Source organism: Stegostoma tigrinum, chromosome 29, assembly GCF_030684315.1.
Source record: "Stegostoma tigrinum isolate sSteTig4 chromosome 29, sSteTig4.hap1, whole genome shotgun sequence".
Classification (NCBI taxonomy): domain Eukaryota; kingdom Metazoa; phylum Chordata; class Chondrichthyes; order Orectolobiformes; family Stegostomatidae; genus Stegostoma; species Stegostoma tigrinum.
Genome location: NC_081382.1, coordinates 31,707,566 through 31,850,646, shown reverse-complemented (window position 1 = coordinate 31,850,646; position 143,081 = coordinate 31,707,566). Strand labels below are relative to the sequence as shown.

At 39.8% G+C, this 143,081-nt stretch overlaps 1 protein-coding gene across 4 annotated transcripts; it reads right to left on the bottom strand.

Annotated features, from left to right (window-relative positions):
• Window positions 1–29,802: 29,802 nt before the first annotated feature.
• cntrl (centriolin) lies at window positions 29,803–142,598 on the bottom strand. Of its 4 annotated transcripts, none has more exons than XM_048558653.2 (44): window positions 142,487–142,598; window positions 134,735–135,030; window positions 133,418–133,551; window positions 128,368–128,498; window positions 127,913–128,054; window positions 126,436–126,622; window positions 125,238–125,431; window positions 120,421–120,540; window positions 116,754–116,982; window positions 115,245–115,354; window positions 110,940–111,134; window positions 91,644–91,797; window positions 91,051–91,271; window positions 90,369–90,545; window positions 88,319–88,453; window positions 86,922–87,067; window positions 86,567–86,774; window positions 82,487–82,666; window positions 78,153–78,332; window positions 77,901–78,017; window positions 76,598–76,742; window positions 73,857–73,999; window positions 72,389–72,584; window positions 71,252–71,559; window positions 69,633–69,838; window positions 64,717–64,909; window positions 63,344–63,474; window positions 62,192–62,332; window positions 61,061–61,187; window positions 60,443–60,607; window positions 58,372–58,531; window positions 57,420–57,535; window positions 54,302–54,519; window positions 52,241–52,398; window positions 47,729–47,802; window positions 45,770–45,958; window positions 44,545–44,770; window positions 43,728–43,810; window positions 43,306–43,446; window positions 42,383–42,643; window positions 41,090–41,152; window positions 39,214–39,393; window positions 36,099–36,213; window positions 29,803–30,226 (listed from the first exon to the last, which is right to left on the bottom strand). In XM_048558653.2, exons 2-44 carry the CDS (start codon window positions 134,958–134,960, stop codon window positions 30,213–30,215), a joined length of 6,939 nt encoding a protein of 2,312 aa, XP_048414610.1. In that variant the 5' UTR covers window positions 134,961–135,030; window positions 142,487–142,598; the 3' UTR covers window positions 29,803–30,212. The 4 variants fall into 4 exon arrangements, with proteins under 4 accessions (XP_048414610.1, XP_048414608.1, XP_048414609.1 ...); XM_048558651.2 differs by having other exon boundaries at window positions 29,804–30,226; window positions 43,728–43,933; XM_048558652.2 differs by having other exon boundaries at window positions 29,804–30,226; window positions 43,728–43,933; window positions 120,424–120,540.
• Window positions 142,599–143,081: the final 483 nt, after the last annotated feature.

The window sequence follows — 143,081 nt, the reverse complement described above, 5'->3', positions numbered from 1 at the left end:
TCCCAGGGGACCAGATTTTGAGCTCTGCCATGGCAGATGGTGGAATTCTAATTCAAGAAATGTCTGGAATTAGACTCTAATGATGACCATGAATCCATTGCTGATGGACAGAAAAACCCATCTGACTCACCAATGCCTTTTGGGGAAGGAAACTATTCCCTTGGGTGGAGAAGTCTAAAACTAGAGGGTATTGGTTTAAGGTGAAGGCATAGGTTTAAAAGGCACTTAAGGGGCAACATTTTCTATGCAGAGAATGGTGTGTATGTGTGCACGCATGTGCATGCACACAATGAGCTTACATGTGACTTCAGACCCACAGCAAAGTGGTTGACTCTGAACTGTCTTTTGGGCAATTAGGGATGGGAATAAATGCTGCCTAGCTCGTGATGCCCTCATCCCACTAATGAATAAAGAGGGGGGGAAAATGGAGGAAGGCCAATTCTGAAAGTATTGGGTAAGGACTTTCAAAAAGTTGACTGGGGTTGGATGTTTGCAGGTACCTGGAAAATAGGAAGCTCTCAAATGAGGCAAGAGTCCAGCCACTGTTTCTGTTAGGCTGAAGGGCAAGGCTGGTAGGTGTAGGGAATGCGGGATGACTAGAGAAATTGAGATTTTGTTTGAGAAAGGAGGAAGCCTATGTCAGGTGTAGATAGCAGAGATCAAGTGAATCCCTGGAAGAGCGTAAAGGTGATGGTATACTTAAGAGGGAAATCAGGAGGGCAAAAAGGGTTAGGAGAATCCAAAGGGATTCCACAAATGCCTTAAGGATTGAAGGGTAATTAGGGAGAGAATAGAGCCCCTTAAAACTCTCAAAACACACTAGAGCCCCTTAAAGGTCAGCAAGGCTGCTGATGTGTGGAACCACAGGAGATGGGAGAACATACTAAATGAGTGTTGTGCATTAGTGTTTACTGTGGAGAAGGATTTGGAAAATAGCTATTTATTTTCACACATTTTATCTCGATGTGTTACAGAGGTGGACCTCTTAAAACACATCAAGTTCTCTGGGAACTGGTCAGGTGGACCTTTAGAAATCTGTGGGATGCTACGGAAATCATTGCTGGGCCCCCTGCTGAGATAGCACATTGCCTGTGGCTAGAAAACTGGAGGTTAGCTGATGTGGTGTCTCTATTTAAGAAAGGTAGTCTAGAAAAGTCAGGGAACCGTAAACCAGTGAGCCAGACATCTGTGGTAGGCAAGTTGTCGGATGGAATCCTGAGGGAGAAGATTTATGTATTTGGAAAGGCAAGGACTGATCAGGGATAGTAAACGTGCCTTTGTGCATGGGGAATTGTGTCTTTTTCAAAAAAAACTGTTAAGTTAGTAACATGAGGGCTGAATGACAGATATGATCTATATGGACTTATGTAAGATATTTGACAGAGTTCCTCGTGGTATGCTGGTTAACAAGGTTAGGTCACTTGGATAATGGGAACTGCAGATGCTGGAGAATCGGAGATAACAAAGTGTGGAGCTGGATGAACACAGCAGTCCAAGCGGCATCTTAGGAGCACAAAAGCTGACGTTTTGGGCCTAGACCCTTCATCAGAAGAGGGGAAGAGGGTTCTGAAATAGAGAGCGGGGGAGGCGGATCACAGATGGATAGAGGAGAAGATAGGTGGAGAGGAGGCAAGAGAGTTGCAGTGGGAGAGAGAGAGAGAGATCCCCTGATGTTTGTCTAGAGGGAGGAGGGTAACTACTTCAGGTTAGGCGTCTCTGGAAGAGGCTTCGCAGTGAGGTTACAACTCTCTCGTCAACTCTCCACCTATCATCTCTATCCGTCTGCGATCCGCCTTCCCCTCCCCCTCTCTGATGAAGGGTCTAAGCCCGAAATGTCAGCTTTTTGTGCTCCTGAGATGCTACTTGGCCTGCTGTGTTCATCCAGCTTCACACTTAAGTGACCTCGGATTTTCCAGCATCTGCAGTTCCCATTATCTCTGATACAATATCCCTAGGCATTTTGTTTTCACCTTCCCCTCCCACCTTGCACCAGCTCTTTGAACTCCACCTGCCTGTAGTGTATTTTGGTTAGAGCAGTTCTGCTCACACCTTGCTGCTTGCCTTTGTTTACAAACCCCACCCTACAAATTCGGCTAGCTTGTTTCCTTGAGTGTTCCAGCTGATTTATTCATAAATTTCATAACAAGGTGATATCTTATTTTGCTAGAAATATCAAATGCTGTACTCCTAAACAGACTGACATTAATCTGCACATTTTGTGATTTCAAATTTCTCTGCATTAGGTAAGAGAATCTAGCTGAACATTGAGATTTTAGTTTTGGATGTATTCTTTGTTCAATCCTAAAGTTGAAACCTTTGGAAGTTTATTAACTTCAGTTGAATTTTCACTAAGAATTAGATCATGACGTATGCTTCTCGTTCATATTTTCTCTCATTTAATGAGAGAAAATATGACTCTTCAGTTTAAAGAGCAAAGGCAAGCACAAATCTCTGCTTCAGCCTTCCAACACATCTGTCTTCCTATATACCTGCCAGTGCTGTCTGTATTACTTTTCCATATAAATCTGTCCATTTATGGATTCCTTTACCCTTCTGTTGCAAATTTGATTCCATGAAGAACAGCAACATGTTCTCCAGCCTTATAGAACAAGTTCTGCAGTGACTCACCTGCCCCTTGTTGTATGCGCTCCCTATTTTGATTATGAAAACTGATTAATAGGGTGGGGGCAGGACTGGGCTTCTGTGTGATATGTCGTCTAGTCAAACAAATCAATTCTCACATCCACGTGACAGCAAGTCACTCTCAGTGAAATTGGATAAATTTCTAACGTTAAAATTTTACTAATTTTCAGTTGGCAGAGGGTGATATATTGGAATGTTAACAGGCTGCAACAGATTTTAGGAATGTTACGCATACACCTAGTCTTCACATAACTAAGTGCATCTGAGGTAATGAATGCTGAAGTCAAGTCCTATTTGCAGAGGACAGGAACTCGGCTTTAGTTTATGTACTTTCTGGAAAGGCTATGTAAATAGAAAAGTTGATTCAAGTTTTCCAAACTACACTTTTTTCAAATGTGTTGTAACTTTTCAAATGTTAGTATTTCAAATTTCCCATTACGTGAAATTCTTAATACATTCATTTCTTTCAATACACAACAAACTGCCTCACTAATCTTTCCATTACAGATTATGTTTACAATTTAAATTTCATGTAAAACCTTCTCTGTTGTAAACCAGGAAATTTTACTTAGATTTCAATTCTAGATGAATGGGAGCTGTTGCATTGCAATGCAAATTTTGTTTTTTAAAAAAAACCCGCAACTGCAGTTGTTCAGTTTCATGCAATAAGGAAACTTTTAGAAATGATAACTTGGGATGTAAGTCTCATGAGTCTCATATGTTAATTTAGGAAAACCATTTTGGATTCAAGGGCTGATCATCCTTCATTAACTTCCTGGAGTTTTGATGTAATAACAAAAGGGGTTGATGAGTGCATTGATGTACATGGACATTCAAAAAGCATTGGAAGATGTTCCACACAAATGACTTGTCAGTAAAGACATAGGTCATTCAATAAAGAGGACTACTAGCCTGGATTAAAAATTGGCTGAATGGCAGAAATCAGCCACTCTTATTGGATGATGATAGGACTGGAGCAGGAAGGTTGACATCTCGCGTTGGCATCCTTCAGAAATGAATGCAAGCCATTTTCCTGACAACAAAACATCAACTGATGTTGCCAGGCCTGCTGTGTTATCTCAGACTCCAGCATCAGCAGCTCTTGCTATCTCTTAATACGACTGGAGGAAGGTTTGTAGTGAAGTCCTCCAGGTTCAGGGTCGGGACCCTTGTTTTTCCAGTTCAATGTTAATGAACTAAATTTTAAGTACTATTTCAACTCCGGCAGTAGATGAAAACCTTGGAAGTATTTGAACTGAAGGGGATAAGGTAGAATCAGAGAATGCTCAGTGTGGAACGAGACCGTTCAGCCCATTAAGCCTACACTGACTCAACCTATCCCCAGAACCCCACACTTACCATGACTAATCCACTTACCGTGCACACTACAATTTAGCATAGCCGATCCACCTAGCCTACGCATCTTTTGACTGTTGGAAGAAGCTGGACCACCGAGTGGGAAACCCACACAGTCATGGGGAGGACATTGCAGATGCCACACAGACAGTCACCTAAGGCCTGAATTGAACCCAGGTCCCTGCTACTGTGAGATGGGAGTGCTCACCACTCAGCCACTCTAACTTCAAAAGGGCAAAGGTTGGTGTAATAGGTGGACAAAGTAGCTGAACAAGTTTAATGTCAGAGAAAGGTTTAAGTGATTCATGTTGGTAGGAAGGATGCAGAGAGGTAATTTAAAATAAACGGCACAATTCTAAAATTGACTCTTAGCAATTAGGGATGGGCAATAAATGCCCAGCCAGTGATACCCACATCCCGTAAATGAATAATAATTCAAAAAAAAAATCACAGCATGGCTCCAGGGCAGAAGGAAGTCAATCAGGTCATTGTATTTGAGCTGGCTGTCTGAAAGTGTATTGCATCTCACGTCAATATGCTCACCAAAACCCTGCATGTTCTTCCTTTTCAGATTTCTGTTTCTTCTCAGCACAATTTTCTTCTCATAGTACTTTGATGAAACCTGCCACTCTCAGACAGTGCATTCCTCACTGATTATAGAATCCCTACAGTCTGGAAGCAGGTTAATCAACCCCTTGCATCCACACCACCCCCCTGAAGAGCATCCCACACAGACCCACCACCCCCACATTATCCCTGTAACCATGCATTTCAGATGGTCATCCACCTAGCCTTGCACATCTATGGACTATGGGAGGAAACCAGAGCACAGACACAATGGGAATGTATAAACTCCGCTCAGACAGTTGCCCAAGGCTGGAACTGAATGCCGGTCCCTGGTACTGTGATGCAGCAGTGCTGACACTGAGCCACCATGCCACCCCAGTTAAAAAGTTCCTGTGAAAAGGTTTTTCTTCATTATCATTTCTCTGCCAATTACCTTGAAACTCTTTCAATTTGTTTTCAATCCTTCCACTAATAGGTGTTATCCCTATCTCCCCTCTCCTAACCCCTCATGATTTGAAATGCCTCTGTCAAATCTCCATTCAACCTTCTCTTCTGCAAGGAAAGAGTGCTAATTTTTTGGATCTGTTTTCAGAACTGAAGTTCCTCATTCCTGGGACCACTGTTATGATTTTTTTTCCTGAACCTTCCCTTATCCTATCAACAAAGCCAAGGACATTGTATGATTCATTAACCACTTCTAACCTGTTCTACTGCTTGTAATGATTTATACACATTCACATCCAGGTCCTCTGCTACTGCTCGCCATTAGACACTTAATTCCAGATTTTAAAAAAAATTCAATTCATATTTCACAACTGCCATGGCAAATCGCAGGTCACCAGAACATTATCTGGATCTCTGAATGAATAATCCTGTGGCAGGAATGTTGGGGAGCCATAAACTCCTTCAAAATCATACGTATATTGCTCAAAGGGATCTGGAAGTAAAGATTCATAAATTGTTATAAGCAGCAGTGAGCCCATAAAAATGGCAAACAAAACACTGGTCTTCATTTCTGGAGCATGAGACTTCAAAAGCAGAGAAATTGTTAAACTTGTTTAAAACTTAGGTTAAGCCACAATGGTAATATCATGAGCACTTTTGGTCTCCAACTTACAAAACTGCTGTAGGATCAATGAAGAAAATACGTGAATTTTAACAAAAACATGAAAGCTGACAATAGAAAAGGCTGAGTGTGGGCATCATTCAGATCTTCAGAATGATGAAGAATTTGATACAGTTGACAGTTCTAGTTACAGACAAGTCCAAAACTAAGGAAACACGAAGATATAATAATCGCTAACAAGAATTTCATGGGAAATTTTTCTGACTGACTACAATATGGAACTCATCACCTATGGAGTAGCTCGACTGAACGACACAGGAAAGAAGACTAGGCAAGTATGTGAAGGAGAAAGAAACAGAAGGATAGATGGATAGGATGGCATGAGGTAAGGTGGAAGGTGACCTTTGGAGCATAAGCACCAACTTGGATGGCTGAATGGCCTGTTTCTAGGCTTAAAATGTTTATGTAAATAACCTTTATAAAAATTTGGTCATTCGGTTTCTCTTCAATCTTCAGGTTCAGTGGGAGTTGAGGTGCAAAAAAAATCTTAAAAATGTATTTACCTTCTTTAAGACATCTTATCCACTTAGATAATTTAATAATGAATTTTGTTCTAACAAGTTAATAGAAATTACAAATATGGACTCACTTCCTTGCAAATAGTATTTTGCATAATCTATCCTGTCACTGACCACCTTGCACAAATATTGAACACAAATCCAAAACGAGCTAAGTTTATTTGTTGGTTCAGGAGTCTGAACCTGATCTCATTGGCAAGTTTCCAAGCACAGGCGAGCTGCATATTATTTAGGGTGGTACAACTCACAAATGGAAATTGGAAATGAGAAAGTCTATTGCAAAAGCGCCTCTGGCAAGTTGAAAAGTAAGTAACGCCTATATGAAAACTGAATGAACTGCAGATGCTGTAAATCAGGAAGAAAAACAAAGTTGCCAAAAAAGCTCAGCAGGTTTGGCAGTAACTGTGAAGAGAAAATCACAGTTAACATTTCAGGTCCAGTGACCCTCCCTCAGATCCCTTCTTCCGTTCTGAGAAAAGGTTACTGAACCCGAAACATTAACTCTGATGTTTCTTTCACAGATGTTGCCAGACCTGTTTTAATGCCTATATGAATCAAATTATCTTGACTCTTGATGCTGTAATTTTGATGTCATGGCCATTTCAGATTTGTGGGGACTATGTGTTAAAATATATCACTTTAGCACTGCATCTAATGCCATTAGCCAGACTTGCCCCTGAATGATTAGAATTTTAATTATTCTGTGCTGCAAGTTGCTTGGAATGTGAGCGATAATGGGAACTGCAGATGCTGGAGAATCCAAGATAACAAAGTGTGGAGCTGGATGAACACAGCAGGCCAAGCAGCATCTCAGGACCACAAAAGCTGACGTTTCGGGCCTAGACCCTTCATCAGAGAGGGGGATGGGGAGAGGGAACTGGAATAAATAAGGAGAGAGGGGGAGGCGGACCGAAGATGGAGAGAAAACAAGATTGGTAGAGAGGAGAGTATAGGTGAGGAGGTAGGGAGGGGATAGGTCAGTCCAGGGAAGATGGACAGGTCAAGGAGGTGGGATGGGGTGGTAGGTAGGAAATGGAGGTGCGGCTTGAGGTGGGAGGAAGGGATGGGTGAGAGGAAGAACAGGTTAGAGAAGCAGAGACAGGCTGAGCTGGTTTTGTGGTGCAGTGGGGAAAGGGGAGATTTTGAAGCTTGTGAAGTCCACATTGATACAATTGGGCTGCGCGGAATATGAGTTGCCGTTCCTGCAACCTTCGGGTGGCATCATTGTGGCACTGCAGGAGGCCCATGATGGACACGTCATCTGAGGAATGGGAGGGGGAGTTGAAATGGTTCGCGACTTGGAGGTGCAGTTGTTTGTTGTGAACCGAGCGGAGATGTTCTGCAAAGCGGTCCCCAAGCCTCCGCTTGGTTTCCTCAATGTAGAGGAAGCCACACCAGGTGCAATGGATACAATATACCACATTGGCAGATGTGCAGGTGAACAACTGCTTAATATGGAAGGTCATCTTGGGGCCTGGGATAGGGGTGAGGGAGGAGGTGTGGGGGCAAGTGTAGCACTTCCTGTGGTTGCAGGGGAAGATGCCGGGTGTGGTGGGGTTGGAGGGGAGAGTGGAGCAGACAAGGGAGTCACGGAGAGAGTGGTCTCTCCGGAAAGCAGACAAGGGTGGGGATGGAAAAATGTCTTGGGTGGTGGGGTCGGATTGTAGATGGCGGAAGTGTCAGAGGATGATGCGTTGTATCCGGAGGTTGGTGGGGTGGTATGTGAGGATGAAGAGGATCCTCTGGGGGCGATTGTGGCGGGGGCGGGGTGTGAGGGATGTGTTGCGGGAAATGCGGGAGACGCGGTTAAGGGCATTCTCGACCACTGCAGGGGGGAAAGTTGGGGTCCTTGAAGAACTTGGACATCTGGGATGTGCGGGAGTGGAATGCCTCATTGTGGGAGCAGATGCGGCGGAGGCGGAGGAATTGGGAATAGGGGATGGAATTTTTGCAGGAGGGTGGGTGTGAGGAGGTGTATTCTAGGTAGCTGTGGGAGTCAGTGGGCTTGAAATGGACATCAGTTTCTAGCTGGTTACCTGAGATGGAGACTGAGAGGTCCAGGAAGGTGAGGGATGTGTTGGAGATGTCCCAGGTGAACTGGAGGTTGGGGTGGAAGGTGTTGGTAAAGTGGATGAACTGTTCGAGCTCCTCTGGGGAGCAAGAGGCAGTGCCGAATCAGTCATCAATGTAACGGAGGTAGAGGTGGGGTTTGGGGCCTGTGTAGATGCGGAAGAGGGACTGTTCCATGTAACTTACAAAGAGGCAGGCATAGCTTGGGCCCATGCGGGTGCCCATGGCCACCCCCTTAGTCTGTAGGAAGTGGGAGGAGTTGAAAGAGAAGTTGTTGAGGGTGAGGACGAGTTCGGGTAGGCGGATGAGGGTGTCGGTGGAGGGGGATAGGTCGGAGTGTGAGTTGATCATGTTACAGTGAGGAAATCAGAACAACTGAAACTTAAATGAGCAGGGCAAGCAAATATACCTCCCTAACCGACGATGAGGGATTGTGATGAAGTGAAATACATTGAGTGGATGGAGTGGTATGTGTAGATTACAGGGGCTAACTTCAATGTCACATTGCAAACAGAAATACAAACAGAGAAGCAAAGAAAACTTTGATTGAAAGAAAAATGAATGGAAAAACAAGAGTCTTTAATGAAAATGACATTTTCAAAGTCTTTTATTAAAATTAGTATGATTACACACTTTTAATCGTTTTCAGAACAGAAGAGTTTATTTCTTAATATTTGACACTTATAATGTCATTACAAGTATCCTCATATTTGTAATGATGACATTTAAGTTTGGCAATTTTAATTGGCATCTACTGCGCTAATACAGCATCTTCATTCCATTTGACTCATTTAAGTGATATCATCAACAGTCAAGTATTGTACTTGATGAGCTGCTGCTAAAACAGAACAACTCAGATGGTAAATATTGACATCTAACTGCACTTTATTGCCTGAAGTTGCTGTTTCATTAATGCTTGAACAAGGCTGACCACTGTTAACCTCACTGTTACTTGGACATCCATAGGTTTCACAATACCTACAACAATATTTAGTGCGTGTACGGGAATCATAGGAGCTGGTAGCTGCTTTAAGTCAGAATAAGAGGAATGTTACAATTACTCAACTGAATTGTAAACATATTTAATTTATAATTTTTAAATTAAATTGTTTGAGTGGTGATGCATGGATCCCTATTTCTAATGAGCTGTGGACATGTCTGCAGTCCTGGAAAAGCTGGTATAACATTTGAATCTTTGCCCTCCTCCTGTTTCAAACATAATAATGCCCAATCCATCTGAAGCTAACTGCAGCTGTCTGCCTACCTGCAGAACAGAGAGCCACACCTTCTAATTTTACTGAACCTCGTTGCTGAAGCAGTAAAGTTACATATGACAGCTGGAAGCACTTACCTACTCTCAATAATGCACTGTGCTAATTGCTTCTTGTAATCTTGTGGTGCATGTTGCAGTGGATAGCACAGGGAAACAGCTGAAAGTACATTTTCCTGAAATATATTAATGATCTGGATCTGAGTCTGTAGAGGACAATTTCAAAGATTACAAATGACACAAAACTTGGGAAAATTGAGGAAGCATGGTGGCTCAGTGGTCAGCGCTGCTGTCTCACAGTGCCAGGGACCCAGGTTCAATTCTAGTCTTGGATGACAGTCTGTGTGGAGTTTGCACATTCTCTCTGTGTCTGCTTGGGTTTCCTCCCACAGTTCAAAAGTGCCCAGGTTAGGTGGATTGGTGTTGCTAAATTGCCCATTGCATCCAGAGATGTGTAAGCTAGAGGGATTACCCATTGGAAATACAGAGTTATAGGGATGGGGTAGGGAGGTGGGTCTGGGTGGGATGCTCTTTGGAAAATCAGGATGGACTTGTTGGGCTGAATGGCCTGCTTCCACAGTGTAGGGATACTATGAAATTGTAGACTGAGGAGGTCAATATGGAATACCAAAAGTCATCGACAAATTGATGGAGAGGGCGGATAGCTGACAGATGATGTTCAATGCAAATAAGTGTGAGGAGATGCACTTTGGTCAGAAAAACATTGAAATACGACACTAAAGTGGGGGTACAGTTCTAAAGGAGGTGCTGGAGTAGACAGACTTGAGTGTATAGGTGTACAGATCATTGAAGATGGCAAGACAGATTCTTGAAACCTACAGTGTTCTTGGCGTTATTAAAAGGAACGCAGAGTCAAAGAGTAAGAAGATGATGTTGAATTTGTGTAAGACACACTTAGCTGGATTATTGAGTATCGTTGTGGGCGTCACATTAGAAGAAAGATGTGAATACATTGGCAAAAGTACAGAAGAAATTGACACAAATGTCAGGCACTGTCGGGCCTAAAAACTTTCTCTGGTGAAGGGTCTCGGCCCGAAACGCCAGCTCTTGTGCTCCTAAGATGCTGCCTGGCCTGCTGTGTTCATCCAGCTCCACACAATTCTAATTCCTTACATTGTTTAATAAGAGTTGATGACCCACTGAGTCATTAAAATCTGGGAGCTGAGAAATCCTTGGCAACTGGCTCGATTGTACTGTGGATGTTATCACAGTCTATTACCCATTGTAGATATTAACTTCAAATTTGCTGGGTTAGTCAAAATGAAGTTGAATAAAATTGAATGAAATGAGAAAACATATGAAGTCTGAAGATGATCTAATGATTAGAAAGTTAAAGTTTAAAATGTTTGTGTGTTTTGCTGAAGGAATGTGTGTGTTTATTTACATCAAGCATTGTAACTCAGTAGCACTGAACTGAACTGCCACAGTGATTCTAGAAAAGCTGAAGTTTTGTTTAAAAGCGATGCAGTGAATCAGAGGTGATAACGTGGACCATTTAACATCTGAATTTGTGATGGTCATGGAAGTGTGCTGTGTAAATATCATATAGCTGCTTGGCTGACATAATAGTGGTGAACAACAAATTCAAGCTAAAGTTCCAAGTCAAAGTTCATTGAAGGCAAGAACGAGGCCTTTCCAAGGAGACACAAACAAGTCATAATGAATTAACTGATCAAACCAAAATCAGGGGAAAACTTGACACCTTCGTGGCTGTGTTCATCCAGCCTCACATTTTATTATCTTGATCATTTGCCAGAGGTGGGATTGCATCAAGAGTCTGAATATGTAGCTTCTTTGTACGGAAGGAGTATCAACAAGCTCTTACATCACAGTAAAATATCTAGCTCGGGGAACAGACAGCTGTTTGATCAGTGGTTAGAAGTTGAGACGGAGCAAGCTGATCACCTGTTCTGGTCTGGTCTTTGGACAGTCTGTGTGAAAGCGCTCACTTGTGACTAAAAGCATTGTATGGGCAAGACCCTTGCAGTATATGTCATACTCTGCTTTAATAAAGAACTTTGGATATATTCCATTGTTAGAATTGCCTTGTGTTGTTGTTATCTGGAGTAAAGCAGACAGACCAGGGACAGTGGGAATAAAAGTTTACATCATGATTGCCACATTTAATCCTATTAGAAAAAATGCCGTTCATTTATTGTAGATTGTAAACTGTTTGAACTTGTGAAACACTCATGTTATTTGTTTGATAGTGTGGAATCTCGTGGTTTTATTCTCTTCAAAAGTTCCCTGGTTCTCAGCTTTTTGTTGAATTTATATTAGGCAGGAAATGGTGTTGGATGGACTGTTAGTTCTGAAGGCTGATAAGTCCCCAGGACCTGATGGTCTGCATCCCAGGGTACTTAAGGAGGTGGCTCTACAAATCGTGGACGCATTGGTAATTATTTTCCAATGTTCTATAGATTTAGGATCAGTTCCTGCGGATTGGAGGGTGGCTAATGTTGTCCCACTTTTCAAGAAAGGAGGGAGAGAGAAAACAGGGAATTATAGGCCGGTTAGCCTGACGTCAGTGGTGGGAAAGATGCTGGAGTCAATTATAAAAGATGAAATTACGAATCATTTGGATAGCAGTAACAGGATAGGTCAGAGTCAGCATGGATTTACAAAGGGGAAATCGTGCTTGACTAATCTTCTGGAGTTTTTTGAGGATGTAACTATGAAGATGGACAAGGGAGAGTCAGTGGATGTAGTGTACCTGGACTTTCAGAAAGCCTTTGATAAAGTTCCACATAGGAGATTAGTGAGCAAAATTAGAGCACATGGTATTGGGGGCAAAATACTGACTTGGATTGAAAATTGGCTGACTGACAGGAAGCAAAGAATAGTGATAAACGGGTCCCTTTCAGAATGGTAGGCAGTGATCAGAGGCGTTCCACAAGGTTTGGTGCTGGGACCGCAGCTATTTACGATATACATTAATGATATAGATGAAGGCATTAAAAGTAATATTAGCAAATTTGGTGATGACACAAAGCTGCGTGGCAGTGAGAAATGTGAGGAGGATGTTATGAGAATACAGAGTGACTTGGACAGGCTAGGTGAGTGGATGGATGCATGGCAGATGCAGTTTAATGTGGATAAATGTGTGGTTATCCACTTTGGTGGCAAGAACAGGAAGGCAGATTACTATCTAAATGGAGTCAAGTTAGGTAAAGGTGAAGTACAACGAGATCTAGGTGTTCTTGTACATCAGTCAATGAAAGCAAGCATGCAGGTACAGCTGGCAGTGAAGAAAGCTAATGGCATGCTGGCCTTCATCACAAGAGGAATTGAGTATAGGAGCAAAGAGGTCCTTCTGCAGCTGTACAGGGCCCTGGTGAGACCGCACCTGGAGTATTGTGTGCAGTTTTGGTCTCCAAATTTGAGGAAGGACATTCTGGCTATTGAGGGAGTGTAGCGTAGGTTCACGAGGTCAATTCCTGGAATGGCGGGACTATCATATGTTGAAAGATTGGAGGGACTGGGCTTGTATACACTTGAGTTTAGGAGGATGAGAGGGGATCTGATTGAGACATATAAGATTATTAAGGGATTGGACACTCTGGAGGCAGGAAGCATGTTTCCGCTGATGGGTGAGTCCAGAACCAGAGGACACAGTTTAAAAATAAGGGGTAGGCCATTTAGAACAGAGTTGAGGAGAAACTTCTTCACCCAGAGAATGGTGGATATATGGAATGCATTGCCCCAGAAGGCAGTGGCGGCCAAGTCTCTGGATAGTTTCAAGAAAGAGATGGATAGAGCTCTTAAAGATAAGGGAATCAAGGGTTATGGGGATAAGGCAGGAACAGGATACTGATTGTGGATGATCAGCCACGATCATAATGAATGGTGGTGCTGGCTCGAAAGGCCGAATGGCCTACTCCTGCACCTATTGTCTATTGTCTATTGTCCACTTTAAAATTTATCGTTCCCTAAGTAGTTCAGGACATAATTTGGTTATCTTGTCTTGGATCATATCTCTATATTTGAAAGTCTTTTCCCGAGTCACAGCATTGTCAAATGAGCTGTCATTTTCCCTTGTGTCATTGAAAACAGACTACACTTTTACTCAATAACAGCGCTTGTCATTATTTAACAACTCTATTAAATTTGCCCATATCTACTCGAAGGAAAACAATCAAGTTTGTCTTCTCTGTTCTCTTAACTAAAATCTTTTGTTCCTGGTGTAAGTTTGGTAAACCTCCTTTGCGTTGTTTCAGTTAACTCCACATTCTTCTTAAGGGCTAGAATTGTGTAAAATGCGTCAGCTCAGGTCTAGCTAATGATCCATAAAGGCTCCTTTGTAACTGCATTGTATGCTTGTGTTTGTAAAACAGAATGTTTATTGTGTACAGTTGTGGGCACCACATTCTAGGAAAGCAATTTCATAGAGCCAGATAATCCTTACAGATGAAAGCAGGAGATTTGGCCCATCAGGCCCACACTGACCCTTTGAAGAGCATCCCACTCGGATCCAACCCCCTACCCATCCCTTTAATCCTGCATTTCCCATGAATACTCCACCCACCCTGCCTACAATGGGCAATTTTGCATGACCAGTCCACCTAACCTGCACATTTTTGGACTGTGGGAGGAAACTGGAGCACCTGGAGGAAACCCACGCAGCACGGGGAGAATGTGCAAACTCCACACAGCCCGAGGCTGGAATCGAGTCCAGGTCCCTGGCACTGTGAGGCAGCAGTGCTAACCACTGAGCCACCATGCCACTCATTTACAAGAATGGTTCCACTCATGAGAAATTTCAGTTGGGGGTATAGATTGAAGAATTTGGGACTTTTCTCCTTGGAGAGAAGAAGGCTGAGATCAGATCTGATAGAAGTTTTCAAAATCGTGAGAGGGCTGGGTAGGATAGATAGGGAAAAATTGTTCCTGCTTGTAAATGAATGAGGGGGCTTAGATTTAAAATGAGTGCAAAATAAACATATACAAGTTAGGAAAGAACTTACCAACACAGCAAATAGTTAGGCTATGGAATGCACTGCCAGAACTGTACAAGAGGCAGCTTCAATTCAGGCATTCTAGAGAGTATTGGATGATTATTTGGATAGAGATAGTGTGCATAGATTTGGGGTAAAAGCAGGAGATTGGCAGGAGGTAAGGATGCTTGTTTGAAGAGCCAGTGCAGATAGGATGAGCTGAATGGCCTCCTTCCACACTGTAATAATTCTGTGATTCCATGGAAACCAAGTATTCTATAAGATTGTTGAACTTATCCTGTGAACTTTGAAGATTTTTGACCTTGCATCACATTAAAAAACGTTACCTCCTTATCTTTCATATTAAACTCACAATATTCTGCTTTGAATGATATATGTCATGTCTTTTCTTATTTGCCTAGTCTATGTTTGCCCATTCGTAGTCCACTACCATAATTCTTAATGTTATATAATGGTCTGGGTTGCAGCTACACTCATCCAGGCAAGTTTTGAGTATCCCATCTACTCCTGAATTGTAGCTGGTGGAGCTGGAGAGTCAGGAGGAGAATTATTTGCTGCAGAATTCCCAGGCTCCATCCTGCTTTTGCAGCCATTCTATTTATATGTCTGATTCAGTTTAGCTTCTGATTATTGGTAACCCCCAGGATGTTTATGGTGGGGAATTTGGTGATGGCAATGTCATTAAAAGACAAGGGACAATGGTTAGATTCTCTCATTGAAGATGGTCATTGCCTGGCACTTGCGTGGCTTTGTCAGCCTAAGGCTGGATTTTGTACAGATCTTGTTGCATTAAACAATAGATAACAAGGTGTAGAGCTGGATGAACACAGCAAGCCAAGCAGCATCAGAGGAGCAGGAAAGCTAACGTTTTGGGCCTAGGGTCTAGGCCGAAAACAGCTTTTCTGCTTCTCTGACGCTGCCTGGCCTGCTGTGTTCCTCCAGCTCTGCACCTTGTTATCTCAGATTCTCCAGCATCTGCAGTTCCTACTATCTCTGAAGCATTTAAACACGGACTGCTTCAGTATGTAAGGAGTCACGAATGACGAGTGAATTGTGCAATCATTAGTGAACATCCCCACTTCTGACCTTATGATGGAGGGAAGGTCATTGATAAAGCATCTGAAGATGGATGGGCATAGGATAGTCTGTGAGGAATTCTGGACAGACGTCCTGAGATGATTGACCTCCCACAACCACAACCATCTTCCTTTATATTATGTGTGAATCCAGCCAGCAGAGAGTTTCACCCCCAATTTCCATGGACTATGGTTTTGCTAGGGGTCCTCAATGCATTCCCGATTAAATGCCACTTCGATGTCAAGGGCAGTCATCTGCAGTGGAGGTCAGACCAGGCAAAGGCACTGATTCTCCTTCCCGAAAGGAAAGCTATCAGTAAACCAGATGGGTTTTTATGACAATTGACAATAATTTCATGGTCTCCATTACAGCTAGCTTTTTAATAGCAGATTTATTAATCAAATTTCACCATCTATCCTGGTGGGATTCAAACTCACAGTTCCGGAACATGAGCCCGAGTCTCTGACTTACACTGGTCCAGTGACATTACCACTACACTAGTGCCTTGCTTTTAGTAACCTCTTCCTTATCTCATTAACATATTCATTTGGGCTTGTCTGACACAACTTTAATCTCCATGTTGGGTATCATTTGTTAACCTATGATTTACACGTAATAATTCATTTTTATTTTGAGCCGTGGTATCCTTTGTGTTAGAACTCTTGCTGATTTGTAAATGTTTTATTTTTTTGATCAATTTTGAATTATGAGCTTGAAATGATGGGTGGACTTTAGGACAGCTTGTGTTAAAAATAAAAGAACAGAACAAATGAGCTTGCTTAAAAAGGTTCTAACAGACACAGCGATCCCTGGGAAGAGCATTGTGTTTAAACAGATATCACAAGCTGGCTATTAATGAGGTCAATATTGGGGAATTAATTCTGGCCAATGTGGAATAGACTCTAGGTTTAAGCAGATGGCTGTTGTTGAAAAGAAATTGAGATCCTGGGAAGAGTTGATCCGTCTATCAAGGTGGAACAAGGACTAAATTTTTTTTGAGCGTTGTTTTCTATGAGATAGTTCTGGTAGCTTGCTGAGACAGCATGAAGATTTGAACGCTCCCTACCTAATCTGATACACCATCTTCCAGAAGCCCAAAAAGAGGAAAGCTGAGTTAAAAGTAATGCTCCCTTAGCCTCGACGAACTGAGAAGGTGACTCTAATCAACTTTCAGAAAAAGTAATTGGGAGTCCACATTAATGCCTGAGGAACAATGCATTGCAAAAGACATTTACATAATCTGTCCAATTTTGTCATTTTCCTTTATTTATCCCTTAAGTGTGTGAGTTTGTCTTTCTTTTGTGCGAATGGGGTCTGGAAACAAATGTTTCAGGTTTAAAGCATAGATATTAATCTGCTCAATGTTGTTTAATTTTCTCTCTGCTGAAATTATTTTGATCTAATGAATTGTTAAGCCTTTTGTTTAAAATACAAAAGATAGTTTCTAGAAATTATTTGCAAAGCCTGGGATTAGTTATTCAAAAGTCTGGTCAGGAGCAATGGAGTAACTATTTGGGAGTCTTTGAAGGATTGATTTTACTGTGTTGCTGTTATGGAGTTAGAAAGGCAGCTTCAGCTGTCTGTCTCTGTGTTATAATGATAGTTTTCCTCAGCACTGTTGTGAGATTTAGTGACCCAGCTCTGCACAAACATTTATTGTACCTAATCTTCTTGTCTCCCTGATACTTATTATCAGAAATGTAAAATCATTTTGAGGGTAATGGTCAATTAAAGCAGATTTGAATGTATTTATTGCTTGTCCCCCACATTTACAGTTAGTGTGCCAGGAATAGGCACGGAAATATTTGTATTTTTAGACGGCAATATCATGCAAACATGAGGTTTATAGCTTTAAAGCAGCTGATACAATTCGATCTTGTTTAAAGATGAATCTGTGTTTTGATCTCTGGCACTAATGCCAGGTGAGCAGAGTCACCATATCAGTGTTATTTTAGAGTCAAAATAATTGATTACCTCCCTAGCAGCCCTATGGTGGGGACTGCTGCTCACACTATCTTGAGGGCATTAGAGATGGACAAAAAAAACTCAGGACTATCCACATTTCATAAATGAACACCAAGAGTCTAAAACTCCACTTTAATACTTTTTCATGAGAAATAGGCATCTCTGTGTAAGACCAGCATTTATTGCCCAAACTTTGAACTGAATGGCTAACCAGACCACTTCAGAGGGCAACTGAGAGTGAACTACCTTACTGTAGATCTGGAGTCATGTGTAGGCCAGACCAGGTTAGGATGGCTTTCTTTCCCTACATTTATTTATTATGACAATTATTTAATTTACCCATCATACCAATTTATAACCTTCACTCCTCTCTCACTGCACAGACACTTTTCGAGAGGTATAACTCCAATCTGTTCTATCTTCTTATCATTATAATTTTTTTATTTCTGGTTTTGTCCTTGTAATGAACCTTCACCAGTGTTTCAATATACTTTTCATAATGTGAAGAGAAGAATCGTGTGTCATATTACGATCTAACCAAAGATCCAATCAAGTTTTATGTAACACAATTTATCTGTTTTTCAATTCTCTCCCTCTAGAAATACTCCAGTATTATGTTATATCTAGAAGAATGGAATGAACGGTGAGCGAACAGGAAAACAGCCAAAAGGAGTCATTCTGAGCAAAGAGCAGAGAGTAGTAAGGGAATGGAACACTTTGCCTGCAACGGTAGTAGACTCGCCAACTTTAGGTACATTTAAGTAGTCATTGGATAAGCATATGGACGTACAAGGAATAGTGTAGGTTAGATGGGCTTGAGATCGGTATGACAGGTCGGCACAACATCGAGGGCCGAAGGGCCTGTACTGTGCTGTAATGTTCTATATTTATGTAGATAACGAGAACTGCAGATCCTGGAGAGAGAATTGATACAGTGTGGATCCAGGTGATCAGCACTTCTTGTGGTTACAAGGAAAGGTGCCAGGTCTGGTGAGGTTAGTGGGGAGTGTGGAGCGGACGAGAGAGTCACGGAGACAGTGGTCCCTACGAAAGGCAGATAGGAGTGGGGAGGGAAATGTCTCTTTGGTTGTCTTTATTTTTGTTGGAGGGAGAGAGTTTGAGGGCAGAAGTGCAGGAAATGCGAGAGATGCGTCTGAGGGCATTTTCAATCAATGGAGGGGGCAAGGGGCGAAATGCCCTCAGCCGCATCTCTTACATTTCCAGCATTTCTGCCCTCAAACTCCCTCCCCCCAATAAAAATATAGAGTCCCCTGGTCCTCACATACCACCCCATCAACCTCCACATCCAGCATATCACCTTCCGCCAATTCTGCCACCTACAATCCAAAACAACAACCAAAGAGACATTTCCCTCTCCACCCCTATCTGCCTTCCATAGGGACTGCTCACTCTGCAACTCCCTTGTCCGCTTCACACTCCCCACTGACTCCACCACACGGGGCACCTTACCCTGCTACAGCAAGAGGTGCTACACCTGTCCCTACACCTCCCCCCTTTACCTCCATTCAAGGCCCAAAACAAACATCAAATTCAACAGGGATTCACCCATACATCCTCCAACCTGGTTTACTATATCCATTGCTTCCGATGTGGCCTCCTCTATAACATAAACTCGGTTACAGAATTGCGGAGCACCTGTGTTCTGTGCACTATAATCGACCACACCTTCTGGTCGCTAACCATTTTAACTCCCCCTCCCACTCCCTGGGTGACATGTCCATCCTGGGCCTCCTCCAGTGTCACAATGATGCCACACACAAACTGGAGGAACAGCACCTCATATTCCGCCTTGAGAGCCTACAGCCTGATGGCCTGAATGTAGAATTCATCAGTTTTAAAATACCTCCGCCCCCAGCCTCATCCCATGTCCGACCTCCCTCTCACCTCTGCCTCCTTGACATGACACTACCTGTCCCTGTCCCACCTATCTGCCCTCCCTTCCCACTACCCCTACCTGTATCCACCTTTTGCCATCCCACCTATCTTCCACCAACCCCCACTCCTCTTCCCTTTCTTTATTTCCCAGCTCCCTTCCCCCTCCTTAGTTCTGATGAAGGATCTAGGCTCAAAACATCAAATCTCCTACTCCTCCGATGCTGCATGACCTGCTGCATTCCTCCATCATTCTGGGCAGTGAAGTTTGCATTCATTACGAATCCATGAGACTGGGTGTTGAATTAAGTGTAAAACTAAAAATACAGATTTTTCATGGTCTTTACAAGATAATCCAAGTACTTGCATTTTGAAGGGAAAAAGTAGACTTGGGAATGGAATTCTATTTGTGAATTTATAATTAGTTCTAGGCTCTCCCTTCTTCAGTTCGAGCAGATCTAACCCATATTTGGCAATAGGACTTCCTCTCCAACACTGTTCAAGCCCATCACAAGGGAAATTAAAAAAAAACACATTTTGATAGCAAAAAATTTGTTTAAGAAAACAGATATACAAAATGAATATATTAATTTTATGATACCAGCTGTTAGTTGAGGGCACTAAAATTTCTAAAGGCTAAATCACAGAATATTCAATCTCCACTCTGTAGGCAAAAGCAGGAAATGCACAAATGACACCTATTTTAAGTAGGGTTCAGGATACTGATTTTGATCAGGTTTTAATTTGATTTTACATTACAGAAATTATGAAATTAAATTGATTAAAAGTCAAAATATTTTTGCTCCATGTCCTAAGGTTACATGAAAAATTTCAACCAAATTTCCACCAGATGGCAGCATTCCACAAGCCTTCACTGAATCTTGCCATTGGTATTAGACTATTCTAAATAATATAAGTTCACTTGTCACTTGTCAAATAATGTACAGAATTCTTTTGAGCAAGTCTGTGCCTAGCACTAGTGTGTTTTCCGTTGACAGCATTTTAAATGAATTTTTCACGTAATGGGCGTTTTGTCAGATTTTCATTTCCATGGCTTGATACAGTATTTTATCGAATTCTATAGTGGGAGAAACAATCTAGTAGATTGTAGTGATATTATAGATTTCAGAACTGTAATAACTGTTTATGGACTGAATGAATCACCAGAAGATAAGCCGTCACACACACCAATAACTATCTGGAATAAACTGTAAAGGAACAAAGACAAGCTGTTACAGAGATTCAAGCATTTAGCCAGATTACACAAACAAAATGGTTTTGACAGCTGCGTGATAAAACTGGATGCAGGACAAGGACTGCCCTGCAGAAGAATTTAAGGAGTTAATCACAGGAAAGCCATGTCTTCAAACAGACGGGCAATATCAAATGTAATAAAAAAAATAAGTTTTGACAAGACAACTTGCAGGAACTCGGATGAAAAACTCTAAAGAAATCATCAATATATCTTTAGAGACTGAAAGAAGAAAACTTATATAAGAATCTAACACCAGATGCCCCCTTTAGCAGAGCTCTGGAGAACAACTTCTGTAAAGGATCAAACCCTGGACACTCGTAGAGACAGGCCACTGTTGGTTAAAATCCTGACCAGATTCCACTATTAATCAGGTAGTAGTAAGCCAGGTTTGGTTGTGAGGTTTAACTTATATACTTGAGGGGTCTCATTTTGTTTTCTACATGCAATAAAGTTTAAATCATTTTTTCACTACGTGATTGTGAGATTACTTAATCAGTAACCAAGTTAGAGGTAACATGGCGAGTCCCCACAACAGTACATATCTCTGTTACTGAGCGTGGGTGGGGGAGGGAATGGATTTTCATGGATGTGGTGCCAATCAACTGTGGTACTTTGCCCTGGAGGATGTCAAGCTTCTTGGGTGTTATTGAAGCTGCACCATTCCAGGCAATTGGGGATTATTCCATCACACCCCTAACTTGTGCTTTGTAGATGATGGACAGACTTTGGGAGTCAGAAGGTGAGTTACTTGCTGCAGTATTCCTAGTCTCTGACTTGGTCTTGTAGCCACAGTACTTAAATAGCAAGTCCAGTTGAGTTTCTGGTTCGTGGTAACCCTAGGAAGTTCATAGTGAGAGATTCAGTGAAGATACACAATTCAACCTCAAGTGCTGATGGCTAGATTTTCTCTTGCTGGTCATTGGCTGAAACTTCTGTGGCACAACCATTACTTGCCGCACGTCAACCCAACCCTCATATTGTCTAGATCTTGCTACATTTGGATATTGACTGCTTAAGTGCTTTGTTAAAGTCCTCCATGCCCTACTGTATGGTGGAGTATGCTATCTGTCATTTGTAGGTGATGCAAACGCAGTGTTCACATTACCATGGACCTGTGGTGCTTCTGGTATTCCCCACTAAGGTTCATTGGAACCATGATCTTCAGATCCAGCCACAACAAAGTAACCATGGTGCAATGAAGGCTCCAAGAAATTGAGGAGGAGCAGATGTGTTGACAAGATTAGAATGATCAGAAACCTGTTGCAGCTGCCAAACAGTCTCTATATGGAGAAATGATAGCTGAAAGTCCCTTCAGGTTGCAGAGGAAGGAGATGCAGGAGGCTCAGTGTCTATCATCGTCAAAACCATTTCCTGAAAATCAGCTGGGCACATGGCCACCGCAAACTGAGAATGTCCCAGAACACTGGTACTTTGTTATGTCTTGAAGCATGATGTGTGACTGAGGAGGTGGCTAACTGTTGTATACTTGAGGCCATGAAAACTTTAGCACAACTGTTACCTTATGTAATTGGCTCCTTCCAAGGATCTACTGGGGACTTATGTAAAATCTCCCAATCATCAACCCATTTATATGTTAAGGCTGTTACTAATGCAATTTGTGTCAGATCACAATACCTTTTGTCTTGTATAATGAGATCAATGCTGTGGCCTGAGCTTTGCCAAAATAGCTGGGTTTCCCCAGGTTGCTACAGACTGTACACACATCACATTGAGAGGACCACATCACAATGTAGAAGACTTCATCCATGGAAAATGGCTCCATTCAGTAAATGTATGTCATCCATGGTCATTGGTACACAGTCTCAAAATCTGTGCCTAGCTGCCTCTTCCCACATAGATTTACAGGGTGCAGAAAAGGCCCTTCAGCCTATTGAGTTTGCACTGACATATCTACAACTCAAGTATGCCAAATCCAATTTCCTGCACTTGTTCCTTATCGCTGAATGTTATGATATTTGAAGTAGTCATCCAAATATTTCTTTCAGGTTGTAAGGATTCCAGCCTCCATGACCTTCCTAAGCATTGCAGTTTAGATTCCCACCATTGCCAGCTGAGTGAAGGTTTTTTTTCAAAACTCTTCAGAATCTCCTGCCTCATTACCTAAAACTATGCCTTCTTGTGATTGGCCCCTCAACTAAGGGGAACTGATCTCTATTCACCCTGTCCAGACCCCTCATAATCTTATACACCACAATGATACCTCCCTACTCAATGTTCTCTGCTCTAAAGAAAACAATCCAAGCCTATCTAGTCTCTCCCTGCGCTCAATTTCTCCATCCCAGGCAACATCCTGGTGAACCTTCTCTGTATGTCCTCCAGTGCTACTACATCCTTTCTGAAGCGAGGTCACCAGAAACGCACACGGTTCTCTAGCTACGGCCTGACCAAAGCTCTTACATCACCAACGTTACCTCCTTGCTCTTATACTCTATGCTGTAACTGCTGAAAGCAAGTGCCCCGTATACCTTCTTAATTATCCTATTCATATGCTCTGCTGCTTTCAGGGATCTGTGAATAATTACCCCAAGATCCCTCTGCTCTTCTAAGCTACCCAGTGTCCCTCCATTCATTAAATATGCCCTCATCTTATTTCTTCTTCCAAAGTACATCACCTCACATTTATTAGGGTTAAATACTATCTGCCACTTGTCTGTCCATCTGACTAACACATCTATATCTTCCTGTAACCTACAACCATCTTCTCCGCTATTAACTACTTTACCAATTTTGATGTCATCTACAAATTTGCTTAAGATTCCCCCATATATTCATCTATATCATTTATGTATTTAACAAATAATAAGGGTCCCAAGTACTGATCCTTGTGGTGTACCAGTGGACCCCAGCCTCCAGTCACTCAAACAGCTTTCTCCCACTACCCTTCTGTGTCCTATTACTAAGCCAGTTTCTCACCAAGTTCCCCTCAATTCCATGTGCTTTCACCTTCTCAATCAGTCTCCCATGTGGGATCTTGTCAAAAGCTTTGCTGAAATCCATGTAAACCACATCAACTGAACTTTCCTTGTCCAGACATTTGATCACATTCTCAGAAAATTCTAACAAATTTGTTAGGCATGACCTCCCTCTGACAAAGCCATGCTGCCTGTCCTTAATTAACTGATGCCTATCCAAGTGAGTATTAATTCGCTCCTTCAAAATTTTCTCCAATTACTTTCCCTACCACTGATGTGAGACTCACTGGTCTGTAATTTCCTGCTTCATCTCTACCACCCTTTTCAAAAAGTGGAACCACATTAATTGTTCTCCTATCCTCTAGCACTTCCTATGACCAGGGAGGAATTTAAAATTTGTGTCAGAGCCTCTGAAATTTCCTACTTCACCTCCCACGGCTATTCATCCGGGCCAGGGGATTTGTCTGTTTTTAAGCCTGACAGAGCCTCCAATACCCCCCCATTTCCTATGTCAAATTGTGCACGTCCCTTTTCCTGAATTCCGTACCTACGGTCTCCTTTTCCAGACTGAAGAATAGTATTCAACACCCTTCCAATATCTTGCAACTTCACACTCAGGTTGGCCCCTTGGTCCTTACTCTTTAACTAGATAAACTTTTCCCTTTAAATGTATTTTATAAAATATCTTGGGATTCTCTGAATCCTGTTCACATGTCCTTTGTCATGCCAGCATTTTGCTCTTCTAATTGTTTTTTTTAAGTTCCCTGCATTTCCTTATCCAGTTCATTGATAACACACAGGCGTCTGCTTCATTTCAAGGGGTGGATTAATTGCAAGGACGGCTGCTGGGAGACAAGGCATACTCTCTGCTTCCATGGGTGATGACTCTAGATTAGTTTAGATTAGATTCCCTACTGTGTGGAAACAGGATCTTCGGCCCAACACGTCCACACCGCCCCTTGAAGCATCCCACCCAGACCCATTCCCCTATAACCCACACACGCCTGAACATTACGGGCAATTTAGCACGGCCAATTCACCTAACCTATACATCATTGGACTGTGGGAGGAAACCGGAGCACCCAGAGAAAACCCACGCAGACACAGGGAGAATGTGCAAACACCACACTGACAGTCTCCCGAGGCTAAAATTGAACCTGCGTCCTTGGCACTGTGAGACAGCAGTTAGAACATAGAACAGTACAGCACAGGAACGGGCTCTTCGGCCCATGATGTTGTGCCAAACATGATGCCAAATGAAACTAATCACCTCTGCCTGCATTTGGTCCACATCCCTCCATTCCTTGTATATTCATGTGCTTATCTAAAAGTCCCTTAAATGCCCTTATCACACCTGGCTCAACCCACGCCACTGGCAGTGCTTTCCAGGAACCTACCAGTCTCTGTGTAAAAACTTGCCCCTCGTGTCTCCTTTGAATCTTCCCCCTTTCATCTTTAACGCATGCCCCCGACTATGAGGCATTTCAACTCTGGGGAAAAAAATTCCGACCGTTAACCCTATCTATACATCTCATAGACTTCTTGTAGACTTCTATTAAGTCTCCCCTCAGCCTCTGCCACTCCAGAGAAAACAACCTGAGTTTTTCTGGCCGCTCCTTGCAGCTCATACCCTCTAATCCAGGCGATATCCTGGTTAAAAAAAATGAAATAACTGCAGATGCTGTAAATCAGGAAATAAAACAAAAATCGCTGGAAAAGCTCAGCAGTTCTGGCAGCATCTGTGAAGGAGAAAACAGAGTTAACGTTTCGGGTCCGGTGGCCCTTCCGCTGAGGAAAGCCTCCACATCCTTACTGTATTGTGAGACCCAGAACTGAACACAATACTTTAAGTGTGGCCTAACCAAAGTCTTGTATAGCTGCAACATGACATCCAAACTCTTGCACTCAATTCCCTGACCGATAAAGATAAGCATACCACAAACCTTCTTTAACACTCTATCTACTTGCGTGGTTACCTACAGGAAGCTATGGACTTGAACCCCAAGATCCCTCTGTACATCAAGGCTATTCAGAGTGGCCTTAGCTGTATACTTTTCCTTAACATTTGATCTCTCAAAGTGCTATACCCCACAGTTAACTGGATTAAACTCAATCTGCCATTTCTTCACCCATATCTGCAACTAATCTGTATCCCACTGTATCCTCTGACAACCTTCTACACTATTCACTGATTTTTGTATTGTCTGCAAACTTACTAACCCACTCATCTACGTTTTCATACAAGTCATTTAGATCACTGAATCTCCACAATGTAGAAACAGGTCTTTCAGCTCAACAAATCCATACCAACGCTCTGAACACCATCCCACCCAGACTCATTCCCCTACCCTATCCCTGTAACTCTGCATTTCCCATGGCTAATCCACCTAAGCTCACGTCCATAAACACGATGGGGCAATTTACTATGGGCAATCCACCTAACTTGCACATTTTTGGACTATGGGAGGAAACCGGAGCAGTCAGTGGAAACTCACACAGATAGTCACCCAAGGTTGGACCAGGACCCAGATCCCTGGCGCTGTGAGGACCAGTGCTAACCACTGAGGCACCGTCCTGCCCAAATAAATCACAAAAAGCAGAGGTCCCTGCAGAAGACCACTAGTCATGGACCTCCAGCCTGAAAAACACTACCCCACCACCATCCTTTGTCTTCTATGGGCAAGCCAATTCTGGATCCACAAGGCCAAGTCATTGCGGACCCCATGCATCTTAATCTTCTGGATGAGCCTACCATGAGGGGCCTGTCAAAAGCCTTACTAAAATCCATTAAAACAACATCCACGGCTGTACCTTCATCGATCACCTCCTTGAAAAATTCAATCAAATTAATAAGACATGAGCTGCCCTGCACAAAGCCATGCTAACTGTCCCTAATTAGGCTATGCTTTTCCAAATGTATGTAAATCTTATCTCTAAGTATTTTCTTCACTAGCTTCCCAATCACTGATGTGAGACTCGTCGGTCAATAGTTTCCTGGATTATCCCTATTTCCCTTCTTGAACAGAGGAACATTAGTTGCTTACCAGTCCTCCTGCACCTCGCCAGTGACTAGCAAGGACACAAAGATCTTGGTCAAGGCTCCAGCAATCTCCTTTCTTACCTCTCTCAATAACCTGCAGTAGATACCATCGGGCCCTGGGACTTATCCACCTTAATGCTCTTCAAGTGATTAAAAACCTTTTTTTTCTTGATTTCAAAATGCCGTAGTATATTAGCATGCTCCACACAAATCTTACTATCCTCTATATCCTTCTCCTGGATAACAGGTCCTCCCAATTAATACTCCCTAGATCCTGCCTAATACTTAAGTAATTTGCCTTCCTCCAATTTGGCACCTTCCCACAAGGTCTTGAGTTATCCTAGTTTTATACCTTTTTTAAAACTTAAGGAGTTGTGATCACTGTTTCCAAAATGCTCTCTCACTTAAAGGCCAGTTATCTGGCCAGATTCCCTATCCAGTACAAAGTCCAGTATTGCCCCACCTCTAGTTGGACTAGCCACATACTGTTTCAAGAAACCCTTTTAGATGCACCTAACAAATTCTGCACTATCTAAGCCTCTTGTTCTAAGGGAGTCCCAGTCAATATTGGGGAAGTTAAAGTCACCCATTATGACGACTCTTTTTATTGTATCTATCTGCCTACATATTTGTTCCCCTAGTGGCTGTTTGGGTGGGTGGGGGGGTTAGCTGTAGTATAATCCTATCAGAGTGATTACATCTCATCTTATTTTTGAGCTCTATCCATATTACCTCAGTGGATGAGCCCTCCAGTATGTTCTGAGTGCAGATGTAACATTCTCCCTGATTAGTAATGCAACTCCTCTATCTTTTTTAGCTTCTTGTCTGTCTTGGCTAAAACAATGAAACCCTGGAACTTTGAACATCCAGTCCTGTCCCTCTCTCAACCAAGTCTCTGTAATGGCCACAACGTCATTGCCCATCGTACTGGTCCAGGCTCTAAGATTACCTCCCTTACCTACAATATTCCTTGCATTGAAACAAACACACTCAAGTCCATTAATATCATCATGTTCACTTATCTATCTCTACCAGTCCTTTCTTTCTGATTTACGAGTCCTAATATCTAGCTTCCCCTCAAACTCTCTACTTGCTGACTTGCTGCTCTGATTCCCAGCCCTCTGCCACTCAAGTTTGAACCCTCCTGAGTAGCACTGTTGAACCTCCCTGTAAGGATACTGGTTCTCCTCCAGTTTAGGAGCAACCCATCCCCGTTGTACAGGTCATCCATGCCCCAGAAGTGGTCCCAATGATCCATCAACCTGAAAACTTGCCTCCTGCATCAGCTCCTTAACCACATATTCATGTTCTTTCTATTCCTCATCTCAACAGCACATGGCACTGGCAGTAACTCAGCGATTAACTGTGAGGTGCTGCTTTTCAGCCTCTTTCCTAACTTTGTACTCTGTAGGACCTCATCCCCCCTTTCTACCAATGTCATTGGCACCATTGTGCACCACGACCTCTGGCTGCTCACACTCCTACTTAAGAGTTTGGCGCAACTGCTTGGAGATGTCCTAAAACGCCCTGGCTGAGGCTGCACATAGACACAATATTTTCCATACTTTTTGCAGGGCTACGGTGGAGCAGATAATCAGCCTGCTGAAGGTGAGGTTCCAATTTTAGATTGCTCTGGGGGCACCTTCCAGTGCAGTTCAGGGAGTGTGCTGCATAATCCTAGCCTGCACAACTGGAGGCAATGTGATGCTGAAGAGTTTGGAGAATGGCAGCAGTCTGCCATTAAAGAAGGTGAGTACATTGAGCAGAGGAACATCACCTTCAGCACGAGAGGTCTAGCGTCAGGATCAATAAGCCACACAGTTACTTCCAATAGATATGGACCTCAACCAGGTCACTAATTAATCATTGACTTAAATCTGGTTTTATTTGAAAGGCAAGTAACCTTGGTTTATTCCCAGAAGCAAACAAAGCTTTTCTGTTTGTTATTTCTTCACATTTCCCGTTGTTCAATAAAAGTTAACATTATCCTATTTGATAGCTTTCCAAAATGCAATGCTCCTAAGTTAGACAAGGACAAGACTTTAGGGAAACAGTAGCACTCCGTTAGATAGGATTCTAACATGGCACTAAGGACAGGACACCTTTGCAGCTTCTCTCTTGCGGCTTCTGTTGTTATGACAATTGATCAGACAGGTGATTTTGTGAAGAGGTGATACATTTGTGACTGAGACAATCTATTCAATTGTCACCCATGCTACCCCCATGTCCTCAGGAGCTTTTCTACCTCGTTTCTCTCCCGCTGCTTATACTGTGAAGAGTTCATCTTTCCTGGCAGCATCTGACCTGGTTCACAAGTGGGCTTTAAATGTGGTGCCAATGGCTCAAATCTATATATATTTTAAGATGAACAACAAAGAATTGTGTGAAATAACTCTGTCAAGTTCATAGAGAAAAATCCTCCATGAAATTCCCCAAAATTGACACTTAGCCAATTTTTAGTAAACTTTAGCCCAGGTGATCGACATGGATTAAAAAAAGCAGATAACATCCCTTGAGGAATTACACCATAAACATTCCTCCAGTCAGACAAACAATTACTTTACTACTCACTCTTTCCTGTCATTCAGTCAAATTTGTATCCGTACTGTGAATGGCCCTTTCATACTATGTAACATGGAGTCAATGGTATAATGTAATTACAAAATTTGTTTCTCAATAAACAGTAATTAGAAAGTCTCATGTCCAACACATCTGTCACATTTCTGATGTCATACTCTGTGTTTTAAATACATCTGGGACTATGGAGTAATTTTATCTTGATAACCAGACATCTCCCCAAGGGCTGAAGCAATCGATTTACATGCAGCTGTCAATCTACTTCCCTAAGCAATTATCCTCACCGACCACAAGATCAGAAGATTTAGACATCATCCCTTCTGACAATACCTAAGCAATGGGAACAAATTTGTTTAACTGACAACTTGCAGTTATTACAGTGCTTTAAACACAGTGGAACATTTAAAGGTGTTTCACAGCAGCGTTGCAAACATTACAAACATGCTTAAGGTTTCAGACCATTTGAACAACTGCCACAGCAGATGAGTTAATGTCTACAGAAATATGATCGAAACATTAGTAGTTAAGACATGTTTTATTACTGCAAAACCATACAAAATGTAAAATCTGCAACCACTTTACATATACCATAATTATGTAAATAAAAATAAAAACTATTGTGTAGTTACTGCACAGAAATCTTAATTACAAAAGTATTGATAAAACATTAGAATCATCAGTGCTCTCAACATAGCTGAGATCTGTACACAAATTGAACTGTTCAGCATGCCATACATTCTAATTTAATGCATTGACAACCTTGATAATCATAAGAACAGTACATGTAAATATACACATGCCTTGCAGAACAGTTGTGGGAAGGCTCGTGACGAGACTGATGTCCAAATATGACTGAGGTAGGTCAGGTTTCTTGGGTGTACTTTTGATCAATGCATCATCCGCATAATTTGAAACCACTTTGTTATAAATCAAGGAGCTCATAAAATTACCAATTTTCTTCTGTAAAAGTGAAAAAAAGTATCTTAAATATAATGCATTATTACGCCACTGGAAACATCTCAAAGGAATCAAGGAATGGAATTACGTAATTGCAGTCGCCATTAAATTGGTCAACAGGGCACTACACAACACTGCAAATTCCCAAAACCAGCAAAGAAGTTAATTGGTCACTTTTTAAAATGATGTTTGGTTAATGTAATTTCTATTACATTTACAGAAATTCATGTGAGTTGTCAGGCACTGAGCTTGTGACCTATTCTAGATAACAATTCTGTATGTTGACAATGTTGCGAGAAGCATGGCTAACTCAAACAGCTAAATTGTATTTTTGCAACATAATAGAATAAGATTGTGTTAACATCATTCTAACATTGAACATTCTGTACATCTGCCAGATATATAAAATGCACAGAAATCATTTTTAATAATGTTAAATTAAAGAAAATTATGTCAACCTTAAAAGTTCCGAAGTTTTTGAGTGCTCAGCTGTTTGGTAATATCAGTGTTGGAACATCTTCAAATGCACTGTGATCAAGGTCATAGTCTTCTAACAGAGACCAATGAAATCCTGTAATTTCTTTTTCTGAGCCAAAATTGCCCTGCTATCGTACTTCAAGCATTTAACAAATTCAATAAAAGCCTCTCAATCACTATATTTCACATTTGTAAAAAGAGCCCACAATATAAAAAGGCACATCATGTCAAGCCTCTTAATGTGAATTACCTTTTATAGTTGATTACTCCAATTAATTAGAAATTACATCGAGGGCAGAGATTGCTGTTGTGAGGTCATGAAAAAAATTATGGAAGTATTGTAGAAAAATGCATGCGAATGGAAAAAGTACAAAAGGTTGACCATCACTGTGTTCCAATTTCAGATCACCAGCCAAAGTGTGAACCTAATCCCATCTAACCGGAAATGCCGACACATCTATTCCATTAGAGACAGGAAGTTACTTTCCGTTCTCTTGGTGTAAACATGGATCTGAAACTTTAAGTTATTTCAATCTGTCCATCCTGCCTCCAAGTTGTTCTTCATTCATACCTTGTGTGCTTCAGAATCCGATAATACTATCCCCTACTTTCATTACCAGAGACTCTCATGGATAACTACCAGAAGGCAAATACTTCTGCCATTGGCATCCCTTTTTCAAAAAGGAGTACAAGATATGGCAATAATAGCTCCTAAAGGAAATTTGAAGGATACTTGATGGAAACAAATTTGCAGAGCTTTGGGGATAGACTGAGAAATGGAACTGATAGGAATGTTCAACAGAGAGCTCGCATGGGCTTGATGGGCCAAATTACTTTCTTCCTTGCTGTATGAATCCTGACTTTAAATGATGGCAGGACATGAAATTCACAAAAGGGGAAAAAAAAGCGGCTTGATGGGGGAACATCGATGAGAGCTTTCTTACTGGTGTACTAAAACCACGCCTACATATATTGGGACTAATTTTATCTGTAGATTTTACCATATCTGGTTACCTCAGTTGCCAAGGTAGATTGTGGCAAATGTAAAAGGCATGCAGCAGTAAAATATTACCTGTTGTTGTGGTGGAGTATTTTATGAGAGAAGTCTCAGGACCCTTGAGGAAAAGGTCAATGATCGTTCATAAAGTAAACATTGAGAGAGTCCACCCAGAAAAGATTCTGAGGCAGCAGCACTCTAACTCAACGAGGATTCATCAGATATTTCCACACAGTAAAGTCACTTAGATATTACTTTACTTGAATTCTAAAATGGTCTGTTTGAGACAAATACCCTGCTTTTTACACATTCCGGAAGTGGCAAAGTACCTGTTACCTCCGGCCTCATCACTCCCAATCTTCCCAGATGCCATCCTATCTCCTCTCCAAAACCTGTGCTTCATTCCCACCCTTGACTGAACCCCATTGCTTTGGCTTTCCTGGTGAGGTCATTCTCACATTCTATTTCCACAGAAGGCCTCAGGATTAGTACTGGTTCATCCAGGTTGCATTTTCACAGAAACTCTGCTGCTTCAGCATCTGAGTGTGTTTATGTAGTTTAACTAACTTTTCTTTTAACCTATTTTCTTGTAATTTTATCTCAAATAAATTTAAAACAAATCTTAAATGATTTATATCATTATATACTTATGAAGTTAACTAAAACACCACCTCATTTTAAGATCAGCTGGAAACTCTTGGGGATTTACAGATTAACTCATGTCAAACACAAATTGCCCCTCACATCCATCAGTTGCAACTTTCAAAGGGAAACATAATTGTGTTCTAACTATCTTTAAGATTACAAATTAGATGCTGGGAACATATAACCTGAGGAAAATTTCACCAACTTATTTTGTCCTATTTACACTCGAGGCTATACACTTTGTTACAGCTTTCAATATCATCTGTTCTTCAATCATGAGTTCAACATTATATGGAACTGTAACTGGAAACAATTTGATTAAAAATTTATTGTAATAGTTATACTCTGAATGGAAACACATTGTGTTTTCTAGAAAAGAAAGCATAGAGTAAGGTGAGAGATAATGGGAACTGCAGATGCTGGAGATTCCAAGATAATAAAATGTGAGGCTGGATGAACACAGCAGGCCAAGCAGCATCTCAGGAGCACAAAAGCTGACGTTTCGGGCCTAGACCCTTCATCAGAGAGGGGGATGAGGGGAGGGAACTGGAATAAATAGGGAGAGAGGGGGAGGCGGACCGAAGATGGAGAGTAAAGAAGATAGGTGGAGAGAGTGTAGGTGGGGAGGTAGGGAGGGGATAGGTCAGTCCAGGGAAGACGGACAGGTCAAGGAGGTGGGATGAGGTTAGTAGGTAGCGGGGGGTGCGGCTTGGGGTGGGAGGAAGGGATGGGTGAGAGGAAGAACCGGTTAGGGAGGCAGAGACAGGTTGGACTGGTTTTGGGATGCAGTGGGAGGGGGGGAAGAGCTGGGCTGGTTGTGTGGTGCAGTGGGGGGAGGGGACGAACTGGGCTGGTTGAGGGATGCAGTAGGGGAAGGGGAGATTTTGAAACTGGTGAAGTCCACATTGATACCATATGGCTGCAGGGTTCCCAGGCGGAATATGAGTTGCTGTTCCTGCAACTTTCGGGTGGCATCATTGTGGCAGTGCAGGAGGCCCATGATGGACATGTCATCAAGAGAATGGGAGGGGGAGTGGAAATGGTTTGCGACTGGGAGGTGCAGTTGTTTTTTGCGAACTGAGCGGAGGTGTTCTGCAAAGCGGTCCCCAAGCCTCCGCTTGGTTTCCCCAATGTAGAGGGAGCCGCACCGGGTACAGTGGATGCAGTATACCACATTGGCAGATGTGCAGGTGAACCTCTGCTTGATGTGGAATGTCATCTTGGGGCCTGGGATGGGGGTGAGGGAGGAGGTGTGGGGACAAGTGTAGCATTTCCTGCGGTTGCAGGGGAAGGTGCCGGGTGTGGTGGGGTTGGAGGGCAGTGTGGAGCGAACAAGGGAGTCACGGAGAGAGTGGTCTCTCCGGAAAGCAGACAGGGGAGGGGATGGAAAAATGTCTTGGGTGGTGGGGTCGGATTGTAAATGGCGGAAGTGTCGGAGGATAATGCGTTGTATCCGGAGGTTGGTAGGGTGGTGTGTGAGAACGAGGGGGATCCTCTTGGGGTGGTTGTGGCGGGGGCAGGGTGTGAGGGATGTGTCGCGGGAAATGCGGGAGACGCGGTCAAGGGCGTTCTCGATCACCGTGGGGGAAAGTTGCGGTCCTTAAGTAAGGTGAATAGGTTTAATGGGCACTAAAGGGAACATCTCAGACTGATAATTGCTCAAAATATGCTAGCAGAATTCTAGATCTTATGTCTTGCATATAAAAAATAAAACTCAAGATAAAACTGTGAACCGATATAAAAACTTTATTGGGAACTCAGGTTGAAAACTGTGTGCAGGATCGGCTCCCATGAAAGCTTTTGGAACACAGGAACAAGAGTCATTCAACCTATTCAGCTGGTCCTTGTATTCAATACGAACCACGACTGATCGAGCATGTGAATGCCTTTTATTCACACCATCCTTCTAAATACCATAGGTAATCAGAAGTTTATCAACATCCACCTAAATATAACACATTCCACTGCACTCTGAAGTAAAGAATTCCCAACCATCAGAGAAAAAAAAAATCCTTATCTAAGTGGCAACTCCCTTATGTTTAAATTGTGCCTCTTTGTTCTTGGCTCCCGAACTAGGTGAAACATCATACTTGCTTTTAACCTGTCTATCTCCTAAGAATTTTATAAGTTTCAATGAGGTCATCTCTCATTCATCGAAACTGTGGCTTATACAAGCCCAGTGTGCCCAACCTTTCTTCATAGGATTGTCCTGCCATTCCTGCTGAACTTTTGCTACATTCCCTCTATGGCAACAATATCTTTCCTGAGAAAAAGCGATCAAAACTGCACTCAGTACTCCAACGGCAGTCTAACCAAATTCCTATACAACTGAAGCAAGACTTTCAATACTTCTGTACTCAAAGCTCATCAAACGCAATTTCCCATTTGCAAATGCTGACAATGCACCATCAGATCATTATTATCCACTGCCTATTTGCCACATCCTTGATATCAAATTCTAGTATTATCCCTTCTACTGATGGAAGAATAACAGGTTTGTAGTTCCCTATTTTCTGGCTTATTCCTTTCTTAAATAGAGAGGTGACATTTATTTCTGTAGACTGTAAGGCAGCCATTCTATAATCTAGAGAATTTTGGAAAATTGTGAACAATGCATTGACTATCTCTATAGCTTGCCCCTTCAATTCTCCAGGAGAGAGACCACCAGGTCTTCGGGAATAATCAACTTTCAGCTCCATTGACCTACCCAGTGCGATTCTGTTACTAATACTAATTTCCATCATCATTTTATTCTCCCTGGCCATTTGGATGTCTAGTTCTGGGAGATTTGTTCAATTTCTTAAAGTGGGCTCATATCACATTCAGAAAGGTGTCATGAGAGATGGAAAAGACGGAGAAAGAGAGAGATGGAAGGAGAGAAAGAGAGAGAGAGTGTTAGAGGAAGGAGAGAAAGAGTGGAGAGGAGGAGGGAGAGGAAAGTCCAGTTACTAGAAACATCAATTCTGTTTTTTTGCAACAGACACTACCTGACCAAGTATTTCTCACTTGTTCTGAATGTTTGATCATATAGGCCTTCTTCATTCTCAGTCACATCACTATACAGTGACCCTCCTTCAGCTCAATTTCTGCTAAAACACTCATCCATATGATTGATATCTCTAGCCTTGACCATTTCAACACTCTCCTGGCTAACCTCTTATCTTGCACCTTACAGAAAGCCTGTGGTCATCCAAAACTTTCTTTTTAGGTCTCATTCACCCATCATTCCCATGCCTGCTAACCTATGCTGCCTCTTGGTCTGCCAATATCTCAACTTCAAAGTCCTGATCCTTGCTTTGAAATACTTCCATGATCTTGTGTCTCTCTATCTCTATAATCTCTTTCGGCCCTACATATCCAAGATTTCTACATTACACCAATTATAAATCACCTAAGCAATCCAGATTTTAATCACGCCACCGGCAACCATGTTTTCAGCTGCTTTGAGCTTAATCACCTTACATTTAAGTTTTCAATCAAAATACTTCCAAAAATCTTTGAATAAAGTTTTCAATCACCTGTCCTGATGCTTTTTTCGCGTTGTGATATTTATAATAATTGGTATCAATCTTGTTGAACGCTATGTTGTATTAAATGTGCAACATAATTGGAAGCAGTTAAGTTTAACTGAGTGGCCCAAGTGTTATAATACATGTGCATTAATTTTTGTAGTTTACCTCACTGAAAACAGGTTTTGAATCAAGGCCAAAATGGAAAACTGATGTTAAAATAACTATTACTCCAGTTATTCTTTACCTGCATCATTTTCAGAAACATTTACTTCTGCAACATGCAGATGGGTGCTTTCTGGTTGAAGAGATCTTTCTGTTGAGTTTCTAGAAGATGATTGAACTATTCCTTGAAGAAGAGACTGAAACAATAAAAAGCAACAATTTGCATTTATGTAGCACCTGTAGAGGAGTAAACCGTTGGAGCTGCTTCACAGAAGAGTTATCACACAAAATTTAATAGCGACCCACATTAGGCAGAAGAGGCGATGTGGCCAAAATCATGGTCAAAGAAATAGTTCTTAACACAAGACAGAAAGAGAGGCAGAAATATGGAGAGGTTTACGGAGATGATTCCAGAGCCTAGAGACCCCCAGCAGATGAAGACAAAGCCAATAATATTGGAACAAGTATTGGAATAACGGAGAGGAACAGAATGGTTCACAAGAAAACACAAAGAGGGGTATGTAATGACATTTAAAAAATGCACAGGATTTTTGTGTCAGTGGGAAGGTCAATATTTATTGATGTCCTCCTAAGTGCCCTTGAGAAGGTGTCTTAAGCCATATCAGCCCATGTGATGAGGACTTCATAGGATGACAGGCCATTTCAAAGGGCAGTCAAGAGTCAACCACATTGCTGCTGGTCTGAAGTATCAAAGGCCAGGTAAGGACAGAAGATTCCCCTCTCTAATGAACATTAATGAAGCAGATAGGTTTTTAAGACAATCTGCTAGTTGCATTTACCTCTATCATTAATAAAGCTCATCATTTCAGGGTTACATTATATTAGCAACTAAATTTAAATTATCCAGTTGTCACTTTGGGATTTGAAATCCTGTCTCTTGAACACTATTCAATACCTCTGGATTACTAAATCACTAAAACAACCACAATATTACTGCATCCCAAGCTAGATTTTGCATAAATTCGCATCTTAATTTACGAAGCCTTCATCTCAACACCGATGGAAGAACAAAGATAAAGGTAACTGCTTAGTAAGACTAAAGTCACTCTAACATCCGCAAACATTTACTCCCTCCACCACTGACACTCAGCAGCAGCAATGTGTACTATATACAAGATGCACTGCAGAAATTCGCCAAATACCCTTAGACAACACCTTCCAAACACACAAATACTTCCACCTAGAATGACAAGGGCAGCAGATACACAAGAACATGAACATCTGCAAATTCCCCTCAAAGTCTCTCACCATTCTGACTTGGAAATATATCACCATTCCTACACTACTGTTGGGTCAAAATCCTGGAAGACCCCCTCTAACAGCATTATGGGTCTAACTACAGCAGTTCAAGAAAGCAGCTCACCATCACCTTCTCAAGGGCAACTAGTTACAGACAATAAATGCTGGTCCAGCCAGAAATGCCCTTGTCCAACACATAGCTTTGAAAAAAAAAGAGAAAACTCTCCAGTGACTGAGTAATACTGAATGTAGAGGAATATTATTGCGTCTGTGGGGGGCGGCCAGTTATCATATCCCTCCATTAACTCCTCTGAAGAATTTTTGGGCCAACTATCTTCAATTACTTCCTCAATTTCTTTTTCCCTGCATTCCAAAGGAGTTGTTTAGCTGATTATTCCAGTTTCATTCATAACCCCCCCTACTAATTAGGCAGTCAATACCTGCCTTGAGCAATTCTCACCAAAGTGGGTGTAGATATGACACAAGCACAACATTGAGGAAAGAGCAGGTTTATTGATCAATAAAATCCCTTTTACTCAATCCATCATTGCAACAATGTGGCTGAAATTGGCATGATCCTCATAAAGTAGTGCGCAACTTAAACATTTAAGTAACATCATCCTGTACTGTGAGTCCTTCTGTTGAGAAGTGCCGCTGCAGTGCTGACATGGTGAAGACATCAAGTCCAAGTTCCTCAGTATATCATCCTGACTGTGGATTATTTAGCTATTCCTTCATTGATTATATGTGAAAATCTTTGAATGTCCTAAAAGCATTGTGGAAACATTAACACCACAAGAACTGCACCCTTTCAAGTCCAACCACTTAGAATAACTAGGGATGGGCACTAAATATGTCCACTCAAGTATCACCCAGACCCCAGAATATGCTTCTGAAAATTGCATACACGTTCATAAGAGACTAGAGCGAGCAGACAAAAGGCAGTTAATAGCTTCGAAGTTCAACACACTTAACAGTTATTAAGTAAAGTAAACCAAAGGGCATAAAGTATTTCATCAAAAAGAAAACAGGATACGTATAAACATAAAATTCTAGCAGATCCAAGAAGGAAAATGAGAATTAACTCAAATTAAATAATTTCCTTGCATTCCAATACCAAAGAAGCAGTGACTTAACACCATTTCTGCTTCTTTTCCATTTCATGTCCGATATCAAATTACACTGCACACTGTCTTCTCAGCAAGTAAAACAAGCTGCAATACGAGGACCATGACTTCTGAAAAAACAAGTAACAATCAAGCTGAGCATCAGGATATCTATAAAAAGTCCTAGACCTGCTCACTGTAAAGAAAAACTGGTATCTAAACTGTATTTGCTTGGCTCATAATTGGCAGTACACTATATCCTGGAGACAAGATTCCAAACTGCGAATTCCCAATCTGGAAATTATTGGTTGGAATTGTAAGCATTGCACTTCCAAGGTCAGATACAATTTCAAAACTTTGTCCAAGTAGAACATTTAATTATGGTACCACAGGTAAAAAAAAATATTAAATGTCTGATGGGCTCTATTCACATATTTGCCTGATATAGATAATGTGTTGGAAGCAGCTGAAAATTAAGTTTACTTTCCAAACCAGAAGGGTGTTATACTTCTGACTTTAAAAATACCTTCATAAAAGTAAGAAACTGGATAGTATTCAGTTTCTGAACAGAAATAAAAATTTAGACCAAACAGCATAATTTGTATTTGAAAAATGAAAAAAGTCCTTTATCAATACAATGAAGAATTCTACAGACACAATGCATGATAGAATCTTGATATAATCATTACAACTGGTTGCTATTTAGATGAATTGAAAGATAAATTCAGGGTTTCATTCTCCCACCACAACCTTCTTTAAAAGGATAAAACTAAACAAAGCTTCAGTTACAGCCAACTGTATCTAGTATGCCCTTCTTAAATTACAACCCACCTTGCTCTGCCCATTGTTTGATGAAGACTTGTACTGGTGAAATGAGTCTACATTGGTGGAAGTAACAAGTTCATCCAGAGCATCCACACGTCTTTTAAGGCTGGTCAGACTGCCCTCCGTCTGTTGCTTTCGTTTACATAGTGTTTCAGCTTGCTTTGACATGCACTGACGAATCTGTGCCTAAACAACAGAAAATCTTCAACTCATTAAAAAGTAAATGATCACAAGATTATGGATGGCATTTGGATTCTTCAGTAAAATTACAATTTTTATTATTCACTGTGCATTTGAGATTTCTTATTTCTAAGCTTTCTTGGAAAATATACATTCTCGATAATGTTACTTCAAGGTCCTTAAGTGTTGTTTGAACTTCTAAGAAAGGCATTTGCAGCTTAAAGCAACTCAATGTTTAGAATGCAATTCATGGAACATTCCTATGATTACACTTGGGGAGGATTGGCAACGTATTGTGTGTGGGAATCTTGAATGTGAACCTCAGATGTTCAACCTTTTATTACTCCCTCTTAAAAGTTTATAACTCCAAATATAACAGTTACTTTTGCATTTGGTAAATAAACATGGCACATAGTAAAATGTTTCATGTGGGCAAGATTTTGATACTATTAATTCAGAGTTATCAGAACCCTAGAAGCATTATGTTTAGAATTTCTAACAGTCAGTGTGTGTATTAGGTAAACTGCAGTTTGAATCTTGGCTTCAGTCATCAGTATGTTGACATTTGAAGAGTCACATAAATTTGTGTAGTTCCAAGCTCTGAATAATGCCATATTTTGTTACAATTACTGAGTCTAGGGTTTTGATCGATACCCTAGTTCTCTGCTTGCTTAGTTATTTGCACTTTCAAATCCTTATGCTACTGTTGTGACTTGTTTGAATTATTGAGAGAAGACCTATTTAAAATATGAAATAGAATAGGAACTGAACAAGTGTCAACTATAGATCTATCATTCAAAGGCCTATTGAATTTACGTCAAATGGGAATGATGAGTGTTTAGAAGCTGTACAAAAAATTCAGAGAACTTGTCCTAGATACTTTAAGTAAATGAGTTGGGAAGTCATTCTGAGGTTGGACAGGACATTAGTGAGGCCACTTCTGGAGTAACTGTGTCCAGTTCCGGTTGTCCAGTTATAGGAAGGATATTATTAAGTTGGAGAAAGTTTAGAAGAGATTTACCAGGATGTTGGTGGGTATGAAAGGTTTGAGTTATAAAGAAAGACTGCATAGGCTGGGACTTTTCTTCCCCAGAGCATAGAAGGTTGAGAAGTAACCTTATAGAGATTTATAAAATCATGAGGGGTATAGGATGGGGGCTTTCAAGATTATGGGGTACATTTTTAAGGTCAGAGGAGAGAGATTTAAACAAAAAGACATGGGGGAGTTTTTTTTTACACAGAGGGTGGTTTGTATTTGGAATGAACTTCTTGAAGAAGTTATGGACACAGTTACATCTTTTAGAAGACATTTGGATAAGTACATGAATAGGAATGGTTTGGAGGGTTATGGGCCAGGACAGACAGATGGGATGAGGTTAGGCTGGGTTTATGTTCAGTATGGACTGGTTGGACTGAAGGGTCTGTTTCCATCCTATATGACTCTTTCTGAAGATGTGAACTGAGGTAATTCTGTTTTCAATAAATTCTAGAGCGATTCTTACGGATTCGTTGTGTTGCCTTCTATGTCATTGCAACCAATTCCTATGTAAAATGTTAACTTTTCTGATAAATCGTATTTAATTGATGCAAAAGTGGATATGGCAAATGAATCCAACTATTAATATGAATTTGTGTTCACAAATATAAGCAGGTTTGTCATTTTTGTATAATTATTACTTTCAGATTTAGCAATTTTTTCAACCTTGAGGTGATCCTCCTGTTGTCGTAGATTCTCTCTTAGCACGTCCCCTCGCCACTGTTCATCCTGGATGGCAGAGGAACAATAATATCCTTTTATTAAATATGTCATGCTTTATATCCTACTTGAGAATGCAGAAAGATCAGGTTCTAGCTCTCCCCCAACATTGATCTGCAATTGTTTAATGGCTTTTAACATGAGAAATTGATGTTTTCTCTTCATCCTTCCCACACTTATACAGAACCCTCATTAATAACTGCATTTTTCCAGTAGCTTAGTAATGTGTTGTGTTACAAGTATGTTTGAATCTGCACCCACTCTTCTACATTCCAGAAAAATCAATATTCTTTGATAGCACACACTCTACACAGCCTTGAATGTTCCCACAGGCACTCTCTTAACTCCAGTGCCATATTTTATCCACTGTCAAAATATTCCTGTCTTTATGTTGTTGTGCACAGGCATAGACATTTCTTTGCAATAAGTAGATAATTTCCTGATCTACATTCAGGCTTGTGCTAGGAATACAGACAGAATTACAGAAAAACTCGTGCAATATTAGTGAGTTTGCTGGCTGCTTTTAACAAATACATTTCCAAATATAATTTGTGTTTCATAAGACACCCAAAGGTTCGAAGTTTAAAAGAATCCTGTAAGCCCGGAATTCAATTTAGACACCGATTTATAACTGAATTTTCAGCAATCTATTTTCTGTAACTTCCAAAAAAATTCTAACAAAGTAACCATGACATATGCACTTGTTCATAAGTTTTAGTTATGCTAATCTTGCTTGAAATAAAAACATTGACAGATAAATTTCCAGCTTTTCTCACCCCACGGTCTTTTGGAAAAGAAAGCAAAGAAACTCTTAAAGAACTCTCAAAGAAATTTCATTGGATTAGGAAAGTCAATCCCCCTGATCCTTTTGATGAACAGTGCATATGGTGACACATTTTTCAAACCAAAAATACTCAAAAATCACATCATATCTACAACTTCACCTCGATTCCCACCAACTTCCCCTTTGTTGGTGATGATGGATCTTAATTTGGGGACCGACAAAGTTTCATGTGACAAGTTTATAAGTTGTTTATATTATAAATATGGATGTAAGTGGTTATAATGGAAAAAAAATGACAAGGTGTGGATGGAGAAGGTTTATAAGATATGAATAATAAGTATTTATATATTTCATACACTGTTACAACATGAGGTGATTCCTCCACAGTGTGAATTCAGGAATATGAAACATTAACTTATCACAAATATTAAAAATCAACTGCAAAGGAATTTCACCTTAAAATTAAATCTAGTCAGGCTTAATCTTTCATCAAGAGTTTCTCTGGCAAAGGGAACATTATCCTTTAAGCTTCCTGTTTCAATGTGAAGAGTCATCTCCTCTTCCCAAATTATATCTGGATCATTCTTCGGTTCCATGCACGACTGATCCAGATCTTTCAAACTACTGCTAATTTCTGCTTTCACATCTGACCGAAGGGTCCTTATGGCTTCCTTTATCTCCTTCTGTTGTTGTTCCAATTGCTCCTGATTTCTCAGCTAAAAGATCATTAAAATATCAAAGAGAAGCAGTTGAAGTATGAATACCCAGAAACTAGTTCATATTTGTTTTCCACTATAAATTATTAGTAATTTTTTCTCCTTTTTTACTTTGTATTCATATGCCACTTGTCTTTCTTAATGAAGAGTAACATTACCAAAACCCTGCTGCTTTTTCATCCTGTGCCATACGATCTGATATTTTCCTCAACTCCCCATGGGAAAGCATCTAATCTCATTTGCATCTTCCCAAGATTAGAAATTTACTGTAGGTAATCACACTCGGTCTTCCTAATATGCTTGATTCCCTCTCAGGAATGCTTTCTTTAAGAAGCAGTACAAAAGGCAAACATAAGTAGCTCTGGTAAAAGAATTAAAAAAGTAAGTTCTGACAAATTTTTGCTGGTCATTTTTAGTGGCATTAATGATACTACATCAAAAATATTTTAACCACAAATATTATTGCATTGCTCTTTATTCTTTTGTGTATAAAGAAAGATGGTGGTGTGATGCTAATGTCAATCAACCAGCATTTCAAAAGGTTAATGTCATGAGATGAGTTTGAATCCCACCATTAAAAACTGAACCCAACAATTCCAGCATAGAACAAATTTATTTTGCTTTAGCTAATTGTGAAAAACAATGCTTTTCTTGTCATGTACCTGTTGCTTGAGTTCAAAATATTCCTGTCTCATCTCGTTTAACTCAGTCATGACACGTTTGGTACGTTCATGGTTATCTTGCGCAGTCTGATCTCTTGAAGATAATTCATTTTGGAGTCTGTTGTTTTCATGTTTTTGTTCCTGTCCAAAATCAGAAGTAACCTCAGTGGGTTTGTTAGTCCATACAGGGTATCTGGCTATTATAAATTTATCATTTAATCAATTAATACATTTTAAATGTTATTCTTTCACAACATTTGTAATTTATCTTAACAGTTATCATCTGAAGCAATAGTGAGCATGATAAATGGGTTGTTAGACATTCAGTAGTTCAGTTAAGTTTGTCAACATTAAAATTCTGTTAAACTACAATAGGGACTTGGCTACTGCTTCAAAATGGCATGGTGGTCACAGCCACTTACGTTGAGGACTTTCTCCAGTTGAGTTCGCTGAGCTTTAGACTCTTCTTTGATGGCTGCAATATGCTTCTCTGCTTTTTTCCTCTCTGAAAAAATTAGCTCCTGAAGGTGAGTTAGATTTTTTTTTGAGAACTCAACTTCTTTATGACAAAATGCAAGTTCATTCAACATTTCTTGCTGCTTTTGTTCATGGCTGGAAAGCTGATGCTCTGCGACACAACAGAACATGTAATGTAAATCAAATATTTTATAAATTAAAAAAAGGCTCAAAGTAGCTTGGAAACACAATACAGAGTGTATTTTATCCTGGCTTAGGAAGTAACTGCTTAAATATTAATCTTAACTGAGATTCTGACTTGCTGTTGAGGTAAGCAATTATACCAAGCAACAAAATCACTGACAGAAAATTGCTCTGTGCTCCAAGTACATGTCTTGATGGTGTTGATGTCTTGTGGTGGGTTTCACAGGAACAATTAGTCTCCATTAATATGCCAGTAGTCACATGCTACATCTATTAATTGAGAGATATTTTACAGGGAAGTTTTGGTTTTGATCTCAACCAGCATTCATGGCTGCCTATCGTCTATGACAGGGCAAGGCATAACATCAACAAGAGTCAAGAATCTAGTATTTCCTTTATATCCATGGTGGGATGGAGGCCAATTGTAGCATGCTAAAAGTTACTCTGTCTGAGATTAGCCACATCAAAATAGATTGGTGACTTCATCTGGGATCTCTGCATGGCTCAACTACTCATTATTTGAACTTACAAAGCCACATAGGTGCCTAAGACATGTCAGAATCAACATTCAAGACTTACTTAGAGTAGCAATCTGGTTCTCCAAAAAAGTACAATGTTCCTCGTTATGTTGCAGTTTTCTTGATCGCTCCTCCATTAAGTTTACTTTTGCAACAGCCTGTTCAAATTTCTCCCTCTTGTCTGATAGTTCAGCCTCCAAACCTTGGAGGTGGACCTTTACTTTAGATGCAGACTCCTCCAACTTTATCTCCTCACTCTGAATGTCCTTTTCAAGACTCTGTAATAACTAAACAGAATAAATTAAAATATCTCAATAAAATCTTCCTGCACTTATTACAAAAGCTTCATTACTGACAGTAGATACAACTTGCTGTTATTGCATTACACCACAGTGCCTTAGGATGAGTAATTATCTCCATATCCGTCCCTCCTGTTTTTTGATCTAAGGCACTGGGAAAGTATTTGAAGAGTGGGCATCACATTCAAGTTGGGTCTGGGAAGAGTACATTGAACAAAGTACCCAGGGCATGTGGGGAAGAGATCATCACCCATCAGATCTCTGACACATATCATGGGATACATTTAAGAAACTCAAAAGGGAATTTTAAAATCATACGACAGAAGGAACACAAAACTTAAAATTCAAGTTCAAAGACTCATTCAACCATGAGGACAAGAGCAGTCATTTCCACTGCTCCCTGTGATCTACGTATTTCAACTGTACTAGAAGCTCGGGAGCACACCATCTGGAACAGCCCCTCCAAGTCATGCATTCCTGGTGAAGAATCATACCATTGCTCCTTAATTGTCACTGTGTTTAAATCCTGGAAGTTTATAGTCAATGGTAGCAGGAACTGCAGATGCTGGAGAATCTGGGATAACAAGGTGTTATTCTTCAGGGTCTAGGGTCTAGGCCCGAGGCCCGAAACATCAGCCTTCCTGCTCCTCTGATGCTGCTTGGCCTGCTGCGATCATCCAGCTCTATCCTTGTTATACTTAATGGTACTCTGGGTTTACTAACAGCACACAGATTACAGCATTTTAAGGTACATCACTCCCACTTTTTCAAAGGCAATTAAGAATGGGAAATAACTGCTGGCCTTACTAACGATGCTCGCATTCCATAAAAACAAAATTGGAACCTGTGAACTATTCCCTTCTTTTACAGAAACTTCCTTTATAAAATCTGTTTTTAATGTCAATTGATGTTAACATAATCATAATTATTTCCACAATGAAATACATTACTAATGGATTTATGTAGATTATTAGATAGCCCTCCTACCCTTTGCTGCTTTGAGAGTTCATTTTGTTTTTCTTCAATGTGTTGCTGAAGCATAAATAACTCTTGTTCCTTTCTTTTCTCTTTTTCCAGACAAGCCTGATATTTACGTGCACTTCGATTTACATTTTCCTTCAGCGTGAGCTGTTCGGTTTTTAACACATCACGCCTTTTAGTAATATTCTGAAGGTCCTAGGAAATTCATGAAACATTAATGACTATTTGACATTAGCACTTATTATGGAAATGCAGCCTTCTCAACCTCGCCCTTCACCTGCGGTGAGATGACACTCGGGTTAAATTCACCAATTGTGTCTCTCTAATGAGAAAACAACCCTATGGTCCTCATGGACTATGGCGACTTTACAGAAAATACAAATTCTGCAAGTATTAAATTACAGTTAATTGAACAATTAAAAATCTAAATGCTTCACATGGGTTTTGTTGAACAAGGTATAACAATTTCTGTTCATGCATTGTTTATCATTGTACAAAAACCTTTTTCTGTGCCATAAATCAACTGGAAAGATTAAACTAAGTGAACAATACACAATTACTAGATTGCACTTGTTCTAAGTATTTAGGATATATAGCTATAAAATGTGTTCCACTGAGAAACTTTGGATGTTTACAAAGGAAGAAAAATCAAGAAAGTATTGTCCATACATAAAATGTCATAACTTATAGAATCATTCAGTTCAGAAATAGACCCTTCAGTCCACAATGTCTGCGGCGACCAGACATCCCAATCTGACCTACTCTCAATTACCAGCATTTGGCACATATCCTACTGAACAATTCCTATTCATACGTGCATCCAGGTGCCTTTTGAATGTTGTAATTGTACCCGCCTCCAACACTTCCTCTAGCAGCTCGTTCCATACATGCACAGTCCTCTCAGTGAAAAGGTTACCCCTTAGGTCTTCTCAAATCTTTCTCCTCTCACCTAAACCTGTGTCCTCTAGTTTTGGACTCCCCCACCCTAGGTAAAAGACTTTGGCTATTCACCCTATCCATTCCCCTCACAATCTTAGAAATCTCTATAAGGTCATCCTCTGCCTCTGATGCTCCAGGGAATATTGCCCCAGCCTATTCAACCTCTCCCTATAACTCCTTATACCCTCCAGTCCCGGCAACATCCCCGTAAATTTTTTTATGCACCCTCTCAAGTTTAACAACATCCTCCCTATAGAATGGCGACCAGAATTGTACTCAGTATTCTAAAAAGTGGCTTTACCAATGTCCTGCGACACGACATCCCAACTCCTTCACTCAATGTTTTGACCAATGAAGGCAAGCATGCCAAATGCCTTCATCACCATCCTGTCTACCCGTGACTCTATTTTCAAGGAACTATGCATCTCTGTTCCAAGGTGTTTGTGCTTGTGAACACCCCCACTACCATTAACTGTATAAGTCATGCCCTGACTTGCCTTACCAAATTGGAATACTTCATACTTATCTAAATTAAACTCCTCAGCCTATTGGCTCATCTGGTCAAGATTCTGTTGTACTCTGAGATAATCTCCTTCACTGCCCACTACTGCTCCAATTTTGGTGTCATCTGCAAATTTACTAATCATACCTCTTATATTGACATCCAAATCATTTACATAAATGATGAAAAGCAGTGAACACAGCACTGACCCTTGTGGCAGTTTAATCAAAATAGCACATAACTACTGTAAAATATTCTATTTTAAAAAGCATGCCTCATTGTTTTGAGCGCTATCAAAACAAAGTTACTGAAAATTATATTTACGATTTTTATACTTTTCCCCATTTGAGTTGACGACATAATCAATAACCACTTGCCTACTGCATTCCAATTATTGACCATGGAATATCTAGCGTTTCATAAAATAGTTTACAAGTTACTTTTACTTTATCCATTCTTAAACCTCACAATCAACTCTGTATAGACACATGGGGGTTCAAATTAAAACAAAATCATGGCTTTACCTGATCTGCTAATTGCAGCTGATCTTTGGTATCTCTGAGATTATCCATCACCATTTGCAGCTCTGCCTTCCTCTCTATTCAATAGAAATAGTTTCTGATTAAGTAAGAAATGTTTTAATTTTTATGTATTTCCCTCATCTACTGAAAGTTGTTCCAAAGACATTTGACCAAAAAATATTAAGTATCAATATTAACCATATTCTGATCTATTGTTCTAAACATAGCAAAGCAGGGCTTTTGCCAGTGATCCATCAAAAATATTAGGGTCAGTTCATTTTGATATTGCCAAGTAGGAAAGATGACGTAAAAACAATCCCCAGGTTGCAAGTAGATTCCATTCAAGTCCATTTGCAAGCCAATTTGCTTGCAAGTTAGAACACAATGCATGACAATATAAAGGTCACATCAGCAATCTACAATTTCAATTTTCATTTAGGATTAAATTTTTTCATCTTCAAGCAACTGTTTTCCTACCATCCTTTGCCAATTAGAATGTGGATCATGAAACAGCTTCTAATTTTACTGTTCCTTGCTAATTTGGTCAGCAGAAAGCAAATCACCAAAAGGCACATTCTTGATTTGAGCGGCAGAAGAGACAAGAGCGCAAGCCAGAGGTCGGTCAGGAAGGTAAGGTTTTCCTTACAAAACCTTACCTCGTGAGTCAGCAGTGGGAGAGGTGAGAGTGGGGTGGTGCAATGAATTATTATATTCGGGCATTGGGTAAACCCGAAACACTACACGTGTAGTGTCTCCCACCCATCCTCCTCCTCTAGCCAAAAAGAAAAGACTGTGTGGAGGGTTGGAAAGACCAGGTAAGGGTTTTCTTTATTCTTTTGGCAATCTAGAGTAGAGATACTGGAAGTTAGGGCAGTTGCATGCTCCTCTTGTAGGATGTGGGAGGTAAGGGTCACTACTAGTGTCCCTTCTGACTTGACCTGTGAGAAGTGCACCCAACTCCAGTTCCTCACAGATCACGTTAGGGAACGGAAGCTGGAGCTGGATGAACTCCGGATCATTTGGGAGGCTGAGGGGGTGATAGACTGGAGTTATAAGGAGGAGGTCGCACCCAAGTTACAGGGCATTGCTGGCTGGGTGATTGTCAGGAGGGGGAAAGGGAATAGGCAGACTGTGCAGGGATCCCCTGTGGCTGTTCCCCTCAATAATAAGTATACCACGTTGGATTCAGTTGACAGGGATGACCTATCAGGGGAAAGCCATAGCGACCAGGTCTCTGGCACTGAGCCTGGCTCTGCGGCTCAGAAGGGAAGGGGGGAGAATAGCAGAGCGATAGTGATAGGGGATTCAATGGTTAGGGCAACAGACAGGAAATTCTGTGACACCGAGCGAGACCCAGGTGGTATGTTATCTCCCGGGTGCCAGGGTCAGAGATGTCTTGGATTGAGTCTTCAGGATTCTTGAGGGAAGGGAGAGCAGCCAGAAGTCACGGTATGCATTGGTACCAATAACATAGCTAGGAAACGGGATGAGGACCTGAAAAGTGAATATAGGGAATTAGGATGGAAGCTAAAAGGCAGGACGAGCAGAATAGTAATTTCAGGATTACTACTGGTGCCGTGGGATAGCGAGGCTAGGAATAGATGGCGAGTGCAGCTGAATGCGTGGCGACAGAGCTGGTGTAGGAGGGAGGGTTTCAGATATGTGGATCATTGGGATACCTTCTGGGGAAGGTGGAACCTGAACAGGAAATACGGGTTGCACCTGAACTGGAGGGGCACCAATATCCTGGGCGGGAGGTTTGCTAGAGCTCTTCGGGAGGGTTTAAACTAGTTTGGCAGGGGCATGGAAACCGCAGCTACAAATCAGAGGATGGGGTAGCCCATGTACAGGCAGTTAGAGAATCTGTGAGGAAGGATAAGCTGTTGATAGGACAAAGAGGCAGTCAGTGCAATGGGTTGAGGTCTACTTCATTGCAAGAAGTATCAGGGATAAGGGTGACCATCTCAGAGCATGGGAACTATGGGTACTTGGAACTCCGATGTCGTGGCCATTATGGAGACTTGGATAACACAGGGGCAGGAATGGTTGTTGGATGTTCAGGGGTATAGATGTTTCAAAAGAAAAAGGGAGGGAGGTACAAGAGGTGGGGGAGAGGCATTGCTAATCAGGGATAGTATCACAGTTGCAGAAAGGGAGGTCCTGGAGGAGAGTTTGTCCACCGAGTCAGTATGGGTGGAAGTCAGAAACAGGAAAGGAGCAGTCACTTGATTGGGAGTTTTCCATAGACCACCCTCCCTAAAAAAAAGCAACAGATACACTGAGGAACAGATTGGGAGGCAGATTTTGGAAAGGTGCAGAAATAATAGGGTTGTTGTCATGGGTGACTTCAACTTCCCTACTACAGACTGGAACCTCCGAAGTGCAAATAGTTTGGATGGAGCAGATTGTGCTAGGTGTGTCCAGGAAGGATTTCTGACTCTATGTGTAGATAGGCTGACTACGGTGGGGGGGGGGGGGGGGGGGGGGCGCAAATTGGATTTGGTGCTTGGCAATGAACCAGACCAGGTATCAGATCGCTCGGTGGGAGGGCATTTTGGTGACAGTGATCACAACTCCCAGACGTTTACTATAGTCATGGAGAGGGATAGCAGTAGATGGTATGAGAAAGTATTTAATTTGGGGAGGGGGAATTACAATGCTATTAGGGAAGAACTGCAGAGCATAAATTGGGATCAGATGTTTTCAGGAAAATGCATGACAGAAATGTGGAAGTTGTTTAGGGGACAGTTTCTACAAATACTGGATTGGTTTGTCCCACTGAGGCAAGGAAAGAATGGTAAGGTGAAGGAACCTTGGATGACAAGACATGTGGAACACCTAGTCAAGAGGAAGAAGGAAGTTTAGTTAAGGTTGAGGGAGCAAGGATCAGACAGGGCTCTGAAGGTCTACAAGGTAGCCAGGAAGGAACTGAAGAATGGAATTAGGACAGCTAGAAGGGGCTTTGAGAAAACCTTGGCAGGTAGGATCAAGGAAAACCCCAAGGCATGCTGTGCTTATGTGAGGAACAAGAGGATGGCCAGAATGAAGGTAAGGCAATCAGGGATAGAGGAGGGAACTTGTGCACGGAGTCAGAGGAGGTGGGAGAGGTCCTTAATGAATACTTTGCTTCAGTATTCACCAGTGAGAGGGACCTTGACGTTCAGGCAGATATGATCAAACATGTTGATGTTAGGAAGGAGGGTGTTCTAGAAATTTTGAAAAACATGAGGATAGATAAGTCCCCTGGGCCAGAAGGTATATACTCAAGGTTTCTATGGGAAGTGAGTGGAGAGATTGTTGCCCCTTTGGCAATAATCTTTACATCCTCACTGTCCATTGGAGTAGTACCAGATGGTTGGAGGGTGGCAAATGTCATTCTCTTGCTCAAGAAAGGAAATAGGGATAATCCTGGGAACTACAGACGGGTCAGTCTTACTTCTGTGTGGGCAAATTATTGGAGAGGATTCTGAGAGATAGTATTTATGATTGTTTGGAAATGCACAGTTTGATTAGAAATGGCATGGCTTTGTGAGGGGCAGGTTTTGCCTCACAAGCCTTATTGAATTCTGAGGATGTGACAGAACACATTGATGAAAGCAGAGCAGTGGATGTGGTGTTCCAACCTTAGCAAGGCATTTGATAAGGTTCCACATGGTGGGTTCATTCAGAAAGTAGGGAGGCATGGGATTCAGGGAAATTTGGCTGTCTGGATACAAAGCTGGCTGTCCAATAGAAGACAGAGGGTGGTAGTAGATGGAAAGTACTCAGCCTAGAGCTCGGTGACCAGTGGTGTTCTGCAGGGATCTGTTCTGGGACTTCTACTCTTTGTGATCTTTATAAATGACTTGGAATTGGAAGGGTAGGTTAGTAAGTTTGCTGATGATACGAAGGTTGGTGAAGTTGTGGACAGCGTGGAGGTCTGTTGTAGGTTGTGATGGGACATTGAAAAGAAGCAGGAGTTGGGCAAAAAAGTGCAAATGGAATTCAACACAGAAAAGCGTGAAGTGGTTCATTTTGGAAGGTTGAATTTGAATGCAGAATACAGGGTCAATAATAGGATTCTCGCCAGTGTCGAGGAACAGAGAGATCTTAGGGTCCACGTACATAGATCCTTCAAAGTTGCTACCCAAGTTGATAGGGTTGTAAAGAAGGCATATGATGCTTTGGCTTTCATTGGCAGGGGAACAGAGTTTAAGAGTAGCAAGGTTATGCTGCATCTCTATAAAACCCTGGTTAGAACACACTTGGAATATTGTGTTCAGTTCTGGTCACCTCATTACAAGAAAGATGTGGAAGCTTTAGAGAGAGTGCAGAGGAGATTTACCAGGATGCTGCCTGGACTGTAGGGCAGGTCTTACGAGGAGAAGTTGAGGAAACTAGGGCTTTTTTTCATTGCAGCAAAGAAGGATGTGCTCCTCCAGCTCCATACTGAGTTATCTCTAACTCCAGCATCAGCAATTCTTACTATCACTGGAATAACAGCATTTTGTTTTGCAAAATGATTAATTGATGTACCTTGCAGGCAGGTTTCCATGTCTCCAATTTTCCTATTTAGCTCTTCCTTTTGGATAGTGACTTGACTGATTTCCTGACCCAGTTCACTTATCTCAGTTTGTTGTTTCTGCAGTTTACATGCAGCATTTCTGTTATTATCTTCAGTGGCTTCAAAGGCTCTGGAATAACAAAGGTAAAATATGAAAATCATATTTATAAATCTGGCTGAATTCCAAGAAGTCATTTAAAATTTAATTGTTTCAGGTTTAATGCAAAGGCATCAAGCATATGTGGAGAGATACGAAAAAAATTGTTGGATTCAATGCATTAGACTCAAATAAAAATTTTAATAGAGCATTCTGCATAATATGAAATCCTTTTGGTGTCCGTTTGCACATGCATATTTTGGGTGGCAGCTGTGGAGAGCAAGTAAGCTGGAGAATTATAACATTTGAGGACATGGTACAAAAATAGATGCTATATTCAGTCCTGCCTAGGAACAACCAGTTGTTGGGTTTTCAATGGGTCAACTAGTTCAGTTCTCGGGTCAGGCATAGGTAGTATTGCTGTAAGATCTTACTGCTTAGAGGGAGGGAAAGAAGAGGTTCCATTTCAAAAGCATATAACAGGCTCTCAGCAGTCAGGACTAAGAGAAAATAAAACAACAGGAGGAGGCCATTCAGCCTTTGATTCGTTTATTGGTTTAAAAAAAAATCTGCCTCAGCCTTGAGTGTACTTAACAACCCAGCCTTGACACCCTTCTGCAGTCAGTTATTTCACAGATTCACTATGCTTTGAGAGAAGAAATTTCTCAGGTCTTAAGTATGTGAATCCTTATTCTGAGATTATGTCTTGGTGTTCACTTGACCACAAGGGGAGACAACTTTACAGCATCTACCTTGTCATGTCCCTTTAGAGTCTTGTGTATTTCAATAAGGTCACCTCTCATTCTTCTAAATTCCAATGAATACAAGCCTAACCTGCTCCGCCTCTCCTAAGACAGTCACTCCAAACTTGGTATTAGCCTAGGGAATCTTCTCTGGACTATCTCCAATGCCAGTATATCTTTCCTTAGATAAGAAATTTAAAACTATTCACAGCTGTGGTCTGACTGATACCTTGTATGATTTTAGCAAAATTTCACTCTATTACCTTTGAAATTGCCATTTGCCTTCCCTGTTACCTGCTGAACTTGGATACAAACTTTTTATGTTTCAGGAATGAGCACACCCAAATCCCTCTGTTCTGTTGTTTTCTGCAATCTTTCTCCTTTTAAAAAAGCATTCTGCTTCTCTATTCTTCCTGCAAAAATGAGCTTACATATTTCCCACATTTTCTATCACCATGGAAAAGAGCAGAAATAACTTCAGGTCCTGAGAATAATCTTAATCAGGAAGAATTTAATGTCTACTTAAAGAGTAGTGTAAATAATATCTGCGAATTATGTTTAAAGCTATGATTAAAAAAAGTGAATGTTCTATTTTGTGGTTTAAAGTACAAGTTGCCTATAAAGATGGTGTGTAATCAATTATATTTTTGATTTTCTGTTATTGTAGAAGTCTAAAACTTGAAATTCTAACATCTTGCCCTTCCATCATGAACTGGAAGTCTGAATTTCTTTTTAAAGATTTCAGTCTTCAGAAATTGTAACGAGCATTTTCAAAGTGTGTGGTCACTGTTTAATATGAAAATCATGTGATCAATTAGGGCACAGCGAAGCCTCGCAAACAGTAATGAAATAAATGACCAAATAATCTATTTTTGGAATTCACTGAGGAATAAATTTTGGCTTGGACATCAAACTCTGTGGTTATACTTCAAACAATGCTGAGACACTTCTGTGGTCTCATCTGAGAGACAGCACCTACAACAGTGCAGCATTTCCTCAGTACTGTAAGTAAAAGGCAACTGGAAAAATTGAACTTATGATGTATCAAGTGAGGCTTCACTCTGGGATCCATCATCAGCTAGGATCATGACAGTATTACTTATCTGTGTTGTGTAATTTGGTTTAAGATTATTTTTAGCTATGTTAGTGTTTTTTTAAAATCGAACAGGGTTCATCTCAGCTCTGCTCCTTACTTTTTTGCTTGAGTAAGTTTGTTTTCCAATACAAGGCAATTTCCTTTAATGTGGCTTTTCTCTCTCTCCAGAGATTCAATATTGTGCTGAAGTGAATTTATCTTGCTGTTCAGCTGGTCTACATCTTGCCGATCCTTCTCAATAAGCTGTTTCTGGTGGTCTATTTCTGCTCGTTGACACTGGGAAGTAAGTTGCAGGTTTTCCAATTCACTCTTCTCCTAAACAAAATGAAATTTAATAAGTCTGTAAAAATTAACCATGTAATATGACCAAATAAGTCTGACTACTCTGACTACAACCTGGGTCCTTTTGTAAAAAGTGTATTACGCATAAAGTTATGGTAATGAATTTGTCTGTGCTCCTTTTAGGATTATTTTAAAATAAGAGTGTACATTTGTGGAACAAAAACTTCAATTCTTGATTATACTAGTAATACTTCCTGCTGTAATAGGCCATTAAAGAAAAGAATGCTTTTATGCACAATACTAAAATAACATGGAATCTGCTTAAGGAAAAATGAACCAAAGTCTTTAAAAGGACCAACCTTTGAGCGGCCATGATGTAGCACTTCTCTGTTTCACTCGACTCATTAACAGAGATGAAACCTTGTCAACTGAAAATGGATTTCCCCAATAGAAAGCTTCCTCTCTCACTAAATAGTCATGTTTTGCATGCCACTAGTACTTAGAACTGAGATTAAAACCATGTCAGAAACTGCAAAAACCAAGAAACCAGTTGACCAATTATAGTTAGAATGTCAGGAATGACAACCTATTGACAGATTCCTGTTTTCTAAATGTGTGGAATGTTTCTTACTTTCAGCTTTTTAACAGCTGTCTTTAATTTTTGTACTACACCCCCTAATCCTTTACTCCTGAATCCTCAGAATAGTTTCTCCACCTCATTTGTTCTCCATAATATCTTGAAAACAGTGATTAAATTCCTCTTTCTAAATTCAAGAGAATGCAATCCTAGTTTGATTACTCTCTCAACAACGTAAACTGATGCTGCTAAGATGGTGTCCAGAACTGCTATCAGTACTCCAGATCTAAACAAGGTTTTGTGCAGCTGATGTATGTTTTCTACCCCTTGGTTTTCATGCCTTCCAGGTACAAAGGTCAACATTCTATTCACACTTTTTGATTATCTTTTGCACTTGTCCATGATATTTTAATGATGGAGTGATAATACCATTGTTAGCCCACGTTTCTTCGTATCTCCAGTGTTTTCACATTCTCACACGTAGAAGTACCCAGTTTGAGAATTCTGATTCTAAAGTGGATGAATTGAAACCATTTGCTACAGTTTTGCTCATTCACTTAACTTATCAATATCTCTTCATTTTTGACTGAATTACATAGAACAAAGAACAATACAGCGCATAACAGGTCCTTCGGCCCTTGATGTTGCGCCAACCTGTGAACTAATCCAAGCTCATCCCCCTACACTGTTTAGATGTTTAAATGTCCCTAATGTGGCTGAGTTAACTACATTGGTAGGCAGGGCGCTCCATGCCCTTACCACTCTCTGAGTAAAGAACCAGCCTCTGACATCTGTCTTAAATCTATCACCCCTCAATTTGTAGCTATGCCCCCTCGTACAAGCTGACGTCATCTTCCTAGGAAAAACACACTCACTGTCCACCCTATCTAATCCTCTGATCATCCTGTATGTCTCTATTAAATCCCCTCTTAGCCTTCTTCTCTCCAATGAGAACAGACCCAAGTCCCTCAGCCTTTCTTCATAAGACCTTCGCTCCAAACCAGGCAATATCCTGGTAAATCAGAGATAATGGGAAGTGCAGACTTACACCATCTACAATCTGATCCCACCACTGAAGACGTTTTCCCCACCCCACCCTTGTCTGCCTTCCGGAGAGACCACTGTCTCCGCGACTCCTTTGTCCGCTCCACACTCCCGTCCAACCCCACCGCACCTGGCACTTTCCCCTGCAACCGCAGGAAGTGCTACACCTGCCCCCACACCACTTCCCTCACCCCCACCCCAGGCCCCAAGATGACTTTCCACATCAAGCAGATGTTCACCTGCACATCTGCCAATGTGGCACACTGCATCCACTGTACACGGTGTGGCTTCCTCCACATTGGGGAAACCAAGCGGAGGCTTAGGGGCTGCTTTGCAGAGCATTTACGCTCGGTTTGCGGTAAACAACTGCACCTCCCAGTTGCCAACCATTTCAACTCCCCCTCCCATTCCTTAGATGACATGTCCATCCTGGGCCTCTTGCAGTGCCATAATGAAGCCACCTGTAGGTTGCAGGAACAGCAACTCATTTTCCACTTGGGAACTCTGCAGCCCAATGGTATCAATGTGGATTTCACCAGCTTCAAAATCTCCCCTCCCCCCACTGCATCCCAAAACCAGCCCAGCTCGTCCCCGCCTGCCTAACCTGTTCTTCAACTATCCCTTCCCCCCACCTCAAGCCGCACCTCCATTTCCTACCTAATAACCTCATCCCGCCTCTTGACCGGTCTGTCCTCCCCGGACTGACCTATGCCCTTCCCTACCTGCCCACCCATACGCTCCTCTGCACCCATCTTTTCCTCTATCCATCTTCAGTCTGACTCCTCCTCTCTCCCTATTTATTTCAGAATCCTCTCCCCACCCCCCTTTTCTGATGAAGGGTCTAGGCCGAAACGTCAGCTTTTGTGCTCCTAAGATGCTGCTTGGCCTGCTGTGAACATCCAGGTAAATCTCCTCTGCACCTTTTCCAATGCTTCCATATCCTTCCTGTAATGGGACGACCAGAACTGTACGCAATAGAGGGTTGAAATGCATAAAATTGTTATGTCATGAATATGGGATTTCAAAAGGCACTTGATAATAGATTTGTCAGCAAAATTGAAGGCCACGAAATTAAAGTAGCGACGTTCATGTAGACATGACATTTACTAAAGGATAGAAAACAAAGAGCTGTTGTGACTATTATCTCTCTGACAGGAAGAAAGTGGTATGCAGGTTGTTTTATACAGGTCAATGTATGTACCAACATTGTAAACGTTATCTGCATTTATAATGTCACTACAAAGGAGTAATTCTTTTATCATTGTCTCTTGAAGGTAATTTTACATTGCATTTTATTGCACAAATCACAGACCTCCCGCAGCACTGCCTGTATTCTGTCCAGTTCCTTCACTTTCAGCTCATGCTGCTGTTTCAATTCTAAAAATTCATCATTTTCTAACTGCACCATTTCCAGAACATGTTTCAGCTCTAGGGAAAAAAAACAGATAGCAAATAAAATCTGCATTTGATGGAGACAGAAGAATCAGTAAAAGAAAAAGAAGCAAAGGAATAACTTTTTATCTGGACTGCTTTAAAGCTGAAGTTAGAAAGTTAAAACGTAACATCTTGACATATATGTGTTACTGATTAACATTAAAAGCTACATTATGATAATGCACTAAACAAATTTTGCACTCCCAATTGATCTCAATAAAAAGAATACAGAGAAATACTGCCTCCATTAATTACCTAGCCTCTTAACCATTACAAAAGTAAAAGCTTTTCCATTGTCTGAGCATGATGAAACTAAACAATAACTGACCAATACAAAGTTTTCTCTACATGTAATTTGTTAGGAAATCGAGCATGAAGTAATAAATTAAGACCAGCAAAATTTCAAGGACTTCTGATACAAATCTAAAATATCAACTGCTCATTCCATATATTTTAAGATTCATGTCTTGTTAACAAATGTCTGTCAATTCTCAAACAGTTGACTGGGAATGAGCATTTCATATCAGTATGTACTAAAAAAAAAATCCTTTTCAACACAGTGGATAAACTATAGCCACTGAATAAACCTCTCTCACTTTACACTTAAGTTCGGTAAGATATTGAAAATTTAGGAACAAGATGGAGCTACTCATTGTAACTTCAAACTTTAACAAAGTGTCTCATCATTTTGACAATGTTAAGAAAACTTATGTTTTATCTATTCTCAATTACCTGTCAACAAAACAATTTTTAAGAAATTAATATTGTCACAGAACAGTGTCTATGCTAACAATTATGTTGGAAAACATTTTGCAACTTAGGAAACCAACCTGTCTTTTGCTTGATTGTCTGTGCTCGCAAGCTCTGAAGCCTTACTTCCTCATTTATCACTTCTTGTTTTGACAAGAAAAGCTGTGAATTCTTTTCACTGATCTGAGCATTAAGTTCACCTTTTTGCACACTCATTTCTTCAAGCAATGCCTTCAGTTCCTGTAAAACATATTTTCAAAAACAGAATTTCAGCATGTTTTATCACACATTATAGTTCTAAAAATAGATCTTACCGTAAAAATATTTCAGATGTAAGCTCTGATTAGAAACACTGATTTTTGGTTAGCATACATACAATCACAAATAAGGTACAGAGAGACCAGGCGTCCTAAAATTCAGCACAGCATGTGTCTGTTCTTAATCTACAAAACAAATACAAATTGAAAGATTTTATAGATCAGTTTGGGTCTCCAGTTTTCCCTTCAAATTTGATAAGACATGTGTCCCAAATGGCTCTATCCATTTTAAAGGTACTACCATGTTTAACTATTTGTTAACTAGTTGATCTAGCACAATTTCTGCACATTATAATTTTGTTCAGACATCAATTTTAAATTTAAAAATATTCCCAATAACACAAAATAATCACATAACAAAAAAAAATCACATTTCAAGGCTTTGACTTTGGTTTTAATTGTGTTTGTTACTGCAAATGAAATATTAAATAAAAACCAAAGAACTATGGTTGCTGTAATTCAAACAAAAACAGAAGTTGCTGGAAAACCTCAGCAGGTCTGGCAGTATCCGTGAAGAGAAATCAGGGTTAACATTTTGGCTCCCGAACCGTTAACATTAACTCTGATTTCTCTTCAGAGATGTTGCCAGCCCTACTGAGCTTTTCCAGCGACTTCTGTTTTTGTCAATGAAATATTAACTAACACTTCAAACTACAAAATATGCCCTAACTTCCTAATGCAACTGAAAACCCCACAAGATGCCTACACATTAGACTACACTCAGTAGAAATGAAGCACCATGTTTGCAGTCCTTAAGTTTCTTCCAGCTTTAACAGAATCTCTTCAATCTGGCCCATAAGGGTGAATCTATCAGTTTACTTTTAAAACAAAACTGCTTTCACTCAATCTTCTGACCATATTTAAATAGGCTTCTAGTAGCAAGGCACCCACTGACAACTCTTTTGTCTTTAACACTATCTTTAATCTCTTCTTATTGACATACTACTTGAGAAGTTAAGCAGAAAAAATGTTTTGCCCTCTACTTGACATAGCAACATCTAGTATGAGTCTTCTTCCCTAAATCTCCCTAACTGACTCCTAGTATGTATGCAGCAAGAAGTGCTGCTTTCTCTTTTGCATCCAGGTGTTAAAGCTTGCACCCCACTTTCAATCAGTATTAACACGAGCCCCTATCCTAATGGTAATCAAACATCACATTGACTTGTCACTGTGCATGTTTAGGACAAGGTCATATTGGTTGTAGTCAGAACATTACATTTTACATTAAATTAGAAGGGACATTTAAAATATAGCCATTTTACAACGTTCAGCATTTGCAAAGGTAGAATCTTGCCCAAGATTAATCTTTCAACATTACCTGCGAATCTGTCTCAAATAAATGGAGTAAAAACAAAAGGCACTGGGGCAATTGAGCAAGTCTGGCAGCATTTGTGGAGAGAGAAAAACAGTCAACGTTTCAAACAGTTACATTGGACTCAAAATATTAACTCCAAATCTATCTCCACAGATGTTGTCTGACCTGCTGAGTTTCTCCAGTATTTTGTCTTTATTTCAGATTTCTAGAATCGGCAGTACTTTGCTTTTGCTGAATCAGATGGAATTGTTCTGGAATACATGCAATATAACATGCAACAAAAACAACTGTTGGGGAAGAAAGTCTCCAAATAACCAGAAAATCAAGCAAATTTTGCCAGGAGATTAAAAAGATTTCACAGCCTCTCCCTTTGAGACACCTCAAGAGAAGAAATTTAAGGCAAGCAGAGCAAATTTCCCAAATGTAAGCTTTTGCCTGACAGAAAATATCCTACTTTAGGATGATTTGGCGATATTGAAAACTTTCAGAATACGCATTGTATTGCAAATAAATACTCACTCGAATGTGACGCTGCTTATCAGTCACTTCTGACTCAACATTACGAAGGACTTCCAACAGGCTTGCTTTTTTTTCTTCACTATCATTCTGAAAAATGCGAAGCTCCTCTTTCTTTTTGCCTGACAACCTGTCCAGCATCATTAACTCTTTCTGCAGTGCTTCAATCTGATGGGAGAGAAACAAAAGTCACAATATCACAGCTATAAATTTGGTCCTAGATTTAAAATTAAAATTATGAATTGGAAGTTAAGTCTTTGCCTCCACCGTATTTCATCTTGCGTTCTTTTGAAAAATATATTCTTAACCATCTCAAATTTCAAAGTTTTTCTTCCATTTATAGAATCTCCCAAGCCATTCAGAACACTGGCTGAGAGACAAGCAAGTGACCAGCATTCAAGTCTTTGATTATGCTGGTCTGTTGCTAGACACAAAGAAGTGAGTGACTAGCTAGTTAATATTTCCGTATTTTCCAAATTGTTGGCATCTTGCTCAATACTTCAACATGAGCAACTGAATTCATTATTTCTACAGCATTAATATCCGACACTTTGGGTAACATGTACAAGAAAAGTTGGATTATTCGATCAATGGATTCCATGGGGCTGTTTCTTAAATTACCTTACTATTTAGACTTTCCAATTCACTGTTTTTGTCCTGTATCGATGTTGCTGTTTCTCTCAACATTTCCTGGTGCTGCTTCTCTTTGGTTTCTGCCAAATGGATCTCTGCCTGTAGTTTTTCTAGGCTGAACAGTAAAATTAATAAATTCTTCTGTACTATAGCTTGCAATTGGAAAAATATCTTACGTCAGCAAGAACAGTAAACGTAACTTGAATGAAACTTATTCCCTGAAGATGAACTCTCCCAAATTTGTCCTTACTATTGTCCTTTATGCTGCAAAGCTGCTGTGTTTTGTCCCCCAATTAGCTTCAAGTTGCATTTTATGCTATAATACTGAACAGTTATAATAAATTGAACCTTGTTAGAAAATATAAAATGTTTAGCTACTGAAGTTATTTTTCTCAAAAAAGTTGTGTTGATCATTCTTTAGCGATCAAGTGCCACACCTCTCATTTTAAATACTGCACAACAGTTGTTCGACCATTGCAAGCACACATACAATTACTTCATCATTATACGCACATTTTCTAAACATCTCACAGGGATACATTAACATGCCTAATTTTTTCTTACAGGACCAAGTTGAACACACTTGTAACAGGATGCTGCTACTGTTAGGGGTCAAACCAACCTGCACACTGCTCCCTATGGAAGACGACTGACCAGCTTTACGTGCCACGAGTAGATAACAGCTTTGGGGCATTGTTGTAGGAGCCATTGTGCAATATCTCTTCAAATTTTTAGAAATTTTCTCTTCTAATTTTTAATCTTACCATACACACTTTGCATAACAAACAGCAGTTTCTTTAATTAGTCCTGCACATTAAAAACTTTTTGTCCTTGCTTTCACACATATGATGGAGCATAGATTAGAGAGGGAGATCTTTGTGCTTGTATCATCACTTGCATGCAGGTACTAAGGTTAAGGGATAGGATGTCAAAGATACCAGCTCACTGGGATGATAAAATTACATAACAGCATTGCTGCAGACATCTAGGATGCCAACTTCAAGGACCTATACTACTTAAAAAGACTGACAGGCATACTAGAATATTGAATTTGAACATAATTCAAATTCAAATTTGGAGGTACAAAGTATCTGTATTAGACAATTACTATTCACTTACATATCAGTCATGTTTTCCTTTCTCTGGGTGAGTGCCAGGAATTCTGAATCCTTTGTAGAGATCTCTTTGTTAATTTCTTTCGAAATACTCTCTTGTTCAGTCTTGTGTTGTTCAAGATCTTTCAAGTCAGCTTTCATTAATCTAGGAGACCAGTCACTCATTATTATTACAAAGAACCAAATATTTTCCACACAGTAAAGATATCTTGGACAACTAGAAAAGGTTCAGTATATATTTCACTCAGAATGACATCTACATTGCATGCATGATGTTTCTTGACTCTGAAAAGTAAAACCAAGGTATTCTGTTTTCTAATATATTTAATCCCTATGTTGTTTCAATCGTAAAGGACTACAATGGTGACTGTAATCTGCTTAGATATCCAATAGGACAGTAAATGATCATGCTGGGTAATATTAGCTCTGGTCAAGAGTCCCAATTGTACATTTATGAATATGATCAGGCAGTTAAGGAATTCAAATGATTCTTGTTGTCTTATAGCATTTGATGTTCTCCTAATATAGTTGACCTTAAGTTTCCTCTACACAATAGAATAGTTGTAGAAACTGCATTCTACCATTCTTGACGTTTGTGTTAAATACACCAACATATTGCATTAAAGTTGCCACAGTCCTAGAGGACCATAGGGCTGCTCTCTTATTACTGGTGTTTTAATTGGAGGATCACCATGGCTGAGGAAATGGGAAGAGGTTGAGAAGGAAAATCTTTCAAGCTAAGTTCAGCTGGTGTGGAATTTGAACCCACACTGTTGGTATTACTCTGCATTGCAAACCAGCCACCCAGCCAGCTGAGCTAACAGACCCTCCATATGTTGCATTTACTAGCGATCTGAATCTAACAAAAGATTTTAAAGTCATTTAGCCTATTACTTGCAATTCAAAGACTAAAATGTTTAATCTAAACCCTCCCAAAAAACTTAAATAGAAGAACAATAAAATTGGATTCTTCTGTACTCACCACAACTTAAAAATAATCAAGCCACGCACATTGCTGGATTAAGAGCACGTATGTTTAAAGTTCTCTGATTTTGGCAAGTAGAATTACTGGATCATTCACAATTGCTCAAGTGCCTCATGTAACCAGCTTAAATGATTAAAAACAGTTTTTACAGCTTGAAACTCTAGTCCATACCTGAGTTGCTGCTCAGCCTCAACTAATTTAACTGCAGTCTCCTGTGCTCTTCGTTCCAATTCTTCTGCATCTTTCTCAGTGTCTATTAAGTGTTTCCTGGCATCATCATACCACTGAACAGTTTCTTTTGTCTGGCAGAATGATAAATCACACAAAAAGACTTGGATCTGTGCAATTTGGTAAAATAAGCTGTGGAATTGTTATTTTAAATAAGTCAGATTTTCAAAAAATGATTTAAATGTTTAAAAGGTAAAAATATTTCTTGATTTAAGGGAAATAATCAGCTACAAAAAAACCTAACAAAATGAAAATGTGTGGTCTAAGTGGTCAAAAGCTGGTGATTATGCTTCAGGATAAGGACAGGGTTTTCTTGCTAAAGCTTTCTCAATCATTGTAGCAATAGTAGTTTAAAAATCTGAATGAAAATATGATTAAATCCAAGATTAATATAGATTAATATTTTCAATTGCAACTGTCTCTTTGAAAAAGTGCTCAACACCTTTAATCCATATAATTGAACACTAACACTGCTCCATCTACCACGAAATAATTATTTTACAAGTCTACGCTGTCAGTTGGGAACCTCATCAACTGATAGTACCTATGCAAAATATGAGCATGTGATGTCACAGGCCAGTTAAATTACTTCTATTACACTCTTGTTGTACAAATACTCAATCGCAGTAAAACTAAATCTTTAGACTTTAATATAATTAAATAAGAAATAACAGGAATTTTTTGACGATAAGCTTGCAACTACAATTTGATTTATTACTATGAATTGGCAGCGAGCAACATTTCCTGCCATCATATCTTGATAAAACTATACCCTGTTCTCAAAAACAGCCTAGTTTATATTCCTCTTACCAACTGCACACTGCAGGGCACGAGTGTAAAATGCTAAAGGATCCTGGATAATCCAGCACACAGATAGCTGATTATAAATTATAACTATGTTGTCAGCAACGTAGAAACCAAATTGTGATATAAGAGCCAAAAAATGCATTAAATCGAGGTGACGTATTTTACCTTTCAATTTAGACGAGACATCACATTTAAGGCAACCAAAACATAAAGTACACTATGACATTAGGATTCTAAGTCCAACAACACTTTTAAAACCTGAGGATTCAATAATATATAGATGAAGATGTTTGCTTCCTAATCCACTAGAAATGCTGCATTTTAGCCAGGATACTTCTTTAACAAGTCTACTATTCAACATGCAGGAAATATTTTATAATCATTATAGAACTGAAGGAAGAACAATTCTATCCCTTCTCAGTTAATGAAATAGTTGAATCTTTATGTGAACTGTAATAAACAAACAATGATAACTTGAAGAATGTACTTAAAACTGTAAACGTACTTACCTTTTCCCTTGTACTTTTGAGATCTGCCTCCGCCTCCACCAATAGTCTGTCTGTTTCTCGTAGTTCTGCCCTTCGCTTTGCAAGGGTTATCTCCAAACATTCAATTTCATCAACAACATCATCATGTCTCTTGAGAGATTTTTCCATGTCAAGCTCATTCATCAGCTGATCTAGACGTCCATCTAAATATCCTCTAAGAAAAGAACCATGACATTTTAAAATGCAATGCAATTACTTCAGTTAAATGCCACTAATACAACAGATGTAGATCACTTTTATTTGAAAATGTTTACTTCATCATTGAATAGCCTCATCCTGAATGAAAGCAAGGGAACTACAAAAAATCAAAATGCATCGAGACTCATATTCTACAGTGCTGCAACAATCCATCGCAGGTAATAATTCAAGTAGTTAACTTGGCTAATGTCTCATTTTAATAGTGTTCTGATAGACTCTCTGACATGTTTGATATTCACAGAGATAACAACTCAATTTTCAGGAACAATATGCTCAGCTCAGGAATAAAATAGCTTTACCATTCAGAGCACCGTGTTACTCACACTGGAATAAATTTAGTAGAAAAAAAGATAGTGCTGTGAAGGGAACAGCAGTTTTAAATCCAAATAGATAATGAATGGCAGATAGCTAATGCAGCATCCGATTTGTCGTCACTGATCTAATCCTTTTTCAAATCTGCAACATTAAAAACAAAATTGTGACATTGCCATATTTATGACTAACCAGGGAAACTGTGTAAGTTGAGAGAGAGAGCGAGAGCGAGAGCGAGAAACCACAGATACAGGCAGATTAACAAGTTGGTAGATGGAGCTTGCCATTTCAGTTGTGAATGGTGATGGATGATTAAATGATCCACTGGAGGAGGAGCATCCACAAATAACCTCACTCTCAATGATGGGGGAACCCAGCACATCAGTGAAGAAGAGAAAGCTACAACATTTGCAACTATCTTCAGCCAGAAATGCCAAGGGTATGAGCTAACACGACCTTTTCCAGAGGTCCCAGAATCACAGATGCCAGTCGTTAGCAAATTCAGTTCATGCTACGAGATATCAAGAAATGGTCAGAGGCACTGGACAGTGCAAGGTTATAGGTCCTGACAACATTCCTGTAAGAGTACTGAAGACTTGTGCTCCAGAACATGCCCCACCCCTAGCCATGCTGTTCCAGTACACCTACAACACCTGGGTGTATCCTACATACAAAAGCAGAACAAATTCATCTAGCCAATTATGACACATCAGTCTATCCTTTGTCATCAGTAAGGTAATAGAAGGTGTCATCAACAGTGCCATCAAGCAATACCTGGTCAGTAATAACAGGCTCAATGTCACTGAATGAGAATGACAGTTCTGCCATGAAACTCAGCTGCTGACCATCTTGGTTCAAACATGAACAAAAGAGCTCACTGCAGAGGTGAGATGCGTGTGACTGCCCTTGACATCAAAATCAAAGTCAATGGGAATCTGGGGAAAAATGTCTGCTATTTGGAGTCATATTTTGCACAAAGGAAAATGGTTCAAGATGTCGGAGGTCACCTCACCTCCAGGAATACCTCAGAGTAGATACTTTCTAATTAAGCCAAGAATAATCAAGGAGAATGGTACTACACACCTCAGATACAGGTGGGACTTGGTTTTCTGCAGTTCTCTTGAACCCAGGCCTCCTGGCTCAGAGATGTGGACATTACCATTGTGTCACAAGTGCTATTGTCTTAGGCTGAACTATCTTCAGTTGTGTCGTCAATGTCCTTCCCTCCATCATAAAGGCCAGAAGTGCGAATGTTTTTTGATGATTGCACAATGTTCAGTACCATTTGCATCTTCTCAGATATTGAAACAGTCAATGTTCAAAAGCAGCAAGACCTAGACAATATTCAGGCCTGGGCTAAAAAGTGGTAACACTTGTGCCATACAAATGGAAGCAGGACCATTAAAAAAATCTTTTCGGCGGAAGTGGACGTCATTGGCTAGTCAGCATTTGTTGCCTGTCCCTATTTGTCCTTGAGAAGGTTGTGACGAGTCTTCTTGAAACGCTGCAGTCCACCTGCTGTGGGTTGACCCACAGTGCCATTAGGGAGGTGAGTGGCTTGGAGGGGAACATGAAGGTGGAGGGGTTCCCATACATCTGTTGCCCTTATTATTCTAGGTGGTAGTGGTCATGGGTTTGGAAGGTGCTGTCTGAGGATCTTCGGTGAATTTCTGCAGCACATCTTGTAGGTAGGGCACACTGCTGCTACTGAGCATTGGTGGTGGAGGGAATGGATGCTTCTGGTGGTGGAGGGAATTGATGCTTCCGGATGCAGTGCCAATCCAGTGGGTTGCTTTATCCTGGATGGTGTCAAGCTTCTTGAGTGTTGTTGGGCTGCAGTCATCCAGGTAGTGGGGAGTATTCCATCACACTCCTGGCTTGTGCCTTGTAGAAGGTGGGCAGGGTTTCAGCAGTCAGGTGAGTTACTTGTCACAATATTCCTAGTCTCTGACCTGCTCTTGCAGCCATTGCATTTACGTGGTGAGCCCAGTTGAGCTTCTGATCAATGACAACTCCTAGGATATTGATAGTGGGGGATTCAGTGATGGTAACACCACTGAATGTCAAGATACAGTGGTCAGGTTGTCTCTTATTGGTGATGATCATAGCCTGGCATTTGTGTAGCACCAATGTTACTTGCTACTTGTCAGCCTAAGCCTGGACATTGTCTTGACCTTGTTGCATTTGGACACGGAGTGCTTCAGTGAGGAGTCACAAATGACATGAAACATTGTGCAATCATCAGCGAAAATCCCCACTTCTGAACTTATGATGAAGGGAAGGTCATTGATGAAGCAGCTGAAGATCGTTGGGCCTAGGACATTACCCTGAGGAACTCTGCAGAGATGTCCTGGAGCTGAGATGACTGAGCTCCAACAATGAGCAACTTCCCATGGGTTAGTTATGACTCTAACCACCACAGAGTTTGCTCCCACTACCTACTGATTCCAGTTTTGCTAGAGTTAATTGATGCCATTCTTCGTTGAATGCAGCCTTGATGTCAAGGGCTGTCACTCCCAACGCATCTCTGGAATTGAGCTTTCTTCTCCATGTTTGAACGAAGGCTGTAATGAAGTCAGGAGCTCAGTGGCTTGGTGGAAGCCAAACTGGGTGTCTGAGCAGGTTATTGCTGAGCAGGTGCTGCTTAACAGCACTATTGATGACACCTTCCATCACTTTACTGATGACAGACAGGAGACTAATGGGACAGTACTTGACCAGGTTGGGTTCATCCTGCTTTTTATGTGCAAGACATACTTGGGCAATTTTTTTACAATGTCGGGCAGATGCCAGTGTCGTAACTTTTCAGGGACAGCTTGGCTACGGGTCTTAAGTACTAATGCCAGAATGTTGTCAGAGTCCGTAGCCTTTGCAGTATCCAATGTCTCCAACATTTTCTTGATATCATGTGGTGTGAATCGAATTGGCTGAAGACTGGTATCTGTATTCCTGGGGACCACTAGAGGAGGCGGAGATAGATCATCCACTCCGCACTTCTGTCTGAAGATTGCTGCAAAAGCTTTAGCCTTATCTTTTGCACTGATGAGCCGGGCCCTTCCATTATTGAGGATGGGAATATTCGTGCAGCCTCCTCCTCCAGTGAGTTGATTAATTGTTGACCACCTTTCACAACTGGATGTGGCAGTACTGCAGAACTTGGATCTGATCCATCGGTCACAGGAGCACTTAGCTCTACCTATCACTTGCTGCTTATGGTGTTTGGCATGCAAGTAGTTCTGTTTGGTGGCTTCACCAGGTTGACACCTCATCTTCAGGTATAAAAACCAAAAGAACTGTGGATGCTGTAAATCAGGAGCAAAAACAGAAGTTGCTGGAAAAGCTCAGCAGGTCTGGCAGCATCTATGACGAAAAAATCAGAGTCAATGTTTCAGGTCCAGTGGCCCTTCTTCAGAAGCTCCAACAACACTCAACAAATGTGACAACATTCAAGACAACGCTGCTGCTGACCTGCACCACATCAACAAACATTCACATCCTCCACCACCGACACTCAGGAGCAACAGTGTATACCATTTACAAAATACAAAACAGAAATTCACGAAAGCTTCTTAGAGAGCATCTTCCAAACCCACGACCACTTCCATTCTGATGGACAAAGGCAGTAGATACATGGGAATACCATCATCTACAGGTTCTTCTCCAAGCCATCAATACATTGATTTGGAAATACATTGTTTCAGTGTTGCTGGGTCAGAAGCCTGGAATTTTCTTCAAAATGGAATGATGAGTATATCTACATCACATGGATTGCAGTGGTTCAAGAAGACAACTCATCACCACTTTCTCAAAGGCAATAAATACTGGCCCAGCAGTGACATCCACACTCACCAAATGAATAAAAAAAATGGAGAAGATTAAAATGTTTCTTGTAGTAAGAATGGAAAAGAAAAATATATTTTAAAAGGTATAAATCTTCCAAATGCTCACAAATAGGTGGTACAAGGAACTAAGGTACAAATGAGAATTACGAAGACAAATAGCACATTGGGCTTCGTTGCAAAGATTGGCAAAAGAATACAGAAGTTTTTCTGCAATTGGTGAGACCAATATTCAGTCTTGGTCTCTATTTACAAGGAAGGATATACTGGTCTTGGAGGGAACATTTATGTCAAGATTAATTTAAACTAGTCCTCAGATTGAGAGGGGGTGTCCTATGATGAGGGATTGATTAAAAGTACGAATTGAAATGCTTTCAGAAGTAACAAGAATAAATTATATTATTTCTAGTACGCTGATCTGAAAGGTAATAAATTTTAAGCAAATGCAGTGTGCTAGTAATAAATTTGAATCGGATGCAGTGTGCTGGCAATAACTCAGAAACTGTTAGCCAGTGATAAATTTCTTACTTTTGGTTGCTGTGCTTATGAGGTGTCTTGTGCAATTCTTCAATGTCATGCTCCAATTCTTCTCTCCCATGTAATATTTCACGGATGCTGTGCCGAAGTTGTTCTATTTGCTCATGATACCTATCTGTGGATGGGCTTGTCTGATCTTCATATTTATGGGACCTCAAATGGGCAATAATGTCTTCTAGTCTGCTGACTTCACTCTCCTGAAAGGCAGACATAAGTTTCAAATGTAAATGAAGGAATGCTAATCAGTGTGCTACTGAAGTTTTGCCTCCTACATATTGGGCCGTATTTTGAGGAATGATAAACTCACACAGATTGCCACTCCGCCCTTTTGTTTCCACCATAGCAGATGATGGAATTTAAATTTTGAAAAAATTTGGACTTAAGACTCTAATGATTTTTATTTTTATTTATTCATTCACAGGTGAGGGTGTCGCTGGCTAGGCCAGCATTTATTACCCATCCCTACTTGTCCAGAGGCAGTTAACAGTCAACCACATTGCTGTGGCTCAGGACTCACATGTAGACAAGACCAGTTAAAGATGGCAATTTTCTTGCATAAAGGATATTAGATGACCATAAATCCATTGTCAATTGTTTAAAAAAAACCCAATGGTTAGCTAATGTGCTTTAGGGAAGGAAACAGCCATCTTTACCTGGTCTGGTCTACATGTGATTCAGACCAACAGAAATGTGGGTGACTATTAATGGCCCCCTGGGCAATGAGGGATGGACAATAAATGATGGCCTAGCCAGTGATGTCCTCTTTGAACGAATGAAACCAGGCCTCATTTTCACATCAGTTAACTGACGTATGCTGAAATTTAAAATATCCAGAATCTTAGACAGCCACTTTGACAGCAACTGTTAAAGTAGCGAGAATATAAAGTAACGATGAAGTTGGGTGCCGAGAGGGTAGGACGCCAGCTAGGACAGGTGCCAAGAGTGTAACTGGTAGGATGCCAAGTGGACAGAATGCCAGGCAAGCAATGTAATATTTAGAGTAGGTCTGCATGGGTGGCAGATATCAGGGTCTGGTATTGGTAGAGGGTTGAATATTTAATCTGAGTCTGGCAGCAGTTGCAGGGGGTTGTTAGGGCTGAGGCAGATTGGGTCGGGAACAAGGGAAACAGGGGCCAGATTCTTGGAACAAGGAGGCAAATTGGGCCAGGAGGAGGGGAAGCAGTCTCAAGTGGGAAAAGTAGGCAGCATCGGAGTCAGAGCAAGGGAAAAGGGGAGCAGGATGGGGGTGTCATAAATGGTCTGCTGTGGTTATAGTTGGAGGTGTGTGACCTGTGTGTGGGATTAAGACTCTGTATTTAATAGTCTAGCTTTTCCTGAGTAATAATTTATGTCATTTCTTCAGAACCTTCTGAATTCACCAAATTTATGGCTAATTTAGGAAGGTTCCAAGCATAGAAGAATTGCCAAACAAAATCTCCAATTTCAAGGGCTATTACTTCAGAGACAATCATACTGGAAATTCTGCATAGTCACAATGCACAACTCCCATCTAACTGGAATAATGACTGGCCATTGAACAATCCCGGCTACAATGCTGAAAACAACTTTGGAAATTCTGTATGATGCAGCCCAGGTATCAGAAGTCTTACCAAGTCATGATGCTCCAATACATTGCAATGCAGAACACCAGCAGGAATAAGAGGTACAGTAACGTTGGCAGGAGGTGGTCCATAAACAACGTGAGCTCCAGGTGGTGGAGGTCCATAAATAATTGTACTCGAAGAATCAGGTCCAACAGCGGCTGTTGCTGTTGGAGGCGGTCCATATACCACTGTACCTTGTGGCACAGGGGTACCATCGGGGTACATTGTATAAATAACTGAGCTTGGTGGGGCTGTAAAAGGTTGCCTGGGCATGCCACTATCATCACTCTCAGTCCCACTGTCTTCACCATCACCTAGAAATGACAAAAGATTTACCTTACAAGCAAACAAAATGGCTACATTAAATATCACAGCCTTAACTAGCACAAAGTTGTGGAATTAAATGCAAGTTGTGGCCACTGTAATTAATTTTGGGATCTTTTGCCCTAGTTTCAAAACCATTCCCGGAGAAGCTGGACTTCGCTCCCATTAAACTGGTGTCTAATGCCTTTGGAAGATTTTGCTAATTCTGCTCATGTTAGGGACTTCAAGAAGACTCCAAAATCTAACCTGGAACCTTTGTACAGAAGGACATCAATAGATACACATTGGAAAGTTCTGAATTGAGTTTCTCCTTAAATTTATTTCACAATTCATTGTGCCCCAGACTCATTGGAAAGTAGGTTTCTTCGTTTAAAATTTTAAATTACTGAGATCAGCTGAGTTATCCATTGGTGATGGACTGACATTGTAATTTGACATGCCTACTTTTTTTGGTTAAAGCCATGTTCAGTTTCACTAATCAAACCATTCTTAAATATAACAAGGAACACTTTTATTAAAAGCCTGCTTTAAAACACAGCCTGATGTTACTCATTCGTGGCAGATTTTGAAATTAGCTAAATGTATATTAGAGTAAACAGAAAGGCAGGGAGGAAGATAACAAAGTGTGTAGCTGGATGAACACAGCAGGCCAAGCAGCATCTCAGGAGCACAAAAGCTGACGTTTCGGGCCTAGACCCTTCATCAGAGAGGAAACCCTTTTCAAAACTGACATAAGCAGCACTGGAATAGACAAGTGTGTCCAAAGCTGAAATTCAGGCTCTTAAAACAAGGGCGTCGCTTACACCTCCCACGGGGTACCTGTGTGGGTTCGAGTCTTGTATGAAGCACGTCTGATTGGTGAGTAAACCCAATAGCCTCGAGGAATTGGTTGTGTATATCCGTCCTCATTTTCTCTTTTAGGAGTTGATCGCTGACATGAAGATGGTGGAACCTGATATTGAGAACCGAATCCAGAGTCTTTGGTATGATTATTTTGCGAAACCAGGCTTGATGGCTACAAAGTGAGAAGAAAACTCTATTCATTAGTATCATTGAAATATTTGATTGGATTATGTTCCAGGTCCATGCATAGAAAATAACTGCATCTACAATGACCAGCAGTTCCAGAAAATCAATGATATTAGTATCTCATTGAGTTTCTCATTATTAACTAAATAACATCAAAGTATTTGCCTGATCTAAAAATCATGATCATTCATACGGAATTGTAAAGCAAACATCAATTTTTCATCAGTTATACTTGTGTGTTTCAGATTTTAGGCACAACAACTTGTTAGCTTCCAGCATGATTGTGACATGACATACATAATGCTGTAACAGCCCATGTAGAGAGTCAGGGATGAAGTAATACCACTCATCGCTGACCACAAAGAAAGATACTCAAAAATTCTGCAATTTCGGTGATAGATTTGACCTTTTCCGATGTTAATCTCAAACTGGTGTCAACTATACAGATCACCCACTTCCAACTGTGTTGTAAGCTTCCAATCATATTAAAGAGATTTCAGAGATCAGAATAATTTGAAAAATGCACCAAATATCTGTCACACTTTAATTTTTTTACAGCGAATGAAACAAATAGGATATACAACTGGGATGAAGATTGCAGCTAAAACAACAAGAGTATTATTTTGAAAATTTTACAGAATATTATCATAGAGGAGAAACTTGACAATCCACAAATGTAAAATAAGCTTTCATGGCTAGAGAAGTCATTCGGTAATAATAATCACTTAACAGAACCTTTTAAAAGCCAGTTACACCTCTTTTTACAAGGTATAACAATTTCAATGTTTCTTGCATTGAGTTTAATGGTGGAAATTCACAATAAATGATTTGATTTTGATCTGTGAAAACATCAAAATGCACTCTATGCAGTACTGAGAATCATAAGAACATCCAGATTTCTCTATTTAACTGCACAAAAGGTTAGTTTCAAGGCAGAACAATGGCGAATATAGGTAGTTTTGCATTCATTAAACTGTGAAACTAGGTCAATGCTTGACAAACGAGTGAACTCACACGTAACGCTATACCTTAAAATATGAGATATTCATTCAAAGTATAGAATTCCATTTTCAAAATGGAGAACCGCCTTCAGATCATGTGAGTGAATAGAAATGAGAGAAAACAGAGGCCCCAAATTGCCATAAACAAACATAAATAGAAATAAAATTCATTCAATTCACTGATACAGCACATTCTAAAATCATGAAAAATACACTTATGACATAAAAAGGCATTCATGAATTTGTATTTTTCTTACTTTTGGTGCAGATGGCACAAAGTACCAGTACCCTCTTCTCTTAAATGGATCAGTCATGCTTGTAATATAGTCATTCTGATTGCCAAGGGCAATTCTGAGTGCAGTGATTTCATTTATCAAGTCTTCCATCTCATCTAAATTACCTGAAAAACAAACAAAAATGCATTTAGTAAGTGGCTTCTTGAATTATCATTATTTTGTGAGATCTAGGTGTTGTTGCAAAGGCAGTAGTTATTGCTAATTCCCAAAAAGTTAAGCATCACATACATAATTGTGGCTCTATGATCAAATATAAACCGGACCAAACAAGGATGGTACTTCTTTTCCTAAAATGATTCAAGTCAATTTTTATAACAACCCTCTGGTTCACGATTGCAATTACTGATTCTAGACTTTTGATCCAGATTTGTTTAATTTAAATCAAAAGTGTTCCAGCTGCTGTGGTATGTTAAAAACACACCACCAGCTCCTTAATGGAGCCTCTAGATTCCTAGTCCAGAAACATAATGCCTATGTTACCGTACTAACTGAACATTTTAAAAAACCTTTTTGACACATACACATTCGTAGCAAAGCCCTTCAGAAAACTGTGGAAAGCAGTCTTCTTAAACAAGTACGGTCCACAGTGTTGTTAGGAACAGAGTTCAAGGATTTTGATTTCAGTTAAATCAAGTTGGCTGCAGGAGCATGCGCTTTGGGAAATCCATAGTCAGAGAAGGAAAATGCGGCGATTTTGTATCGACAAATGAACTACATTCAATTACCAACAGAAAATATATTATTACATAGTAGCACACGTAAACGATTCATCAATACAATGGAGTAATGTCATAAACTGCAGAATTGTAACTTATTTTGATAGTCAAAAACGGAACTATTTCTGGTTTACCAACATGTAATTAGATTCAATTAATAGCAGACTACATATAAGTGTAGTTAAATCCCACCACGATACACCATTTCTATACCCGTCAGCCATGACTGACCAATCATGAGTAATGATTACTGATTTAAAGAGGATGATACCATACTACTGAGACTGGCAGGATCTTACAACTTCAATGGATACAGAGGTCATACTCTCAGTCCGCAATAGGGGGCTGATTAGTTCAGTCAGCAGGATGGACAGTCTGTCATGTAGAGTAACGCCAACGGTGCAGATTCAATTCCTATTCCAGCTGAGGTCAATGTGAAGGTCTTGCCTTCCTGATCTCACCCCCTCACCTGAGGCATGGCGACTGTCAGGCTAAACCACCAACACTCGTCTCTCTAATGAGAAAGCAGCCTTACAGTCCTTGAGGACTATGGTGACTTTACTTTTTACCTTTAATTCTATAAATGCCTGTACATGAGACACTTTGGACATTGACAGCTGCTTTATTGTTACATAGTTATAGTCCATAGGATAATGTTGTTTCTTTTGAATGACTTGAAATTTTAAAATGGAACTGATTAAATAAACACAAATAAAAGTTAAATACATTTGGAGTTATACAAAACCCTGGTTAGACTCTGCTTGGGGTATGGAGTGTGGATCTGGGCACCACACCTTAGGAAGGATATATTGGCCACGGAGGGAGTACAATGTGAGTTTACAAGAATGATACTTGGACTTCAGGGGTTACATTATGACACAGGATTACACAAATTAGACCTAATTTCTCTAGAAGTTAGAAGGTTAACTGGTGATCTGATCAAGATATTAATCGGAAAATATTAATTTTTTCCACTGATTGGGGATACTAGAACTAGAGGGCATAATCTGAGAATTAGGGCCAGATCGTTCAGGAGAGATGTTAGGAAGAACTTCTACACACAAAGGGTCATAGATGTTTGGAACTCCCTTCCACAAACGACACTGGATGCTAGGTCAGTTGTTAACTTGAAATCTGAGACAGATAAATTTTTGCTAAAGGGAGGTATTAAGGGATATGCCCCAAACACAGGTATTAACAATTAGGCCATAGATCTGTCATTAAATGGTGAAACAGGCTTGAGTGGCTGAATGGCATATTCATGTTCCTAGTAATAGGAACAGAACAGGCTTTGACATATATTTTCAACTTTCTGCCCAGAAATAGTAATGCTCCAAGAAAGAAAAGTAGATCATTTCTGCAACGGATGACATCTTATATAATAATATATAGTTGAAAATCAACCCTTTAAAATCAACTCATGCAAACTGACTCATGATGGCTAGAAAGGGCAGTCAGCAAATTAAAGTTTGAAACTTCAAGCATAGGAAAAAATTGCAGCATGTTTACACAAAAACTAAATTCTTTGTTTTAATGTTACCACTGGTCAACACTGTAATCTCACATGCACACAAATGCTCAGATCTTCCAAATGGAAGCAGGTTGTCACATCAATGAGGCCCTTTGGACATCCCTGTACACCAACTTCTCTGGAACTGTCTGTCAAATTTAAGCTTCTGATTAGCAATTACCAGGCATCTGGTATCATCCCGACAAGTTCTCCAATCCTGAGTTACTCTTCATGACTTCTGAGGGTTCCAATTCATTTAACTGGACAGTTACTCAGGATACATTAGATGGATTATAACCTGTTCTAACTGTTGGGGAATTTTAAAACCCTTCAGCCCAATTTATCACTGACACCAGACACTCTGCACACTATCCCTGACCAGGCAGACATTTCTCCCTACCCCAGTGCACCTCTCAATCACTACAGACAAAGACAGGAAAAGACAAAACTAAATGGTCAAACAAACTGCACTTTACCTTCTCTGGCTTGATCCAGATGATCTTGGAGGTGTTTCAGTTCTGCCCGTTGCTGATTTAGAGCTCGATTTAGTCTATCAATTTCTAGTTGTTGTCCATTTACAGTATTTGCTCCAAAATCAAATGACTGAATTCCATCCAGAATCTAAAAACAATTACTTATGGATTTGAATACTGTGTTGTAATCATAGCACAAATATGAAATTAGTAATGAATACAACAAGGAGGACACAAGGTTAGTGTGTTTTGGAAAAAAGGAAACTGACAGTGCAGTTGTAGAAATGGTTCCTATAAACTCAGTTGAAATATTGCTTTCATAACAATACAATAATGCTCAAAAAAGCTGCGAAAGATAAATGTCATCCCTTTCATCCACTGTAGTAATAAACATATTAAATTAAAACTGTACTGTTCTAAGAAAAACAAACTTGAAAGTACAGTGTATAATATTACATGTTTTATCTCAATTACATTAATCTAATCTGTCCAAACTAGATTTAAGATTGAATAATTTCTTTTGGCTGTTTACGGGGTTAAGCAACATTAAAAACTGGACAGACACTGCAAAAGGGCTAATAAAGTAGCACAACTATAACTGGAATGTAACAGCCTTTACAAAGCCATGAGATATAAATACCTGTCATAACACTGGATTTTGAGATTATATTTCTGAGAACCCACCATGCTTGGGTTGCAGCATTACTAGATGCAAAAGAAACAAATGCAGCATTCTCTAAATGTGCAGCATTCATAAGAGACACTGCAACAATTCACCGATATTCTTTCAACAGAACTGTCAAAACAAAGATTTCCATCATGCAGAAGAACATGGTCATAAGTCCATGGAAACAACACTACCAGCAAGTTCCCTTGAGCTGTACACCACTCTGCCTTGGACTTGTATCACTATTAGCTCTCTGTTACTAGGCAAAAATTCTGAAGCTCTTTTCCTATCAGCATTTTGGGTAAACTCAAAACACAAGAATAGAAGCATTTTAAGAAAGCTACCAACTTCTTCACCAGCCTTACCAAAGCTGCACAAATTACTAAAAATCTTAATTAAGTATTACTTAGAAATTACCGTAGAGACAAGCAATTGATTACTGGTCTATGCAATGGCTTATAGCATAATTTTCATTCCATTTTCCTTTATGCACCAATCTAATTTTGCCTTAAATGCATATACTCTTTTCTTCAATCAGTTCATGTGGATGCAAATTCAAATTTCAAAGACCTTTTGATTCTTATAAAAACATGTGCAATTTTTTATGTAGTCAATGTGTCTGCAATTCTTTGACTTCACCTGGCTTTCTTTTTCTTTCAACAGATTCTGTAGCATATCGATTTCAGCTTCTGCCTTGGCAAGGTCACGAGCTGCCCGAGTTGCCTCAGCTTTGAATTTTTCTGCTAATCCCACCTCCTAAAGAAAAACAATGCCAAACCACAAGCAGGTGAAAATAATGTACATTTTTTGGTGCATATTGTTCTAGGGAAATTAATAAAGTTAAAAACATATACTCCGAATGTATTTTGCATTCAGTAAGATGTATGTTACCTCCGTTCTTTCAAGGCTAAGTTTTTGAACAGTCCCCTCAAGAACTTTTAGGTGGTCTTTAGCAGTGGAGAGTTCTTTAGCAGCCACCTTCTCAGATGTAGCCACTGTTTCCTGCAAGTCTTTCAAGTTTTTCTCGAGGCCACGCAGTTTTAAATGCATTCTTCGACCCTCTATTTTGCTCTAAAATTAGATTGAAACCAAGTTATATCAATGTTTCCCTGATGACCTTCTTATTTTAGCCTCTTAGCTTGTCAAAGAATGGTGAGTCAAGGCTGTCTATACTGCACTATTTCTTTGGTGCCATGATACCACAATAGGGTAAGAAGAGGAGGCAGACCCGTAAGTATTACTACAGCTGATACAGAGATTGAACACAGGCTGTTGCTGTTATTAAGCACTACAATCCAGCCAATTGGTCTGACACTCCGTAATGTACATTCTTATTTAAAATCTATGCAATGTATACCTTCAGAGATAATGGGAACTGCAGATGCTGGAGATTCCAAGATAATAAAATGTGAGGCTGGATGAACACAGCAGGCCAAGCAGCATCTCAGGAGCACAAAAGCTGACGTTTCGGGCCTAGACCCTTCACCAGAGAGGAAGGGTCTCTGGTGAAGGGTCTAGGCCCGAAACGTCAGCTTTTGTGCTCCTGAGATGCTGCTTGGCCTGCTGTGTTCATCCAGCCTCACATTTTATTATCAATGTATACCTTCATTAGTTTTGCAGAAATATAAATATATTCCACTTATAAAGAAAGTATGAAATTTGAAACTTGATGAAACAATTCTCACTTGACAAGTTTTTAAAGCATCTAGCAAACATTTAAGATCAAAAAAAGATGCATTTTAAATTTATATCAAACTTAGGCAGCCGGCTCAGTGAAAATGTATCGTAAATCCAATCAGTGAGAACACATGACCACAGAAAAAGACAATTCCTTTTTTTCTGAATGATACATTCCAGGGTATCTGACATACTGTTCCACAAACGTTATGTGACTAAGTTAGATGCCTGCATACTTCCCAAAATATTTACATATCCAAGGAGAATTTTTTTTCTACTTCATATCTCCACAAAGTGTGCAAGAGGAGAGAAGTTTAGAAAAAAAGCGCACGTTCCTCCTCGTTAATTTTTATTTCACATTTCAAGCATCCACAATATTTTGCTTCAGAAACATGATCTGTCAAGTCTGCACCATCTGCAGGATCAAATGAAGTCAAGATTTCCAACAAAATTTCAGAATTACTGGTGATGTTAATGAATTAGTGACCTAATAATTTGGGTCTTAACCTTTTCTTTCTGGTTTTTGCACTCAGGAGGCAGAGGATTTATCAGGAGCAAAGACAAGTTAAAACAGCAAACTCTAATTCTGGCAACAATTCTACTGTAATCTCTTTGCTTATTTGCACTTTCCTCCACAACTGCAGGGAAAACCAACACGGTATGGCCTTTAGTGCTTTCTCTTCCTTCAAGAAACTTGCCTTATCCTATCTTTCCAGCCACCTTCTACCATAGTCCTGTCAGGTTTATTTCTAAGTTAGCACACAGCCTTATTTGTGCCTCACTATTAAATCGATTGTATTATGTGGTCCCTTTACACCCATAATCTGATTAGCTGGGCAATATCTAGTCACCTCCTTGTATACTTTTTCACAACTGCTCTCCCTAACTGTTTCCAACTGTACTTCCTTCTGCATTTGTCCCTGAAAAAACACTTGCCATCTGCTGTAAGCCCTGATTTAAAATTTATTTCCTATCTTAGCTGCTTCCCTTTTCCTGCTCCCTTGATTCCATTCCCACTAAGAGTCATAGAGTCATACAGACATACAGCACGGAAACAGATCCTTTCGTCCAACTTGTCCATGCCGACCAGACATCCTAGATAAATCTAATCCCATTTACTTGCATTTGGCCCACATCTCTTATTGTAACAGTCTCTACCACTTCATCTTTCAGCTTATTCCATATATGCCCCAGCCTCAGCATGAAAGATTAGCCCCTTAGGTCCCTTTTAAAACTTTCCCCTCTCACCTTAAACCGATACCCTCTAGTTTTGGACTCCCTCACCCTGGGGAAACAATTTTGTTCATTTACCCTATCCATGCCTCTCATGATTTTATAAACCTCTAAGGTCAACCCTCAGCCTCCAATGCTCCAGGGAAAATAGCCCCAGCTATTCAGCCTCTCCCTCTAACTCAAACCCTCCAACCCTGGCAACATCCTTGTAAATATTTTCTGAGCCCTTTCAAGTTTCACAACATCCTTCCTATAGCAAGGAGACCAGAATTTTATGCAATATTCCAAAAGTGGCCTAACTAATGCAACATTATCTCCCAACTCCTGTACTCAATACACAGACCAATAAAGGCAAGCATACTAAACATCATCTTCACTATCCAATCTACCTGGGACTCCATTTTCAAGGAATTATGAACTGCACTCCTAGGTGTCTTTGTTCAGCAACCCGCCCCAGCACCTTGCCAATGAGAGTGTAAGTTTTGTCCCAATTTGCCTTTCCAAAATGCAGCAGCTCACATTTATCTAAATTAAACTCCATCTGCCACTCCTCGGTCCATTGGACCATAGGAACAAGATCATGTTGTATTCTAAGGTCGCCTTCAATTGTTTCAAACCGCTGATCTCGCAAACTATTGTCCTATTCCCACTTCTTTTTGAAAATGCTGCCATGGGTACCTGTATGGACTGTAGCTATGCCTGCCTGTTTACAGGGTAGGTGGAATATTCTTTGCTACAGTCCTACTAGGGCCCATTCCCACAACTCTTTTTCTGGTACATCAATGACATAATTGGTACAGCGTCCCTTTCTTTCCAGAATTTGAAAATGTGATCAATTTTGCTTCCAATTTTCATCCTACTGTCACCATCATCTGGTCCATCCCTAACTCCTCCCTTCCCATGCTTGACAACAATGTTTCCATTTCTGGGGAAAGTCTGGCCACTGATATCCATTACAAACCCACTGACTCCCAGAGTTACCATGACTTCCTCACATCCTGTAAGAGCTCCATTCCATTCTCCCACTTTTTATGTCGTGTATGTTCTGATGACACCACTTTTGGCAGGGGACACTCAGACACATCTACTTTGTTTCTCAATCCAAAATTAACTGATAGCACGATGGACAGGGGCCATAGCCGTGACCAACTCATTTCTGCACTTCTGCCTTCATCTCTTCCACTCCCTCACACAGCAACGATATGATCCGCCTTGTCTTCACTTTCCATTTCACCAGACTCCACATCTAAAAGGTCATATGCTGCCGTTTCCACCACCTCCAGTGTGATGTCACCATTAGACACACATTCTTCTCCCCTTCTGCAAGGATCATTCCTGCTGGGACGTCTTGGTCCACTGCTCCCTTTCTCCCAAAATCTCCCCACCCCTCCCTGGCACCTTTCCAGACAATCACAGAAGGTGCGATGCTTGCCCATTTAGCTCCTGTCTCCTCACACATATTAGGCACCAGATAGACCTTGCAGGTGAAACAATGATTTTTCTGCACTTCACTCAGTCTAGTCTACTGCATTTCTGCACACAATGTAGTCTTCTCTACACTGGGGAGATGAAAGTCTGACTCGGTGTCTGCTTTCCAGAACACCCTACATACTGTCCATAAAAATGACCCCCAGCTTCCATTTGCTCACCACTTTAATACATCATCATCTTCCCATGCCAACATTTGTGTCTCAGATCTGTTGCAGTGCTGCAGTGAAGCTCAATGCATCTCATCTTCAGCTTATGCACATTACAGCCTTCAGGTCTCATCCACTGAGGTGAACAATTACAGAAGATAAACACCCTTCCTTGTCTATTACCTACTTCTACTACCATAGGTCCTGAAATAGGTTGATTTCAGTTCAGCCAAGCTATTTTCAATTACTCATTATTTCCATTATCACCCTTCTGGCTTATCTTCTTCACTGGTCGAGTGTCAACAATCCCTTTGTCTGCCTAGTATTTTTCCGTCGCTCTTGAATTCTTCGCCACCTATCCGCACACTCCTGTGCTCCTCTACCTCCCATCATAAGCTTAACTAGCACCTTTTCCTAGCTGCTTCTAGTTCTAAAAAAGGGTCACAGGGCTAGAAACATTAACTCTGTTTTCTCTACATATAGGGCGCCAAACACGAGGTTTCTTTAGCAGTATGTTTTTGCTTGTTTCAGATCTCCAGCCTTTTTTAAAAATCCTCTATTGTGTCCAGAAACAAAAAGCTAGAACGGATGTTTGATTTGAATCAGGTAAGCAAACTAAAATCAGATGAAATCGGGATATTTACCAATTTTATGATTATGTAATAACATTTTTGTTACCTTGTTTTCTTTATCTTCAATTTCTGTTAGAAGTTTGTCTCTATCTGCATCAGCCTCCTGAAGCTGCTTGTCAGTGAGTGCCTGTAACTCCTGCATGTTTGTCAGTTCCTCCTGGAGCTGCAATATTTCATTCTTCAAAGCCTGTGCCTTAGCTTCATTGACTTCTTTTTCAGATTTCATCTGTAAGAAGATAACAATTAGGCTCTCAAAAGGGCTGCCAAAAGTATTATATTAATTGAATCCAATTTACAGAGCACAAAAAACTAGGTGTACAGTCAGACAGTGACATTTAGGAAAATGTGAATAAATAACTCAGGAAGGAATACTATGAAATCATAATGTGCCTTTTTTCTGGAAATAATGTGAATGTGTTTTTGCCTTATTTAGCATCTTCATTCATCAAACAAAACTTAGAGTCTTCTCTGCCTGATTTTACTGATTTGGTTTTCAAATTGGGGTACCTGAACTCCAGGAAGCTGTATGGTCAAAGTCAATTCATCTTCCCTGTTGGATTCTTGTATTTCCTTTTGGTTTATTAATCTGCTGCTTTAACTTTTCTCCAATGCCAACACTGCAAAACCATCTTTAATAGTTAGAATTGGATACTGAAATGGAGTACCATTGCAATTACCTCCATGCTATGCAAGGTGCCAGGATATTTCCCTCTTGTCCACTGCAGGGTACACATTCTGAATGGTCTACTTCTTACGGCTGTGGAAAGCATTCCAGATACAGAATGCAAATTTAGTCCTGCTATGGGAACCTTCAACATGGTTTCCAGCAGCAGATAAATCCAAGAAAACACAACTGCCAAGTACTTATATGGACTTATCAACCTGAACAGAGCTTTTGACTCAGTAAATCTCAAGGCATAAAGATGTGCATGTCCAAGAAACTTGTTCACAATCCTACAATCATAGAGTCATATAACATGGAGACTGACCCTTCAATCCAACTACAAATACACGAGTTACAGATCTGTACGGAGTTTGAAGGCTGCTGTCATTGACTTCCAACTCTGTGTACAAAAAGCCTCATGTGTCCTGGAATGTTGACCCCCCCCCCAAAAAAAAATGACATACAATCAAAGCCAGGCAGTGAAATAATCTACCATCCATGCATGTTGAAGGAGAAACTCCGGATTTAGGTTGCCCAAATCTTGGTAGCCACCACCTGTCTTAAACCATTGACAAGGAGATCCAACGCTGGATCAGCTGCAGCAGCACATCCTTGTAGAAACTACAGAAGTGACAGTATTATATTAAAGACCTCTGCAAATCAAAGGAAGTCCTAGAGCACAGGCCAGTTCTTATCATCGCACTCCAGTACTGCAGTGAGCCCTGCAATGCACATCAATAACACAAGCGTGATAAAGAAATTCAATCATAATATTTCCTGTTGCTTACTGTGGATTCAATGGGAGGACCACTAAACAAACACAAGTGTCCTTCTTGAATATAAAATGTGAGGCTGGATGAACACAGCAGGCCAAGCAGCATCTCAGGAGCACAAAAGCTGACGTTTCGGGCCTAGACCCTTCATCAGAGAGGGGGATGGGGTGAGGGTTCTGGAATAAATAGGGAGAGAGGGGGAGGCGGAGCGAAGATGGAGAGTAAAGAAGATAGGTGGAGAGAGTATAGGTGGGGAGGTAGGGAGGGGATAGGTCAGTCCAGGGAAGACAGACAGGTCAAGATGGTGAGATGAGGTTAGTAGGTAGATGGGGGTGCGGCTTGGGGTGGGAGGAAGGGATGGGTGAGAGGAAGAACAGGTTAGGGAGGCAGAGACAGGTTGGACTGGTTTTGGGATGCAGTGGGTGGAGGGGAAGAGCTGGGCTGGTTGTGTGGTGCAGTGGGGGGAGGGGACGAACTGGGCTGGTTTAGGGATGCAGTTGGGGAAGGGGAGATTTTGAAAGTGGTGAAGTCCACATTGATACCATTAGGCCGCAGGGTTCCCAGGCGGAATATGAGTTGCTGTTCCTGCAACCTTCGGGGGCATCATTGTGGCACTGCAGGAGGCCCGTGATGGACATGTCATCTAAAGAATGGGAGGGGGAGTGGAAACGGTTTGCGACTAGGAGGTGCAGTTGTTTGTTGCGAACCGAGCGGAGGTGTTCTGCAAAGCCTCTGCTTGGTTTCCCCAATGTAGAGGGAGCCACACCGGGTACAGTAGATGCAGTGTACCACATTGGCAGATAAGCAGGTGAACCTCTGCTTAATGTGGAACGTCATCTTGGGGCCTACGATAGGGGTGAGGGAGGTGTGGGGGCAAGTGTAGCATTTCCTGCGGTTGCAGGGGAAGGTGCCGGGTGTGGTGGGGTTGGAGGGCAGTGTGGAGCGAACAAGGGAGTCACAGAGAGAATGGTCTCTCCGGAAAGCAGACAGGGGTGGGGATGGAAAGATGTCTTGGGTGGTGGGGTCGGATTGTAGATGGCGGAAGTGTCGGAGGATGATGCGTTGTATCCGGAGGTTGGTGGGGTGGTGTGTGAGAACGAGGGGGATCCTCTTTGGGCGGGTGTGGCGGGGGCGGAGTGTGAGGGATGTGTTGCGGGAAATACGGGAGACGCGGTCAAGGGTGTTCTCGATCACTGTGGGGGGAAAGTTGCGGTCCTTGAAGAACTTGGACATCTGGGATGTGCGGGAGTGGAATGTCTTATCGTGGGAGCAGATGCGGCGGAGGCGGAGGAATTGGGAATAGGGGATGGAATTTTTGCAGGAGGGTGGGTGGGGGGAGGTGTATTCTAGGTAGCTGTGGGAGTCGGTGGGCTTGAAATGGACATGGATGAAGGGTCTAGGCCCGAAACGTCAGCTTTTGTGCTCCTGAGATGCTGCTTGGCCTGCTGTGTTCATCCAGCCTCACATTTTATTATCTTGGAATCTCCAGCATCTGCAGTTCCCATTATCCATGGTTACAAGCTGGTTGCCTGACATGGAGACTGAGAGGTCCAGGAAGGTGTGGGATGTGCTGGAGATGGCCCAGGTGAACTGAAGGTTGGGGTGGAAGGTGTTGGTGAAGTGGATGAACTGTTCGAGCTCCTCTGGGGAGCAGGAGGCGGCGCCGATACAGTCATCAATGTACCGGAGGAAGAGGTGGGGTTTGGGGCCTGTGTAGGTGCGGAAGAGGGACTGTTCCACGTAACCTACAAAGAGGCAGGCATAGCTGGGGCCCATGGCCACCCCCTTAGTCTGTAGGAAGTGGGAGGAGTCAAAAGAGAAGTTGTTGAGGGTGTCCTTCTTGAAGCTGTGCAACAATAATTCTGGCACAATTTCTGCAAAATCAACTTTGATGGACTGGACACTCTATCCTGATGGCCAAAAACTACTTCTTATACCAGATCCTGTTTTCTTAAACTATCATGTTGCCAAAGGTCCAAGGGAGGACAAAGAAAATGATTCAAAGATGCTGAAGCTATTCTTGGAGCCCAGTAGAAACAATGTACAGCAGCAGCTTTCCATCAAATGCTTAGAATGGTGACACCTTGTCCGTAAAACTGCATCATGCTTCAAATCTCAACACGTTAATGATAAAGAAAAGCGGCAGTGGCCAAGGAAGTAAATCCTGCACTCCACATCTTGATCATTACCACTGGAGACACTCTGCCTCATGTCCCAACCATCAGTGGGACTAGAATCAGACTGTCCACTCACATTAAGTTTCACACCAATACACACTGAGTAGTTATAATCAGCGTAACAAGGAACAGTTGACTAATATTTACAGAAAGACCCCACGAAAGAAAGGTTGAGACTACTGGTTACATATGCATTTATTCCCTTTCTTTTCAAGTGAAAAACTAAAAGATTTGTATCTATTTGAAGAAGAGTTTAAAATTATCTATACACAGTGTTTCGGTACATAGTTGGGTAACTCAGATAACAAATCATCACCATATTGCAATCCATTCATCTAGCTTGTTGCAAATATTGCTTGATTGTATGAAAACTTTTCTGCTAACTGTTAATGTGCAAAATAAAGTGTAGCTTTTTAAAAAATTATTTTCTTACTTTTAAGTTATTAACTAAAAGTATTGTGTACATTATTTGAACGATGCTATTTGATGTAAATTCATCAGCCTACAATTACCAATGTTTCTACTGCCTTTTCACAAGCAGTTGTGTAATCCTCCTGTTTATTTTTCAGTTCATCTTGCAATCCCATCACTTCCTGTTCTAATTTCTTCTGATGTTTTAAAGCTTCCTCTTTTTCCTGTTGCGAGCGGCCCAAAATTTTATTCAACTGTTTCTGCAATCCAGCAAGATTCTTTCCCAAAGTGTCTCCTTGGTTATAAGGCCTAAGAATAAATTTTTAAAAAATTATCATTTCCCATTAGAAAAGTCACATGATTAATCAATTAAGCACAAAGTTTCTTTTAAAATTTTAACATTACTAAAGCTTTTAAAGCATGCAATGAATAACTTCAACAGACTGAAAATCTAACCTAATTTCGTGGATACCAGAATCCAGTCTTTTTCTGAGCTCAGAAACACGTGCAGAAACCTCCTCTGGGTGAATCATTGTTTTCATAGCCTGATCTATATGTGCCTGAAGCTCCTGAAGCTGTTCCTTCAACAAAGAGTTATCAATCTGGAAGGCACATAATATCCATATTACGGTAATCATCACACTCCAAGTGTATTTAAAAGCATCTGTGTCTTGCTCTAAATAATGTATTGCAGTTTAAAGGTTCAAACTAATATTTGTAGAATTATGCATTGCTGCTTGTCACATTATTGGAAGTCAGTCAAAAATTAATGGTGATGGTGTGAAATGCTTCACTTCCTAAAGTAGTTAAATTTTAATGGTGCCTTTTAAGACAAAAGATGGGAATAGGTAATTTTCCTTTTTTGGCACCTTGTAGAATCAGATCTTGTGAAACCAGGTCTGGTTCAAATAAATGAATCATCCTTTGTTTTGCACCAACAATACGCCACCACTTTGAAGTCAGATTTTTAACTACAAGGAAGTTTTAAAATGAGGACCTGCAATTAACAGAAGGTTATCCTACTTTTTAAATCACAGGTGCCAGAGGTAAAACAACTAATCTACTGTATCAACCATGGATATCATTTTAAACTTGGTGCATGTCAGTTTAAAAAAAAGGCTTAAAAATGCAATTTGGCAGCTACTCCAAATTTTGTTTTCGTAGCAAAAGCACGTCATGTGCCTTATTTTTAAATAGAATAGGCAAGCTCCCCGAACAGCTTGTGCAATATTTCAGTTAAATGGTGATGAGATCATCATCAATAATTTCTCCAGCTGCAATGTCCTCTTAGAAGGCTTAGGACCCATATGATGTTAGTGCCAAATTAGCACTGTAACATAACTAATTTGCAGTTCCTTGATATTATTCTGTGTGGAGAATTCGATCAAGGTTGAGGCGCAATACTAGAGCAGTAACATCTAAAAGTATAATGAATATTTTACACAACTTTTTTTTAAAAGCTCAGTTCATGAACTTAACAATCCTAAACAAACAATGCGACATAGCTCACAATATTTGAAACACCATTTCTCTCAAGAAAATTTGAGCAAATTTACTCTAGGAATTTGCTCGACATTTTATTAGATAAACAATAGCTATCACAATGCCTATGTATCCTAACGTTGTGGTGCAAAGCTGAGTTCAGGGTTAATACTTCAAACAATAATTTGCAAATATTTAAATACATTTCCAACATAAACATCAAGAACAAGTCATATAGTTTGTTATCCGCCAAGAAGTAACCAGTGTCACGAGATTACTCCTTGATGCTGTACATTAAATAAGTATCAGTTAAATAGGAAAAACTGTTGCAATTATGTACTTTAAATAACTGTCAGTCAGATTTGACTTGCCTGAAGACCTTTTAGTTGGGCAACTAACTTCTTGTTTTCATGCTCCTTTTCAGCCACTAGTTGAGCCTGTGCTATGGCATTTTCTAGAGCTTGTCTTTCCTTTTCCAGCTCAGCTTGCAGGGCAGATTGCTCCATCTAGAATGTATATATTGCACCATATTAGTAGATAACTATTTTAAAATCAGAAGCATTGGAAAACAAACATTTGAATACTTCGCTAAGTCTGATAACTGACGATGCATTTGAACTTTCAAAGCCAGGGAGATCAAATGAAGAACGGTGCTTTATATTTCACTTGTAAACTGATCCAACAGTGTACATAATACAGTTCATTATAGACCCAGTATCTATTATGATGTAATTTCATTAATAATTTGGAACCTCTAAAATTTTACCAAGATCAAAGTTTAATAGTGTTTAAAAAGAAGTCATAATAACCATTGAGGAATGTAATATCTATCACTATCTGTCTAAAGTATTACACAGACAAGCAAAGAAAATGTGCAAAAAATAATAATGCTGAAAGACCAGCGTTTCTTCACTTAGTTGCTGAACAACATCTGCTCTTCTTCTACGGTTTAGAAAGATATTTACCCACTCAAAATTATTCCCTCTAATTCCCTACATTTACATCTTTATTTAAAAAGGCTCCCGGTTTCCTTTACTATACTCGTGTGCATCTTCTTCCCATAACAGAAAACCTGTCGGGACATCAAGTTGATAAAAGGCAATTGATGAAAAACAAAGGAGAAATAAATGAAAACAGAGCAGAAGTGTGAAACAATGACAAAAAACAAAAAAAAGTAAAATGATTATGAAACAAAAGCATTTAAGATCATTGAGAAGTCTTAATTGCATGACATATTGCTGTAGCAACATGCATTGCAGGGGCTTGCAGGTTATATTTCCCATTCCACTGTTTGTGGGTGCTTCTCAGGAGCGAGATACCACAGAAGACCATATGCTTTCTTCACAGAACTTGCAAGGAGCCTGGCTGGGTTATTATGACCACAGTCGAACAGTTAGCTTAGAACAACAAGGATAGAAGTTGGGGCTAATTTAATTGTTTAAACTCAAGCTGCAAGCATTGTATGGTCTGAAACATTGGAACTTGGGACCATAATAATGAGAAAGGCAATATCACCTCCTCCATATTAATCCTCACCATCGGTGTTCTGTGAGACTGCATACTCTGACCCTTAGTTGCAAAGCATTTTAAGACATCTAGCTTTTGTGATACAAGCACAACTAATTTTTCTTTTAAATTAATTTGCTCATGCAGCAGGAGTTACTTTGTGTTATGGAATCAATAGAAAACAACACTGGAATTGCTGAAAGAAGAACTTAAGCCCCTTACAATTTAGACTCTAGTTACTGAGTCAGATAATGAATAAAAGTTTAAAAATCACAATAACCAGATACCTAATGGGAAATTTAAGAGAAAATTTCCAAAAAAAAGTTCAACTATCAATAAGCCCAAGTGTACAATGCACTGCTTGAAAATGTGGTGGAAGCAGATTCAGTGCAGGCATTCAAGAAGGCACTGGATAGTCGTTGGATAGAAACACAGATGATAGGAGCAGGAGGAGGCCATTCATCTCTTCGAGCCTGCTCCGACATTCATGATCGTCCAAATCAATAGCCTAATCCTGCTTTCTCTCCATAAACTTTGACCCCATTTGCCCCAAGTGCTACATCTAGTCACATCTTGAATATATTCAATATTTTAGCATCAACTGCTTCCTTTGGCAATGCATTCCACAGGCTCACCACTCTTGGGTGAAGAAATGTCTCCTCATCTCTATCCTAAGTAATGGTGTACAGGGATATGGGGAAAATCAGGATAATACAGCTGCTGCAGACACAACGGCCCAAACAGCCACCTTCCACACTGCAATAATTTTGTAATTTCCAATACATTGTGCTGTAAACAATGCCACAAATACACAAAGCATTTACTGGTTAAATACTTCGTATTCCTTAACACTTGTAAATAAAAATTACCACGTCAACTTTGGGAGAATGAGTAAGAATCAAGCTTTCAACTCACTTGACTAAGCTTCCGGAGTCGCTCCAGTTCCTCCCTAAGCTGGTTTGCTTCAATATCCCTTGCTTGCAATTGAGATTCTAACTCAGCCTCATATTCACTGAGGTCACCTTGAGCTTGACGCAGAGACTCATTCAACTCCTGTTGCTCTTGTAAGGAATGTTCCAGGTCAGACATCTCCTACACAGAGAAATAAACATAGACTCTGCAGATTACTGCAGTCATTAAGGTTTAGGTTACCCAAAGCATTCTGCCAAGTAAATTGATTATTCACTATTTAACTCTAGACATTTCTGTATTACTTGTTTTGTGCGCTACAATGTAACATTTGCAAATATCTTGCCTTTCGGTAAAGTGTTATTTGCATAATTACAACAGGACAAGTGGACATGTTAATGAAAAAAAAGGCAACTTTATTTTTCTTCCTTTCATACTAAAATACATTAATGTTCAGTAGATAATTATCAATTCCTATTTATTATCCGCAGTTGCTGATTTTGTACATGGCACATTTCAGACCATGTTCGGTTGATTAGATATTTATTATCATCACGAACTAGTAGAATTTTCAGTGAAAATGGAGTTGAATTTTAAATTTATTCTTAATTACATTTTTCTTTTGTGATCCTTTCTTGAATAGGAAATGGTACAGCACCTCAGGATTCTAATGCACTCAAATACGTACCCTTCTCAAGTGCTCTGCATCCATGGCAACAATTTCTAGCTGATTCTTCTGTTGTTCCAAATCAGCCAATTGAAGCAACAGTATCTCCTTTTCTTTCTGTAGCGCTACGCATTCCTCCCGAGCTTGTTTTGCCTGCCCCTTTACACTCTCCAAGTACTCCTGCAGCCCAGCAATAATACCTTCGAGGTCCCGTTTCAGTGCCTCATTGGCTACTATACGGCCTATTAAAAATGCATTAGGGCAAGTTAATATTTAAAGCATTGGTACAGTATTTATGTACTTATCATTAGGGAATTTTGATGAATTCAGCAGAATTAAGCAATACAAATACTATAATTAAATAGCAGCTTTACTTGGTGCATTACATATGCAGATATACAAAAGAAAGGGTCCTTCTCCCACCCCAAGTTTAGATTTGGATCCTCATTTTGTTCTGTCGCACTGTTGAAAATATAGAAGCACATTTGATCATTATGAAAAGGCACCGTGTGAATTCTCTTATCATTTCAGCAGAGCATATTTATTTGCACAATACGCTGTTCAGGCACTTACAGAGGGAACTTACTCAGAGAATAAAAAAAATCTCAAGTTACCTTCTGTCAGCTGCTCTTCAAGATCCTTGATATCCTCTGTTTCCTTAGCAATTTTAGACAGCATTTCTTCCAGACGCTTCTCTAACAGTTTGTATTGTTTGGACATCGTGTCAAGTTGTTGGGTTTTACTGGTCATTTGCGTTTTCAAATGTACCTAAGAATAAAAGCAATCCTATTTAATTTGAATTGCTTTAAATAAAAATGACAATGTGTGACATTTTAGTTAAGGCTCAAATGATATCACATAATATTCAACAATTTAAATAAATTTACAAAATATAAATGTAATTATTTATCATCTAATTTATTTTAATAATTCCATGTGTGCTTCAATTTACAATTAAAACAGCCACACAAACTGTTACTCCAACATCTGTTTTAAACAATATGGAAAGCATGTCACTAAGTGGAAGCATCAAACTGTGGGAGTACTGTTTCCGGGCGCTGAATGCTCCTTTGAATTTCATGGAGCTGCTTCAGTATTGTCAAGTAAACGAATAAAGAAAGTCAGTTGGGGCAAAGAAATCATAAATATTCAAATAATAAAAAAAACAGAATTCCAAACTGTCCTTGATTTTATACTTTTAAAGAATACAAAGCAGGCTTTCTAATTAGGCCCTGAACATGAAGCTTGCAATGGTTAGGTGTATGGTTAGGTGTCCTGGTTATACGAGATCTAGATTTGTACACTGGTAGCTCTCACAGACTTAAATAAATGATATGATGGATAAATTAAAGGGATAGCACCACATAAAAGGCAAGCGGCTAAATACGTATAACAATAAACACATTGGTTGCTTTATAAAGGCTGGTATTACTTTCAATAGCTAGTTCAATGTTTCTTATGAATATATGGGTAGTTAATTTGCCTGGAACAACTTCACGTCTACCTCCAGAAAAACAGCTACTTCATTAATCAACACCTTTAAATCAGAGCATAACGGTCGTTGAACTCAGCCAGAAGAAATCCAAGTCACAAAACTACTGGATGCCAACCTAACAGGTTTTTTTTTGAAATGGACTCTAATTTGGACAACCTATCCTTGCCTCTCAGTAATCTATATTTCTACATACGTGTGGGCGCACATGCTTGCAACTTGGTGCATATTTGAGGAAAGGGAGAAATATTACAACACTTGGCATGCATTTAGCTCAGGACTTCTTTGCACAGCGACTTGAATGGATCTTCAATAGACATTGACTTATTGGACTGTCTAATTCATCTGTCCTAATGCCAATATCTTTGAGGAACCTGTAACTTCTTTTTTCCTTCAGTGAACACATGCATGCAAATGTGAGTTGCAAACCATTCTCCTGGATTTTGAATGCATTAATACAAATCAAACTTTGTACCCTCAGGAATTTTACCATAGGTCAATTTTAACTTGTACTTCATATATAGGGCTTGGGAAAGTATACCATCACGACTTATAAAAGAAAAGAGGCAAGTAAGAAAAATGTAAAAACTACTTCTGTCGCAGACAGAAGTCAACTTCAACTCATCTCTCCCCTTTGTTATGACAGTCATGCAAAAATGAAGAGGTTACAGAAACTAATTACATGTGCATCATAATTTCATCAATTAACAAAAGGTTGCGATCGGGTTAGGGTTAGGAATTGTTGAGATTATTGCACTCACGTATTTTCAGAATACCTCATTTTCAAGCAATGTAGCTATAATTTCATATACACATAAATATTCAAAAGAGCTGTCCACTTAGAAAGTAGTAGAGATGGATTTTTGGAAACATTTTATTTAAATTCAATAACTGCTTTGGCGTTCCATCTATGACAACACTAACAACATGGAGCATTCCAACACAAGTAATGTATAAATGAGTATGACAACAGTCTATGCCTATAGCCATTCTAACATATACGGTAGTTTTATGCAGATTAGGACTTTAAGTGGAAAATTAAAATATACCCAAACTCAATATTTCTTACCTAAGTTAGTGTCAGAGATCAGGGCAACGCTCATACATTTTATATGAATTCACATTCCACTATTCTCCTTTACTTGTAATGATCTCAGCTGATAATACGAGGTGATACTGTACGTGTCAGACCCCAAAATGAAATATAGACCATGAGTTTTATATTTCTTATTGCGTACCACAGAGATAAGTCACCTACAATATTCACAAGATGCTGCCGATGTACTTTTAACAAAAAGTTTATTACACAAGAAAAAAAACTATTTTACATTAGAACAAGACTTACTGGAGCAATCTCATTGCAAACATCTAAAAGAAATATTAATTCCTTTTATCCTAGCAATAGCCTTACAGATCCTGAAAATCAGTGAGAGGTCACCAACACACTAAAACTTCTTACTCAGCTGGGATCACTGTAACTATTTTCTTTTCAGCAAGTGTCTGCGCATACACTACATGCTATTTTGTTCAGTTTATGTCTCTCCCCAAGACCTCCGAAACAAGCTATTGATTCAGCTCACTAAGATTTAATATGGGTTCCCTAAACACAAGCCTGTCAATATCTACCTCCTTTACCCCTCCTGTTCCTGACACTTCTGTTTCTGGTGCTCTCTTCTCACTGACAACAACCCCTCTTTTTTGCTTATGGGCTTCATTCCATGGAATGAACTGGCTTCTGGCTCCTACGCCCTCCCTCTCATGGTTGTCAAGTTATAAAACACCTTTTTCATCATGTTCCCAGTCAGCTTTCCAGCCATTTAGCAGAAAACACATGACATTGAGTTCAAAACAATAGTTACACAACGTTCAAAATGAAATTTTGGCCTAGAATTCCAAAGAAGTCAGATCATCAAGGAAATGAAAATAACTGATTTTCTATTTCAGAACCCAAATACTTAAATAATAACAACATACTATGAACCTTTTCAACAATATTGTTATGAAGTTGTGTAGCGTATGTGGCTCCTTAAGACACAAAATGATTTTCTAAGCTTAACACATTTATACAAAACATGCATCGGTATGTAGCTGAAGATGTACAGCTAGTTCTAAAATTGAAACATGTATCAACTGGCTGTGTGATTGGAAACTTTAGGTGTGTTTTGACGTTTTGCAATCAACTGGAATCAGCCAATTAATTTGACAACAAGCACATAGTGATTGAATGCCAATCGAATTTAAATCTGACCAATACTATTGCAAGAAAATTGATATGTCATCCAATATATGTAAGGAGAGGGTTTTGGAAAATCGGTGTGAAAATATACTGCCATCTGAGAAAAAGCACCTAGCTCTCTAAGAAAGCACCATCTTATCTATGAAAGGTACCACGGCATTTCTAGCTAAGAGTCTTCACAGAGAAAGCATCCCTGATAGCAGGATCAGTGGGGAAAAAAAAACCTTTATGATTTGAGAACAGCAGAAGAAAGGTGTTTATGACTGGGGAGACAGTGGATAAGGCACAGCATTCCGGAAGACACATTCTGTGTGGACTTTGAGAGATTCAGTTCTAATTTATATTTTTTTCTTACTACTTGGGCTATATAAGTAGGACTTGTGTTTATTGGAATGGTATACAAGGAGGATTTTGTTCAATTAGGGAATAGTTAGGAGTTGGGGGGAATTTTTGGTTTAAATAAATTGTTACTTTCTACTTATAAAGTGAGTATCAGGGAATTTCTTTCATTTAACCTCCCCTTCTCTGTAACAATAGACACAACTGATTTTCACAAATGGTTGTTGTTATGACATTATTTCAAGAGGCAACATATACTCTTTAAGACAGATCATACTAACAGCAAGTAAGCAGGATGTAGAACATACAACTAGTAGCCATTGCCAGTCCAGTTTGGAGCATGGGCTGAGGAGCACATTTGTGTCTTTTCTCCCAAACAAAACTAGTCAAGTATTACACTTGCCTCACTGATACCCATTTGATGTACTATAGAGGATTTGCAGTCTCAAACTTCAAAACTACAATCCAAACTTCAGGGCTCTAACAGATAATGTGCAGTCAAAGATGTCATACAGGCTGTGAGTAGAGAACAAAATGAATAATTTTGTTCTGGAGATTTTCTGAAGAAGGGTCTAGGCCCGAAATGTCAGCCTTCCTGCTCCTCTGATGCTGCTTGGCCTGCTGTGTTCATCCAGCTGTATACCTTGTTATCTTGAATTAAACATACTTGGTTTTAGATTTATATATTAAAAATAAACTTTTGGGGGTGGTGTAGATTCTGTATTGCACTTAATTTCCAATGATTTTGGGCTTAGGAAGGTTGGAAATCACTGCACTAGACTTACAAGTACACATTAAGGTAGATAATGTGTTTAAGGATGACTTGATGACTTTTAGTCAGCACCAATGCAAGAAAGATCAGGAAGAAACAAATGATCCAGAAATGAGGCACTCCACTAAGTTATTATAGATGGCTGGCCTGAGGTGCCAGGCACTCTCAGATGCCTTTAGCTGTACAGGTGAACTAGGTACTTCAAGACTTGATTTTTAAAGGAAAATAGGCATGTGTACCTAAAGCACTGTGCAGATTGTTGCAGCTATGGATGAACATGAAGTGAACATGGCACCTGGTCAGGGATACCAGTGTATTGACCAGGGATCAATAATGATAGGAAAAGTAGTGAGGATGTGGGAGACATTCGAGAGCAACTAACCACAGCGACACAAAGAACCTTAGCACCTCTGTAAGATTCCATTCTTTGGTCTAAACTTGCAATAGATTTAATTATTGTGCATGGCAATGACTTTTCCCTCATCACTGATTATCGTCAGATAATTGAACGATTCCTAAAGTGAATCGGTGCCAGATTGTATGAATGGAAACTTCCATTTGTTTAGTACACCTGAAGAATTCATATCCAACAATGTATCACAATACACTGGCAGATATTTTAGAGCTATATGTCCCAAACAGCCCATAAACCATGCAACACCACCACTCAATCTCTGCTCCAACAGCCTTGTCTAAAAAATCTTTTGCATGGTTCAGGCACTAATCACAGTTGCAGAGTAACAAAACAGGATCGCTATACCTTACCGTAACATGTCTAGAAGCGGGCTTACTGACGCCAGAGGAAATCATGTTCAGAAACCAGATCAGGATAACCATGTAAGGCCTGTCCAAATTCTCAGGCATACTAGATAAACTTCTCAAAATAAAATAAGACCATAAAAAATAGGGATGGGAGAAGTCCATTTGGCCCCTCAAGCTGAGAATGAGAATGAAGAATGAAAGGTGCTAAACAACTAACATGGTGCCTATCTGCTCATTGGACAAAAGTTTTGACTCACACGAATGACCCAGAGAACCTGATCATACACATAAATAACCAGCGTGCAATGAGTCTAGATCCTACAAGGTCACAACATCTAACTGAGAAAAACTAAACTTGCTTCTAAACTCAATCCATTAGTCTTCTGAACTAAAATAAAGCTGACAGCCTTGCAGGTTTACACAACCAATCATAAAGTCAGAAGCATAAATATTTTTTCCATTAACATCACAAGGGAGCCACCGTTATTTATGAAGTAATAGAATCATAGAGATGCACTGCAACAGACACTTCGGTCCAACTTGTCCATGATGACCAGGTAGCCTGGTCTGAATCTAGTCCTATTTACCAGCATTTGGCTTATATCCCTCTAAATTCTTCCTGTTGACATACCGTTCATATGTTGTAATTGTACCAGCCTCCAAAATTCTTCTGACAGTTCACTCTATACACACACCACACTCTACATGAAAAGGTTGCCCCTTGCGTCCCTTTTAAACTTTTCCCGTCTGGCCTAAAAACCTATACCCTCTAGTTTTGGACTCCCCTACCCTGGGGAAAAGACCTTGGCTATTCACCCTATCCATGTCCCTCAGGATTTTATAAAACATCTACAAGGTCACCCGCTAGCCTCCAATAATCCAGGGAAAACAGCTCTAACTCTTCAGCCTCTCCCTGTAAGTCAAACCCTCCAATCCTGGAAACATCCTTGTAAACTTTTTCTAAACCCTTTCAAGTTTAGCAACATCTTTCCTTTAGCAGGGAGACCAGAACTGAATGCAGTTTTCCAAAAATGGCTGAACCAATATCCTGTGCAGCTGCAACATGACCTCCGAATTCCTATTCTCAATGCACTGACCAATTATGACAAGCGTAGCAAACTTCTTCATTATGCTGTTTACCTGTGACTCCACTTCGACGAGAAATGTACTTCCAGGTCTCTTTGTTCAGCAATACGCTCTAGGACCTTACAATTAAATGTTCAAGTCCTGCCCTGATTTGCCCTATGAAAATGTAACATCTCACATCTATCTAGATTAAATTGATCTGCCACTCCTTGGCCCATCGGTCCATTTGATCAAGGTCCCTTTGTACTCTGAGGTCACCTTCATCTCTATCCACACCACCAACTTTAGTGTCATCTGCAAACTTGCTAACCTTATCTTATTCTCTGACAAGATGCTGAACCTAGTCACTGTTGACTGTCTGACACCTGTTTGTTTAAATTGCTCAGACTTAACCGACATGCATCCGCTGATATTCAGAAATCCAATAATTTTCAGTTTTGGGCAATAGTTAGATTCTCTCTTGTTGCCACAAAGTATCAGGCAATATTACTTGCTATTTTCGATCCAAGCCTCGACTTTTACCAGGTTTTGTTGCATTTGGATATGGACTGCTTCAGTACGAGTCATTGCAAATGGTGCTGGACATTGATGCTTGCACAATGAACATCCCACTTCTGACCTAATGATGGAGGGAAAGGCATTAATAAAGCAGTTAAAGGTGGCTGGGTCTAGGACACCACGTCAAGGACTTCCAGAGCTGAGATGATTGACCTCTAACAACTGCGGACATCATCCTTTGTGCTAGGTGTGTCTCTGACCAGTGGAGAATTTTCCTCCAGAATTTCACTGACTATTTTTCTTCGGGCTCTTTGATGCAACTCACTGTTGTGTGCTGCTTTGATGCAGTTACAGGGCAGTCATTCTCACCTGCGCCCTGGAGCTTTGTCCATATTTGAACCAAGGCTACAATGAAGTCAGGAGTTGCATGGTCCAGGAGAAACCCAAGCAGGCTACTCCCAAGAAACTGCTGCCTGACAGCACTGCTGACGACAACTTCCATCTCTTTATTGATGATCAGAGGAGACAGGTCGATTGCTCATTGTTCATCCTGGAAGAGCACTCTTCAACCGCTTTGGTTAGTTTCTCTTAAGTCCAAACGTAGACTGGAAGTGCAGCTTCTGAACTGTGATTTATAAATTTCTCTTTCATTTAAGTGGTTCTCTCATCTTATGTTCATATACCAGTTCAAAGAGACTGAATCCTGTGGGCTCAATAGAAGCATACCTAGTCGCAAACAGTAACAGGTAATTCCTTCATGCCAATCATAGGACATTTCTGACAGTAAGCTCTAACCGTGGTCTTGAAAGTTTGATACCATCTTTTCAGAGCTACTTCAGACTGTGGGCAACAAGCACAAGATGTAAATGGCTTGATTCCCAAACTGTCTATTTTTTCTTTGAATATGTGCGAAGTAAATTTTGAACAATGATATGATTGTATTTCTTTGGGTCATCTGTATCTTGTTAAAAATTGATCAAACTTTTTCTACCATTAATGTAACAATCTTCTCTGAAGGCAATACTTCAGGAAACCTTGATGACACATCCATATTTGTAAACCCATATCTAATTTTAGATAAAGGTCCTACACAATTGATTAAGACCCTCCTAAATGGTTCTTTGAAAGATGCTAATATGATTAAAAGTGCAGGTTTAATTGATGGTTGGGATTTCTCTACTAACTGACATGTACAGTCAGTGAATTTCTGGATAATAAACATTCTTGCTTTTTTATCAAGTGACTTGCTGTTAGAATTTTGCGAGCCACTTGTAATAATGTTGCGATATTTAGATAAGAATACCACTTGCTGGGCCAATCTTTATTGGCTGTTATTTGAGGTGGTGTCCATTTCCTCATCAGTATTTGGTGTTTCAAATAACAATATTCAAGTACCAACTTTAATTCAATTTGGAGTTCATTGTTTGATACCACACTTGCAATTCAGAATTTGCTTGATGCATTTCTGTTAAATAAGATGAGATAAACGTTTCAGCCTCATTCTCTCAACCTTGATCCTTTTTCGTCAAAATTTTAGACAACTTACCTGATAATTGAATTTCCAAGCAATCACTCTTTATCTAGACTCTTTCTTGCCTGTCTAAATCTATGCACCCGAGATCTAGCCGTAACAGAGTCAAGAAACAATCCAGGATGTTCTTCCTACAGCATCTCAGTTCCTCTCATCTCTACTGGCTGTTCCGCCACTCTTGGTGAGGCCAATATTTCTGAACGAGTTGGGTCACACCACAAGGTAAAATCATATCCTTCAACTAGTATTCTTTGCACTATTCCAGCTATAACTTATCCATTTACTAAGTTATTCTTTAATTGAAATCTTAATAATGAAAGTTTCATAACCTGCATGTTTATATTGCATATAAATTAATATTCTCTTTATTAACTCCTTTGGAAGACAAATGATACGATCAGCTAGCTTTAATGACTAACATGCTCTAATGTTTCTCAACATCTTCGATAGTTTATCACAAGTTGAAATGCAGAGGAATACCCCTCCTTGTGAAATAAAATCTTCAGAACCTCCACTCTGCTCTTCCAATGAACAAATGAGGAAGAAATTTCTTGACCGTCCTGGGTCATCTTTCCCTTCTTAGAAGATTCTGAGGAAATGCATTCTCTTTGTACTGCCGCAACAGTTTCAATACCTGTTTCTTTTTCTTATTCAATCTTTTCTCAGGATTCCTTAGAAGTCCCTACTACAGCAATCAGTCTCCCATTTAATTTCCAGCAATTGGCTTTGGTATATGTAATCTTATTACTAGGAACATGTTATTTTCTTGTATCACATTTTGGTTCCAGCCTCTCACTTATTATTTTGGCATCCTTCTGTTTGTTCCTGAAAGCTAGTATCTCTACCATTTGCGGAATTTCTATTCCTCCAATTTCTTTTCAGATTCCTATATGACCATCTCCCCACTTGTCTGTGTGGGACAGCATTGGCATCTCTTAAAATTGCTTCTTCTCAGACTTCTAATATTTGGTGTCATTCAAATAAGGTTTAAGGTTTGCAAAAATGCAATTGCTGACCTCATCCATGATGAGAATTTCCTCTGCATTCTCAAAATTGTTTGCTAACTTCAGAGAGTGAAAGCACTGATCCCACAGAATTGATTTTTTTCTTGCTAGTTCTACAAATACCTAATTAGGTTTCTTTCTCGTAGTCCTAAATTTTAATTGATACCAACTTCAGAGACACACTCACCTGCTCCATTACTATCCATTACAGAGCTCTACGCCCAGAGAAATTACACATATTAGCAAATTAGCTGCAGGGTTCAAGTAGGAAAATTACCACTATTTTCTTGATGGTAACTAGGGATGGACAATAAATACTGGCCCGGCCAGGGGTGTCCTTATGTTGTGAATGATACGAAAAAAAAGCCCAGCTCAATTTCTTCTTCCTTCTTAACTGACTTGACAGTTTTTGTCATAGAATCCCTACAACGCGGAAAGAGGACATTCGGCCCATTGAACTCACCAATCCTTGGAAGAGCATCCTACCCAGCCCCAGCCCCTCAATGTATCACCCAGACATCCCCGGTAATTCTCTGAACAGGAACTTGTCCCAAATCTGAGAGCTTAACCTTTTTCAGTCCCTAGTAACCTGCAGATTTCTAATCAAACTTTTGGAAAATTTCTAAACTAACCCCTTATACTGAGGTATCTGGTCACCTGACTATGCTGAAACACTCCTTCCAGGAGAAAAACTAAACATGTTTCTAAACTCTACCCTGGAGTATTAAAAACTGAATTTAAAATTTAAGATTCTTCTGAACTGAAAACAAAGCTAATTGGCTAAGGCGGCTAATGGGATGCTATGTGGAAAGCTGGTAGATACACTAACCAATGTGATGTGTTATACACAATTTAAACAAATTATTCAGCTGTGATTCTATGCAACGACCACTCATCAACTACACTTGAAAAGTGGAAAATGCCTGCCAGTTGTATTTTACCACTACCAGACTTAAACTCTAGACATCACTAACAGCATTACCACTCCTGGGTACTACCCGTCAGAAATGCCACTTCTTTCAACAGTTTAAGTCAGGTAAAAAAATGCAGTTAGTGAACAATTAGGTTAGTCTGACCTTAATAAATAAATCAGTATGTGCAGAACGTAAAAGAAGAATGAGCCGATTAATCTAGTGCTCATGTACGCAATTAACAAGATACACACATCAACGTTAAAACCTTTTTACCAAATAAAACAGCAATTTAGAGAACATTTGTCTGTGGTGGAAGGGTAAAATGAATAGATACCGGCTTTTAAAATGATCCATGTGGTGTACATTTAAGTATACTGTCAATTTAATAGTTATTAAAAATTTATGAACATTGCTATAGGGGTAATTTGAATATGATTCGTAAGTTCAGAACAAAGAACTAGAATTATCTTACAATAGCTGCAGTGCTTTTTTTAACCCTCCTAAACTACTATCAAAATGGTACAGTACTATACAGGTTGAAAAGAATCAAACTATTTGAAAACAGCCCATGTTTCCTTTAGACTGTGCTAATAGCTGTTGCCCATATGACCTGACCTAACCATCTTTTTGTGAAACTTCTATCCTCTGTAACTGTTCCACAATTCTGTGGTGACTGTGTTTTTTTAGACTTTTAATATGGGTTACTAACTGTCTTTAAAGAACAATACAGCACAGGAACAGGCCTTCAGCCCACCACGCTTGCACCAATTTCTAAACGTTATTTAGACCTGCTACTTATTGCCCATTTGCTGTTTCTATCCCTCTGTTTGCCTTCCATTCATGTGTCTATCAAGTTCACTTAAACACTGCTAATTGTGCCTGCTTTCGCAACCTCAATTAAGTGCGTTCCAGGCACCCACTACCCCATTGTGTGAAAAATTCTCCCTGCATTTTTCCCTAAACTTTCCCTCTCTGACCTTGAACCTGTGCCCTCTTGTAGTTGACCCTTCCACCATGGGGAAAAAGCCCCTGACTATCACGCTATCTTTACTTCTCATAATTTTCTAGAGCTTTATCAGGTCACCCTCAGCCCCCGTCTTTCCAGCAAAAACAATCTGCATTTATCCAACTTCTCCTCATACCTAAAACCATCCAGACCAGGCAACCTCCTGATAAACTTTCTCTGCACCTCTCCAATGCATCCACATCCTTCTGGTAGTGTGTGGCAACCAGAACTGTAATATTCCAACTGTGGCCTAATTAAAGTTTTATACAGCTGTATCATAACTTGCCAATATTTTTATTCGATGCCTGGCCAAAGAAGGCAAATGTGCTGTATGCCTTCTTGACCACTTTATCCACCAGTGTTGCCACTTTCGAGGATCTATGGACCTATATGCCCAGATCCCTCTTTATGTCAATTCTCCTAAGGGTTCTGCCATTTAATATATAATTTGCACCTGTATTCGATCTTCCAAAATGCACCACCTCATATTTGACCGGATTAAACTCCATCTGCCATTTCTCTGCCCAAATCTGCAATCTACGTCCCACTGTATCCTTTTACAATCCACCTCATCATCTGCAACTCCGCTAACTTTGGTGTCACCTGCAAGCTTACTAATCAGACCACCTACATTTTCCTCCAGATTATTCATATATATTACAAACGACAAAGATCCCAGTACTGATCCCTGTGGAACATCGCTTGTTACTGATCCCCAATCTGAAAAGCATTCTTCCACCACTACTCTGTCTTCTATGACCAAACCAGTTCTGTATCCACCTAGCCAGCATACCCCAGATCCCATGACAGTCTACCTTTTGTATCAGCCTGCCATGAAGTACCGTATCAAACATCTAAGTCCATGTAGACAACATCGACTACACTTCCCTCATTAATCATTTTGTCACCTCCACAAAATCAAGTTGGTGAGACATGACCTTCCCTGCACATGTCAATGCCGCCTATTACTAACAAGTCAATTAGCTTCCAAATGCGAATGAATCCTGCCTCTCAGTGTCTTCTCCATCAGCTTCTCCACCAGTGATGTCAGACTCATCATCCTGTAATTACCTGGATTGCCTTTGTTTCTCTTCTTCAACAAAGGAACAACATTGGCCATTCTCCACACCTACATGAGAGCTAAAACTTAAACTTAAAACTAAAACCTAAAACCACAAACAGATGCTGTAATGCATATTAATCAGGATTTGTTTTTTTAATTAGATAGAGCTATGGAATTCAACATTTAAAAATATGTATATACTTGAATATTCAAGCCTGTGCAGATACTCAAAACTATAATTCTTTATTGGGAAAATGTGTTTATCAATACTCCGGCTTGTTTAAACAATTTTAAACTGCTCTTTGGTTCTATATAACTTTAAATACACAGTTTTTCAGCATTAGGGACAAACAAGAATACTTTCACACATACACAACTCAATAGTGCAATTTGCAAGGTAAACATAACAATTAGTATTTGAAAGATTGAAAGTGTTACAACTCCACTAAATTCTTGGATTCTCAAGTTACCAAATAGAGTATCTACACTGTCATATGCTCCTTTATACGGCATTTTTGTTTTGCTTATTATAAAAAAATCCCAGAAGCACAATATACCCAAATATAATATGAACTCCACATTCAACACAATAGTTTGACAGAATATAAAGTAGCCAACTAAATACGCAGCTGCAAAAGTGGAATACAAAGTTGTACTATAAATGTAAGGCTCCTCTCAACAATTGCCAAACAACCATTCTAATTCTATTGATAATTTTTAAAAAAAGTTTTAAACAGCGGAGACACCAAGTTCCTCTACTCACGTTAAACTCGCAGCAAGTCAAATGCTTCGGGCTGCTTCCTTAATCTAACTTCCTGTTCTCATTACTCTCACTGCCTTTTGAGTTACAGTCCTTGCAACTTGAAGAAACTTTAGTCAAAGCTTTTTCATTCACTTCTTGTACAACAATAATGGACGAGCATGGTAGAGATCAGCTAGTTTGTTTTCCGGAGAATTGCAGTTATGCCACATGCTTCAAATCACAACAACAGGAAGTGCTTTGTGCAGCCAATCCAAAGCAACTGAACTAACTGCTTCTCTAATCTCCCCAGAGGCAGCGCTGCTGCAGTCCTCAAATACTACTGACTGCCTGCCACAAAGGCATACAAACCGATGAAGAATATTACGTACATGAGATCAACTTAAAAGGTTTTTAAGTCTCTACAGTCTTAAACTACCAATCATTGATGTACCATCTAATGACTGTGCGACTAGAATCAATCGATGCAAACAGCAGCTTATTCTAATTATGTTCCTTGCTACTTGGCATGATTCCAAAAAATTTTGGACTTTGTCAGCTATCAAAGATGAACAGGCCTCAAAGCCTGAATTGTAAGCATTAATGTAATTATTCACATCACTCAGGCAGTCTTCTAGAATTAATTGTTTCAAAGCAAAGCATTTATTTTCCAATGATTTTACTATTCGTAGCATTTCTTCACATTACACAGGCGAAACTTAAGAGTAAAACTGCACAAACAGACTAGGTTAGAAACAAAGCTTGAGTTCATCCGCAGCTGTTAAATACTTAGTTAGATCACAGCTTCTGCATTTCAAGAATGTGGAACAGAGCAGCACTTTGATCAGCACAACAAACAAAAGTGACCCAAAGCTATCTCTTCCATGAGCTCTGTATTGCCTGTATTTAACTCTTTCATTGACCAGTTGTGAAAAGCCAGATTTTAGCAAAACAGACCTATCTTCAAGTACAGTTTAAAAAAGTTACTAATACTTTATCTCTTTATAGTCACAAGTTAGGACATGAAACAACACAAGCAAAATATACTGTACTATTAAGTGTACTTGTTCACACTTAATCATGACCTTTTCTCCATGAATTTACCATCACTTATACATGTTTTCATTTCTTTTTATATGTTAAGTCAATAATTATGGTTATGGGGATAAGGCAGGAACAGGATACTGATTGTGGATGATCAGCCATGATCATAATGATTAGTGGTGCTGGCTCGAAGGGCCAAATGGCCTACTCCTGCACCTATTGTCAATTGTCTATTGTCTATTGTCATATCAGGGGAATCTGGAGTTGAAAATTATTCAAAAACCATTATGTTTCCCAAGAACCATGCAATTGTAATGTAATGCTTCTATTAGCCGGTGAAACAGCGTAGTTTGTGATGATGTGCATGTGAAAATGCTGAATACGGAAATGTGGTTGACACTTAATTGACCTCTGTGCAATTAAAATTGGCAATAAATGCTAGTCTAACCAGTGATGCCCACATTCCATGAATTAATTAAAAAATTAAGTACAAAACATGTGACTTCTTGATTTTCATTGACTTAATGAAAGAAACTCATGGAAACCCACACACAGGAGAAGGTTATTCAGCTGCTTGTGCGTACTTCCAGTCTTTGCAACAGCAGTGTTGCTTAATCTTACATCTCTGCCTTTTGTCCATAATTACAAGCTTTTCATCCTCAAGCGCCTGCTGAGCATTTTTTTTATGAATTAGCTTCCATCATACATTCAGATACAGGATCCCACATCATGACAACATTTAGTTCCACATCGGATGTATTGTGATGTACTGCATGTGTAGTGAGGTACACACTTTCATTTGTACAAGAGAGGTTGAGAGATGAAGGACAAGAAAACAAAAATTTTGAGAAAACTGTGAATTTAGGCCATGCACCCTCAGAGAACCTCAAATATAAGCCTATATTTGCCAAATCTTGCAGCATTTTTAATCCACAATTAAGTAGGCATTGAATATTTTGTTTTCTTAAAATAAATGCCAAGCAGCAATAAGGGAAATTAAAACTAGTCTAATTTAAATTAATCAGAACAGAGGTCCAAACAATTGACAAATAATTGTTCATGCCACCTGGTGACACTCAAATGTGTGACACACATCCGCAGAAAACGTTTAATTTTTAAACCCCAAAATTATTTATTTTAGCTCAGTTTGAAAACGGTTATGTTGAAATTAGAAATTAATTCCTATAAAGCTATCTCACCAGACAATCTACCAACTCACAGAGATTCTCCGTCCTCTTAGTTCAAAGACAGTATATCCCCTTCAACAATCCCTCACTTCACATGTACTTTTATTTTGTTATTCTCACATGCTTCTGGTTGTAACTTTGGAATTCACAAAAGGCATTTTCTCTCCCCAATCACCAGATGTATACCTCATCGCCCCAATTCAGTGAGGCAGTTTTCCCTTCTCATCATACTCGCTCAAAATAACATTTATTCCCCATTCCCTTTTAATTCACGCCCTCCTCTCTTCACCCATCACACATTGGCACAGTTCTCTCTCACCTTTCTGGCACTGTACTTGGACTCCCAGCTCCTCTCATCTCTATTGTTCTCAAAGTCTCCACTCTTTCCCTCTCTGATGTCACTCTTTGGCTTCTGCAGTCTTTCTAGCACCAACTTTCAGCTTTTCTCTTCACTGCTTAAAGCTGCTACCTCTTTTCGTTGCTACAGCTTTAACTTTGAATACCAGTGCAGTCTGTGATGAGGTCTCCTGATCTCACAATAGTTCCCAATACAGTGCCTTTAAAAATGACATGTATGTGTAAAACCAAGATGGTTGAAACATATGCAAGTATTAACGCAAATATAGGAATAAAGGACAGGAAAAGACTAACATACCCATGCACCTGTTCCAAACTCAAAAGCAAATAGAATGTTTAATTATATTGGAATTAATTTAATTGAATGTTTAATATTGGTTTCTGAACAAGTCAGTAATATGTTAAAACTGTATAATGCCTTGACAACAGAGAGGTGCGTTCAGTTTTGTTAATTATTACATGACAAACAGTCAAGTCACACATGTGGCTTTGTGATCAACCACAAACAGCAAAACAAGTAATGTGAAAGGATTATGGGAATTATGAAACAGTAAAACAAATAAAGCCATTCAACTCCCTGGCCCTGTGGTGGTTCTTTTGAGGAGCAAACCAGCTAGTTCCACTCTCCTACTCTTTACCCATACTCCTGTAATTACATCTGTAGAGGTAACACGAACCTGGCTGTGTAAAATGACTTGTACCTGACCACACTAAGCAGCCCATGCCTGCTTACAAGGTGGCAGACAGAAGCTAAGCAAAACTAAACAGCCTGCTCACACAGTGAAATACAACGGTACAAAAACAAAATTGCTGGAACAGCTCAGCAGGTCTGACAGCATCTGCGGAGGAGAAAACGGACTTAACATTTTGGGTCTGGTGACCGTTCCTCAGAACATTTTGGTTAAAACTAACCGACATTTTATTTTTACGTTATGTAATTGGGACAGTGGAAAAATAAAAGGAGCAACTCAATTTGATAACCATTGGTAACAGAATTTGAGCTATCTTTACAGATAAACAAGCCTGAGAAAGACCCAAAGGAGTGTAGACCTTGAACTTTAGAAATGCGAATGATAGGATGCATAGAAAGATCCCAAGGCCCACAGATTAAATGTCTGGCTAATACATAAGATCATGGGAACCTGAGGCTGTCCATAGAAATGCCTACCATTGATTAGGTGTCCCAGGGCATTGGATGGTTGGATTAAGGGAAAAGACAGTGAATATGTTGCTTCTGATCATTTTAACACAAAATGTATAAAAATGCTGTGTTTCCTTGTAAAAGCAGAGGGTGTGTCATCGATCTATCTTCCAAAACGAGATTTGGAGAAAATCCTTTGACCCTCCCCTTGCCTAAACTGGTTTCTGCTTGAACAAACATCTTCCACTTGTCTAAATCCTTCCTGCCTCCTGAGATTTTGCCCTACAACTTCTCTTCAAATATTTATCTAATTTTTTCCGGAGTTTTATTCTTTGATCTGTATCCAACATTACCAGGGCAGTGCATTCCACATCCTAATTAGTAGTTGCTTTCAAAAACTTTTCCTTGTGTCATTTCTGCTTTTTCACTGATCATCTTAAATCTGTGTCCTCAATTATCAACCCCACAACCAGTGGAAACCCCAACCGTTTCTTTATTTAAACTCTTCATGATTTAAGGCACCTCTGTTGATGCTTCTTTAGCCTTCTCCGTTCTTAGGAGAACGACCCCAATTTCTCCAATGTCCAGTTTACATTGGACAAATGTTCAACAGAGCATTGAGAAAATCTCAGCAAAATCTGTGTGTATTCTCTGGAAAGTCTTCTCTTTAACCAATGAGGAAGAACTGAGATAAAGGTAAATTAGTGTGGAAGAATTTGATGTCAAATCAGGTATAGGAAGTGAGGTAAAGACAGAAAGAAACATGAGATTGAAGGAAGAAAGTAGAGACAAAGAAAATGATTGTAAAAATTAAAATAACTAAAACTATATCCTTAAATTCTCCACACTTACAACTGTTCACCTTCTAAGTAAGGCAAGTTGACTGAAAGCTATTAAAAATTATAATGTTATTAAAAGGTACATACGGTAATTATAAACTGAACTCTTAGTGGCCAATTAATGTGGAAACACAACAACATCATGAAAATCCCTGGGAGGTTAAATGCAAGTTGGTATTTTCATGAAGTCAACTGCAGGGTGGTGCAAGTCTTCCAACAACTTGTGGAGATTCATAATTCACAGGTTCTCTTTCCTGTTACAAAGCTGCTAACGGATCAATACATTAATTTAAGTAAGTGCTATGCATACACTTATTTCAGCCAGATCTGACATCTTATATAGTTCCGTATAGCATTCACATAAACAAAATCATTTAAATATCACTTTAGGAATTACAACTGATGAGACTGAGCATATAATCTTCAGATTTACTCAATATATTTTTGAGAGAAAAAAATAACCTTGAAACACAATCTGCCAATTGATGCAGGGAAATAAACATCCAAGCCGCTATTATTTATTCTCTGTGAAAAGATTTTGTCCATTTACAATGGTTTACTTCTCAGGTTTAATATACAAGAAACTAAATATTTTAGTTATTAATTGGTATGACTGATACAAAACAATTTTCAAATTATTATTGAAGCAAGTATTTATAAAAATACATTTTTTCTTTTCGTGCAATGGTCATTCTCATAAATAGACTGGTTTTGCACTAGTTTCAGTCAGGGGCTATTTTTAACCTTTACGTATGAGTCTTCCCTTCTTTAAAAGCCCCGAACATGAATTATTACGGCTGTGAAATTGTATCAGAAGTTTTGTTTCTTACATGACGAAGTAAAAACCCCCTGTTGAACTTCATCAGTTTCATACATGTTCAATTTACAAAAGTATACAAACTCACAGATGAAATGTAACAAAGCACAGTATTACATGAGACTATATATTAATTAATCTTGCGTTTTCACTTTGAAATAATTAAACTTTGTTAAGGTGGCCTGCACACACAAGAAATTAAATGAATTATTACTTGTTAGTCAGTTCTTTATATCATGTTATACATATAAAATAAACGTGAAAACTAGATTTGTTTTTTTAATTTTTTTATTCATTCTCCGGATGAGGGTGTTGCTGGCTAGGCAGCATTTACCGCCCATCCCTAATTGCCTAGAGGGCAGTTCAAAGTCAACTACATTTGTTGTGGGTGTGGAGCCACATGTCAGCCAGACCAGGTAAGGACGGCAGTTTCCTTCCCTAAAGGACATAAATGAACTAGATGGGTTTTTCTGACAATTGACAATGGATTCACGGTCATCATTTGATTCTTAATTCCAGATAATTATGGAATTCAAACTCCATCAACTGCCATGGCGGGATTTGAACCAAGGTCCCCAGAACATTCTCCGCGTATCTGGATTAACAGTCCAGTGATAATACCACTAGGCCACTGCCTCCCCTATAAATGTTAATTCTATTTAATTCTACTGAATTAAATGAACAAACTTGTGCTAACCAGTTAGGTAACTAGATTCACTTATGGTCAGAATATGTACTGTGGCAATAGGGCTTTTTGGGCACTGTAGTAGTGACCCCACCACTGTGCCAAAAGGTTCGGACTCAAATCTGGACAATTTGAATTAAAATATTTATGTAGAATGGTATACAATTTTGAATCATATTCTATGGACAGCCGTGACCATCAAGTGTAAACCTGGAAATTGCTGAGTTTTATCATTTGGGTTGTTAAAAGATTATGTATGCATGGCAAAAATAAGGATTAGCCTGAATTTCAACTATTTTTTTCCTTCCCTTCAACAATTAGCAAAAGGAAATGAAGACCCTGGTGACATCATTAAAGGCATTAGGTTCACATTGTTTTACTTCTTTATTTCTACTCACATGTCGAGGATCTTTAGGATCAAGAGACTTCAGGATCTTTCCTAGATTATCAATCTCATCCTGTTTTTTCTCCATCTCCATTCTTTGTCTTTCCTCCTGCTGCCTCACTTGCTCAGTTTCCTTATGCAATTTGTTAATCAGCTGGATCTTCAGTGCTAACTGCTGATGGAGTTGATCCTTCTCAACTTCTGACACCTATATATTGAGTACAAAGGATGATACTAGATTTCACAGAATTCACCACCAAGCTTTCAGTTTTCAACTTTATCTCAATTGCAAACTTGCAAAACATTAAACCATTGTAGTTATTACTTAAGATTTTCCCTAATAATCTTCAGTTATTGTACATATTTTATCACTTGGTCATTAAAAATAATCACACGTCCTATTGACAAAACAACCCCACACTTTTCAAGTTATTCCTTCTTTCTTTTGAGACAATTGTCCACCATTTCCCAACCAAACATCAACAGACATGAGTTCTCAGTACATGTCCCAGGTCATGCACTGCAGATTCTAAAATCATTCGAATACAACTTCCTCCCTCTTGAATGGAGGAACACTGCACTTGTATTAAGTCTACAAAGCATAACTGTCAAAAGAATCTTAAAATCCCTACAGTGTGGAAGCAGGCCATTCGGCCAATCAAGTCCACTTCGATCCTCTGAAGGGTATTCCACTCAGACTCAGCCCCCCACCCTATAACCCTGCATTTCTGAGATAGCAGGAACTGCAGATGCTGGAGAATCTGAGATAACAAAGTGTAGAGCAGTCTTAGTTGCAGTCATGGTTTCATTATAAAAGCATTTTAAATTACATGTGAGAGAACAGCGATATTTAAAAATATATGTATGAATAGTGTGGCGATCCTCCATTATTAAATGAAAATAATGGTTTTCCAAAGAAGGATGTAGGCCTGAAATGTCAGCCTTCCTGCTCCTCTGATGCTACTTGGCCTGCTGTGTTCATCCAGCTCGGCACCTTGTTAACACTGCATTTCTCATGGCTAATCCACCAAACCTGTACACCCCCAGACACAATGGGTAATTTAGCATGGCCTGGACATTTTTGGATCGTGAGGGGAAACCGGAGCACCCAGAGGAAATCCACACAAGAGTTGAGAGATGATATGGTATTATATTAGCACTGTATGTAACCAATTCAAGATGAGATCTTACTTTAAACAGAATTATATACTTTTGAACATTCTCATGCTGTTCACAGTTTATATTTCACTCTGTTTAGGTCTTCCTGTGGAACATACAAAGTTTTACCTGTAGCTAGGAAGCAGTCAATTTGAAAAGAAAAATTCTGATCAATCAAAACCTCACCTGTGGCTTCTGTTTGGCATTCTTCAGTCGGCTTAAATAATTTTTAAATTTCTGCCGTACACACAAATTTTGAAATAAACTTTAAATGCATTTAACAAGTATTTGAAAATTATTTTTAGAACTCGATAATAATAGTTGTAAGTATGGCACATTGGAGAATAATTATTTACAGTTAGAAACATAGAGACATTCTATATTTAGTGTAAAAACTTACCACATCAATGTCTTGAGGAATGGGTATCCCGTTAAGTGGTATGTTTACTACTAAATGTTGCTGTGGTTTTACCTAAAAACGTAATTATGGTCAGCAGGTATGTGAGTGATAGAGATGACTCACAGTTGAGTGATCAGAATTCAGTAACTCAGAATAGGTGGAAGTAGCAGCGATAGTGACAATTGTTTAAAACAATTATTATCATTTCATAATGGAGGATTGCTGCACTGTTCATACATATATTTTTAAATATCGCTGTTCTCTCACACAATTTAAAATGCTTTTATAATGAAATCATGACTAGAACTAAAATAGTGCTATTTTAAAAATACACCTTAGTTTTTCCAATCTTTAACTCATCCTCTCTCAAACTTCTTTAAGCAGTAATCAATTAATTTTTGCTGACAGTACTAAAGAACATGGATTGCAAAATATGTTTATTATTGATAATAAAATGCAACTCTACCGCATGCTCACAGGAAAATCAAAATCAGTATATTTACTATGTTCCTTTCAAACCCAAGGAAATTATACTGCTAGAAAAGTTAATTTCGACATTGAACATACCAACAGTGTGAATGCCTATGGGTTGGATACAAGTACTTGAATTTTCTTCAAGAATGCAAAAATTCACAGCAAAATGTTTTAAAAATAGTAAATAATAAAGAATACTTTCAAACATAATACAATTGGACATAAACTCACCATATTTTTACAAGTTAACAAAAGGGCATCAAATTATTAACACCAGAGAGAAAATGCCATCTTTATGCAATGCATTAAGTCAATTTAAATCAAATTAATTGAAATATACGAGGCTAAAAATAAATGCTTACGGTGCAGTGGTCAGGTTGGGATTTTCAGGATATCAGAGGAAGTGAACCTGTAGAAGGGGTAGTAGGAAAGAAGACTGTCTTTCTTAACTAAAAAAGAGGTCTATCCTCAGAACATAATAAATCAGAACACAGGTTAGCACAGACAAATGCAAACCATGGGACTGCAAACAGATTGGTATACACACAGATTGTGTACAGATTATAGACGGGTAACTTGATTAGAGGATTTCCTGAAATGTTATCGCAGATAGTCTTAAGGATGCCTTTTGATTGTAAATTTAGTTTCAATCCTTACCTGTGCTTTTGATAGGTGATCTTATTGTATTTTTGTTGCAAATATAAACTGCTGAGGAAATCAGATAGGTCAGTTTCAGAAAGACAAGGAGAATGATACAAGGGATGCTCAGTCTAAGAAAATTGTCAGACTGGGAAAGGCTGTAGTCTTCTTGATGTTAAACAAATGAAAACTATTGCTCAACTATAACTTGATGTCAGACAGGCATTCTGAACAGCACACAGTACTTGTGAGGGTGACAGTTGCCAGGAAGGTAAAAAGTACATAAGACGTAGCCTCGAACCTGTGGATAAGGTAGAGAAAACTTTCAAGGAGGGAATTTTAGGCGACAGCGATGTTATCTTTGCGTCCAATTTACATTCATTATTAGTTGAGTTTATCTATGCAAAAACTCAATGAAATATCCCCAACTGCAAGTTTAAAGATCCTAGAGACTTAAATCTTCATCAATACACTTCAGTCTACAGTCACTAAACTAATTTGTACAGTTCGCTACAAAAGCCAGCATATGGAGCAAAAAAAAATCAGAGACTTCAGTTTTTATACTTGTCTTTTTTGTTGACTAGTTTGCCAAATGAGGACGTTACCAAAAAAAACTGATTTATGAAGGGTTATTTATAATAGCTGTTGCTGCATCATTTTATGTGCATTCAGAGATCCCTTCAAACCTCCCAAAACTGAACTATAGTTTGTTTTCCCTTGTGGAGGACCAAATTAACTACGTGATAGTGAAATAAATCAACGTAATGCTTGTATTTTCAACTATGTCCCAGTTCTATAAAGCATTAACTGCATAAATGGGTGTTTATCCAGAGCTTCTAAATGATTTATTGTAGGTTCAAAAATTAACAATCTTTTTCTACATCAATGTACTCATGAAGGAGAAGATATTTCTTCTTTATATTATTCTTCAGTCCCCACTCTTCCAGTTGATTTCTGGCTGTACTTCTCATGAAAATCAGGTTGACTGCTCATTTGGAGAGTTGGTGTGAACACGTTGGGCTGAATGACCACCTTGTGTACCATGATGTTTCTGTGAATAGATGGCTGAGACAGTACATTTGCAGATTAAATGACTAGGTGATTTCCGAGTTCATCTCGGGCCATATAAATTCATAGAGTCATACAGCGTAGAAACAGACCCTTCGATCCAACTTGTTCATGCTGACCAGGTATCCTAAAGTGAAGGAGTCTCATTTACCTGCACTTTGCCCGTGTCCCTCAAAACCTGTCCTATTCATAAACCTGTCCAAATGTTGTAATTGTAGCCGCCTCCATCACTTTCTGTGGCGTCTCATTCCATATAGCCTATCACCTGCTGTGTGGAAAAAGTTGCACCTTGGGTCGCTTTTAAATCTTTCCCCTCTAACCTTAAACCAATGCCCTCTAGTTTTGGACTCACCCACCCTAGGAAAAGGACCTTAGCTATTCAACCTATCCATGCCTTTTATGATTTTATTAAATTCTTTAAGATCACCCCTCAGTACATTTAAGTCATCATTGGACAAGCATATGGACGTACATGGAATACTGTAGGTTAGATGGGCTTCAGATCGGTATGACAGGTTGGCACAACAGAGGGCCGAAGGGCCTGTACTGTGCTGTAATGTTCTATGTTCTAATACATACCCGCTTTTGTGCTATTAACGCCTCCAGACTTCTCAGTTCTTCAACGGTTCTCAAAACTTGCTGTTGGGTCTTTTCCTTTTCATGTTGTAGTTGCTTTAATGACTCTTCAGCTTTGAAAAATGATCATCAAAAACAGCTTGCAATGAAACATGCATGCTGGACAGTACTTTTATTTGTTTCTTCTTTGCTTTTTTAACTATTTATCTTAGAACTCAATCACAGCACACTGGGGAAATGTTCATTTTGTGCTTTCAAATTCAGTCTTACGGCTGAAATTTTCTGTAAAATTAATACAGCAGAATCCACTCCCTCAATCATAAAACTGCATCATTCATACTCCTATTTCATGGGTGCTGCTTCAGGATATTTAAAGACATATAAATGTATTAAAATAAAACTTTTGTACTAAAATCCTAATCATCCTGCATTTACAAAGATTCAAATATATTGACATCTGGCATTGCACCAATTTCACAACTTTGGTATATCACTGTAAGAGGCACAGACCTTGGCAATTTCATGTTGAAAATAAAATAATTTCAAAAATTAATTTACTTTATAGCTTTCACCTTTAAGAAAAGGGTTCGAGAGTCGTAGAATTTTGTAGTTTCAAAGTTCATTTCTTCCAAAAAGTGTACTGTCCTTGAGTATAAAATAAGGTCTTCATGAATTGAATTTTAGGTAATCATTTTGAAGAAATTAAGGATTCCAGAGGTGTTAGCTCACTTAAGTAATTACTCTTAACATCAGACAAAATCCTGAACTTTGACAAGCTGTTAGGCTAGGAGGTGGAACCAAACTGAATCTGATTCACACCAGGTACATTTTGTAGAAGGCGTACCTGAATCACAAACAGTAAAAGAAGTCATCACATTTTAGTTCCCCCATTGGGGGCCATTTGGAATCCTCTCACCAGGATTACTAGACCAAAAATGGAAATGGTGAGAATTCCGCTTTGTAAAGATTCGTATGATACTGAGGTTAGTTCATCAACAGGATGATGGCATTACTGGCAAGGCAGCATTCATTGCCCAACCCTAATTGCCCAGAGGGAAGTTGAGTCAACCACATTGCTGTGGGTCTGGAATCACATGTAGGCTAACCTAGGTAAGGATGGCAATTTCCTTCCCTGTACGATATTTGTGAACCAGATGGCTTTTTCCGACAGTTGACAATGGATTCATGGTCATCATTAGACTCTCAATTCCAGATATTTATTGACTTCAAATTCCACCATCTGCTGTGGTGGGATTTGAACCCTAGTCTCCAAATCGTTATCTGGGGCTCTGGATTAACAGTCCAGCGATATTACCACTAGGCCATCACCTCCCCATATTAGGAATTCTTAAATGGATTTCATTATTAAAGTAATTAATTAAAATATTCTTGACAGCCACACCCATTAAAATTTATCTAGTTTTTAAAATTTTTTTTAAACTACTTTAACTGATCTTTCACTATTTAAAAAATGAGAGCCTAATTCTGAACAGAAGTTCTACAACTCTTTACCTTTCTGAATCATTTTTTCTTTATCTTCCAGTTGAACATCCAAGTCTTGATGAAGTTTTGCTCTCACTTCTTCACTTTTTCCCTGATCAGCTTCATCAAAATGAATTTTTCCAACTTCTCCATGCTGTACTGGGTCAGTAATATGTTCCTCTTGAATATAAAGGTTTCTCTTGTATCTGGCCTTCCCAATGTATGGGCTTTCATTAGGGATTGCTTCAAATTCAGAATTCTGCAAAAATGTTCAATTCAGAATACAATTTATGACTACACTTCAAAAGTATTTAATTGGCATAAAGCATTTTGAGACATCCTGTTGTTCTGAAATTTGCTGTATACAATAAATTATTTATTTTCTAATGGTACAGATTGTTACATCTAAGATTCAATGACCTTTGTGCTACATAAAATCACCAAGCCATATCCAGATAAATTTGTGAAAAGAGCACTATAAAACTTTTAGTGAAAGCATTCTAAATGTTAGGATGAATAGAAAAAATTGACAAAAGTGCCAACAAAAAGACTAAGACACCTGAAAACAGGATTACAAATCTCTGACCAAAAATACAAAATGAAAACAAAATATTCCTGACTGTCCAGATTCTACAATAATCATCAAAATCTCCTCAGAAATTTGATCTCATACTCCTTTAACTTCTCACATGGCATTCTGCACCTGAGTAGATGGATAGATATAATTCAGAATTTTGTCAAATCACTTAAATTTGTTTCCAGAAAATATTCAAGAATTGCAGATTAATTTTCTCTTGCTGTCATTTGAGGAATTCCACATGGTAATTGGACATGAAAACAGATTGAAGGTGGAGGGCCAATCATGACATGATTCACAGAAACACAAAAATAGCAGTAGGCCCTTTGGCCCTTTGAGCCTGCTCAGCCATTCAATATGACCATGGCTGATTATCCAATTCAATATTGTTCCCATTTTCTCCCAATATTCTTTAATACTATGAGATCTAAGATGTTATCTACATCCTTCTTGAAAATCTTCCATGTTTTGGCATCAACAGTTATCTATGACAGAAAATTCCACGGGCTCACTAATTTCTGGGTGAAGGAATTCCTCTTCTTTGTCCTAAAAGTTCTATATCTTACCCTTCAACTACAATCCCTGCTTCTAGACTCCTCAGTCGTCAATGACATCCTTCCTGTTTTTACTCAATCTAGTCCGGTTGGAATTTTCTCCAAGATTACCCCTCGTTCTTCTAAACCTCAGTGAATACAGCTTCCTCCCATATATCAGTCTGCCATTCTAAAAATCAGTGTGGTAAACCTTCTTTGCAGTCCCTCAATAGCCAGAAGATCTTCCTCTGACAAGGAGACCAAAGCTGTACAGAATACTTTAGGTGTGATTTTAACGATGCCCTGTACAGTTACAGAAAGACATCACTGCTCTTGTACTCAAATCCTCACACTATGAAGGCCAACGTACCATTTGCTTTCTTCTCCGTCTACATGCTTAATTTTAAGCAACTGGTGTACACGAATGCCCAGGTCTTGTTGCACTACTGCACCCCCAACCCCCAACACCCTGCTCCCCCAATCTACTGCGGTTCAAATAATTACTTGTGAGAGTAGGAATTGCAGATGCTAGAGAATCTGAGATGACAAAGTGTAGAGTTGGATAAACACAGCAGGCCAAACAGCATCTCTAATGCTGCCTGCTGTGTTCATCCAATTTACACCTTGTTATCTCAAATAATTACCTGCCCGTTTTAGCTACCAAATTGGAAACCACACATTTATCGACCTTATACAGCATCTGCCATGTATTCACCCAGTTAAGTAATTTGTTCAAATCACAAATCCAAATCTGCATCATCCTCACGGTATACCCTCCGACTCTGCTTAGTGTCATCTGCAAATGTGGAGGTTTAAACATGTAGCTTCCTTATCTAATATTGTGAATAGGCAGGGTAACAGCACGGATTCCTGTGCTACCTCACTAGTCACGGCCTGCCAGTCAGAAAAATATCCATTTATTCCTACCCTTTATTTCCTGTCTGCCAACCAGTTTTCATACATTTCAGTACATGAGCTCCAATCACACGGACTTTAATTTTGTATGATCATCTCTTATGGGACCTTGTCAAAAGCCTTCTGAAAGTCCAAGTAAACCACATCAACTAGCTCTCCCTTATGTAACAGTAACATCCTTAAAATAAAAATTCAGAAGCATGACTTCCTCTTCATAAATCAATGCTGACTCCATGCTGTTTTCTCTTCAGAAAGACGATGCCAGTGGTACCAGAATGTGCTTCAGAAGCAGTGGATAACAGCTTGTGACTGAGATTTTTTTAAAATTAGGCAACAGAAGCACGACTGGGTGCAGTCAGGCTTTTAGTTTTGTTTTCAGTTTAAGTTGTGGTTTGAAGCTGGCAGATACAGCTCTCTCTATGCTACAGCAAAAAGCTCAAGTTCTCTCACAGCAGCTAAAAATCTTCTTTCGGTGTTTCTTTCTCCTGGACTGGAGCAGATAGTAAGTAAGGAAAATCTGTTTTACTGAATTTTCCATTGACAAGGGTATGTTTATGGGATGATGTCATATTAGAACTGTTGACGATTAGTAATTTAATTGAGTTAAACTTGTGCCAATTTCTTCCTTTTTCGTCTGTATTCAAACTGTGTTTTGCTTAAAGCCTCATAGTCGACCAATCAAATCATATCTAGAACAGAGCATCTTACACTTTCCTTTAAAGAAGATAAAAGTTAAGATCTAGGCTATGCCCTTAATATATTTTGAGGGGATTTGACTGGTTCATAACACTTCCAGGTGCTCAGCCATTACATCTTTTAGCATAGTCTCCAGCACATTTTCCACTACCAACCTTGGGCTAACCGGTCTATAATTCACTGTTTTCTGATTGCCTCCCTTCTTAAAATAGTGGTGCTACATTATCCAACCTCCAATCCATAGGAATTATTCCGGAATATATAGAATTTCGGAAGATGACTACTTGTGCATCTGCTATTCCTAAGGCCACTTCCTTGAGTGTCTAGGATGAAGCTGATCAGGACCTGCCTTTAATCCTGTCAGTTTCCCCCTTACCATTTCTCTACTAATATTAATTACTTTCAATTCCTACTTCCCATTAGGTCCATATTCCCTGATATTTTTGGGACGTTATTTGTCTTCCTTTGTGAAGTCAGAACTAAAGTATGTACTTAATTGGCACAGTAGACTTAGAGCTGTCTGACCAACTCCTGGCTTTAAAATTCTCCTTCCCCTCTTCTTAAACCAATCCCATGAGCTTTTTTTTTGCAATGAAATCACAAAACTTATATTTCAAGATCATGTTAAAATAAATCCTTCCTACTGAACTGGAGCAAAAATCAGAGTGTCTAACAATGTATTCTCACCGACTTCTTTGGAAATGTACTCTAGAGAACTATATTGTACATGGCACACTTTTCGTATGCAAGTGTTTGAAAGGGACCCATTAGTCAATTTGTTGAAAATAATACTCAAATCACCTTAAAAAAGGACCCACAATATAATTGGACAAATTATTGGATACACAAAAAGTTTAATGCAAAACAGACAGAATAAGTAATTCCATGCTTTGCTTTTGTTAGCAGGTTGGACACCTTGTCAGAATTAATGACTTTCTATAGATAAGCAATCTAATAAAGTAAGATCATACATTACCACCTCTGGAAAGTGATGCAATGGTTCAAACTTAGCATCAATCTTGTAAAATGCTAGTTCCTGCTCCAGCTGATACTGTTTATGACATGCCCTTGTTAACTCTGCAGTCTTTTGCTTTAGCTGTAGCAAAAAAGGTAAAATTATGAAATTAAAAACAAAGCTTTCACTATGTCTAACAATTGCAAATACATGATTTTTTTTGTGAAGGGTGCTCTTCTTTCTCCTAGGGTAGCACAGTGGCTCAGTGGTTAACCTGAGTTCAATTCTACCCTCAGATGACTGTCAATGTGGAATTTACACATTCTCACTGTTTCTGCGTGGGTTTCCTTCAAGTGGTCCGGTTTCCTCCTACAGTCCAAAGATGTGCAGTTTTGGTGGATTGGCCATGCGAAATGCAGGGTTGCAGGGATGGGGTGGGTCTGAGTGTGGTCCTCTTCAAAGGAGCAATGTGGGCTCAATGGGCTGAATAGGTTGCTTTCATACTGTAGGAGTTCTGTGATTCTTGACAAAATAAAGTTGAATTTTGCTCCCTCAAAGATTCAAAAGCAGAAGAGGAAGCGATCATCCAAAATCACAAAGAATACTGAGACGCAAAAATCTCAGGTGTCATACTGCCCACCTCCATTGTTTCTGGTTCATGACAGAAATTATTTTTCACTAAATCAGCAGTCTAAAACATATTTGATGAAAACAAACAACCATAATAAGTATTATTATTGCAAACAAAAAAATTAAAAAAAATTTGATACAAGTAATGATTTCAAAGCCGAAGTTCATTTTCCAACAATTTTGTAGGCCATCTGCAGGTGCATCCCAAGATGTTGTTTTCTGTATAATGGTCACTATCCAAAAAAAAATACTTTATGTAAATAGATCGCTTCTCCAAAATGACCAAATTTTGATATTTAATAACTCAACAGATTTCTTCACTTTGTTATTCAAATTTCTTTCTGTTCACATCAAATCATGAGCACCAACACAGTCAAATTACAGTATGTGACACAGAGATCACACATGGGACATTTTTGAAAATGACACTTCTGTCATTCTTGGTCTAATAAAACAAAGAAATATAAATCTTAACTAACCCATCAATTCAATTTGCTACATGAACTCTAAACATACGCTGTATATTTTCTATTCCCCATCAAGTCCCAGTCATCCATGTCCACATCAATCTCCAGAGATTCCAAGGTCCCTGATTTAAATTCTTCCACAACCTCAGAAAACTGCTACAATGTCCTAAATCATCTGGCAAGTGCAGAAGATAAATCTGAACTGCTTCTCAATGCTCTAAAATCTATGGAAGTAACTTGGTTCATTTCAGTTCAACTTTGCACTTATAAAGTTTGGAAAATTTTATTCTTTCACCGAATGCATCAATTTTTGACTGTTACAACACTCTTATTTCATAAGCTAACTCGCAAATTAAAAGTATGTTTGCTCCAGGGCACCAATGCAAGTACAGATATTTTTATATTAACCTGTTAAGACATATTAAGATAGACATTTGGAGTAAGTGGAACTCAATCCCAGGTCTTTTGACTCACTTCTGACAGAGGCACTACCACTGAGGCTAAAAGTCCCAGTGCAAAAGTAGAAGGTAACTCCAGCATTAACCGTAATCATATGACCACTGATGAAAGTGTATCAGACATTTAAATGCTGTGGTTACAAGTGCACGCTAGAGGTTGGGAACTCTGCAGCAAGTATGTCAACTGATGACTCCTCAAAGTCTGTCTGCCATCTGCAAGGCACAAACAAGGAGACTTTTGGAATCTCGTCTTACTTGGATGAGTGCAGATCCAAAAACGCTCAAGAGGCTCAAAACCATCCAAGACAAAGCAATCCTCTTGATTAGCACTGCAGTTATCACCTTCATTATTGTCTCCCTCCATCCCTGTCACACAATAGCAGCACCACATATCATCAACAAGTTGCACTGCAATAATTCAGCAAGGTTTCTCAGATAGCTTCTTCCAAACCAATGGCATCTACTGCCTAGAGAACAAGAACAGGAGATACAGGTGATTGGGTTCCCATGTAAATTCCCTTCCAAGGCACACACCATCCTGACTTGGAACTAAATTGCTGTTTCTTCATGATCACTGGGTCAAAATTCGTGAAGTCCCTTCATACCAATACCATGATATATTTACACCACAGTGGCTACACCAGTTCAAGAAGATAGCTCAGCATGATCCTTTCAATGGCAATTAGAGATGGACAGAAAATATTGGCCAAGCCAAACATGCCCACATCCCAAGGCTAAACAAAGTAACAAATATTGGCTTCTGTTATGCCAATCGTATAATTTATCTCGGTTCAGAATTTTCAGGTATGATTTTGCATGCTAACCACCAAAATCCTGTGTGTGATCCCTGTTGCACGCAACGGAGAGCTACATGCTATGACATCTGAAGGTAAGTGTACTGCAAGGCACAACAGACATTGGCAGAAAATACTACAAAAAAACAAAAAGTTAAAGAAAGAGTAAAAGGCAACTTCAATGGAGTTTGAGAAAAAAAAAATTATTTGCATGATTTTTGAAAAACATTTCAGTTAAAAACAAGTTGTTTGAACAAGCTAAAAAACTTTGCAGCCATTAGCATTTCTAAATGTGCAGGCAAGTAAGAGTAGCGTTTGAAGTACAGTGCACGATTGCTTCTGTTTAAACAAAAGCTTTATACAGTTCAACATGCAGATAGTTCAGCTGATGACGGAAAGAGATGAGTTACACATTATATTTTCCACAAGCTACCTTGACTGGGAACAGAGGTGTAGTACGCGGCAGGGAGAGTATTGTGAACAACCAATGTTACCAGCTAAAGAAGAAAAGCAAGCACAGGTTGTCAGCACAAATGATAAACACCTATAAAGAATGCATAAGTATACATTTTTCCTCCTCTATTGAAATCAAATTTGACTTTCACTGTTCACATCTGGATACACTTTTGAACACTTCAAAGCCATACACAATTCATGACACATTATCAAATTTATGGCAGACATTTGGTATCAAATGTAAGGTTCTCCTACTGCACCTAGATTACTTGGCAAGAAACACAGCATCAAATAATTTCACCTTCCTAGCAAAACCATGCAAGGAGTAGCACAGGAATCTTTAGATGATTGTGCCACTGTGTTCGTAGTTCCTCACTCACTATAGTATTTTATTTGCTAAGCCTCTTGCCATGAGGCAGAGGGAACAGCTGAGTACTCTGAGTGTATTCGTCTTTAGTAAGGAAGATGTTGCCAAAGTCATAGCAAGACAGCATTCAGTCCTCAGTTGTGGATAAGAAATTGGATCGGCTAAACATTGATAAAGAGAAGGTATTGGAAAGGCAGGCTCTACTTCAAAATTGATAAATTACCATGACCAGATAAGGTCTATCCAAAGACAAAGAGGGAAGTAATAGTGGAAACTGCTGAGGCAGTGACTACAATCAATCACACAATTAGATATAGAAGTATAGAAGTGGTGTTAGAAGAATGGAGAATTGCAAATGTTACACCTTGCTCAGAAAAGGGCTTAAAAATAAATGCAGCAACTACTGGTCAGTAATTTTAACCCCATGGAGCTGCTAAAGTATTAGCAATGATAATCCAGAACAAAACGGAGAAACACTCAGAAAGACACAGATTAAGTGTAAAGGAAGGAATGTGATTCTATTTGTATTAAATCATATTTTTAAGAGTTTGGACTTTGAACAAATGGCATGTGGGTTTTGGTCTGTGTCTGAGAGTGTTAGCAGTAAACTTGTCACTCATTCTGGAGCCATAATTTTAGACCATTGTGTCAGAAAACAGTTGACTGAGGGCCTCGAGTTGACAATGTGAGTTTCTTTGTATTGTGAGAGTTTTACAATTGGAGACAGCAAAAATTGAAATGCATTAGTTTGCTTTTGTTAAGAAGAATTAGTTCTTTAGTGTTGTTTAAGATAAACCCACATTTGGTCACAATTCGCAGAAGATCTGAATAGGATCAGCGGTAAGAACAGTTTCTGAAGCCAAATAAAGATCGAAAGAGTTGTTTAGTTTTTGGAGCTAGTTCAGAACATTTAGAAAACAGGCCGAGACTAAAGGTCATAGTTTGAAAATTCCACAACAAAAATAGTTTTTAAAGCCCTGAAGCAGTTACTTGTAGCTAAGAAAATTGCATGAATAATCGAGAGGAAGGCTATCAAACTTTTTCTTTCACTTCCTTAAGAGTTAAGTCAAACCTTCAGATACAAGAGAGGTGGGAGCTCTCTGGTTTGAGTACAGTAAAATTACATTGCTGGGAATAGATAGGATTTTATTGTGCAAAATTTATAGCATTGCTTTATGAAAGATCCCTACATTAAATCTATCAAGCTAGATTTCACCGTGAGATCTGACTTGCCCGGTAATAATAAATCTAGGATCTTTCTGTAGCACAAAGAAAGCAGATTTCTGAAGGAAAATTGTGTTAAATAAGTTCTCTGAAGTGGTAAATAGAGGTTAATAAGGTTAATGCAGTTGTCTAGGCCTATATGAATTTCCAAAAGATGTATGATAAAGTGCTACGTAAGATATTTTCAGCAAAGTTGACACTAATGGAACAAACAGGATTGCAGACGTATGGATACAAAATTATCCGAGTGACAGGAAACAGAGCGCTAATAAAACATTCTATTTTGGATTGGAACAGGTTTCCTCGGGAAATTCTACTAGGCCTTCCGTTCTTCTTGATAGAATCTCCTGGATAGGTGTACAAGGCACAATTTCAAAGTTTGTAGGTGGCAAATATTAATTAAATATTAATATTAATACTAAAAATTAATTCAAAGTCATACCAGTGCATTCTTGGTTTCCAACTCCCTTTCCAGTTCCTTGTAGTTGTTCTTCTGTTGCTGCTGTTCCTGTTTAAGTGACTTATTTAGTTGTTCCTGCCTTTTAATGTTCTCTACAGCCTTAGATTGCTCCTGCTCCATCTGCTCAATCTCCTTCATCTTGCTTTCTAGTTCCTTCTCTAGTTTCTCTAGTTCTTCTGCACAGAGCAAAAATAAAAATGGTCTGCAATCTTAACTAAGACCGTCTCTCTGGCTTTAATATTGGCTTGAGTTATCTCTGACAATCACTAAAATGTACACTGTTGACATGGTATGATGGATGGATGTATTTGCGTTTGGGGAAGAGATGTGGGAGCACCATGTTAACAGGGGAAGGTCAGATGTAGGGGCGCCAGTGTTTGACTGGGGTGGACCACGTCAAAAATCACACAACACCAGGTTATAGTCCAACAGGTTTATATGAAAACACAAGCTTTTACAGTCTCACTCCTTCTTCAGGTGTCAATGGGAGGCAGCATCAGACACAGAATTTATAAGCAATAGTTTAAAGGGTCACTGCCCTGATACGATGTTGAACTAACTTAAGATGGATGCTAAATCTTTAATCTGCTGGAAATGATTAATATGAAGATTCCCAAATTTCTTTTGAGTCACTGCCCCCAGATAACTAAAGGTTTATAAGTTCCCTTAGTATGCCAGAGGTGACATCCCAGGTCAGACAATGCAGTTAAGGTGAGGGCTTATTTAGAATCTGGCTGTGCATCAACTTGGAGTCAGACTGGTTTTATTTCCAAAGCAGAGGGGAAGGGGGAGCAGAGTCTGCAAACTTGGTCTGCATTTTCTTCTCCTTAGTATCTTGCTGAAGTTTATGAACTTCTGCCACCTTTAATTCCTACCCCAGTCACCGTCTCAGCTATTAATTTGTTTCTGTTTAAGCAATTTTTAAAAATCTGCACAAAAAGCATCAAAATTGTTATCACTGTTATTATAGGTTAAAAGGAAATCAATGAAAGGTGGAATTTGAAATTAAAAAACTAAAATTGTTGGAATACACAAGCTAATCTTCATTATATTTAGAAAACCTAATAATTGACAAGGTGTACTTGACCACCAGATTATAACCACTAATTTAATTTCACTATAATTCAAACTCAGTTGAAGTATTTTAGAAAAATAATACATATTTCTGAACTTAATTTACCTAAATTAAATTGTTCATGAGCCTCTTGCCGCTCCTGGATAGTTATGAGCTGTCCATCCAAGCAATTCAATGAACGTAAATGATATATTACAAATAGTCGGTAATGCGGAAGTCGAGCAATGGGATTATTTGCCAGAGTTAGTGAAGTCAACTCTTTCAAAGGTTTCAGTTTAGCTATATCCTGGAGCTAAACAATAAAGCAGGAAAATATTAAATTATCCACAGGAAAAAGCATCTAGCATATTGTCTATAAAAATCATAAAATTAATCATCTTGGCAAGAATAAAAATATTACGAGATTACCCATCTGTAATGTTTTAAATAAACTGTGTTTAGTTCAATCTTGTATCAGAGATAATGGGAACTGCAGATGTTGGAGAATCCAAAATAACAAAGTGTGAAGCTGGATGAACACAGCAGGCCAAGCAGCATCTCAGGAGCACAAAAGCTGATGTTCCGGGCCTAGACCCTTCATCACAACCAGCCCAGCTCGTCCCCTCCCCCCACTGCATCCCAAAACCAGCCCAGCCTGTCTCCGCCTCCCTAACCCATTCTTCATCTCACTCATCCCTTCCTCCCACCTCAAGCCGCACCTCCATTTCCTACCTACTAACCTCATCCCACCTCCTTGACCTGTTCGTCTTCTCTGGACTGACCTACCCCCTCCCTACCTCCCCACCTATCTTCTCTTCTCTCCATCTTCGGTCTGCCTCCCCCTCTCTCCCTATTTATTCCAGAACCCTGTCCCCATCCCCCTCTCTGATGAAGGGTCTAGGCCCGAAACGTCAGCTTTTGTGCTCCTGAGATGCTGCTTGGCCTGCTGTGTTCATCCAGATTCACACTTTGTTATCTTTAGTTCAATCTTACCTACTGCCTTGCAACGAAGCTATGTAAAAATACACAAATTACAATATTTCTTCTACAATAGTTTTTCCAATTGTGTTGTGATAATGAACAAAGTAATTTAAACATGAGATGAACAAAAGCTTCCTTTACCCATGACATACATGGTTTTTTTTATCCTAATGTTTATACGCAATATTTGAATTGGGCCTTCTGTTGTTTATCTTCTAGAGCTATCCAACTATCAGAATGGAACATAGTGCAGCCAAGAATGCAAAGTTCAAATTCACATCTAGCACTAACATTTGGTAATTCATACTGTGCATGCTTTCGGAAGTTAGAGGTGTTTTTTGAAAGTTGAGTCATCTGACTTCCAAGTTGCAGTTTTCTCAGTTTCAAAAAATGAAAATGATTACAGTTTCTCACAATTAGAGTCTGTTCGCAGATTGGTTTGTTTTTGATGACTGAAAAACTGTACATTATTGAAGGAGGAATGGTAAATGAATATTTCCAATCTCCCCTTCCTACAAGTTATTATTTTGTACATACTCCTCAACTCAATTTGTTTGAAGCACAAATTCAAACCTTGAATTTTCCCCGAACATTCCTATGTTCCAAATTGAAATCAACATACCGACGTAATATTGTTTTGCTTGAGGTTAAGAATGCGAAGGGATCGCAACTTCTTTCCAACCCAAACTGGAATTTGTTCAATATAATTTCCAGCCAGCTTCAGACTTTGAAGGTTCACCATGTGCTCCAAACCTTCAATTTTACTAAATTCAGAAAAATAAATATATTTATTTTGAACAATATGAAACATATGCGCTGCCCAGATAGGCAAAGTCAGAGTGAATGCTCTTAATATTATCCAATTAGTAACAAAATAAAGATGTATTGCTGTCAGGACCAAGATTGAGTGTAATATCATCAAGTAAGATCCACCGAAAATTCATCAAACCCTTTACTGAGAATTGATATTACTTATTGTTCTTTATTTTATACCTACTGAGTTAACTATACAAGTAAGTATATTTTTCAATCATTTTCTCATTGGTGAAAGCACAGCATCTATCTCATGTTACTCACCAAATACGATTGTATGAAAGACTAAGTTCACGCAGTTTAGACTGTTTGTCCAGTTTTTCTATTTTCTCAATCAAATTGTTATTCAGGTTCAAAACCAATAACTGCTCACATTTTTCCAGGTTTTCTATAAACTGAAGAGAAAATGTTATTGATTCTTCAGCGAACAACATAAAGCAAGTTATATACTCTGTATTCCACTGTCAGCATTTACTCTATAGCGAACATATGCTGTCATATTTTGTTTATTCTTTTCATAAATAGATTCTAAGACAGAAAATGTCCAAGCAGCTGAAATTTAAAGTGCTCAGCTTTAGACCAAAATACATTTTGACCTATATCCTGCAGCAGCCAAAGTGTGAATAATGATGGCTCGATACAAACTTTCCCAGCTTCTCACTGTGAGGGATATAGATTCAGTTTGGTGATTTCTGCATTTCATGGCAGAGAATAGAACTTAACAGAATTGGAGAATTGTTGAATGTTTTCTATGCCTCAGGTGCTGCACTTTCCAACCCAAGACTGCTGAAATTTGATCCTGCATGGTTTTGTAAACTGTTAGGCTTTCCATTACAAGACTTAGGACATTATCTTTTACATCATTAATATTCTTTATTAACTGATTAATTACATTAGACCTATTTTTCATCAAATATCATTAAATCACCAGCAGACAAAGACACATTCGTCCCTGATGAGCTCACAGCTTTCTACAGTCAGTTTGAGCAGAATGCCAGCAGGGTGGTGATGCCTGCCCAACCAGCCCCTGGCAAACTTGTTCCTCTGGTCCCCACAGCATGCGTTAGATCTGTATTCTTGGAAGTCAAGCCATCAGTAACGATCTCCTACAAGCTCTCCCATCAAGCAGAAGATGCAGAGGCATGAACACATGCACCAGATTCAAGATAATAAAATGTGAGGCTGGATGAACACAGCAGGCCAAGCAGCATCTCAGGAGCACAAAAGCTGACGTTTCGGGCCTAGACCCTTCATCAGAGAGGGGAATGGGGAGAGGGAACTGGAATAAATAGGGAGAGAGGGGGAGGCGGACCGAAGATGGAGAGTAAAGAAGATAGGTGGAGAGAGTATAGGTGGGGAGGTAGGGAGGGGATAGGTCAGTCCAGGGAAGACAGACAGGTCAAGGAGGTGGGATGAGGTTAGTAGGTAGATGGGGGTGCGGCTTGGGGTGGGAGGAAGGGATGGGTGAGAGGAAGAACCGGTTAGGGAGGGAAGAGACAGGTTGGACTGGTTTTGGGATGCAGTGGGTAGGGGGGGGGGGGGAAGAGCTGGGCTGGTTGTGTGGTGCAGTGGGGGGAGGGGACGAACTGGGCTGGTTTAGGGATGCAGTCGGGGAAGGGGAGATTTTGAAACTGGTGAAGTCCACATTGATACCATTAGGCTGCAGGGTTCCCAGGCGGAATATGAGTTGCTGTTCCTGCAACCTTCGGGTGGCATCATTGTGGCACTGCAGGAGGCCCATGACGGACATGTCATCTAGAGAATGGGAGGGGGAGTGGAAATGGTTTGCGACTGGGAGGTGCAGTTGTTTGTTGCGAACCGAGCGGAGGTGTTCTGCAATGCAGTCTCCAAGCCTCCGCTTGGTTTCCCCAATGTAGAGGGAGCCACACCGGGTACAGTGGATGCAGTATACCACATTGGCAGATGTGCAGGTGAACCTCTGCTTAATGTGGAATGTCATCTTGGGGCCTGGGATAGGGGTGAGGGAGGAGGTGTGGGGGCAAGTGTAGCATTTCCTGCGGTTGCAGGGGAAGGTGCCGGGTGTGGTGGGGTTGGAGGGCAGTGTGGAGCGAACAAGGGAGTCACGGAGAGAGTGGTCTCTCCGGAAAGCAGACAGGGGTGGGGATGGAAAAATGTCTTGGGTGGTGGGGTCGGATTGTAAATGGCGGAAGTGTCGGAGGATGATGCGTTGTATCCGGAGGTTGGTAGGGTGGTGTGTGAGAACGAGGGGGTTCCTCTTTGGGCGGTTGTAGGGGTGCGGGGTGTGAGGGATGTGTTGCGGGAAATATGGGCGACGTGGTCAAGGGCGTTCTCGATCACTGTGGGGGGAAGTTGCGGTCCATGAAGAACTTGGACATCTGGGATGTGCGGGAGTGGGAGTGTCTTATCGTGGGAGCAGATGCGGCGGAGGCGGAGGAATTGGGAATAGGGGATGGAATTTTTGCAGGAGGGTGGGTGGGAGGAGGTGTATTCTAGGTAGCTGTGGGAGTCGGTGGGCTTGAAATGGACATCAGTTACAAGCTGGTTGCCTGAGATGGAGACTGAGAGGTCCAGGAAGGTGAGGGATGTGCTGGAGATGGCCCAGGTGAACTGAAGGTTAGGGTGGAAGGTGTTGGTGAAGTGGATGAACTGTTCGAGCTCCTCTGGGGAGCAAGAGGCGGCGCCGATACAGTCATCAATGTAACGGAGGAAGAGGTGGGGTTTGGGGCCTGTGTAGGTGCGGAAGAGGGACTGTTCCACGTAACCTACAAAGAGGCAGGCATAGCTGGGGCCCATGCGGGTGCCCATGGCCACCCCCTTAGTCTGTAGGAAGTGGGAGGAGTCAAAAGAGAAGTTGTTGAGGGTGAGGACGAGTTCAGCTGGGCGGATGATGGTGTCGGTGGAGGGGGACTGGTCGGGCCTGCGGGACAGGAAGAAGCGGAGGGCCTTGAGGCCATCTGCATGCGGAATGCAGGTGTATAGGGACTGGACGTCCATAGTGAAGATGAGGTGTTGGGGGCCAGGGAATTGGAAGTCCTGGAGGAGGTGGAGGGCGTGGGTGGTGTCACAGACGTAGGTGGGGAGTTCCTGGACCAAAGGGGAGAAAATGGAGTCCAGATAGGTGGAGATGAGTTCGGTGGGGCAGGAGCAGGCTGAGACGATGGGTCGACCAGGGCAGGCAGGTTTGAGGATTTTGGGAAGGAGATAGAAACGGGCCGTGCGGGGTTGGGGAACAATGAGGTTGGAGGCTGTGGGTGGGAGGTCCCCTGAGGTGATGAGGTCATGAATGGTGTTGGAGATGATGGTTTGGTGCTCGGGTGTGGGGTCATGATCGAGGGGGCGGTAGGAGGTGGTGTCGGAGAGTTGGCGTCTGGCCTCGGTGATGTAGAGGTCAGTGCGCCATACTACCACTGCGCCACCCTTGGGTTTGATGGTGAGGTGGGGGTTGGAGCGGAGGGCTGCCCGTTCTGCGGGGGAGAGGTTGGAGTGGGTGAGAGGGGTGGAGAGGTTGAGGCGGTTAATGTCTCGACGGCAGTTGGAGATAAAGAGGTCGAGGGAGGGTAGGAGGCCTGGGGGTGGTGTCCAGGAGGACTTGTGTTGGAAGCGGGTGAAGGGGTCAGTGGAGGGAGGGTTAGGTTCCCGGTTGAAGAAGTAGACATGGAGGCGAAGACGGCGGAAAAACTGCTCTATGTCCAACCATGACTGGTATTCGTTGATGTGTGGTTGTAGGGGGACAAAGGTGAGCCCCTTCCTAAGGACTGACCGTTCGTCCTCAGTCAGTGGGAGGTCTGGGGGGATGGTGAAGATCTCCTCACCAGATTCAAGAACAGCTTCTTCCTGGCCGTTATTAGACTGATGAATGATTTTAGTCTCAAATAATGTTGATCTGGCTAACACTCTGTTCAACATAACCTGCATGCCTCTGTCCAAATCTTTTTATGGCCTCTGATCTGTACATCTTAGCTTACCATGATCTGCTGTACTGCTCATAAACAAAGCTTTTCACTGTACTTTGGTACCTTGACAACTAAACAATTGATCAATCGACAGAAATACTGCCATTTCATACTCCCAATCAAAATTAAAATGTTAAAATTATTCTGCAGATCTATGATCATTTAACATAAAACTTAAAAGTATTCCTTCATCTGAAATTTAATTAATGTGATTGGCCACGTGGTAACTAAGACATTTATTCAAGTTTACAGTGATAAGTTTTAGTCCTGTTGGAAACAAATATTCAAACCAAATTTGCAGTAAATTCTGAAACACTCGGTGATATGATGTTCTCAGAGATTTAAAACCAACACTGTATATCATTGTAACAATTTGTTGCCACTTATTGGTCACAGTATGTTGTTTTTGAGACTAGCTACTGAGCAGAACAAAACCAATAAAGTTTTCAAAAAATCTGAAACTTTAGGTTTTGTGCTAACCCAGTCTTCTGGGTCATGAAAATGAATGAAACCCCTCCTGTGTGTTAATGTATTTAGCAGAGTGCAAACATGATTCTATGGCAGAGAATATGATACTTTTTAAAAATTTCCTGGTAAAACAGAGAAACTGTTTATTATTAACCTTGATTTCCATTCTTACTGAACAAAGCTAACTCACAATATTCCATGTACCATCTTTGACACACAACACTCTAATCACTCCTTGTAACATAATTACAACGCCTATTTTTCTATTTCTTACGGCTAGACCAGTACTTTACACAAATAATTTTTCTTCCAAATTCGAGAGGAAAAGCAAATTGTAACATCACAGCTGACAGATATCGGCCAAATCCAGATTACAACAACTGTCAGGGTGTTTAAATGAGTTACACGGAGCAATTAGAGGGTTTGTGCTTAAAAGATAAGTTAATTTCCATTCCTACTGAATAAAGTCAAGGCCAATAAAAACAGCTTCTGCATCTTACTGTCATCATACAGGCATTTGAGGAACAGCCAGATTTTATGAAGAGTCTTTCTTTAAATTGGGTAGGACATACAAGTTATCGCTGGGAAAGCAGTTAAAAAACAAACAAATTGAATGCTAACAATTGTAACCACAGCACACAAACTGTGGTTTGTGGAAATGGAAATGGTCTGCTTGTACAGAGACAATTTTCAAAAGATTCTCAAATTATTGAGCCATTACGTAAAACAATTCTGCACCAAGCTGGATGGAACTGGGTATCAGAGGGCATTATGCAGTTTGTAGAAATTTGTGGACTATTGCCAAAATATTGATAGTGTTGGTTCCCTATTGAAACTCAAACTATATCACTTCTACAGACAATTTTTTTAAAAATGTTCAGATCACTGTTTCAATTAAATTCAAGTACTACCTTAAACTTCTTCCCTGTTTCCTTGGACAGACATAAGTTGAGAGAACGCACAGAACTAAATTGTTCTTCACGTGACTGCTTTTTAATTAAGTCCTCAGTGATGTATCGAACTCCAGTGTTTTTATTAAGTACATCTGAAAAGGATAAAAATAATTCAAAGTTAATATCTAATTTTCAACCATAGCTAAACATGCATCAAGACATAATGGAAAAAGAATGTATCAGTCAGATAGCAGATAGTTTCGGAAATTAGGGAGAACATGAAAATGTGATGAGAGATAGTAGGAACTGCTGATGCTGGAGAATCTGAGATAACATGGTGTGAAGCTGGATGAACGCAGCAGGCCAAACAGCATCAGGGGAGCAGGAAAGCTTGATGTTTTGGGTCGGGACCCTTCTTCTGAAGGTCGGGTCCCGACCCGAAACGTCAAGCTTTCCTGCTCCTCTGATGCTGCTTGGCCTGCTGTGTTCATCCAGCTTCACACCATGATATCTATGAAAATGTGATGAATTGGGTTTCAGGGCGTGGGAATTACATTCAAAACAAATATGTTTCCTTTGTGTAAGGGAAGATTAACAAATGAGGAATGTTGACGCTGCTAAAACTTGAGAGAAACTCATATACGACAGGGAGACAAAAATACAAATTTGAAATAATTACTTACAATTAATAGCATAGCCCAGATTTTACTGCAATGATAAGATCATATATTTTCCTTTTCGCTATCTCGCACATTGAGCGCCATCAATTTTTCTGCATTTGTACTGAAAATTACATTGCACAGTGGATGACAGCAAATGAAAATGAGCTGCTTTCCCAATAATTTTATGAAAGTGGTAATTTTATATATGAACATCAGCTTTTAATGCAGTTACACAGGACAACCCTTATCTAACTGTTATATCTTCAGCTAATTACTTCTCAGAGGAATTTATCAGTCTCCTTCATTTAGGGCTCTCTCATAAATGTAAAAGTGTTAGATTCTACAGGAGTGCTAATCCTGTTTATTCATCGGAAATCAGTCCATCTCTAATAATTTAAGAAAAACTTTCGATAGTTATAACGCGTGACACAGCAGCCTAAAAACTAACATTTAAACAATCATACAATCACATTTGTCACTGGTGTTAATATTGAAAAGAGTCAGGAAAATATGGAGTGCTCCAAGTGATGGCTTATATTATGTGCGCCAAATTTCTCTACTTTGGCACAATGCAGCAATCTTGATGATCTACACACATCATTATAATGACACGTTTCCAAGAAATTCTGAACTAATACCCTAGACTTGAATATGCAACATTTAAATTTCTTACTCTTTCCAGTAACGTATGCAACAGCAGATTCATTTTCACTTCTTTCTATGATGTCAAGTTTCTGCACACCAGCGCTTAGATTACACAAATCTGGAGTTTGAGACCTGGTGGCTGGGGATGGTGATCTAGTTCTTGGAGTTAAGACAGAGGATACTGGAGTTTGCATACTACTCCTGGATGCTTGCAGTCTAGTGACTGCAAGTTGTTGTGGAGTTCTCTTTCGCATGGTGTTTGCAGCATTCAATCATTGGGTAAAATATAAAAGTTTTGCAACGCGATGAAAGGTTGAGGTAAATCTGTGTGGACAAGAAAACAATAAGTCATAAGTAAAGACACTTTAGTGATATTCTTCAGGATGTGCACAACTCAACTAATTTCACTTCTGTGGATAGCCCTGAAATTTAACAGCAGCAAAGCAACATGTCATTTATCTTACTACATGTAGGCACAGGCCAGAATGTAACAGAATACCCTGATTTGCCTGGATGAATTCAGCTCCGCTGCAGAAATTCAAAGCTTAGAAGGCACCTTTCAAACCCATGACCACTACCATCTGGAAGGACTAGAGCAGGAGGTACTTGGGCACACCATCATCTGCAAAACCCCTGTCAAATCATTTAAAGTCCTGACATGGAAATATTTTGCCACCTTTTCACTATCACTGGGTAGAAATCCTGGAACGTCCTCATTAAAGTATTTTGGATGTACCTACACCAAATGTACTGCAAATTCAAGAAGACTACCATCTTCTCAAGAGAATTAGGGTTGGGCTACGATACAGTCAGCAAAGTATAACTCCTAAATAAATTAAAAATTGCAACTCATAGCACAAGAAAAGCATTAAAGTGCAGATCTTACGTTACCCTAAACAGAGATTAACAATTTATAAACCTGTTGTCAGACCTATTCTCAATCTTCTAGAGTATCTTCTGGAAAGGAATCACCAATAGCATTTGAGTGGCACATTTGCAGTGTCACAATTCATTTCCTGATGAGTCCACTCATGCTTTAATAGAAGGGAATCTGTTAAAGGTTGAGAGCAAGAACATGTCATCAGATCTCTGTCAACTGAGAAGCATGACAGTTCCCAGAAAAAGCCACAGTCATAAAGATAAGTGAAAACAAAAAAGTAACTTAATTCCACAAAGATTATTTCAAGTACATTAATCTTCTGATTTATATCCTAATTCTAGTTCAGCAATATTGTCAGCGTGCCACTGCTTCAGCAAGATTGGGGCTGTTAGATATTTTTAATCAACTAGTTCAGATGTGCTATGACACATCCATAGAGCGGATGGAATTTGAACCCAGGCCTTCAGGATCAAAGCTAGTCACAGTGCCACTGTTCTGCAAGGGCCCCAAGAACTCCACTGTTATTATTGGTGGACACTGTTAAATTATATATCAAATACATTGCCGCTGGTGGTTATTTAGTTTGGGGATGCGGGGCTCACTCAAGCACATACAGAGAAACGCAGCATGGTTGAATTAGAAGGTATAGATACTTTAAATTAACCTATCTAGATGTGTTACAGCACACTTCTGGGTGGCCCAAATGACCTCTTTCCATGCTGTAAAAACTCTAACACAATGGTGCAGGTGGGACTTGAACACATGCGTATCACAAGAGTCCCCAAGAATAAGACGTTATTTTTTTGTTAAATTATTTAACAATTTTTCTGAACAACCTGTTCTGAGATGTTACTACACACCTCAAGAGCATGTGGGACTTGAATGTTGACTTCCCTGTGCAGACGTAAGGATATTACCACAGCATGGGCCAAGAATACAGTTCTTAAATATAGAAGTCTAAAGAGCATCCATTTGCTCTCAATGAAGTTTGGATTTGGCCTATAATAAAAGCAAAATATTGCAGATGCCGGAAATCTAGAACAAAAAAAATGCCGGGAAAACACAGCTGTGGAGCAAGTAGGAATTAACGTTTTGAGTGTGGTTACAATTCTTCTTCAGAGCTGATCTGTTTGAGCATTAAAAGTCTCTGTATTTCCAATGTTCACAGTCATAGTCTGTTCACCAGTAAAAACATTCATTAGAAAAAGCAACCGTGTTCAGTTTTCCTGTTTTAGTTTTATCAATGCCTATGACACAAAAAAACACAATGAAAACAAAGGTAGACGAAAGATGAGCTACAAGAAAAAGTTGACCAACTAAGTTTCCTACCTATGATCCATCTTCAAATCGTACACCTACTGATTTCTCAATCTTCATTTCTGGGTTAGGCTATCAAATAACATCCATTGTGAGGCTACTGATTTGCAGCAGCTGCCTTGACTATACTTCCATCTATCTCTCTTCCTGTATAAGTTCTATTCCATTTTTTCAATTTCTCTGTCACAAATATTCCAGGATGCACCTGCAATACAAATAGTTTTGATACGTCTTCCTTTTTCCTCAAATGAGGATTTCTTTCACCCATTAGTAACAGGGCCTTTAACTACATCTGTCCCACTACCTGCACTTCTACTTACATCTCTTCCTTTCCAGATTGTATGGTTCCCTCCAATTCTTGTTTTCCATTTCACCAGATTCTACATTTAAATGTCATTCTTAGCCAGTTCCACGCCAAACAACACATTCTCCTTCCTTCCCTTTTTCTACCTGTGCAAGGAAACATTCCTTCTATAACAATCTGGTTTACCCGTCAATGTCCCCCAACACCCATTCCCATGGCACTTTCCTGTGCGAAAACTGATAATGTAACAGCTTATTGTTTTTCTATCATCTGAAACACGAAACACTCTTTCCAGATGAAACTTCCAGCAACCAATCTGTACATCTTTCAATTCAGTATATTACATTATTTGTTCATGATGGGATCGTCTATATGTATGGGGGACTAAACATACAAGGCCATTCTATTAAATGTCTCCATTTGAATCGTATGCATAACTTAGAGTTTTCAGTTCTCTTTCCCATTCCCAAACTGTCTTGTTTCATTCTTTTATATGACATAGGCATCTCCAGCTGGGCCAGCATCTATTGCTTATTCCTAGTTGCCTAGTTCCAATCCACAACATTTGCCCCCAGGAAGAGCAAAGGCAGCAGATACATGGCAGCACCACTCCCTGCAAGTTCTTTCTGAACCACACAGACCATCCTAACTTCAAAGTATATCAACTTCTGGGTCAAAATCTTGGAACTTCCTTCCTATGGGCACTTTGGTATCCCTACACCACACAAACCGGAACAATTCAAGAAGGCAGTGTGCCACCATCCTGGGAAGGGACAATTAAGGGTGACAACAAACAGCATCCCGCCAGCATCTCCTGCATATCACGAACAAACAAGATCCACACTGCTCACATTGATATAGACAATTACACTGCTTGGGGAATGCGGGTGCAGTTCACAGTTTAAACAGACAATAAATTACTATCACATACATCCTTTCTCCTTGCTTTGCCCAACTTCAAGTCACAAAATTACTGGACCTAATTAGCACAGGTAGAGCCACTGGTCCCAGAAAAACCTTCAGCTTGTACAAGGGGGCATAGCTACAAATTGAGGAGTGATAGATTTAAGACAGATGTCAGAGGCAGGTTCTTTACCCAGAGTGGTAAGGGTGTGGAACGCCCTGCCTGCCAATGTAGTTAACTCAGCCACATTAGGAGCATTTAAACAGTCCTTGGATAAGCATATGGATAATGATAGGATAGTGTAGGGGGAGGGGCTTAGATTAGTTCACAGGCCGGTGCAACATCGAGGGCCGAAAGGCCCATTCTGCGCTGTATTGTTCTATGTTCTCTGTAACCCTGACTTGTTGCTTGGAAGAATGGTCATTGACATCCCCAGGCTGCAAGAAAGACTCAGAGTTTCATTGCCCTTACAGCAGGGCTTCCTAAACTATAGTTGTGATCCTACTTGAGGCAGCAGACGTAAAATGAGACTTCGGTGTCATGAACTGCAACAAAGTAATAACAGGTGTTCGGCCTCTTTAAACCCTCATGATTTTTGTTAATGGTCGGTACAGTCTAATTCCTCCTCCAAAACTAAAGCTTCACTGCCTCTTACAGTGCTACAATAAAGCTCATCATGAGGTCAAGGAACAGCACCACCACTTCTGATTACATATTTTACAGTTTTCAAGGCTTAAATGATTCAACAATTTTAAACCATAACCACTAATCCATTGTTTGCTGTTACTCATAATTGTTAATTCCATTAGAACTTTAAGGGGGCTCGTTTGTGACACAGTGGTAGACTCCTTACCTCTGTACTGATAGACCCGGGTTCAAGTCCCACCTGTTTCAAAAATGTGTAATAACATCTCTAAACAGGCTGATTATAAAAAAAAGTTAATAACTCGGCAGTGGGGTACTCTTGTGGCACAGTGGAGCAAGACCCTGGACCAAGAGATTTGGGTTCAAGTCCCACTAAGTTCCAGTGTGTAAAACAACATTGCTGAACAGCTGATTGAAAAAATAGATTAACAAATTTAGGAAGGGGCCTGCTTGTGGGGCAGTTGTAGTCCTGCTGCTGTGCTAGGAGGCCTGTGTTCAAGTCCTACTTGTTCTAGCGATGTGTACACCATCTCTGAACATATTGACTAGAAAACGGCTAAGGGTGTGAGGGCATCTTGTGATGCAGAGGTAGTGTCCCTATCCCTGAACTAGAGGCACCTGGGCCAAGTCCCACTTGCTATGGATTTGTGTAATAACATCCCCTGAATAGGATGATTAGGAAAATAGGTTAAATAAAAATTTTACAACTCCAGGAAGGGGCCCTCCTGTGACACAGTGGTTGCGTTCCTACCACTGGAGTGGGAGGCCCAGGTTCAGGAGGGCCTGTTCGAGAGGTGTGTAATAACACCTTGTGGGTTCTTGTGATGCACTGGTAATGTCCCTATCTCCAAGTCAGGAAGCCCTGGTTCAAGTCCCACTTACTCAAGGCATGTATTATCATCTCTGAGTGGGCTGAAAAGAAAATATCAATTTACAACTCTTCAAGACACATCTTTTATTTCTTTCACTTGTCCCAATACCACCCATTTCTGCCCTGCACTGTCCTTTGTTTTGGCAATTAATCTCTCCCAACTTCCTCCCTCTCAGATCTTTCCCTTATTTCCTTAGCTTGTTTAAACCTGTTACATCTTCAATTTTTCCAAGCTCAAATAAGAAAGCCATCAACCAGAAACATTAACTTGTCACTATTTCAGAATGCTGGTAAGGAAAAGCCAGGAAACACTAGACAGGTGAACCTGACATCATTGGTGGACAAGTTGTTGGAGGGGATTCTGAGGGACAGGATTTACATGTATTTGAAAAGCCAAGGGCTGATTGCGGATAATCAACATGGCTTTGTGCATGGAAATTCGTGCATCACTAACTTGATTGAGTTTTTTGAAGAAGTGACAAAGAAGATTGATGAAGGCAGAGAATTGGACTTTGTTTATATGGACTTCGGCAAAGGTCTTGACAAGGTTCCACGTGGTAGACTGGTTACTGAGGTTAGACCACCCGGAATCCAGCACCATTAGAATACAAAATTGGCTTGCAAGAAGGAGACAGAGGGTGGTGGTGGAGGGTTGCTTTTCGAATTGGAGGCCTGTGACTAACAGTTTTCCACAAGGATCAGCTGGGTCCTCTAATTTTCATTATTTGTATAAATGATTTAGATGTGAATGTAGCAGGTATGGTTAGTAAGTCTGCAGATAACACCAAAATAGTGGTGGACAGTGAAGATAATTATCTCTGAGCATAACAGGACCTAGATCAGATGGGCTGAGGAGTGGCAGATGGAGCTTAATTTTGATAGATGTGAGGTTTTGCATTTTGGTAAGGTAGGGCAGGACTTATACACTTATATGTAACATACTGGGGAGTCTTGCCAAACAAGGAGACCTTGGGACGCAGGACAATAGCTCCTTGAAGGGGGAGTCACATGTAGACAAGACAGTGAAGGCGGCGTTTGGTACACTTGTCTTAATTGGTCAGTGCATTGAGTATTTGAGTTGGGATGTCATGTTACAGGACATTGGTTAGTCCACTTCTGGAATAGTGCATTTAATTCTGGTCACACTATTATAGGAAAGATATTGTTAAACTTGAAAGGGTTCAGAAAATATTTCCAAGGATACTGTCAGGGTTGGAGGGTTTGAGTCATAGCAAGAGGTCGAATAGGTTGTGGCATCAGAGGCCGATGGGTGACCTTATAGAAGTTTATAAAATCACAAGGGGTATGAATAGGGTGAACAGCCAAGGTCATTTTTCCAGAATAGAGAACTTCAAAACTAGAGGGCATAGGTTTAAGCTGAGAGGGGAAAGATTTACAAGGGGCCTAAGGGCAACTTTTTCACGCAGACCGCAGTGCATGTATTGAATGAGCTGCCAAAGGAAGTGGTGGAGGCTGGTAAAATTACAACATTTAAAAGGTATCTGGATGAGTACATGAATATGAAGGATTTAGAGGGATATGGCTCAAATGCTGGTAAGTGGGACCGGATTAATTTAGGATATCCGGTCAGCGTGGACAAGTTGGACCAAAGGATCTATTTCCATTCTGTACAACTTTATGGATCAATAACTTAGTTTCCTTCCACAGATGTTGATTATTACCAGCATTTTGCACCCTCATTTCAGATGTTTAACATGCTTAGTAGCTTGTGTTAATATCACTGTTATATTAGCTTTATCCCTGATCCACAATAAAGTGTAGAGTTTTGTCACTCATGTTACCATTGAGCTAATTCAACATATGTTGCTTCAAGTTATTACCAAATGCAATACTTTGCAAAATCAATTCTGAACTTCAGATCACCAGGTCAACGAATAATCACACTCCAAATGTGAAGTGTGAGTTACACCACTTTATGGCAGCAGTTAAATAATTTTCAATCATAGTCATAAAGTCATACAGCACAGAAGCAGACCCCTTGGCACAACTAGTTCATACTAACTGTAATCGCCAATTTAAACTAGTCTCACCTGCCTGCACTTGTCCCAAATCCCTCCAAATATTTCTTATTCATGTACTTATCCAAATTAACCAATAATAAATAACACTGCATTGTTGCCAAATCTCATTTGGTTTAAACAATTTAATTTGACCCAAATAAAAACCAAAAGAACTGCAGATGCTGTAAATACAGGAACAAAGTTCGGAGGAAAGGTCATCGGACCCGAAACGTTAACTCTGTTTTCTCCTTCACAGATGCTGTCAGACTTGCTGAGCTTTTCCAGCAACTTTGTTTTTGTTCGTAATTTGACCCAAACTCTTAAAAACAAATAAAACTGCATATACTTATTGAATTTAGTCTTACATCGTTAATCATAATCATTCTCAACAGTTGCCTGATAGTGGCCACATTACTAGTCTTTGAAGTTTGTGGTGTACAAAATCGAGCTAGAGGTGCGGGGTTATTACTGAACGAATGTGGCACTTGTAACACCAATCAATTTGCTAATCATAATCGTCCCCTTCCTTATTCTACTCTTACTCCCAGAGGCAGAAGTGCCATGCCTATATCGCAATTCAGAAGAAACGGTTCTGTCTTGCTAATGACTGAAAAACCGAAATCAATTCAAATAACCTTTTATTATTTTCCAAGCAATCACTTCAAAGTTTAACATCAGAACTTCCATACTTAGCTAGAAGGCTTTAAGAGTTTGTGTATCGGCTTTCCGTTGACATGGTAACCATTCTCCCTCCCTTGGAAATTAACCAGATTGATGGGCCGCAAATTGTAACTTAAAGATGTAAAAACGCTCTCCGTTACCCTTGCTGTGAATGTACCTGTGGTAAATTCGGCTCGGAGCCAGTTCAGATAATGATGGTAAAGGAGAGGTGAAACGAGGAAAAACAGCCGACACTGCCGTGAGGGGACGCCATCTTTGTTTGTAGAGGGTGGGAGGCGGGTTTCCTCGCGCTTCTTCCTTCCGCTGCTCCGAGAACCAAACGTCGACGGCATCAACTGTCAGATGCAGCGTTAAGCTAGGAAGGATTGCGAATTGAGAAGTGAAAACTGGAGATTTTTTTTAATGCTCGAGATAATATAACAAACGGATGAAGTGTAAACAAAAACTTAAGGCGCGGGAACTTTAAAGCAGAAGACATTGGAGCTACAATTTCACCCATGAAGTACATGGCGAGAAAGGAAATTAAATGTGGGAGTAATTGGGGTAAATGTGAAAAATACAGATAAGAATATAGGGTCAATTTAGCCTTCCTTGATTCTTAGATTATCTTTCTGGTGTTATTGGAGTTGAACAAGGCTCATTGTGGGCAAAATTTCCCCTTTGAGATGTAATATGTCATAATATCTGATGACAACAGACAAGGCTGACCCATTGTCGATCACACTTAGGTAGCTTATAAGTGCCAGCTAGTT

Excerpts from the sequence above, each read along its gene's own strand:
- cntrl (XM_048558651.2), bottom strand. The coding sequence starts at position 134,960 with ATGCGAAAGAGAACTCCACAACAACTTGCAGTCACTAGACTGCAAGCA. Across the intron at positions 128,055-128,367 it reads CTTTCATACAATCGTATTTG|TAAAATTGAAGGTTTGGAGC; the intron begins GTGAGTAACATG and ends TTCTGAATTTAG. Across the intron at positions 78,018-78,152 it reads TTAGCCTTGAAAGAACGGAG|GAGGTGGGATTAGCAGAAAA; the intron begins GTAACATACATC and ends GTTTTTCTTTAG.